Source organism: Euprymna scolopes, chromosome 6 (genome assembly GCF_053919585.1).
Source record: "Euprymna scolopes isolate OS-2025 chromosome 6, ASM5391958v1, whole genome shotgun sequence".
Taxonomy (NCBI): Eukaryota; Metazoa; Mollusca; class Cephalopoda; order Sepiida; family Sepiolidae; genus Euprymna; species Euprymna scolopes.
The window spans coordinates 57,213,711-57,357,889 of NC_136487.1; the positions used below are offsets into that span (position 1 = coordinate 57,213,711).

The 144,179-nt window shown below is 32.9% G+C and overlaps 1 pseudogene; it reads right to left on the reverse strand.

The window, feature by feature from the left end:
* Nucleotides 1-1,620: 1,620 nt before the first annotated feature.
* Nucleotides 1,621-1,744, reverse strand: LOC145278479 (U2 spliceosomal RNA; annotated as a pseudogene).
* Nucleotides 1,745-144,179: the final 142,435 nt, after the last annotated feature.

Consider the following 144,179-nt stretch of genomic DNA (forward strand, 5'->3'; position numbering starts at 1 on the left):
ATAGAAAGCAATACGATATAACAGGCAAGAGACATCGGATCGATAGATGTGATCTCAGAACGAAGAAAACAGGTGTGATTTTTACCAAGCAGGTACTAAAATGTCCATTAAGTCATGCCAAGTCACTTATTGGTTCTTGCATCTAAAGTTGTCTACTTTAATCAATAAACCCACCTGACCTAATGATTTAAACCCTCAGAGACGAGCACTGGAAACATTATTTCTAGCCGAAATCATTTTCACTTAATAAATATTTGTCAAAAGTTGTGCAAGGGTACTCCCCAAAGCGTTATATTTCATATTGTCTACTAGTGGACATATTTTTCGTCGGAACGCAAAGAATTTCCACTGGAAGCAGTAATATATATGGTCTATTTCTCGTAAACTATGTGCACACAGACAATATCAATCTGCATAAAAATGAGACAATCCCAATAAAAATCATTAATTACTAGTAAATCGACAAACAATACTGCTAATACGGCTATTATTATTTATAGCAAAATTTAAAATAACGCGTACATAATACAAGAAAATACTAAAAAGAATTCTATCAAATTGAAAGGAAATAAAATTAACATAAAATGTGTGAACAAATTAGATACATATCACGATTATATTTGTTATTAATATAATGGTTATTATTATTATTAGTAGTAGTAGTATGAGTAATGTCATTATTATTATTATTAATAATAGTAGTAGTATAGTGGCAGTAGTTGTAATAGTAGTAGTAGTTCATTAACTATTGGAAACATTACTGCGCATAGTCCAATACGGGAATCTGTAGAAATGTCACGCTTGATTCTTCATTTACATCCAGTATTTAAAATGAAAATACTTGGTAATTTGTAACAGTGTGATGTTGTAATAATAATAATGATAATAATAATAATAATAATAATAACAATAATAATAATAATAATAATAATAATAATAACATTAAAAGAATGCATCAAGTTGTGCTAAGAGAAGTCTTTGATGATGGCCTGTGTGGCTTAGATGAACCCATGAAACCTCTCTTGAAAACATCTTCAGATTAATACAATATCAGTTCGATCACATCTTAAATACAAAACAAAATATTTCTTAGAAAAATACAGAGAACTGCTTGAACTATAATATTATTAGGAAAAGAACTATAGTGAGACATCACCTTTATCTAGAAATTATAATTCATAAAACAACCTATAAACTGGTTGGTAAAAAATGTCACTATATTTTCTAAATAATCTAATTATTTAGCATATAAGTTATAGGATTTGATAGAAACATATATGTAAATTTTGAAAAGTTTTCGTAATGGTAAGGAAATGGAATGAATCAGTAAGTTATGCGATTAGTAGGGTTTGATTTAAACAAGGCCGATAGCCATTAGTCGCGTGCTCTCGTGTAATAAATTAATGCGTGAATGTAGGATTGACATGAAATTCTTAAGAATAAACTAAAATTACCGGAAAATGGGCTGAAATGACTTAAATAATTAAAAAGTAAATGACTTAGAATGACTTTAATGAACTTAAGGATGAATTGAATATATAAAATAATTGGAATCCTTCAAAAACAACTTGAATGATCTGAAGAATGACTTGCATTGCTTTGAGACTGACTAGTTGTAAAGTGGAGTATCATTTTACATTAAATTAATACAGAAAAGTGACCCCCACTTTATATCACAATAAGTACAGCATGTAGTAAGAACAGATACTTAACTTTGATCTTAGCCAAAAGGCAAAGAAAAGCTGTATTTATTTGCCCCCCTCCGAGTAAATTTGGCACAATGCCGATTTTAAATGTGAGGAGTGAAGGGTAAATGGCGGCAACTCCCCGGAACAGATACTACACTTTGATCTTTATATATAATTTATTTCGTGAAAATGAAAATTACAATCAAAATAATTCAATGTAAAATTAAATTAAATTAAAAGCAAAATTCAAGTTTACAAAACAAATTTAGGCACAAGGCCCTGTAAGATCTGGGTGGGGGAGTGTGCAGGGTCTTTGTTACTACAGTGTAAATTGAGTCTTTGGCGACTTTACTCTTGACTGGCAACATTTACCACAATACCTCATTCACTCTGTGAACTCTAAATTAAGTAATGAAAACCCCAGCGTTTTTGCAAGAAATAATATATTTACAATTATTTTGTGTGTGTGTGTATTTTTTTTTAATTAAAATGTGTGTGTGTGTGTGTGTGTCTGTGAAAACAGTTCAATTCATTGAAAAATGAAAAGTTCTTGAATTTTGGAAGAAAAACAGTTCGTGTTGGGGAGTGGGGAATCTAGAAAAATACGCAAAAAAAAGCCTAGTGCATTGTTAGTAAGGTCCCTCCCTAGCTAATCTAGAAAGTTACATCACCTACTGTTTTCCGGGGCACCGAAAACAAGCGGGAAGGTCCCTAGTGGGGATTGGGAAGGATTCTTATCGGGTATGGGGAGGAAAATAAATAATTGTCCAAAGCCAAAAAGGGGAAGACAATACTTGTAAAAGAATATATTTTTAACAGACATTCGTAATTTATTATAAAATTATAATTTCTGAATTCGTAAGAGGAGTTTTCCTGATTATCATTATTAAAATGTTTTGAACTTTTAATAACATCTTTATCGTTGTCTTTGCAATGTTGGAATTTATTAGAGGAGTTTAGATTGTTAGCATTATACAACTGTATTTACTTGAATCTCATTTTGAATGTTATATGTATAACACATATTGCTGGTCTAATTTGCAGAGTTATTATTCCATAGGATATGAACGGAGTATTCATTATTGGTATTAATTTAAAGAAGTGATATCAGCTATGATTAGTGTGAAGAGTATTTGGAATTGATGCACATCCAATAAAAGGTTGAAAATTATAACACATTTCTTTTTTATGTTATAAACTTTAGAAACGATTATTGCTCAATCATTTCATTTTTTTCATAAATTACAACCATATTTTGCAAGTTTCTGGAAAAATCCTATTAGTATCTATGAAAAATAATTATTCTTTATAATTTAATAAAACAGATATCAATCATTATTTGCAAACTGACATGAAACATTTCCTAAATATTTATATTAATAAATATTTACATGAACAATATAACATTTCCACCCTATAAACATTTATAAAGACCAAGTAAACATTTTTTAAATATTAAACATCAAAAAGTCAGAAAATTATATATTTATTAGATTCCTATAAAACAACATACACAGAGCAAACAGAATTAAGAAAAAAGTTGTTGGTACAAATATATCGAACCTGTCGTTGAAAAGCGGGAAGACGTATATTTAATTCAATCAAGACAAAAAACAAACATCAACCAAGGTTAATCCTAACGCAAATCACTATTATTAAATAATGAAAATTCAATATATAGGTAGAGATTTAAAGAAAATAAAAGTTTGGAAACACTAGCTGGTAATGAGTAACTTATTAGTATTCTGATTTGCTAACACAAGAAACTGGCTGGCGATAACTAACTTATGATTATTGCTATCTGCATCGAACAGACACAGGTTTTTGATACTAAGCTTATCAGTGTAAGGATCTGCACCGATCAATCAACAGTGGACGATAAGTAACTTATTAGTATGGTTATCTGCACCGAATAAACACTGTCTGCCGATAAGTAATTATTAGTATTTTCATCTACACCCACCAAACGTTGGTTGGGGAAAACTATCTTATTATTGTAATCTTTGGCCACGAAAGTTTATGGACTGAAATATATAAATCAAATAGTCAATAAATTCATTTTTCTTTTATGTGACATTTTACTGTGATAAATAACTAAAATGCATCTGTAAGTGGTTGGAGTTCCGTCTGAGTTCCAAACTTCGGCCCATCAATCCGGCCCGTTAAGAGGAGTACGGGTCTCATCTGTAAATAGGACTCGTTGGAAATCCATTTTCATGTAATTCTGTGCCCAAGCCAATCATTTTTTACCTATGTTGTTTGCTCAATGGATGCCTTGGAATAGTTTTGATGTGCCTTGCCATTTCATTCAACACAAAAATGGAAGCCCTCGATAAACACATTTTAAATATGGAATCATCGATAAAGGAACTTCTTAAATACCATGTAACAATGATGCCAATGTGTTGTAGTGTATTAGTCTACACGTAAGCATTGCTTCAATCCTCAATGATTTATGTCCACGGACCGAGGACAAAAGAAAACATTTAAGAAAATAGCATTTTCATAAAGTAAAAAAAGAATACAAAATAAATACATAATCATCGATTCTTTATTTCATAAGAAACAAATAATGGTGTTTTAAGATAATTCTTTACTGGTTTGAGGAAGCCTATTCCATTTTACTAAGACATTAATTCATTTTTTCATACAAAAATTTACAAACTCAAATATACACCTAGCTATTAATATTTACAAAAAATAATAGCAAAAAAGTAGCTGAAATATGAACTTCAAGATGAATCCCTGGAAATGTCACTTCTGATTATTTGTAACAGGAAATTATTTTTCAGCGACTAGATAATGTACCAAAGTCACAAAAATGCCCCGAAACATCACATCTTTATATTACAAAACTGCAGTTTTGACTAATTGTAAGAAAATAATTGTTTTTCAAATACTTTATTTAAGGTAAAAAGCTTTTAACATTAGGAAAAGGCCATGGAAATGCTATTCTGATTAGTTGTACGAAAATGTTTATGTTTTTTACCTAAGTTCCTTAATGTAACACAGCCTTATCATTAAAAAATATCCTTAAAAAATCTCTTCTGATTAATTCTAATAAAAATGTTTTTTTACTACTTCATTTAAGGTAACAAGTTTTTTACATTCCAAAACATAAATCACATAAAAAATGCAATACAATCTGCATAGACTTGACTCAAATTAAAACTTCATATGGAAATATTTTCCAATACTATTATTCAATGATTGTTTATGCATACTTTAAAAAAAGTATGTGCCCATTGAGTTTTTAAAAATATTTTTTTACATTTACTGCGATCCCGATGCTTTTGCCGAATACGTTTCCCACTAACGCGATTTCAAACAATTTCACTCTCAAAAGTATCTTCTTACGTACAAGCCGTATACTCGGTGAGGATTTAATAATATACGAACTTGCACTTCAATAAACCTGATAATTTCATTTTTAATCTTACTTTTAAATACGTACTGCTATCAATTTTAAGTATATATAACGTAGCGTGTCTGTTTCAACTTAATATTTTTGACGTAATGTATACATCCTTGTAATAAAGGAATAGCATTGTATATCAAATATATAACCTGTCATTAGTAGACAGCAGGAATTTCATGCGAATACTGATATCTTCTTATTTTATTTACTCTATATTTATTCATTACTTACGTGATAAATAAAATTCATTTCTATTAGTGTATAAATAATCAATCGTAAATATATATATATATATACAATCTATCTATCTACTTATCTTTCTATCTATCTATCTATCTATCTCTCTCTCTCTCTATATATATATATATATATATATATATATATATATATATAGAGAGAGAGAGAGAGAGAGAGAGAGAGAGAAAGCGAGATTTATATTTATGAATTCGTATTCCTTACTAATTTTTGGCTATTCCTGATGAATTCCCATGCACACATATACTCCATTGCTGGTTTTCAAGCATATTTTATTTCATTACCTGCCATGAATTTAATATTTTTTAGTATCGTAAATAGTACGGCACAATTCCGTCAGAATTTAAGAAGTTGAGCTAAGGCAGTAGCGAATGGGTGACGTTTAGGAAGGCTAGGCACTGCATGTTACTTCTGTGAATGGTTGGGCATGGTGCAAGAACCCTAACTCTGAAAAAAGAACTCCTCACTACTATACCATCTACAAATCTGTGTATTGCCTAAAACACCTGAGGGGCTCAAGACTATGGATGGATGGATCGTAAATGGATCACAACTTACTACAATTCGTTAAAACAAAAATTCAGGTTAGCTGTTTTGTGAACATTGCATTTTGTTGATATTTTCCTGTGGTATAAATACCTCTCCTGACAAACAATCGATTACGGTATAACTACTGTGGCTTGTAGTAATGAGTACAGTAATTTACCTAATTACATTATCGTGCTATTTTATTTCTTTGCTTCTGATTTTTTGTAATATTTTTTAAATAAAATAAATAAAAGAAGATAATCAAAAGTTCGACATCAAAAGAGAAAACAATGATGATTAAATTATAATTTTCCTTACACAGAAAATATCCTCAAACAATTAGTAACTTCCATCTGAAACTTCAGTTTTTTCTTTTAAAAAAAAAAACGAAGCAAAATCAAACATTCGTACGAACACATAAAGCATGTTTTAAATAACGTATGTTTTTGCTTTCCTCCTCTCGCTTAATCTATCTATCCATATCTATCTATATATCTATCTATCTATCTATCTATATATATATTATTTTATATATACATATGTATCTCTCTACTTACCCATTATATATATATATATATATATATATGTTTACATAACGTTTTAGGATTAGACAAGTCATTGGTACCGTCGGTTTCAAATACCTTGGCTGACAAGAGCTTGATATGGGTATCAAAACCGGTCTTAATTATCGGGTTTGAAACCGACGGTACCAATGACATATCTCATCTTAAAACTTTATTTGAACAAAAGCATGTACATAAATACGCTCTAATTCGGATGTTCCTCATAATTGAGCATTCTACTTGATTTCTTTTTCCAAAAAGACAAATCATATATATATATATATATATATATATATATATATATATATATATATATATATATATATATTGTAAAATGTTGCTGACTCCTAGTGGGGATAGATATTTATTTCCTATGCACCGCAGCAAAATATGGCACAAGGCCGGAAGGTAAAGGACAGGCGAGTTCCCCTAAAGAAACGACACTCTTGCCTCAACAAATATTGCCTGGGCACCCCTGTCGGCATTCCCCGGTAGGGGCGCCTCAGGCGACAAGCAATTAACTTGCCCCACCGGAAAGCCCGGTGGAAAGGCCTGGGAGGGTGGACCTCCTAGGTAGTATTCAAGCGGTGTACCTCAGTCCGACAGGTGCTGGGCCGGTTCCCGCCCCTTACCTGTCGGGCTGAGTGTAAAGAACGTATCTCTGACGAGTACTTCAATCCTGTCTCCCTGCAGACGAACTTGTGGGGGTATGTCCAAAGTTACTATAAAAATTGTCGAATTTTGGGTTCAATCAGTTCGCCGTTAACTACGTCACGGACCGTATTTGATTCTTGGACGCCACCTTGGTTACTGCCAATTACACTCTGATCTGAACTACGCCAACATCTTGGTCTAACATAATGTCCCAACAGTTAACAGGTTATGCGCCCATCCATCGTCTTTTCTTTGACGGATCGGAATCTAAATTCGAATTGTGGCAAGTAAAATTTCTGGGATATCTAAGGATTCGAAAACTACAGAAAGTGATACAATCTCCAACAGAGAATCCCAACGACCCCAAATTTCTCGAAAAGAACGCGACTGTTTTTGCAGAACTGATTCAATGCTTAGACGATAGAAGTATGTATCTGATCCTAAGAGATTCATTTGATGACGGACGGAAAGCATTGAACATATTAAGAGAACATTATCTATCAAATAGGAAAGCGAAAATTATATCCCTATATACAGAACTAACGTATCTCAAACTTAACGAGGATGAAACTATTACCGACTACGTTAAAAGGACAGAAACAAGCGCCAATGCCTAAAACTCTCAGGTGAAATAATAAGCGAAAGCTTGTTGATGGCTCTCAAAGAACTTCCAGCCGATTTTAACCATTTACAACTGTTATAACGCAAAAAGACAAACCTATAAATTTCAATGAATTTCAAGTGGCATTGCGCAGTTAGGAAGAGACTAATCATATGCTCGTGGACAATAATAACTCCAGCAATATTATGAAGTTCAAAAATGCTTCTCGAAAACAGACACCACCAAATTACGCAGCTCATCGCAACGTGTTCTCCCTTCCAAAATGGCACCACTGAAAGGGCATGGAGAACCCTTTTTGAGACGACAAGACGTCTACTTATCGAATCGAAATTAGAGCATTGTTTATGGACGTATCCTTTAATGGCAGCAGCATATATTAGAAATAGATCTTTCAATACAAGATGAGGAAAAACGCCGTATGAAGCGTTTTGCAGTGTAAAACCCAAAATGAACCGAATGCATATATTCGGTTCAGATTGTTTTGCATTTATAGAAAATACCAGTTAACTAAATACTACACGCGAAAATGTATTTTCGCAGGGTACGACGAAAACAGTACAGTACATTTAAACTACTGTCGAGCCCAAAATGCCATGAAAAGGGTTTGATGTGTAAAATTCAATGATACATCAAATTTAAAAAATGGGGATCCAGTGGATGAAGAACGTGAAATATTACCTAGCATCTTAATCGATCACAATGAAAATATTAATAAAGACAATTACAAAACTACTGACGAAAATATTAACCAGACACGTCGATACCCAATAATGGAGCAAAAAAGGGCAGACTTCTTACAAAATGATAAGATACAAGACTACGCAGTCGATTACTGTTACTCGTTGAACAGCGCACCGGAAAGTTATAATGAGGCGATTAATTTAGAAAATCACCAAGAATGGGAACAAGCTATGATATCCGAATTGAAAACTTTATCTGAAAATACCACACACGAAATAATGGCAAAACTAACAGATAAAAATATAATTTCTTCACGCCGTGTTTTTTTTTTCCAAAAAAATCACAGCCTCTGGCAGTGAAACTTTTAAAGCAAGATTTGTAGAAAAAGGTTTTCCAAAAATGTCTGGAGTGGGATATTTTGCAATATTTTCACCAACGAAAAATGTAAGGACAACTAGAATGCTATTAAAACTTGCCACTCAATACATTTAAAAATGCATCAAATGGATGCAAAAATGCTTATTTAAATGCTCCGATTGTCTGTGAAATGTATATTTACCCTCCAGAAGGATTTAAAATGAAAAATAAAAACTGTGTGTGGAAACTGAATAAATCCTTATATGGACTAAAAAAAAGTGCACACAATTGGAATTTAACACTCCATAATTATTTAATAGAACATCAATTCAAGTAATGTCCCGTAGACGCGTGCATGTGTTCCAAAATGTAGGTAATAAATTGTTGATTTTGGTTTTTGGGTTGACGATATATTATTCGCCTCAAACTGAGACAACACTTTAAAAGATGTTAAAAATCAATTAATAAAAAAAATTAAAATGGCCGATCTTGGACGACTGCCATGGTTCCTCGGTATAAAATTTACCTGTGAAAATGAAACTATAACTCTGAACAAATCACGACATATTGAAACAATGCTGCTCAAGTTCGGAATGTAAGATTGCGAACTGTGTAAAACTCCCGTCGAAATGGACATAAATTTAAAATATATAAGTAGAAGGCCAGACCAAAAGCTACGAAAATTCTCTCACTTGTGCATTGTGAGCTAGCAGGTCCGATCAGCCCGATGGGGAGAAATAATCCAAGACCCCCCCCCCCAAAAAAAAAGCATGGAGGATCGAAATCACAATAAAAATAAAAAAAAAACAAACAATTGTAAATTGTCCCGGGCGCGACGTTAACTGCGACCATTTCTATCTTACAAACCAAATTAACCAACTAGTACCTAGCATAATGTTTCCAGTTTTTGTTAAAAACAAAAAAGTCACTTTGTAAATTTCCTTTTTGTCAAATAATTTTTGTATCATTTTTTTGGCAAACACTTATTAAAAAAACGTATTTTTGTGAATGTTTGTGCATATGTTTTATGTATTTGGAAAGTATTCTATTTGTATGTTTATATATATTTGAAACATATTTATTTTTATATGTATCAAAATAAAAACTCAATATGATTTACAAAAAATGGCTTTTTGCACACACTATACCAATAAATTCACAATTCCGTTTGACCAATGAGAATAAAGACAAATTCCCCCGAAACAAAGAAGAAACAAAACAAAAAACAATAATTTTATTCGTTTATTCATATTTGTTCATTTATTGGTTTATTTTATTTTAATTATTTATTTCTTTTATTTTCCTTTCCTTTTCTCAAGTCAAACAAAAAATTGTACCCGAAAGGATTTTCCATTATATCAAAACAGGGGGTGTGTAAACTTTTTTTGACTCCTACTTGGGGGTATGTGACCAATGAATTCGCCTATTGTTTTTGTAACCACCGGCTGTGCTAACCAATCAATGAAAACCTTCCAAAGTTACTATAAAAATTGTCGAATTTTGGATTCAATCAGTTCGCCATTAACGACGTCACGGACCGCACTTGATTCTTGGCCGTCATCTTGGTTACTGCCAATTACACTCAAGATCTGGTCTGAACTATGCCGCCATCTTTGTTCAAAATAATTTCTTAACACTTAACACACACACACACACATACACACACACACACATATATATATATACATATATATAATTTTTCTAACTAATATATATGCTTCTTCCCATGTGGGGGTAACAATTGGTAAATGGGAAAATTATGCCGAACTCGCATTTAGGTACAAAGGCGCGAAAATGAGAATTAACAGTAAAGGCGAACAGTTAAAATATATAGAGTCGATGAAAGTCGAGTAAAAATATAGGTCGATTAAAAGTTCGAGTATTGAAATCAGCACTTTTAATCGACCTATATTTTTACTCGACTTTCATCGACTCTATATATTTTAACTGATCGCCTTTACTGTTAATTCTCATTTTCGCGCCTTTGCACTTTTACTTCAACACCTGATGATGATTCGTGGACGAATAGTAAGCGCTCATGACAACAACAACTATGGAACTTTTATTGGACGTCGTTAACAAAGTCCGCGCAAACCGAACTACGCAAGACGTTACTGAATTTCCCGAATGCGATATCATTTATAGTGGGTTGAAGCGTTCTTATATATGTTGCTGCAAGAATTTAAAGTATGTTTCGTATTATTTTGATGTTGTATAAATTTTATGTCGTCAACAAGGACCTTTCTATTATTGGAGAGGGGACAGGTATGTTCTTTTATCAAATGCTTAAATATAGTGCAAGTATTATTTAGATCCATAGTAAGTCGCCGGGACAATCTAAATATATCTAGTGCTATGCTATATGAGTGTTATGTTATGATCGTTCACGTTATATAAGCTGTGAGTATATGTATACATAGGCTATGAATTTGACTTTTACGTTAGAAAATCTCTAGGTATGGGGCAACCATCTTGCCAGGTTTCGACATGATCCGTCCATTGATGTAGGCTGTAAGAGAGGACACACACACACACACGGCCATATATATATATATATATATATATATATATATATATATATATATATATATATATATATAACTACCTAATTTACTCACATAAAATTAATATACGAAATTATAGATTTATGCGTAACCTTTAAGTATTTACTTCAAAAATGCTCAATACGTGGGTATAGCTAGTTAGTACTTTACAAAATATATATGTCGATTAAGCTACACTGAATATTCCGCAATTCATCCACTCTAGGACTCTTCAGGCTTACCTGAAGAGTCCTAGAGTGGATGAATTGCGGAATATTCAGTTGTAGCTTAATCGACATATATATTTTATAAATTACTATGTATATATATATATATATATATATATATATATATATATATATATATATGTATATATATATACTTGTATTGTTTTGTAGAAAAAGAAATCCCATACAGTGCTCTATTATTAGGGAAAAAACCTTTCTCGAAATAAGAGCAATATATTTCTTGTATAATATATACAGGACTTTACATTTATATCGGTAGTCGGTACCGACGGTTTCAAGCCCGGTAGTTGAGGACTGCTCTTAATGTCCGCCTCAGGCTCTCTTCAGCCGACTCTCACCTGTCTTTAACCGGAACTGAAACTCTATATATGCCCACCATAATTTTTATTTATTCATTTATTTATTTTATCCTTTATTTTTTTTATTTTTTTTATTTATTTGTATGCTACTTTAATAAGGTAATACATTAGAAGCAATAAATTAAAAAGTGTGGGATGATGCCTTCTATATTATTATTTGTCTTTAAGCATCCCCCCTATCATTCAGTTTAAGTCTCGTTTAAAAGCGTTTTAAAAGTTCATTTTGAAGCTATGTCTAATCTCGTTTAAAAATAGGGTAATAAAATTTACATTGAAATAGACCTAGAAAGTGGCCAGGGGATGGTAAATACTAATATTTAAGTATCGCTTAAGATTTATTTTAAATAAATCTCTAGTTTCGTTTTAATTACGGTAATAATATTTAGTCAAATAGACTTAAAATGTGTAAAAATATGGCATATGTTTATATTTAAGTATCGTTTCACGTTTAAAATTATTTAAAACGTTATTTTAAAATTATATGTAATTTCGTTTTAAAAACGGTAATAAATCTTAGATTGAAATAGGTCTAAACGGTGTCAAAATTTGCGTTTTTATATTTAAGTATAGTCTCACTCTATTTAAAAACACGTTTTAAAACATTTAAAGTTTTAAACTTAAAAATTCTCTCTAGATCTCGTTTAAAATGGGTGATAAGATATACAACAATATAAAATAAAATATTTTGACATGTGTCTATAACTAAACCCTTTTTTTATCTTCGCGTTTTATCTGTTTTTCTATCCCAATTTATAAGAAGCGATTCTCTTCTATGTATACAGTCCTTCAAGCATTCGTTTCTTACATTTAAGCATCCATCTTCTTGGGTTGCTTTTAAAATATAATATTTTTCGGCATTGGAGAGCGGGCATTGTTTTAGCTCTGGTGAGTATGAAGGTTTTTACTCGATCTTTTTCCATTTCACCGTAAAAGGTGCACCTTCTTCTTTTAACTGCCAGATCTTATATAACTATATATATATATATATATATATATATATATATATATATATATATATGTATATATATATACATATATACATATATATATGTATATAAGAACAAGTAGTTAATGAAACATGTAAAAAACACTTTGAAAAGGAGTTAAAAATATTTTAAAGAGGAAGCAGAATATAAGTGGATAGTCCTTAATCCGCAGAGTTTCGAAGAAATACTTTCTTTCGAATCTTAGGGTAAGATTTAAAAAAATATGGAATAGGATTTTGCTTGCAAAAGTATTTGATGAGACTACAAGTAATATATATACATATATATATATATATATATATATATATATATATATATACTAGCATTTTAGCCCGGCATTGCCTCAGTATTTGGACGTGTATCTTGAGCAAAAAAAAAGGGGGTAATAGGAAGGCAGGCTCGAACCCGTACCGCGAAGGTTGAAATGAACGGGGGGAAAACATGGCGTCTTTACGGTTACGACCACCGCCAAATCTGAAGTGACTCATGTTTAAATTAAGGCTAGAAAATCGAAAGGAGAGGTAACTTTCAAAAATATCGGCAAAAAAGCGACCCTCCTGCAGAAAAAAATGCCAAGTTGAAGGTGAAGATATTAATTTTTTTAGCCAATTTTTGCTATTTGTAGTCTAAAATGTCGAACTTCAAAACGATACTGACCTTGGTAAATCCGTCGACGTTGTCGAGAGTTTAAGGACTACATGCCAACAAACTTACATGCACACATTTATATATGGGTAACTGATAATTTTTGACTTAACCCAATGATAAAGCTTGCCCTATCTCTGAATACCCTTTATGCAAAATTTCAAATGTTTAAACTAGAAATTGTTTGAGTAATTTGGTAGAGACCGAAGAGGTCAATTTTTTTTAAATCTGACCCCTATTATGACCCCTTAAAATTCATTGTTTTGTTCTCAAATCAAGTTATTAAGTTAGATACATGTCCAAGAGACTTATGTCTAAATTTTGAAGTCCTTTGACCCAAAATTCTCGTAGGAGTTTGGTAGAGTTCTCAAATGTCGCATCGTTGAATTTTGACCCCTTAACAGCCAAATTTTAGGCTGAAAACCGATGACAAAGATTGTCCCAAATGTCAATACCCTGTATATCAAATTTCGAGTCTGTAGACTTAAAATTTACAAAGTTTTTGCGTAGGGAAATGTACACACATACACAGACCCACAGACTCACAGACCCGTTCATTTATATATATATATATATATATATATATCTATATATATATATATATATATATATAAACAGAGATGTGTGTGCCACAGACGATTTCTGATTGGTTAATCCAATAATCACATCTCCTAAAAAACTATGGTTCGTAGGCTCTTAACTTTACCATAAAATATTATGGCTTTATTTATTGTCCATCTTGGAAGGGTTTAATTTTTTCCTAACTTGCGATTTACAAATTAAAAAAATACGAAACTTACACAATCTAACAATCGAACCTCCGACATCACGGCCGCCATTCTGGTGATAGCCGCAGACACGTACACAGAACACGAAAACAATGTTTTGAAAATCTAGCAAAACTTAATTTTCCTGACATTTTTTAATATTTAAAAATAAATTATGCCGGCTGATAAAATTTTAAAACTTTTTTTTTAAGCAAGAAAGATAAAATTAAAAAAAAAAAGAAAATGCGCGTTCACTCGTGGTCTTTTCATTTCGGGTTTGGGTACTTGTGCAGTTTTACATTGACATTAAAAAATGGAAATATTTTTAAAAAATATATTGTACGTACTCGTCATAGGATAAGTTCAAGTAGGGGTTTTCCCTTTTTTTTTGATAGCGAGGCCAAATTTCGCGAATTTGGCCTTTTTTTAAAGCAGTTTGGCCTTCAAAATTTCTGTTTGGCCTTTTTCTTCACCGATGAAATAAAAAAGCAAATAAAAACAACGCAATAAAACTTTTAAAAATACGGCACACTTTTGTTGTTCTTGTTTGTTTTGTTTTTTGTAATTTTCCTTTTTTTTTATTTTTTCAAGATAATACTATTAAATGGACACTATTATGCCAAATTAGCCCCCCCCAAAATGGACAAAAATTCGAGATTTAAGGTTTTGACGAGATAATTTAGCGAATTATCCGGACTATTGCGAGAGAACTATCCATTAGTTTTTCCTGAAATTTTGCCACAAATTGTATTTCAATAACATAGATGTGCATAGTAACAACAATTTTTGCCGAAAATTCCCGTTGCGTCCCCAGATTTCATCGGTGAAGAAAAAAAGGCCAAACAGAAATTTTTAAGGCAAAACTGCTTTAAAATAGGCCAAATTCGCGAAATTTGGCCTCGCTATAAAAAAAAGGGAAATCCCCCTACTTGAACTTTCTGTTTGGTTAAGAATCAAGAATGCTGAATTAATAATTACTCGCTTGTCGCATTTTTAAAAAATATTTTCATTTTTGAATGTCAATGGAAAACTGCACAAGAACCCGGGTTTGTATTACTGTACACATAGATGCGAAAAAGTTGTCAAACAACAAATATATAACAAATAAATGTTATCAAAGGCAAGATAAGTTACTTTTCTACCATCTGGATTTTTCGTGTTTTTATTCAATGTAACATATTTATTCATCTCGAAAAACGGGTTTGTATTACTGTACACATAGATTCGAAAAAGTTGATAAGATACGAAACAATATGCATAATATAAAAACAGCACGAAAACAAACGTTGTGATCCATTCCCAGCACACGCGCACGCACACACACTCTGGCGATAGCGGCACACACGTACAGACAACACGAAAATAAACGTTATTAGTACTACTATAATTTCCAGCACACGCGCACACACACACACACTCACGTCCACTACCGTCCTTGGCTACGTCACGTTATGGCAACCAAGCCTGCTGGCTAACACCAAAACCGTCTTAAAACGTCTTTATAACGAAGGCTACGCTAACACGCGATAAACACACAGTACATTTTATTTTCTTCATTTCTACGCAAATATTACGCAAATATAAATCATATAGAATATCTGTATGAATATAATTACACGTAATAGTTAAATAAAGATGATCATCGTATAAGAGAACCGAAAAAAAACTAATAGGGAATTAATTAAAAACGATAAAAAATATGCACATTAGCTAGATCTTTTGTAGATGAATGCAATTCCACGACTCATAAATAACAAAGTTGTATTTTCTTTTTAAATAAATAGAAAAAAGAGGTGTTGATAAGACTATCAATACACACAAAAAAATATAGATTCATTTTTGGGTAAAGTTCCCCCGGGTTTTCCTTTCACTTCAGTAAATAATGGTCTTTTATTATATACATGGCGTACTATTATCCTTATATATATGATGTTTATGTTTATATATATATATATATATATATATATATATATATATATATATATATAAGTGGTAGTGTCTGTGTGTGTCTGTGCGTCTGTGTGCATTTCCCTACGCTAAAACTCTGTCAATTTTAAGCCAAGAGATTGGAATTTGATATACAGGGTACTGAGATTTGGGAAAATCGATGTGATAGGTTTTCGACAGAAATTTGGCGATTAAGTGGTCAATATTCAACGATTTGACCTTTGAGAACTCTACCAAACTCCTCCTAAAATTTTGGGTCTAAACACGTGATGTTTTAGATATAGATTCCTTGGACATGGATCTAACTTATTAACTTTACTTGATCCCTAAACAATAAATGTTAAGAGCTCATAATAGGGGTCAAAGTTTTAAAAAATTGACCTTTTTTTTCTCAGCATTAACCTCAAAACACCTGGGCAACGCCGGGCACCGATTGCTAGTATATATATATATATATATATATATATATATATATATATATATATATATATATATATATATATATATATATATATATATACTGGTTATGGCGTTGAGTTTGCGCCTTTACCTGGAAAAATGGAATGTACTATCTGTATGTGGAGTAATAAGATAATGACAGGTGCTATCATGATTGATCCATTAGTGTGGGCTGTATGAGAGTGCTGCACACACACACGCGGACGTTAATAACTTACACACACACACACACACACATATATATATATATATATATATATATATATATATATATATATATGAATGATTACTTTTGATATCTTTCTGACAAATGCTCTCTACCAAACTAATCTGTCAAGTTTGAGTCTACAGACTTAAAGCTTAGTATATGTATGGGAATAAGAACGGTGGAAGAAATTCGCTGTGATTTCATCCGGTACAAATAGCTGCTAAGCGTGCAACATGTAAAAATCATGGGCCATTGCATGTCATAAGTAGATTTAAAATGATATTTCTTTATTGCGCAAATATACATTAACTAGCAGGGAAGCCCAACGTTACCAAGAATTGAATGATAATAAAGAATATTTAACAGTACCATAATTGTATTCTCTCGAAGTCATATTTCACTCAAATCATTAATTGCTACTCTAACTGTCGGTCCATTTCTGTACACCGTGAGGACTCTTCACATGCATACCTTCAATTTACTATATTACCTAGCATATATTGCACCGTACAGAGTCTACTTCCGATTTTATAGAATTTTGGTTCATACATAATGGCCTGAATTAAATATTAAAATAAAAAAAATTCCTGGTTCTATTGTGCAGTAATCGGAAACGTTCGCCTGTTTTTTTGTCTTTCATCGAATTTCTTTTCGCTTATTGGTTATTGTTACTTATCTAAGACATTTCTATACAAAACCTATCTAAGAATTTTGTCCGATGCATAAAATACATTTGTGTCAAATTTCAGAAATAGGGCCTAGCCACTTAGGAATCTATAGAATACGAACATACACAAACACACTCGCAAAATCCTTTTTATATAATAGTAGATATATGGATGCGTTTGCAGAGTATTATTCCTAAACATTTCATATGCATAGTAATCTGGCTCAGCTCATAACGGATAAAGCTAGAGAGTTACATGAATTGATTGAGATTCTGGTTGATGGAATCCAAAACTTGTTTTTTTTTTTACAACCATCTATATGCTGAATAAAATGCAATAATCAGTATAATATTTATTATATAATAATAAATATGGAATCTGCTTAAATTTAAATGTGTATGGGTGTGTTATACGACCGGGCTACACCGTTGACAAGAACTATATATTAGTACATTACAATGCCCACAAGATATTGCCCTAATAATAATACACACGAAATCAGCATAAATTTAATACCATACGTAACATCACACACACACACACACATACACACACACCTATATATATATATGTATATATATATATATATATATATATATATAGTCTTTGAAGTTTTTAACATTTAAAACTATCCAAAAAAAATAAAAATTATCATTCGTTAGAAAACCATCTAGTCAGTAAGTCATTTAATCACCTGCAATCACTGCATCAACTCGCTCTCGAATTTACTATAATACCAATAAGTTATTTTTCAAGGGATCATCAGTTGTTTACCATGGAACACTGTTTCGTGGGTTTAAAAACAAAACAGTATATTACATCATGGCTCCCCATCAATGTTGATCAAACACCACCACCCTTAATCTTAGGAAGAAGACATGTTACAAATATTTGATCCAATTTCCTATTCTTAATTGCAATTACTAACCTTTTCATACTATAAAAATGAATTTCTTACCTGTGCGATTCATCAATTTCCACATTCAAAATGGATACATTTTTTAATTTTCTAATTTATCAGTCTTGTATTTATAAGATTAGGATCAATCCATTTAACTACTTATCACCCAATTATGATTAGCATTTAGTATATTTACATTCTTATTTAAAATTAGATATTTAAAGGTTAAAAATATTTTTACATATGTACATTTTTTTAATATAAATTTATCATATATACTTATAAATACATTTCATACATTGCTAATATAGTTTTGGATTTCCTTTATTAATATAGTCTGGTTAATCTTAAACGATTCAAAAGCATCAGGATAACGAACAAATGCTTTATTTAACTATTTAAATATTTTATTTTTATCCCCACCTTGTTTTATCATCCTTCTTACTAAACTAGAAACTGGTGGTATAAAGTCTGTTAGTTTTAAAGTAACGCGAGCTATTCTCAAAAACTCTGACATAATGGTTCCATAAAACATAAAAACAGGACAGGTGCTATCTTTATGGGGCATACGTACTATTTTAAAGGGGAAAGCGTTTCTTTTATCAAATATTTTATAAAGAAAAATCCCATCCTCAATTTTTATATCTAAATCCATATATATATATATATATATATATATATATATATATATATATATATATATATATATTAGCATATCGATCCGGCGTTGCCCGGGTGATGGTCTGTACCCTTTAGCAGTGATTTTTTCTAGGTCAAAGCCAATAAAATTTTCCTCACATCCGATTATCCTATATCTCAAATTTCGAGGCTTTACATCTAAATTGGCATAGTAATTTGGTAGAAAACGTAAAAACGGAATATTTTGAACTTTTACACCATTTGTTTTCATTTTCCGTTAGCTGAAGAGATCCAATCTGATGGTAGACCTGCCTCTGCACTTCGAATGTTGGCATAATACCTCTTTCATATTGATAACTGGCATAAAGCCCCCTCTATATTGGTAACTGGATGCGAAATACATCATCTGAATTCTTGTTAATAGACTCCAAATCTTGTTTTTTTACTACCTTCCATATGCTGAATAACATACAATAATCAGTATAATATTCATTCTATATTAATAAATATGGAATCTGCTTCAATTTAAATCTGTTTTAGTGTATTTTACGACCGGGCGAAGCCGTTGACGAGAACTATATAATAGTGCATTAAAATACCCCACAGGGTATTGCCCTTATAATAATGCACACAGAATCAACATAAAATTTAAATATCATACGTCAGGATATTTTAGGAATCAGCAACAACGGGTGACTTCCTAGTTTAGACAATTTTGATTGTATATGATTATATTCTTTTTTTCAACAAGCAATGAAAACTTTAAAAATACTTGCATCTAACATTATGTTTCTACGCCACATAAACCAAACAAATCTGAATTTTAACAAAATAATTGTCAATTAATAATATAGTTTATTTATAATAAAAACACATATTACTCTGTATTTTTTTACCCTGTGTGTGTATATATATATATATATATATATATATATATATATATATATATATATATATATAAGAACATTGACACTTCACTGTTTTATTTGTTTTTCTCTTAACTCTTAGCAAAGTGTTATTCTTTATTTCTTTATTTTTTTTTTGCAAAACCCGGCTTTTTTGCAAAACCCGACGAGTTCAGTGAATACACATCAGAATATTTGAACCTGGAATACTACAAATATTTTCTACACAATATCAAAATCAAAACGCTAAATGCTAGCTTATTTAAATGTTCTTGCGCGTTTAATTGAATTGTTGTTTTGTATATATTCGAAAATGGAAATAGGCATTTTAAAAGAAGACACTATAACGGATCAATAAAAGTGAATGGTGAATAAAAAAAACGTATAAGAGAAACTTCTTTTTAACCAGTGGCATTACAGCTAAAAAGTTTATGTTCTTTCTGATTCAGAATTCATATATAAATATACAATCTATCTACTGTATTATATAATAAAATAATTGCAGTAATTACCGTCTAGGCAAAATTGCCGTAGGTTTTTAATAAATGCCAAATACAAATGTATTATTCATTATAATAAAACCCTATATTTCATCCTAGCAGCAACATTACTCATAAACGCACGATTAACTTTCCATTTCTGTTTACAAAAAATAACAATTTCTCCATTCTGAAATTCCCTCATTTTCTATTAGTTGAGACCTGAAAAAACGATTATTCCGGATTACAATCTTTACACGTACACGAACACGCTCGACATTTACAAATATGGTTGGCCTGTTTACAAAACATAACACATAAACAAATACACTTATCCAAATACAACCATATCACACTGCCAATATCTGAAATTTAAGTAGTGATTCTCAATCACTTACGTGTGTATACATAACCTATTTAAAACAACAACACCCTCCCAGAAATACCATGAAAACAATGTACATCCCATGCGGGTTTACCTTTTACGCTTCCCGGGCGGCGATGTTTTCCTTCTACTGAATCAATCTCTTAATAAAAAAAAACATGTCTCCCTCAAAACAATGACAAATTAAGGGGTGCTGAATAGGAATATCACATTAAATTCGTTTCCATGTTATGAAGTAATTACTAGCTGTCCAGAAAGTTGGTGCTTATTTTACCTTAAATATATAGGAAACTGATCCCCCAATATCCGAAAAGTCAATTCTTCACATCTTGAGTTATATCAAAGGCCTATTGTTAGAAATTTTAGCATTGATACACCAATGCTTACATATGTACGCGCTAAGTATTCGAAACTAACCCCCCCACACACAAAAATACGCTGAAAAAACACACATTACATTTAACCGTGTTTATCTTCAGTGAGATTTTTTCATTCTACTTTGCTTGATTAGCTGTCGTTCCATTTTTAATTTTAAATATTTATAGTTTTTTTTTTATTCTGATAACACCAAACAGTTTTGCACCCCAAGAAAAATGGCATCCCCTTAACCATAAATGTTCTGCATGTACGCTATAGACTTATTATTCTACAATCCTTACACATCCTTTGTATGTTTGCTTTTACTCAAATTGTACTTTTTTGTTTTCTTTGAAGAAAAGCGAATTTGTAAAACTTACCTTCAACTTTAAACTTTTCTGGCGAATTTTGAAGGCTCCCCTTTATGCTGATTCAGAAACTATTATTTATATTTGACGGATACAGCTACTTTACAAGATATACGGCCCTCTCGGCGCAGTTATTTCTCACCCCCGCCAAAATATAAAGGTACTTTGAACCAAATATTTTATGAATGTAGATTACAAACTTATTTAATTTGCATTAGAGAGCACTTACTTGTTATGAGTTTGCATTTACATCAGTTGTGTTTCTATTAAATAAAGACTTCAACCATCAAATCAAGTCTAATCAATACAATAATGTTAGATGTGAAATGCACCCAAACGTGGCTGTGCCTGTGCTTAACTGTTTGCAAGGCAATACTCTAGAACCTGCCCCCATTTTGAAATAGTATTCAGCACTTTGATTTAGCTAATGATATAACACACTTGTTATAAAATCTTACTTATAACATCTGCATATTACAAATTCAGTCGTTACTGTTTCTAACTGGAGTTAAACCATAACATAGCGCACGTTACATTTTACGACATAGTTTAGCAGGAGAGAAAATGAATGCTTCAAACACTAACCTCGAATACTTCAAGTCTATCTGTAACGTAGTTTGCCAATATACCCTGGCATGAGAACACTTTTTGCTACAAGTTGTTGGTTGGTTGCTTTTGTTTCATGGCACATTATCCATTTTCAGGTTATTTAATGCCACATCTAGTGATTTGGAAGAAAACAAATTTAACGGATTATATTTGTTTTTTCCAAGTCTGTTTATATTTAACCCAAAGTTGGGACCCTTACAGGTGCTACCACTCCTGGTCAGTGGCAATTAAAGGGTGGATCCACACTCCGTAAATCCGTTGGACCTCACCATCGGATATAGTTTAAGGTCATATCCAGGACCATTTTTGCTACAAGTAAACTCTCGCTAAATATTTACGATCACATAGTATTCGCAGCCTAATTATGGGCCTCTTTCTATTGTTAGCAGGCACTGATGTCTAAAAGGTATAGTACAAGGTGCTCGAGTTATGTTAAGCCAAGCAACAGCACGAAGAATGATACTTAACCAGACCCGTGAAATTATCGATTTGAAATTTAATAACTCCAGGAGACCACAGAGCATATATTCAATAAGATATTCTTACGGAGAATTCGGTATAAGTAAATTATCTTCCCTTCGCTTTTGAGAGGTAAAAGAAAAAAAAACATTATAATATTAGAATATTTTTGAATCTCACAGAGATTAAAAGAGGGGGCTCTGATTTCTAAATCATATAGAAAAAAGTAAAATAAAACTAAAAAACATTGCTTAATCACTTTTTTTTAAAAATTCTGGTTCTTAATGGATCACAGAGTAAATTTATGATTAACATCCACAGTAGGAGAATATTTGTGAATAGAGGACGAAGTGCGTGGCAATACATTGACACATCCTTGCAAAACTGCAAACTATAAACAAGAATTATATGCAACTAAGATTTAACAATATAACATTTTCTAGACATTGTCTTTTGCAAAGAAACCTGCTAAAAACCCTCAGGCCGAAAAACAATTCGTCTGTTTGTTTCTTTGTTTTTTATTACTAAGAGCAGAGAACGAAGCTGAAAATAGAGACGGGGGTAGGGGTTATGATTCAATTGCAAAAATCATATAAGAGAGCGAGATGATAAAAAAGAAAGAAATGTTGAGAAAAAAAAAGAAAATAAGTCAGTTTGTAAAGATGTGATTGGGCGCTGTATTAATATTTTCGTGCAAACGATCATGTTAAATAGTTCAGTTCTCATAACCCTTCAAATAAATAAGTGCATGAACTATTTGTTCGTGGTGAGAAGAATGAACTGCCCAATACAAAAAAATGGTGGTATAAAATAGTCCAATATTTTAATCATACTTACTACAGAGGAATGAGATGGTAATGACCTCACACAAACTAATTAACACTCATTAATTAATTGACATCCAATATCGTTTTGAGACTGCACCAAGATTATAAACAACGCCGTTTTAGACATTTAATCAATATTTTAATAATAATAATAAGAAGAAGAAGCAGGAGAAGAAGAAGAAGAAGAAGAAGAAGACAATTGTATTAATAAATTCCGAACAAGAGACATTAAATATTAGTCTATCAATATTTTAGGGCATAATTATGGGTAAAATAAATAAAAAATGTAATTGTGTTATTCTTGATGTAACTCTTAAACTCTTAAACACACATTATACAGTCAATATTGGAAAAACGCTACCTAAATCTATAAAACAAATGTTCTATGTGAGAGAGAAATGTTTACGTAGCGCACATTTATGTAATTATGTTAGGGATGATACCGTATCCAGTGGCAATTATAAAGCCAATTTCGATTAAACAGCATACGTCTCGCTGATGACTTATATTTATCATGCCGAATATGCTTGAAAATCACGCAAATTCTTTTCTCATCAAAATTGGCATCATCTACTTATTCATTTAAAAGTCATATTTTTATGATAAATCTCAAACACGACAGTTCCACCGCAATACGAGTACAAACCTGGATCAATTTCCTTAAGAGAGTTACATCCAATTTTTCGTAATTTAGTAACCGTTTTTTTTTCCATATTTTATAAACAATGAGTATTTTTAATGATCAATTAAATGCGGCATATACATATAATGTATGCATACTTATACATACATGTATACACACACAAATGTATATATATATGTATATGTATGTATGTATATATATATATATATATATATATATATATATATATATATATATATATATGAGGAAATTCATATCCTACCTTTTATCAAAGATTTTCTGAATTATCGCCAGTAATTATACTGATGTCTGCTTAATAAATAATCGATACTTCCTGTACAAAATTCTCTTAAAATTGTTAGTAAATCATTTCGGTAATCAGCTATAACGTTAAAACGATGGAAATATTGTTCATGAACTAATTGCCTTGTAACTTCAACTATGAAAAGAATTAAAAAAGTAATGTATGGATTTATCCAATTCAAGATAAAATATTATGACCTCATACACAAACGTTTTCCTATCAACTAACACGCTATCGAAAAGCGTTTAATTCATATAGTTATTTCTCTATATCTATATATCTGTCTATCTTTATATATATATATATATATATATATATATATATATATATATATAAAGAGAGAGATAAAAAGAAATAGAGAGATGTGGGAGTTATTCATCTCATCTAATGCTGTTGTAAAGAAAACTTATGGAAGGCGTAAGAATATATATATATATATATATATATATATATATATATATATATATATATATATAGAGAGAGAGAGAGAGAGAGAGAGAGATAAATGTAAGCATTACTAACAATATGCGTCATCATTTTATATTCATATTTCTATATCTACCTTCTTTCTCTTTCTAGTTGCCGTTGGATCTTTAACTATCTTTCCTTTATTTTGCTAGTTACGTTTTTTCTCCTAACGCATTATGTATCCTCTCATAAACGCTTTATTCTTCTGGCTGGGAATCGTAAATATGATAATGTATGTTTTAAGTGCAATACACTAATTTTATTTTTATTGCTTCTGAGCAACGCCGAATATAACCAAAAAAAATGATGTTCTTTTAACTAATTTCATTCAATCCGCTCGCTTTTACAATATTAACAGAAATTATTTTAATAAGGAAAAATGTTTAAAGAGAAAAAAATACCATGACGCAATGTACATTTGTTGAGTACTTACAACGTTCCGTTGAAAAAAAAGGTGAATCTCACGTATCAAATATTACACAGTAATATTAATAAATACATTTTTGCTGCCTGCCTCCACCGGGAAGAACAAAACGAAATATTATAAAGTATTCCTCATAATTAGGTTTCATTGCAGTTCCAAAAATACAATTCAAATCCAGATACTAAAATTGTTATAGATAATGCCATTTTATTTCCTACCAATGAGGGTAATCTCATACCTACAAACAAGACACTACATTTAAAGTCCTAGCCAAAAGGTCCTGGATATGACCCTAAACTATATCCGATGGTGAGGCCCCAGCTTGCGGGCTTTGAGGAGTGTTGAGCCACCCTTTAATTGCAATTACTCCCAGGTCCACTCTGACCCGGAGTGGTAGTACCTTTTAGGGTCCCAACTATGGGTTAAATAGAAACCGACTTGCAACAAACAAACATATTCTATTAAAAAAAATTCTTCAAAATCACCGAATTCGGCATTAAATAACCTGCAAAGGGACGATATGCCGTAAAACAAAAACAATTAACCAATAGCCAAAAATACAGGAAAAAATGCACGCAACTCTGGTTACATGCAATCAAAACAGACAGTACTCCACATGCCACTATCGATATGAATAAAACGCGATGGTATTTCCGGGAATGATGTTATCCTGACAACAAAAGCGGTAGTGTATTATCCTTACTTACGAGAAATGGATGGGAAATATATACGAGGAGTGTCTCAAGGCTACAGGACAGGTACTACACTATTAACCTCACTTCCAAAAAAGTGATTGTAATGATCTGATGAAAAACCTATCCTCATAATAATTTGAAGAACATTTCGAAAGATATTCATCGATGGAACCGCCGTTGTTTTCTCCAATGAATACTAATTTCATTGGCTCATTTGAAAAATATTACATCATAAGATCATAAATATTACAAAAAAGAAGTTAATTCCGAGGAGAATGATTACTATACAAAAACTTGGACATTACACGACTCCCGCATCTACAAAGAGTGTTTTGTTCCTAAAAGATGGTTACATGAACACAGAAAAATTCATTAGAATTATAGAATGGAAGAATGGTGTCAATCAAATAATTGTGATAATGCACAACACTCCAAGACAAAAATGTCCATTGCAATTCGAGGATAGATGGTCTTCTGAAAAACAACCCCAGACATTACATTATCATTCCTATCTAAAATGGAGGAGATTATGGTCTTATAATAGCTTAACATACACCATGTGACTCCCTCTTCAAACAAAATTATAGGATAGTAATACCTAGGAGTATTCATGTTTTAACACAGGAATCACAAATTATAAAGGCCCGGAGGTTACTCGAGGATGAGAGTGAATGGGCACACATTAGTCAATGTAATTATAGCGTAGTAAACGTAAGTAGTGGGCATTTTATAAGTTGGATTACTTAGGCGGTGTGTTCATCAAGAAATTGTTTACATTAGACTTGAATACAATCAGATTTTAGTCCGCTGGATCGCAGGCAGTCATAATAGAGAGTTCCACAGGCGTGCAGTTCTTAAAAAAGAAGATTTGTCAATGGAATCTACATTTAGGTTTAGGCACAGATAAAGAGTGTGGAAAATAACTGATAGTGGTTTTGGTTAGACGAGTGATTTTCTGGAACGTTTGGCGAGGTGGGACCGTAGATTAAAGCTCAGCTGAGCACTTGCCATAAAATTACCAAATAACAAGCATTTCATTGTCAATAGTTCCAAGAAAAACATGCCTACGACTACAAAAAAAATGTTACTGCCTGGGTAATTTCAATAAAATGAAATTGACACTACATAACCCAAACAACAATGTGCAGCAATCTTTCCTGGAATAATAATCTAATAACCACAACAAAGTTACTACATGTTTACAAATACTACAAACAAGAGAGAAAATTGTTCGTTATAGGGGGTAATCTCAATACAAAATTTTAAATAATACGACAAAATAACCTCTTCAAACAAGAACATAATATGATGTTAATTCGGGCAAGTAAGGCCTCATTACTCCTGGCATATATTAAGTTATTACAACCATGAAGCAAAGGAGGATGTATAATCTGGGAGGACGTTTCGTGACAACGAAACACACATACCACACCCTTTTTTTTTTCATTATAAAATATCGATAGTAGTCCCACTAATTAAATTCTAATGTCTAAGGAATAAATACTACTCCGGAAATAGAACTCTTCTTACGCTCTAGAAAGACATAGCATTCCAATTGGCAAAAAGACGCTTGACTCTTATGGCAAACGGACGTTAAGTATTTTTAAAATCCATCCTTAATGTTTTTCATGTTTACCTTGTTTAAAGTTGTTTTTCTTCTTTTATGTATGTATTTGTATTTATTTGTATATATTTTCCTGTCTTATTCGTCACCCCACCCCATGCTAAAAAGGAAACTAGCGATAAAAAAAAAATGCCGTGAATTATTTTTTCTCTATTAGAGTAGATAAAGTTGGGGCTTTTAAAGCATAAAAAAAAGTTACGACTTTTTTTTAAAGGTAATTTTAATATTTACACATCTGAACGTAACGACTTTTATTCTATAAATAGATATGAACACGTGCACAATTACTCCGGAAATAGAAATATTCTTACGCTCTAGAAAGACACAACATGCCAGTTGGCAAAAAGACGCTGGACTATTATGGCAAACGGACGTTAAGTATTTTTAAAATTCATCCGTAATGTTTTTCATGTTTACCTTGTTAAAAGTTGTTTTTCTTGTTTTATTTATGTATTTGTATTTAGTTGTCTCTATTTTCCTGTCTTATTCGTCACCCCCCCATGCTACAAAGGAAACTAGCGATAAAAAACAAAACAAAATGCCGTGAATTATTTTTCTGTGTTAGAGTAGATAAAGTAGGACTTTATTTAAGTAAAATACTTAATATATACTATTACTGCAAGCTTTCCTATATTGAAAATGTTTGCTTCCTGGCCAGCCAATCAAACCATCTAATATGGTTAGTCTTATTTTCAATTATATCCGAAATAAAATACAGTGATATTAGCAAAGAAAAAGTCACCTATGAAAACGAACCTCCTAAATTAAAACCTTCAATAATTATCTAAACTCGAATGTAAATTAATATTAAGCCGACTTTACAAATTGATAAAAGTTAATTATTGGATTTAAATGATAAAGGTGAAGCTCCATTAATCAAACTCGCGATAGATAACGACGAACTTCAACCACTTAATATGGGAGGGAGATTATCATCAAAAGTGTCCTGAATTGATAACTTAGCACCGGACTTACAACTTAGATATAATTAAGTCACTTGTACCCATTCCCCTCCTTCCCCCTTTTTTAATGGAGAGTAGATAATACAGTGGATGTGTTATCGGCAGCTCCAGAAACTCTCGCTTCTCTTTTTTGTCCCTCAGTCCTCATTCAATGAGTGATTTTTCTTAAAAAGGATGAAGAAAAAGCTGCTTAAAGGTCGATAGTACTTGATGAACAGTAGTCTGAGATGTCGGAAATTTTTCTGTCTCTATGTCTGTCCTTGTGGCCATGTAACTAGTAAGGGTGCTGGAGGTAAACGTTTTGTCTGGGCTGACGTTATCCGCCTGATAGCCAGGGACACGGACATTGGATTAACCATTAAGGAGGCTGTCCTATCAGCAGGCGCATAGTACTGGGACTACTGTATTGCCATTTGGTGAGTGGATCTGGATCATGCAGTAGTCTCTGGTGGGGCCTCTCGATGCCATACTAGTAGGTAATTGTTACGCTTTTACCTTTTTGCGTGCTACAAAAACAATCCTGTCTTTTCCTCTCTTACTTTCCCTCTCTGTACTGCTCTAACCAAATATGCCGACCTGTTTCCACAATTCCCAAAACCTCAGCATGAAATATCTCCATAAAAAACTCGAATAAACCATGAACCCCATCTTCCAACGTAGACCCCTACTACCAAGTCTCCTTCTCCAACATCAGGGGTCTACGTTCCAACCGTCCAGAGGTTGATACACAATTACAGGAAATGAAACCGAACATATTATTTCTAAGCGAAACTGGAATAGGGCCGACTACTTCCCTAGATGAGTTCATAATTAACGGATACTCTAATTTAATAGCTAAATCTGACCCCCAAGATCGTCATGAGCATGGAATATGTGCCTACATTAAAGATGGCTTCCCGTCCGGCAGGGATATCTCTAGAGAAGATCCTAACATACCCTATATGTGCTTCCGGGTTGCACTTGCTAACACCACTGTATTTATATTTGCCCTCTATCGGCCCCACCACAGCGGAGTTACTATCTTTAAGAGCATATCTGAGAAAATAGACCACATCCTGTCTGCACATCTCTCGGCTAACATCTACATCTGTGGTGACTTCAACGTCCATAACGTGGAATGGCCAACCCATTAAATAAGACGGACGATGAGGGGTGGTTTTGTCATGATTTTGCCATTGCTTATGATCTCACTCAGATTGTTCGCGAACCCAACCGTGTGCCCGATACACCCGATCAATATGCAAGCCTCCTAGACCTTTTTCTCGCAACTTCCCCTGCGCTATGCTCATGTTCCGTTCACTCTCCTCTAGGATCCTCCAACCACTCCGTTGTATCAGTTAAGATAAAAACGAAATCTAATAAGTCCCCAGACGTACCTCTCCACCCTACTGTATACCGATACTATATGGCTGATTGAGATAGCTTCCGTAAATTCATATCTGCTTTACATCCGCACTCCATGTTTAAAAAGGAAGTGTCCTCTATAGTATCAGATCTGAGAGAATGGTTAATTGTAGGCATAGACTAATTCATACCATCTATAAAATTCCAACAAAAACCTAACAGCCAGCCATGGTTCTCCCCTGAATGTACTGCTGCTATCGCGCACAGTAATCACTTTTTCCATAGCTACCAGCGTAATAGATGCACTGAGATAAAAGCTGCGTTCAGGACTGTCAGTAACCACTGTAAAAGAGTAATAAAAATGCAAGAGACCTAAATGCCCAGTCTGTTAAATTCTAGGTAGCTGATCAGCGGTTTGGTTCCCACCAATTTTGGCAAATAACGAATAGGATCCTGAACAGAAGTGTACGTTCTATCCCACCCATTATCAATGGACCAGAGGTCATCTTGTCAGCATCAGACAAGGTCAAACTATTTGCAAAGAACTTTGCAGTTAATTCTACCCTATGCGACGAAGGCCATCAACTCCCCATATTTCCTCCTATTACACAGAACACGCTAGGGAGCATACAAATATCCGTGCATGAGGTCGCCAAGCTAATCAAGAACCTTGATTCCAGTAAAGCAACTGGTCCTGACGGTATCCCAAATATAATGTTAAAAAGCTTCAACCAGAACTTGCACCCATACTTACAAAACTGTTTAAGCACTGCCTTAAGGAGAAGTGATTTCCAACTCCCTGGAAGACCTCATCAGTTTTCCCTGTATTTAAAAATTCAGGTGATAAGTCATCTCCCTCTCAGTACAGACCAAAAAGTATCCTGTGTGTTATGAGTAAGTTGCTGGAATCCATATTAAATAGAGAAATAGACAACCACCTCAGCAGAAACAACATTTTTCGTGACACACAATATGGTTTCCGCTCTGCAAGATCCACCGCAGATGTGTTGACGATTAAATCTTACAAGATTAGTGAATCTCTTGACAAAGGCTTCCTTTCTAGGGCAATTGCTCTTGACATATCCAAAGCCTTCGACAAGGTATGGCATAAGGGTCTACTTCACAAGATTTCCAGCTACGGTATAACTGGAAATGTTTTCTAAATCATTAAATCATTTCTCTCCGATAGACTCATAGAAGTAGTGGTCGATGGACAAAAATCAGAGGCCTGCAGTATTAATGCTTGAGTCCCTCAGGGGTCAATCCTATGCCCAACTCTCTTCCTGATCTACATCAATGACCTCCCTAAACACATACTTATATAATTCGTTGACATCTACGCTGATGACACGACCATCTACGGCAACACGTCAAAGACTGTAAATGACAAAGTTCTCTCTGATTCTTTCTCCTCTGATCTCGAGCGCGTGGTACAGTGGGGGAAGACGTGGCTGGTTACCTTTAATGCATCTAAAACCAAACTCCTATCCTTACATCACCAACGCTCTGATCCCCATCTGGCATCAATTGGGATGGATGGCTCTCGTCTGGGAGAGGCCCCGTGTTTTGACAAGCTTCTGGGTTTGTCCTTTACTCCTGATCTGAAATGAAACACGTACATCAAGTCTGTTGCCAAGGTCGCTGGAAAGATGGTGGATCCTTCTACCGTTCCAGAAGATATCTCACTACTGATGCAATTCTCTATCTATATAAAAGCCAAGTTCCCCCAAGGATGGAATACTGCTGCCATATCTGAGCAGGATCTACTAAAAACAGCCTATCATGCCTTGACAGAGTACAAAATAGACTTCGTGGCTTAGTGGGGGATGCCCTTTTCTCTACCTTGCAACCTCTCCCCCACAGTAGAGACGTTGCGAGCCTATCCTTTTTTATCGTTATTTCCATGGCAGGTGCTCGTCTGAACTCCAATCTCCGGTCCCCCTCGCCATCTTTCACGAAAAACACTCGTTTAGCCGAATCCACCGTGAAAATTGTCCCCCACTCTTTATCTGTGCCTAAATCAAAACGTGGATACTATTAACAAAGCTTCTTTCTTAGAACTGCGCGCCTGTGGAACTCTGTACCGTCTGCCTGCTTCCCACCTGACTACATCTTGGATTTGTTCAAGTCCAACGTTAACAAATTTCTAATGAACCGCCCCCTTAAGTAAACACTTAATCAAATCTCCACACTAACGTAATGTACTTTCAATAACACTTATCCCTGAGTGGCTTCCGGGCCTTGATAAGTGGTGGCCACTGTGTAAAAAAAAAAACTACCTTAAACAGTTCTATTATAAAGGGAGGAAATAATGTATGTGAGGATGCTCTTCTTACAGCTTCTTACAGCAAACCGGACACTCTCCTCAGAGAAAAAGCTGATAGTAATCCCGTACAGAATGATTTCATAATGGCGGAACAATTAAAATACATAAAGGGCGAGATAATGTCAAGAAGGATAGTCTCAATTAAACTAATCAGAGACTACATACCTCATCTCTCCAAAAAGGAAAAAAAACTGCTAGTAACCCATAAAGGATAGTCTCATAAACACAGAAAATTTACTGAATTTCCCTACTACCAAAAATAAACAAGATAATGCCTAGTAATATAGTCTCCTGGCAAAAACCCAATATATACTCTATTGCATTTTCTTTCAATTACAGTTGCTAGTAACCCCTGAGTATATCGACTCATGAGCATAGAACATATACTATATTGTCACATCTTAAAATAAAGAACGAGATGCCTTTGAATAGACTTGTATGACAAACAATGATACAAGACTACCTGGCACGCTTTATGAAGCTACTATAACTATCTGAACGTGTGGTCTCATGAGCACATCTATTCCATCATATTTACTTTCACAAACATTAGGATAAGATATATGAATGTCGCATAGCGTTTTTCAGTCACAAAAGACAAAAGAAGTGCCTGTCGTATCAAGTCATCCACAATCGAATTTGCTGTAAAGTTATTAATAAATGGAATGGCTTTATCAGGTACTGATGAAATTACTTCAGATCTAGCATGGATATTGATAGAGAATACGTCTTTGTAAGTTATTAGCCCAAACTCCTGGTATCTTGTCGCGCTGTTGGGGCATATCGTTTGATCTGCGTATCATTAGGCAGCGTTTTTACATTTACAGAGCTATTGTTAAAGACTTGAAAAAAAAAATGTTTACAAAACAGAAGTTGCCTGTTGTCTTTAGCAAAGTCTGTTTAAATGAAAAAAATACTGCAATTCAGAAAAACGGTAAATGATGTTTTAAGTCAATAAAAAGAAAATTCGTGACAGTTCCCACTAATATATTACCGAAAATCTCAATAAGAAACTATTTCATCGTCCATTATATTTTTCACGAAATGGCTACACATAAGTTCCAGCAGATTGAATATTTGGATATGGCATCTTCCTGCAGAAATAAAAGAAAATGCGAATAAAAATAAATAAAAATAAATGAAATTTAATTTAGTGAGGAAAAATTAAAGAAAAGCAAATGTAGGTGAAGGGATGAAAGAAAACTGAATAAAAGATAAATAAAGTCAATTTAGAGAAGTAATGTTAATAGAAAGCCAATGAATTAAAATTAAAAAGAAATGAATACAAGTTTAAATGAACGCAAATTAATATAAAAAAAAAACTAATGGAAAATGTGTTAACACAAATAATCAAAATGAACTAAAAATAGAAACTAACTCGCCTGAAGTGTAAAATTATGGTAGCAAATGATGGAAAATAAATATCATATAAATGTAAACAAATACACGAATATAAGTTGTATAAGAGCAGAAGTATCTAATTTGAATAGTAGAGAACATAGTAACAACATAAATTTGTCTCGTGTTTTAACAAATCTGCTCTATCTAATATATTGAGTACTCCTTTATTAATGTATACCGATTTCGAAAACTTATATCTTAATTTTGAATGCCAGACAATGCTAAGTAGAGTATGTGTATAACATTATATTAAAGAGTATGTGTATAACATTATATCAAAGTGAAGAGAATTTAAAAATAAAAGCTGTTATTTTTTACTAAAATTCCAGCATGTATGCTCACCTCACAGTATAATAAAATAATAAAAATTATGACAGACTCTTTTATTTTTTATAAATATCACATGTGTACGCAAACCTCACCATATCAAAAAATGAATAATTAAAGTAAAACGTATTTTTACATTTTTTTAGTGACCTCATGAGTTTTAGGTCTCCTCGGCCATTTTACTGATATTAATGTGTAGTAACTGTTTCTTTAGTTGATTCTTTACCTATTTTCTCAAATCAAAGTTTAGTGTCTTGTTCAGAATCATAACAATCTCATCAGTATTACTAAGATAAAATTCTACTGCCTGTTCTCATCATCACAACGAACATACCATTCTTCCTGGCATGCAACGTTTTTTACTAGGCATAACCATTTATCAAGACACAGAGACCAATCGAGGACCAGGGTTAAGAGTGTACAGTAGTCAATTGGGCAATATAGTAATTGTTAGTAATGGAAATTCGGTAGATTTGTTAACTTAAGTGGAACGGCTAATCAAAAACTTGTTTACGTTGAACTTGAAGACAATCAGATTGTAGTCCGCTGGAAAGCAGGAAAACGGAAGACATTTCCACAGGCGTCCCCTTCTAAGAAAGACGTTTTGTTCACGGAATCTACGTTTAGTTTTAGGCACAGATAAAAATTGGGGGGGGGGGAATCATTGATAGTGTTTTTAGTTAGACGAGTGTTTCTTGTGAAAGTTTGGCGAGGGGAGACCATAGATTGTAGCTCTGTCGAGCACTTGTCATGAAAATTACGATACAGCAGAAACAAACTACCAAAATCTCTTCCGTGAGATAGAGGTTGTAGGGAAGAGAAAATGGCATCTTCTACGGGGCCACCAAGTCCATTTTGAACTCTATCAAGGCCGGAGGTGTCTGTTCTAGCAGCTCCTGCCCAGATGTGGCAACAGCACTCCTTCCTTGGGCGTATCTGGCTCTTATAAAGATAGAGAATTGCATCAGCAGAGATATCTACTGGATCGATGGGAGGTTCCACTCATGTGTCCAGCGGCCTTAGAAACGGATTTGATGTACGTGTTCCATTTCAGATCAGGAGTAAAGTTCAAGCCCAGAAGCTTGTCAAAACATGAGGCCTCCCAAGACGAGAGCCATTCATTTAAATTTATGTAAGTTGGGAATCAGAGCGTTGATGATGTAAAAATAAAATATTGGTTTTAGATGCATTAAAAGTAATCAACCACTCATTTCCCTATTGTACTACATGCTCAAGATGAGAGGAGAGAGAATCGGAGATAACTTTACGGTCTTTGATGTGCTACCATAGATGGTAGTTTCATCAGCATAAATATCTACAAATGATGTAAGGATGTGATTTGGAAGATCATTAATGTAGATCAGGAAGAGAGTTCGGCTCAGCATTAATACGGTGAGCTTCTGATTTTTGCCCATCCACTACTACTATTATGAACCTATCAGAGAGAAATGATTTAATAATTGAGAAGACAATTCCAGCTATTCCATATCTGGAGATCTTGTGAAGTAAACCTTTTTGGCATACCCTATCAAAGGCCTTTCTTATGTAAAGTGCAATTGTCTTAGAAAGGTTGCCTCCGACGAGAGATTCGCTAATCCTATGAGCTATAACTGTAAAGACGTCTGATGTAGATCTAGCAGAACGAAAAAATATTGAGTGTCACTAAGAAGGTTACTTTTGCTGCGATGGTAGATCACTTCTCTATTTAATACAGATTCCAGCAACTTACTCATGACGCACAGGAGACTTATCGGCCTGTACTGAGAGGGATATGAGGGGATCACCTGAATCTTAAATACAGGGAAAACTGATGAGAGTTTTCAAGGTGATGGGAAGCGATTCTACTTAAGACAACGTTTAAGCAATTTTGTAAGTATGGGCGCTAGTTCTGGTCCAAGGTTTTAAGTATTATAATTTGAATAACGTCAGGCTGGTTCCTTTACTGGAATCAAGGATTTAGATTAGCTTGGCAACATCATATACAGATATTTGTATAGCACATAGCGCGTATTCTGATACAGGAGGAAAATTAGGGGTGCGACCTTGGTCGCAAAGGGTAGAATTAGCTGCAAAGTTCTTGACAAAGAGCTTGGCTTTGTCTGATGCTGACGAGATTACCTCAGGTTCATTGATAGTAGTTGGGATAGTGCACACCTTTCTGTTAATGATTCTGTTTGCTATTTGCCTAAACTGGTTGGAATCAAGCCGCTGCTACGCTACTTTAGATTTTACGGACTGATCATACAAATATATTGCGTTCTTTATTACTTCCTTACAATAGATGCTGGTAGTTCTGAAATCGGCATTGGTCTCGATACATCTATTACGATGGAAGCAATGGAAATAGTGATTTCTGTGCACAATGGCAGCAGCATATTCTGAAGAGAAAAATGGCTGGCTGTTAGGTTTTTGCTGGAACATTTTCGAACGTATGACGCGCTTTATACCTACAATTTACCATTCCGTCAGATCTGATACTATAGAGGACACATCATTTTTAAACATGGAATGCAGAGGTAGATCTGGTATCAATGTACGGTAGCTATCACAGTCAGAAATGGAGCATCGATATAATGTACGATGGAGAGGTACGTCTGGGGACTTATTACATTTTATTTTTATCTTAATTGATACAACAGAGTGGTTGGAAGATCCAAGTTGAGACCGACTGGAAACTGAACATAGTTCAGGGCAACCTCTGGCAAAAACGTCTTGGAGACTCGCATTCTGGCTGTCTGTGTCGGGCACACAGGTGGGTTCGTGTACAATCTGAGTGAGGGCATAAACAATGAAGAAATCGTGACAGAACTACTCCTAATCATCGAGATTTTTGTGTGGATTATCATTTCCACATTGTGAATATTGAAATCTCCACATATGTGAATGTTAGCTGAGGGATAAGCAGATAGGGTGTGGTCACTTTTGATTAGCTTGTACTATGTACACATATTTGTACATGACATAGTGTGTTTTCTTATACAAGGGGGAAAATGGGGATGCAGCCTTGGTCGCAAAGTGTAGAATTTGCTGCAAAGTTCTTGGCAAAGAGTTTTGTTTTGTCTGATGATGACGACCAGATTGTCTAAACTGGTTAGAATCAAGCCGCTGTTACGCTACTTATGACTTGACGGACTGATCATACACATGTATTGCGTTCTTTATTACTTCCTTATAATGGTTGCTGGCAGTCCTGAAAGCTGCATTGGTCTCGATACATCTATTACGATGGAAGCAATGGAAATAGTGATTTCTGTGCGTAGTGACATATAGGACGTAGTCAATTTTCTCAGATATGCTTTTAAAGATAGTAACTCTGATGTCTTGGGGTCGATATAGAGTACATATAAACTCAGTAGTGTGAGCAAGTGAAACCCGGAAGAACATATAGGATAAGTTAGGAACTTCTCTCGAGATATCTCTACCACATGGAAAGCCATTTTTAAAATAAGCACATATTTCATTCCCATGGCGATCTTGGTTGTCAGATTCGGAAGTTAAGTTAGAGTATTTTTAACTACGAACTCGTCTAGGGAAACAGTCTTCCAATGCCAGTTTCACTTAGAAATAATAGGCCTGGTTTAGTCTCCTTTAATTGTGTTTAAACTTTTGGAAGTTAGGAACGTAGACCCCTGATGTTGGAGGAGACATAGTAGCCGGGGTCTACGCTGAAAGTCGGGTTTAATCGTGTATTTTTCTTGAAACATGTCATGAGACAGATTTGGGATTTGTGGACTAAGTAAACAGACTTGCTTAGAGCAGGATAGAGAGGAAAACTAAGAGAGAAAAAGAAACGAAGAAATTCATTTTTTGTAGGACATGAAATGGAAAATGTCGTAACAATTATCCACAAATATGCTACTAATATAAGCTACTGTATTGTCCAGAATCCATTTACCAAATGGCAATACATCAGCTCCAGTATTTTGCATCTGCTGAAAGGACAGCCTCATTTGTAGTTAATCCACGGTTCAGCTCCCTGACTATCAGGCGACTAACTTCAGCCCAGATTAAACGTTTACCTTCAGCACCCTTACTAGTAACATGGCTACAAGGGTAGACAGAGAAACAGAAAGGTTTCGACATCTCGGTCGATAGTTCGCGCAATATACTGCCAACACAGAATACAGCTTTTTCTTCTCCCTTTTACAAAAAAAAAAAACACTCACTAAAATATGAGGACTGAAGGACAGATAAAGCGACATACTTATTAACTTTTTAAAATCTTTTTACAAAGATTAAAGTCTAGAATCTATTTTCAGCGAGCTAACCAATTTAATGATTTTTAGGTTTTTTAAATAAATATTACGGTGTAGTATCTATTCACAGCATCTACAAATATATTTATAATACCTTGATCAGAGTACGTTTTTCCATTATCAGAAACATCGGACCGCTGTGGAACAGGGAGTGGCGGACGGTGTTTTTCACAATCTGGACTGTAGCACGGATAATGTTATTGAAGAGGTGCCTGGGAGTTAACCAGAGAATTGAATCTTTTGCTGATCAAGATGCAATTACGTTCTTTATGCACACGCTGAAGGTCAAAATCAAATGTGATTTGAAAACAATTACATTTTCGAGGTTTTATATACAACGATTAGGTGTGGCAAGCTTATGTTTTAGAAAAAGAGTCAAGTATGAGTACGTGTACACCGCCTAAGCATGGCGCACGCGGTTTAGACCACAAGATTCGTAGCCAGTAGAGGAAAAGAGGTCCCTCTCTTGGTAATAAAAAGTGCGTAAGATTCCCATTCCTCATTTGTATTTATTTTTATCCTTGACCTGCATCCTCAATGTACACTACGAGGGGCGTGCAATAAGTAATGCCTCTGACCCAATCCCCATAGAAGTAGAGCAACGAAACATGGCACAGTTATTAGTCTATCCCTACATAGGAACCACTCAGAGTTATGCATTTGCTCCATTGTTTGATGCAGCTCTGGGGGACCGTTTTTTAGAACACCCCAGGTTGGTCCTCCAATCACGACGTGACTTCAGAAGTCAAGGCTACATCATCTGCGAAACACTTTCTTTTCCAAAACAACTTCATGGCTGGGAAGAGGTGAAAGTCAGAGAGTGCAAGGTCAGGAGAGTAGGGAAGATGGGAGAGGATTTTCTCAAATGTGAAGCATAATAGGCTCCTGTGATTGTGGTAGCCTTTGATAGGAAATCTGGCATCATTACTCCGTCCTGGTCCCAGAAGACTATGAGCATGTCCTTACCAACGGAGGGCTGCACCCTTGCCTTCTTTTGAGGTGGTGAGTCCAAGTGCTTCCACTGCATTAACTAGGCGTTGGTCTCTGGATCATAGTGATGGACCCAGGTTTTATCCTGTGTAATCAGTATTTTGAAAAAAAATTGACTCAACTTATTGGCACATCTCCAAATTCATCCTTGAGCACTCGACGCGTTCTCGCTTCTAGAATGGTGTGAACAACATAGGAATCCAACTGGCAGAAATATTATACATATTCAAATGGTCCTGAATGATAGTTACCACAGACCCTGTACTAATCTTGACATCTTGGGATACTTGACGAATAATAATGCGCGGATCTTCAAAAATGGCAGCTTCAACTTGATGGACAGATGTCTCATCAATGGCAGAAGGGGGCGGCGATGTCTGGGAGCTGTTTCCGCAGACTTCCGGCGTTTTACAAGGTCATATGATGGGGCATTATCACCATAAGTTTCTTTCATTTCATCAAAAGTCTCCTGTGGTGTGCATCCTTTCAAATACAAAAACCGGATCACTGCTCGACATTCAACAGACTCCATTTCACACCTGACTCAGTTCAAACAGCTGTAAAACAGAAAACACAATTCGTTTAGAGCTGTAATTTGCCAGAAAACCGGTAGAGATATAAATCATTCCACATGAAAAAATTCAGCTAGATCAGACAACTGGAAGTGGGTCAGGGGTATTACATATTGCACACCCCTCGTATATTTAACAGACTCCAACCACCCCGCTACTCTCCACCTCTTTCTTTTCACCCATACTTAGATCACACTTCCACTTAGTGGTTACCGTGCTTGTTTTTGGCAAACAAAACGTCAATGTGTAGGTTACAATTGAAAAAAGAATTTGAGAGGTCCTTACTAACCAATTTTTGCTATTTTGTTTTAATTTGGTTATTCCCCATTCCCTTACCAATTAAATATCATTACTATAAATCATTCAATAAAACTTTCACAAATTTGGGGTTATCTTAAGTAAGAAAGCCTCTAAAGAAAATGTCGTATAGTGGTGACTGTATTTGCGATGAGGATGACCGACGAGGCCCATTAAACTTTCATTTTTGAATGATCTTTCACCTGATTTTTTCATTATTTGCACGTGAGTCGTTCACATTTTTTTTATCTGTTCTCGACATTTTGCAACTTCAATATTTGCATTGTGCTTTGTAGGATTGGCTAAGATCATAGTTTAGTTATTTTTTACCAGTCAGTTTATTATTTTTTGGGTTATTAGGTTTTTTGCTAAGCATCTAGCTTGGCCAGCGACATGATTATTTTTTATAGTTTGCATTTTTGCAAGAAATCAATGTTTGTTTTCAAGAGCACAAGAACCTAATAAATATTATAGTTTTTCTTACTTTTCACTTGGTTTTCAGTGTTGTATTTGTCCTCAGAATTCCACCAACTTCATATTTTTTATTATTTTCTGGATACTATATTACATCGATTACGAAACATAAGAAAATTTAATGCATTGGATGATCGTCCGTTGCAAAAATGTATCCTATTCTACCTTCCCTTCCTTAAACATGTTTTCGTAATGTCTGTGAGTATGATATCATCGCACAGTAAATTTGCTGCATTATAATTATTTCCAAAGAAAAATGATAAGATAATACCCAAGGGGAATTTCTTTGTGAAAACAACGCGTCACTATTTTGCAACTCCACACTGGGAAATGTTCTGAAACTACCCAAGTAAATTTTAGGAGGCATTTAGAAAATTTCTAAATTCAACGTGTTTTGTTTCGTTCTTATCCTAGATTAATTAGAAGAAAAACGGTTTGCCGTGAAATGATTCGATTAATAGTTTCTAATTTTATAATTTAATACATATAGATTTTTTCTTTTATATTTCCTTCATAAATTTTCCATGAAATTTAGCAATGTAATAAATAAAATAAATAAGGAAAAGAACAGCTACAATGTGAGAACGCTCTTATTGTTTGAAAATGCATTGCACACATGCACGAGATACACTAATACGTAGATTCTTATGCATGACAAATTCTAATTTCGTTTAATGTTTATCTTTGAACAACTATTTCAATCGGATAATGAAACAAAAACAAAGTAAAAGAACACAAAAATGCAATCATTTGAGCAGCCTAAAAAAGGGTGTCAAAATCATAAGTGATAATTGTATCTGCATATTACGGATTTTTCAAGATACGGTAGCGCGTTACTGTTTAGAAAAAGTTGTTATTTCGCTTTTTGAAACTTAACGATAATTATGAAGACATGAGTTTCTGTAGATAATGACATTTCAACAAGTTGCAACAACCCCGATGGTTATAAACACGTCCCTTTTAAGAGCGACGAAATTCTAATGAATGTCTTTGTCAACTTGTGTTATACAATAAAGAAAAGGGGGAAATACATGATGATCTAGTTTATGGAAAAAGGTGCGGGTCCTTTGTTATTATTAATGAGAAAATAAGAAATAAAAATAAATTTTAATCATGGAATAAAAAAATAACTAAAAGACATTAAAACTGAGAAATATAATGCTAAAAAAATATGTTTGATGTAAAACTAGAAAAAAAGCATATCTTTCTCTATTTTTAACAAGTACTAAGACAAATTTATAACTCGATTGATCCATTATTGTAAAGAAACCCTTATAAAGCTAAACATATTATATTTCACAATAAATAGCGTTTGTTGTAATGATTCAATTCTATTATTTTAACAAAAACATATTTGGCTGTCTAATTACATTAAACATCATGAAAATGCTTAAATAAATATTTAGACACGACTGGGTAGGTGTATCAGAAATTTGTAGGAATTTCTGACACCCCTAACAGGAAACTGCGAATAAAATATTTAAGTAAAATCGTACTTTGTCTTTGAAAAGTGCGTTGTTGTTTTTTTTTTTCTTTATGGATTATACTTCCAAAATAAACTATTAAAGTTGTATAAAAAGTAATAGTAATATTATTTTTTATTAAAAAAAAGAAGGTTTTTTTTCATTATTTATACTTTAAAAATCTATAAAAAATTTTCTATTGATTCTATTTTTACGGTATTTTCACGGGTCAATGTGAAACGTTATGCTCTTTCCAATAAACCGAATATAATATTTTACATAAACTATTTTTAAATTCTCTTCCCCGCATTTTGAAATGTCTATTAAAAATAAATAATTAATTTACTAACCAAAGGTGTATATATCACAAATTGAATATAAAAGATCAATAAATAATATATTCAAATGTAAAACAAAAAAATACTGTTTTTGTAGAAATTTACCTGTAAAGTCTGAAGTTTAAAATCCTTTTTTATAACCACGTTGTATATTTTTCTTGTTTTTTTGTAAAATTTAACTTTGGTCTTTGCTCCTTTAATTGAAAAAAATAGGGTTTGAATTACATTTTTCTAGTAGTTATAAGCTTAGAAAGACAGGGGGCGAATTAATCCAGGCCCCTATTTTGAAATGTCTATTAAAAAGTAAATAATAAATTTACACACAAAAGTTTTATATATCACAATTTTAAGATAAAAGATCAATATATAATATATTCAAACATAAAACAAAAAAGTAGTGTTTTTTAGAAATTTACCTGTGAAATCGAAGTTTAAAATTTTTTTTAAGCATGTTGTTTATTTTTTGTTCTTTAAATGAAACCTTGGTCCTTGTTCCTTTAATTGAAAAATGTTAGTGTTCGAATTACATTTTTCGAGTAGTTACAAGCTTGGAAAGACATGGGGGTCGAATTATTCAATATTTTTCACAAAGTTTCTCACACACCTAAACACTGGATTCACATTCACAAAATCAGAGATGGCGGCGATAAGCACACTGATTCTAAAATGTACGAGAGCGTGCGAAATAATTGAAATATTAGATTTTATTTAAATATGAGGTAATTATAAATTCTCATAGTAAATTTTGTTTGGACAAGAAAAAAATTAGTTTAATTGATTCAAAAACATTTTAAAAAATAATAATGTTTTGTTGACATACAGCAAAAAATTGGCGAACGCGTTGTTTTTTAACTGAAATATTTAAAACTTAAATCTTATTAAGAATTATGGAAAGTATTATATAATTCACCTTTTAACTGGATAGACTTCAGGATTTTACCTTTTTGGTAAAACCAAAAGTTGTTCGAAACTATACTTTAGCAAAAAAGAAATTATCGATCGATTGGCGGTCACTATATATATATATATATATATATATATATATATATATATATATATATATATATATATATATATATAGTAAGTTATAAAATGTGTATGGCGATTAAGCTACACTGGTTATTCCGCGTTTAATCCACTCTAGGATTATTCCGGCTTATGCGCAAATTCTGTGGTTGTTTGTCGTTTTTATATGCGCATCTTCAATTGAGATTTTAGTTAGCCAATCAGCTTTCTAGTATTCAGCGCCCTTCCTATCAGCCAATGAGCATGCATTTATCGGACAAAGGCATATTTGACCTTTGGTTGACTTGTTCCTTTGTGTGTGTTGTATTTAGCCTGGATATTTTGTTTCTTGATCTGTTTTAAATCTAGGTTAGTGTTTTTTGTCTTTTTTTCATTAATGTATGTGTATATATAAATATATATATGTGTGCACACATATATGCTCATATATATACATATATATGCATACATATATGTGTGATAATTTTTGTATATTTATGTTATATTTAATTTATTTATTTTTTTTATTTTCTATAGTTTTTGTTAGTTTTAAAACTATTTTGTATCGCTATCCTTGAGTAAGTTTTATCCCATGAACACAATTGTTTGCTATTTCGCTTCTACAGTTTAATATATCCGGAATATTCAGTGTAGCTTACTCGCCATATCCATTTTATAACTTAATAACTAGCTCTACCTACGTATTGAGCACGTTTGAAGTAAATACTTTTACGCATAAATCTATACTTTCGCATAAATAAGTTTACGTATAAATCTATACATTCGTATATTATTTTTTGTGAGTAAATTAAGTACTTATATATACATATATATATATACACACAGATATATATATATATAATATATATATATATATAATTATACATATATATTTAAATTTATGTATATATATATATATATATATATATATATATATATATATATATATATATATATATATATATTAAAATGCATAAAATTGAGGATATGAAATTTTAAATGGAGGTGGGAAACCTAGAGGCTCGACGTTCCGCCAGTCTGATGCGAGCTTTCTCTAGAGGGATAGACACTGACGAGAGTTTCGAATGTTTATGGCTATATATACTAATACAGAGGAGTATTTATGTAAATTAAACATTTATATACATATATACAGTTCATGTCGTAAAAGAAATCCGTAAAAATCATTATCAATGAAAATTATTTAGATACTGGATAAAGTTAAACACTTATGTTTTATTGCCCTAGGTTAGTCCACCTCCATTTTTATTTAACACACACGCCCACACACGCAAATATACATATGTGTATATATATATATATATATATATATATATATATACATATATATATATTTGTGTGTGTGTTAGTGTGGGTGTATGTATATATATATATATGTGTGTATATATATGTATATAATAATAATAATAATAATAATAATAATAATAATAATAATAATAATAATAATAATAATAATAAGGACAAATCTGTAAAGTAGACGTTTACAAACACATATTACTCGACAAATTACTCGAATTCTGATAGCTAGGTGCCCCTGCATCCGCGGTGTCTCAAAGTGTGCTAATTATTCTCATCATAGAAACAAACTGTTGGCAAAATAATCATATGGTGACGCCAAAAATTTAACATTTATATCTATTGCGGGTTACTGTATAGAACGAAACTAAAAGTTGTATAATTAGTAGTCACAGAACTTAAAAAACAAAAGAAATATAATATAAACATATAATGTACATATATATTATATATACTATATATCATGTATATATACACATATATATATATATATATATATATATATATATATATATAACACGGAAATTACATAATTGTCGATGCAATAATTTATTTCAACCTTATGGTATTTTCAAGCATCTAAACTAGACAATTACATTTGTGATACTGAAATAAAGAAAGAAAAAAGAATCGGGCCCCGACCGTCAAAAACCAGAGGGGGTGGTAGTAGCAATCCACTTAAGACATTTCATTGAGAAGGTGGGAATTAAGTTAGTAGGGAAGTTTTTTTTTTTAAAAAACAACAAGAACATTATGACACTTAACGACTGTCTGGTAACCCGACGTAACAACAGACACACACACACACACACATACACACACACGCACCTAAATATGCACGTTCTTACCCGTAAATGACTTGACACGTGTTTACTAATCTAGGAAGAAGAGGGAGAAATATACGGATATAGAGAGAAGGAAATAAATTGACAATCGGCTGCGCGTAAGGGAAAGAGAAGAATAAAGGAAAAAGAAGGAAGAGAGTGACCATCCGCTTCCTGTCATATGGTTTAATTTTGTCTAGACTCTCAGAGAAAGAGAAGGGAAGGGATAGAAAATGAAGATTATACGCGCGTCATGGAGTTAATTGAGTCATGGAAAATAAGTCCATTGAAAGATATATAAAAAAGTTATATACAAAGTTTTAAAACTATCTGTATGTTGTCATGTTAAAATTAGTTTGAAATAAATATTATCTTATAATACGTTTAAATTTTCTATATTGTATTTGTAATATATAACGATGAATTCAAAGAATTGATTCTTATGTAGTTAATATTTTATGTATTTTTATATAATTAATTTTATTGGTGATTATAGCGGTCGTTGTTATTTTGCTCAATAATATTTCACTTCCTAATTGATTAAGATGAAGAAAATTGCATTATTAATCGCCCCCAATTCCATAGGACGTATTTAGTTTCTGTTAATATATACTTTTATTCATTCCGTACACAAAAGTACTTTCATGCACGCGTAAAGAAATAAATAAATAAAATAGTTATTATTTTTAAGTTGTGTGTTAATTTATATTAAATCTAATACTGTCTAGTGGTATTAAAATATATTTTCTATTTATTTAATAAGAAAATATTATTATAGCTAATTTGCATGTTCTTTAAAACATTCATTTTAATTAATACCAATTACTTTTTTCGGTTTTCTTATGGGACTATCATCTTTAGTTAACTATTATGGGTAATTATATCCATGCAGATATTCTACATTATTTATACTTGCATAATATTTACGTAAAATTTTACAATAAAAAAAAATTGTTTCCATATACATTTATGTGTGCGTATATATTTTTGGTTAATCTATAAGTATATCTATCTATATATCTATAAACGAGCAAGTATGTGTGTTTCTGTCTATCTGTGTACATTTTACTATGCAATAACTCTGTCAATTTTAAGTCTACAGACTCGAAATTTGATGCACCGGATACAGAGATATGTTAAAATCTTTGTGATCCGTTTTCGGCCAAAAATTTGGCTGTTAAGGGGTCAAAGTTAAACGATTTGATCTTTGAGAACTCTACGAAACTCCTCCGACAATTTTGGGTCTAAACAATTGGAATGTTATGTATACGTACCTTGGGTATGGATCTAACTTAATAACTAGATTTGAGCGCAACACAAGAAACGTTTTTAAAATTTTTACCTCCGCGGTCTCTACCAAATTACTCAGGAAATTTCTGGTCTAAACATTTTAAATTTTACATAACATATATTCAGAGATAGGGCAAGCTTTTTCATTGGTTTGGGTCGAACATTTTTAGTTACCAATATATAAATGTATGTACGTATGTATATTTGCAAGTCTGCCCAATACTTTCGACAGAGGCGACGGATTTTCTCAAGGTCAGCAGCGTTTCAATGTTCGACCTTTCAGACGACAAATATCGAAAAATTGGCTAAAAAAATTAATATCTTCAACTTAAACTGGGCAATTTCCTTCAGGGTGGGTCGCTTTTTTTCGCCGATATTTTTTAAAGTCATACTTTCCTTTCGATTGGCTGGCCTAAATTTTAAAAATTGCCAATGCCGGTGTGGCGGTGGTCGTAATAGCATAGATCAGGTTTTCCCTTTTTCTTTTCGTCCTTTGCATTATGGGTTCGAGCCTACCTTCCTACTACCATTTTTTTTTGCACAACATACATATCCAAACATCCGGACTGTATATATATATATATATATATATATATATATATATATATATATATATATATATATATATATATATATACAGTAAACGTGTCTGTGTATCTGTGTGTATGTGTGCCTGTCTGCATGTGTATATTTCCCTACAAAGTAAATATAGCAATTTAAAGTCTACACTCGAATGTTTATATACAAGGTACTGAGATTTAGGACAATTTATGTGATCGGTTTTCGGTCAGAAATTTGGCTGTTAAGGGGTCAACGTTCAACGATTTTACCTTTTAGAACTCTACCAGACTCGTCGTACAATTTAAAACACTTGAAATTTTAAATATAGGTTGCTTGGACATGGATCTAACTATATAACTTGATTTCAGTCCAAAACTATTAATGTAAAAAATGGCCGCTTTTTTTTTAGCTCAACATACACCTCCAAACACTTGGGCAACGTCGGGCTGAAATGCTAGTATATATATAAAATTGAAATTGTCTTATTGTCTGTGTGTGTGTGTGCATCTCCCTACAAAATGACTTTGTCAATTTTCAGTCTACAGACTCGAGATTTGACATAAGGGATATTGAGATTTGGAGAAAAAATTTTTTAATCGGTTTTCGGCCAGAAATTTGGCTGTGAAGGGGTAAAAGTTTATCGATTTAACCTTTGAAAACTCTACCAAACAATTTTTTGAAATTTTAGATCTAGGTTCCTTCGACCTGGATACACTTTTTGACTTGATTTGAGCCCAAAGCAATAAATGTTAAGGGGTCAAAATTTGGGTCTAACTTTGGAAAAATTTGATCTTTCAGCCAATTTTTGGTCTAACCGGTTGAAATGTAACATTACATCTGTATTCAAACATAGGGCAAGCTTTTAAATCGGGTTTTCGCCTAAAATTGGGCTGTAAAGTTCAAAAGATATGACTTTTCCGTCTCAATCAAACTATTCAGCCAATTTTGGTGTAAACATTTAAAATTTTATATAAAAGGTATTCAGAGATACAGCAAGCTTTTTAATCAGTTTTTGGGCGAAAATTTGGCTGCTAAGTGGTCAAAGTTGCAAGATTAGGCTTTTGCAGACTCTACCAAACTCCTCCTCCAATTTTGGTTTAAAAGACTTGAAATTTAAGATGTAGCTTACCTAGACATGAGCCAAACGTTTTATTGTATATATATATATATATATATATATATATATATATATATATATATATATATATATATATATATTATAAAAAAGTTAACCATATCGTAAATTCAATCAACTAAAAAATGGAAACCGGGGTGAGGAAAAGAAAAAAAAATTATATATATAATGGGGCAAGTTATATGTACAATTAAATAAAATAAATAAGTCGATTAAAAAAAGATCTTTAAAATATACCCAAAGCGCTTTTCGTTCAGACAAACATTTTCAAGGGTCATAAGTCTGAAAATTATTATTATTTTTTTTTTTTTTAGAATATTTGGTAGTGATATGGAATACGAGCGGAGAGGTTAAGAAAAAAAAAAAAAAAAACATGACTACCCAAATAATTCTAACTGAAGCCGGAGGTTTCTCTGCTTGCACAAAGTAGGGGGGTTAGCAATGATGGCAAGTGCTTCGAGGACAGACAGGTGGAACTTTGTGCGTCCTCGGTGCAAAACAGAAAAACACTCCGGAGAGAAAACAAGACCGCATTCCTTTTTATCGACCAAGTGTTGGCCGATGGACGATTCTATCAGTTGAGATTTTCTGGTAGTAGGTTGATGATCCCTGATGAAACGGGGAACATGTTGGGCGATTCTGACCTGAATACGCTGGGTCGTCTTGCCTATATAGACGGCACCACACCGACATTGAAATTTATAAATAATATTACTAGTTTGGGAGATAGGCAAGACATCCTTACGAAATGAGGGAAAGGCGGTTTTTGTGGAAAAGGCAATACGGAGCGATAAAGCACCAAAATTAGAAGACACCAGAGAGGAAATCTTATCGCAAATAAGTTGGCCTTCAAGTCCAATCCAGGGTAACCTAAGGTATACCGGAAATCTACATGGACCGTATTTTGGTAGCTCAGAAAAGGATTGAATTTTTTTATTAATAACTAAGTTAACTAATGGAGGTGGATATCCATTAGTAATAAAAATCCTTTTAATGTTTTCAATTTCCACATCAATAAAAGGTGGGGAACAAATAGCAAGTGCCCGATGGGTTAAGTTTCTAATAAGATTTAGTTTCCTGGTTGTGGGTGCAAAAGAATCCCAACTAAGATAAAGACCAGTGAAAGTGGGTTTTCTATAAATAGATGTCATAAAGGAAAGCCCACGTTTAGAAACTAACACATCAAGGAAAGGAAGGGAGTTATCTTTTTCCACCTCCATCGTAAATTTGAGAGAAGGGTGTAAATTATTTAATAAGTGGAAAAAGGACATAGCTTCATCATGCGTTGCGAAACAAGAAAAAGTGTCGTCAACATAACGCATGTAAAATGCTGGTCTAGGGCACTTGTCAAACAACGTCTGTTCTAAAAAAACCACAAAAATATTGGCCAAAGTTGGACCAAGGGGTGATCCCATCGATATACCGTCGAACTGGCGATACATCACATCGTTGAAACTAAAGGAAACTGACTTAGTAGCAAGTTCCAAAAGTTCAACGAACACCGCCTCAGGAAAAGAGGGGAGGGGGCCAGGGCCTCTATAAAGAAAATCAGCACATATGTCAATGACCTCGTCAAGAGGGACATTGGTAAACAAATTGCTAATATCAAAGGAGACCAAATAACAGTTGTTAGTGGTAAAAGGAAGCTCCTTGATAGTCGATGCGAAATGAAAAGAATCAGGTGTGCAATGTGTTGAATAAAAAGAACAGACTGGTTCAAGAATTAAAACCAGCCATTTAGCCAGATTGTGTTGGGCCGAACCTACCATCGACAAAATTGGTCTCAATGGAGTATCAATTTTGTGTACCTTAGGCAATCCGTAAATCCTGGGGCGTTGAGAGCCCACCGGTCGGATATTATTATAAACTTCCTTAGATAAATATTTAAGTTTATGCCATCGAAGTAGTTTATTTTGAAGCTTGGTTTCAATTGAAGGAGTGTCATCAGAGTCCAGGGAACCTAAACAGATAAATTTGCTATCATTGTTAAGAATAGAAAGCATTTTTGCAATGTAGTCTTGACGGTCAAGGATAACTACACCGTTGCCTTTATCTGGGCGAGAAATGTAAATCTCATTATTGCATTTTAATTGCTTAGCCGCAATGAAATGATTACTTTGCCAAATAAAATGGCGAGAAGAAATATTGCATTGACTGAATTTATTGGCTAATTCAGTCAGGCGAGATTTAACAATATTTAAGTTGTCACCCGAACCATTATTTTTTATTTGTGAAAATAAAATCTCAAATTCACTAAGAGTTTGAGTTACGTCAATCTGGCGAGGAGGGACACAAAATTCAAGTCCCCTAGACAACACAAACGTATCGACTTCTGACAATTTAAATTTAGAGAAATTAAATATATGCTGATCCGAGAATGAAGGTTCGCCAAATTTATTTTTAATCAAAAGGTTTAAGAAATTAGTAAATTTTTGATTATTTGTATGACGACACTTAACATCCTTGGCTGAAAGTAACTTAGAAAATCGAAGTTTATCAAATGGAGACAACGTTTTCCAAGCGAGAGTCCAAACCGAGTAATGTTTACTCTGTAAACTAAGAAGCACATCAGAATAAAATGTTATTTCGTCTTTTAAAAAGGCCACCGTAAGTTTCCAAGAATTCCTACATTTAATCTTGGATATGCGTCTACAGATATAGCCCGGTGCAACATGATTAGATAGACATCCACGAAGGAACTTGATTTTACATTTGATGGAGGTGATCTTGTTTCTCAGGTGAATTATATTATTTAACGAATGAATGAAGTTTTTGCCATAATGGTTCAATAAATGGGATATAACTTTATTCGATTGGCAAAATTTTAGAATAATTATAAAAAAGTGAACCATATCGTAAATTCAATCAACTAAAAAATGGAAACCGGGGTGAGGAAAAGAAAATATATATATATATATAATGGGGCAAGTTATATGTACAATTAAATAAAATAAATAAGTCGATTAAAAAAAAGATCGTTGAAATATACCCAAAGCGATGGCATAAACTTAAATATTTATCTAAGGAAATTTATAATAATATCCGACCGGTGGGCTCTCAACGCCCCAGGATTTACGGATTGCCTAAGGTATACAAAATTGATACTCCATTGAGACCAATTTTGTCGATGGTAGGTTCGGCCCAACACAATCTGGCTAAATGGCTGGTTTTAATTCTTGAACCAGTCTGTTCTTTTTATTCAACACATTGCACACCTGATTCTTTTCATTTCGCATCAACTATCAAGGAGCTTCCTCTTACCACTAACAACTGTTATTTGGTCTCCTTTGATATTAGCAATTTGTTTACCAATGTCCCTCTTGACGAGGTCATTGACATATGTGCTGATTTTCTTTATAGAGGCCCTGGCTCCCTCCCCTCTTTTCCTGAGGCGGTGTTCGTTGAACTTTTGGAACTTGCTACTAAGTCAGTTTCCTTTAGTTTCAACGATGTGATGTATCGCCAGTTCGACGGTATATCGATGGGATCACCCCTTGGCCCAACTTTGGCCAATATTTTTGTGGGTTTTTTAGAACAGACGTTGTTTGACAAGTGCCCTAGACCAGCATTTTACATGCGTTATGTTGACGACACTTTTTCTTGTTTCGCAACGCATGATGAAGCTATGTCCTTTTTCCACTTATTAAATAATTTACACCCTTCTCTCAAATTTACGATGGAGGTGGAAAAAGATAACTCCCTTCCTTTCCTTGATGTGTTAGTTTCTAAACGTGGGCTTTCCTTTATGACATCTATTTATAGAAAACCCACTTTCACTGGTCTTTATCTTAGTTGGGATTCTTTTGCACCCACAACCAGGAAACTAAATCTTATTAGAAACTTAACCCATCGGGCACTTGCTATTTGTTCCCCACCTTTTATTGATGTGGAAATTGAAAACATTAAAAGGATTTTTATTACTAATGGATATCCACCTCCATTAGTTAACTTAGTTATTAATAAAAAAATTCAATCCTTTTCTGAGCTACCAAAATACGGTCCATGTAGATTTCCGGTATACCTTAGGTTACCCTGGATTGGACTTGAAGGCCAACTTATTTGCGATAAGATTTCCTCTCTGGTGTCTTCTAATTTTGGTGCTTTATCGCTCCGTATTGCCTTTTCCACAAAAACCGCCTTTCCCTCATTTCGTAAGGATGTCTTGCCTATCTCCCAAACTAGTAATATTATTTATAAATTTCAATGTCGGTGTGGTGCCGTCTATATAGGCAAGACGACCCAGCGTATTCAGGTCAGAATCGCCCAACATGTTCCCCGTTTCATCAGGGATCATCAACCTACTACCAGAAAATCTCAACTGATAGAATCGTCCATCGGCCAACACTTGGTCGATAAAAAGGAATGCGGTCTTGTTTTCTCTCCGGAGTGTTTTTCTGTTTTGCACCGAGGACGCACAAAGTTCCACCTGTCTGTCCTCGAAGCACTTGCCATCATTGCTAACCCCCCTACTTTGTGCAAGCAGAGAAACCTCCGGCTTCAGTTAGAATTATTTGGGTAGTCATGTTTTTTTTGTTTTTTTTCTTAACCTCTCCGCTCGTATTCCATATCACTACCAAATATTCTAAAAAAAAAAAAAATAATAATAATTTTCAGACTTATGACCCTTGAAAATGTTTGTCTGAACGAAAAGCGCTTTGGGTATATTTTAAAGATCTTTTTTTAATCGACTTATTTATTTTATTTAATTGTACATATAACTTGCCCCATTATATATATAATTTTTTTTTCTTTTCCTCACCCCGGTTTCCATTTTTTAGTTGATTGAATTTACGATATGGTTAACTTTTTTATAATATATATATATATATATATATATATATATATATATATATATATATATATATATATATATATATATATTATGGACAGAAGATAGGGCCCAAGGAAAGTTATGCTAAACTGCTAGTGTATATCTAAAGTTAGATAGATAGATAAATAGCTTAATATATACTGTGTCCATAAAGCCCCTGTGGCATTTAAAATGAATAGTCATAAAATCGAATTCCTTGACAACCTATTTCTATCACAAACACACATGAACTCATAAATACGAAACCACGATTTCATGAGCACCTTGTGCATCTCTCTTTCTCTCTCTCTCTCTCTCTCTCTCTCTCCATATATATACATATATATATATATATAGAGAGAGAGAGAGAGAGAGAAAGATAGAGGATTCGAGAGACAAGAGAGAGAGAGCAATAGAGATTCATTTTTTTTATTGAATATTGCTTTCCTCTTTGCAAGGGATGTCTTATTAACTAATATGTGTAGACGTCCCATTATTAGAATCAATATCGACCTATACATTATTCATGCAAGAGAAATCACAACATTTAACATCAAATTGGAAAAATTCAACGTGTCTCACATTATGATGTTCTTATGCGCCGTTAATACTGAAGGCGCTATTTGTAAATTAAGGAATTCAGTGACCGTAACAATAGGTAGACATAAAAATGGCGTCTCTGGTTACACTGACTTTGAATAAAATGTTTACAAATCGATAGAGTATGCGACTAAAACCATTTTTTTTATTATTGCCCGATTAAAATGACCTTTTCTATGGGAAAGAGGTAACATTCTGGAAAAGGTGCTCGTATAATCTGAAGTGTATCGCGAGTATATATTTTTGCAATTACTTATCCGCTCAGCAGGTGTTAACGCTAGTTGTAATAAAATAAAACATCAGACACCAAAAAATGTATAATATCAAAAATCAGTAAAGGGAATTTTCGTTTTTTTTTTTGTTTTTTATCCTATACTGCTGCAGAGCGATTGCTTGCTGTATTTCGCAAAATGTTTTTTGAACTTCATTTCCCCCACTAAGAAAATGTTACACAAAAGGAAAAGGTTGGCAGACTCAAGTAACCAGCTTGAGAGAAGAATGTACTTACCTAGCAAAAACTACCTGGAAAGCCTCGTCGTCATTCCTCAGACAGGGCGCTTTATGAAATAAACCATGAATATACCGTGTATGTCTTTGACTTAGATCCTAACCAAAGACTTAAACGGTATATTTGAGTTTCATAACCGGCCCAAAATATACTACATTTCTTTGATTTTATTTATTATTTTTTACAGTACGTATATAGTGATGGGGATATGCTATTATTAAAAATATATATTCTGTTCATTATAAACTAGGATAGATAGTGATAACATGCTACAAATATTACATTAGCGTATCTATGTACTAATGTAATATTCGTAGTATGTACTCACTAGGGACATATGATTTTAATTGTTCTGACTGTCGAGTTTGTATACGTTGATATATTATATGCTTTTATATAGAGTGATGTGGTTCTTGGTTGATTAACCGTCTTTAATTGTGTCGAGTATCAAAATTAGGAAAAGAATAATCAGTTGCCATAGCCCTAGTTATCACCGTTAATCATTGTTTTTAATAAATATGATCTCCCGATCGAATATTTTATATTCTGGAAACCGTGGAACACGTACGTACGTACTTTAAAAGTACTACAGTAGAAATATATCGATTGTATTTAACGTTCAGATTCTATTTGTACTTTACATATCAGGTTGTCAACAATATTCTTATATATTTTTTGTGTTGATCTAAAATATTTCGCTAATTTATAAGCATGAATAGAATTAATTTCTACATGATTATTTAAATATTGTCTGGATAGCACTATAATACCTTGCTGGCGTATTGGATAACAGAAAAATAAGTAGTGTGGGCGCAGTTATATTTATGGGTAAAAGTCGAATATTAAAGATAAAAAAAACAAACTAAGAATAGTGTTGTCTGTAAATGTTTTTCTTATAAACTAAAACAGAAGTATAATCCAAGAATATCGCAATAAATAATACGAAGAATTTCGCGAACGTGATCAATCAAATAAAGAGTGTTTGAAAAAAACAGATTTACATGTGCACTGTATTACTTTATTAAATGTATTTGTCATAGTACACGGTTCCATGAGGTAGATTTTACTCAAGTTGTGCAATTATATACATGTATATGACTGAATTCATATTACACATTGATTGTCTATATCTTTCTATATGTCATGGCTTCCATTGTTGCCATTGAAACCTGTGCAGAATGTGAGATAAGCTTATGAAAAGATGTGTTCGAGAATTGAGAAGAGATATTAAGGATCTTTCTAGAAATATCAGGGCTAGTCGAGCAATCAATTTTTTTTTAAATAGAGCTTGTATGATATGTTCTAAGAACAAATTAAATGATGAAGTAGAATTTATTACCAAGACTCTTTGCAATAATGGTTTTCCATTGCAAATCGTGGAGTCTACAATTATAAATAAAATTTTTAATTTCAATAAAATTAAACAGGCAACTGTCGGCAAATGCCGTATCTACCTACGGCTACGTTGGCTAGGTGATATTAGTGAAAGATTTGCCAAGCAAATTTCTTCTGTTGTACAACAATGCTACTTTGCATCAAATACCCGTGTTGTTTTTTTCTTGTAAACTCATTTTCAAACCTTTTTCCCATCCTTAGCAAGTCGCACACTCTTTAACATCTCAAAACTCTAGAAACTATATATATAAAGACTGAGACCTTCTCTTTGCAAACAAAAAGAGAATCTCTTAGGGCTTAATCTAGTTTCTATCTAATAATTAATCCCCCCTTTTTTATTTGTTTTTATACATATATTTCCCCCTACTTTTTCATCTCCGATTCGTTGTTCCCCCTTTTCTTTTAAAAACGTAATTAAGCTCGATTTTATCTCTGTTGAGCGAGCTTTGTAACCGGTCAGCTGACGCATTCATTTTTATTTTTAAATTTCACAATCTAAAATAAAGAATGTTTTCGAAAAAGTTTAAATTTGATTTTTACATAGCCATAATATATATATATATATGTAACTTTACACACACATACACATACACAGATACAAACACAGACACACACAGACACACATACACACATATTATATATATATATATATATATATATATATATATATATATATATATATATATAGTTATACGTTTTATTTTTTATTACCGTATCTAGTTACATTATTGTTTCAGCTACACGACCGTTTTTTTGTGTAGAGGAAGACGCTACAGACGGCCAAAAAAAAAAAAAAAACCGACCGTGTAGCCGAAACAATAATGTAACTTTACAGAAAGATACGGTAATAAAAATAAAACGCATATTTGCTCCAAAATAGTATTGATCACTTTCTTCAGTTTTTATTAATTACCATCTCCACTAAGTATATATATATACATATATATATATATATATATATATATATATATATATATGTATGTATATGTATATATATATATATATATATATATATATATATATATATATATATATATATATATATATATATATATCTTAACTCGGGATGTATGCTTTGATAATTTTACACACCAATCTCTAGCGGTTGCTAAATAATTGTGAAATATTACTCTTTAATTTAATGGCCTGAAAAACGCGTTTTAGATTTATTTGTAGAATTGAAAGAGACACGACGGAGGAAATGCAGGATGTTGTATTATTATACAATTCTTATAATATAACAAAATCTATATAGAATGAAATGCGTAAGGTTTTTAGAAAAAAAAAACAATGCATGTATGCTTACTAAATACTTCAATTTAGCATGTACAATTTAGTGTTATGCTTTTATTCTGTAAGTGTCAATGTATATAAAATATAATTATCTTAACGTATTAAGGAGTCGTCACATTAAGGGTCACCGTGAATTACATTGCCAATACGGTATCGCCCGAATCCCATAAATCCGGGAGGTCGGTTTTAACCTAATTTAGGTTTGTTAACCTCACTTGATGCTAGATGAGACATGCTGATCTGTCAAGAAACAACGTTGAAAATTTGATAATTGAATTTATTTTTATATAAACCATGTACAAAATCAATGTGTCTATATCTGGTTGAGCTTTAATTTTATTCACTCTTAGGCCAATCATTTCTAGCTTTTCTCTTCCTGCGTGGCTTTAAGTTTACTGCCAGTTGTTTAAGATGCGTCTGTTTGAGAATATTGATTGTGAGGTTCGGGCATATTTTTAAACGTGTCTTACTCCCGGGAAATGATGTAAAAGCTTTCAGTTTGAATCACATATTCATGATTTGAAAAAAAGGTGTATTATATATGCGATGTTTGCTCCACAAACAAATAATTATTTAAATGAAGTGTTCGTGTTTAAAGGCACAGCAAGTGTAATCACGGTTAATTTATTATTCCTTAATCGGATATGTTTTCGAATTGTGTGAAAAGGGAATATAGTTCCTAATCTAGTTGGCGTTGATATATTACAATGTTTTTTTTCTGAAGAATTTGATTAGAATTACATTTTTACTGAAGTGTTCTTTGAATATTATTTTATTTATAATATATATTAAAATATAGCGAAACGTATACCAAGAGATCTATTATATTATATATTTATCAATCAAAACCTTCGACATATTATCAAATTGTTTATCTCTTATACGGTATTTGGATTGAGAAATTCTATTCTGGATCAAAGTAACGTTTGCAACAAGAAATGCCGCGCGGAAAATTATTATAGCTTGACTATTAGTACAATATATTATAACGACTTGACTATAGAATAAACACAATTATTATTACTTGGCTATTAGTACAATCTTATGTAACTTTAGAACGCCATTTTATACACACGAAGTCGTTATAATAAAATCCAACATTTCATCCCATGAGTAATATCATTACAATTGCGACCACATTAAGAGGAAATAGTTTCTATTTATCCCTCTAAATAACAATTCCTGCCCCGTTTCCCAGTAATCACCGTGAAGAATTTTGCACTTTTCACAGATATCGGGTTTCACAATGTGTTAGCGGATCATAAACTCATTGACATAACATAATCTTTCCTTTTTCCGTTAAAAATATATTAAAGTCTCCCCAGCTAATTCCACTCTTTGCAACCCATTACAACAATGGTAGCGGAACACTGTTCCGCTACAATGTATTACTTTCAACTAACAACTTATTGACATATGTTGTAATGAGGAAAAGTTCGCTACAGGACGCAATTGTGAAAAACAATCTCACACAACCATAATAATTATTCAATCTTTATATTATCGTATTATTTCTATTTGTTTTACTTACCCAGGAGGACAGAGTTGCACACAAGTTCGATTTTTAAGTAGGGAAAATTCACTTCCCAACAAATAGAACACTCTGGATAGGACCAAATAAAAAAAATCACAGTCATGTAGGATTTCTCTTTCACTGGCAAAGATCATTAAAAGTGAGGTGTAGTATCAGAACATATTCTACTCTATGAGAATTAAAAATATACATAACTTCTTCTAGCACTTCATAATCGCACACGTATAAAAATAACCCAACTACAACACATGACGCAATTCTGTTACAAAAAATATATATCCTCTTGGAAGTATTGATGATCGCACTCTATTATTAAAATTACATACTGGAACTCTGAATATTTAGCTACGGTGAGCTTTAAAAAAGCTTCCCGGATTATTGCCATTTAAACTAATAACTCTTTCCTTCCGCACACGTCACTGACGTCCAATGGAAGCAAACACATATCGCGCTTTCCTTGTTCGGACGTAACACTCTCAACATGTAAACACAGATTGATTGTTCAATGCAATTTTTTTTTCAAACCTCACAACGCGTGTTTATTCAGAAAGCCGTTTTAAAGTAGGAGGTTAGAGAGGTTTGTTTCGAAAGGCATTTTTAAAAAAATATTTTTAACCTCCCCATGTTGAGAGCAACTTTCAGATGAAACGCCCGAAGTTTTTTGGACAACCAGTACACATTGGGCCATTGAAATACAACTTTATATTGCTCGAAGATCCTAGAGACTAATCACGCTCAAACCTAATACAACACCATAATATTATGCAGGTGGTTTTCAACGTACATTATATTGACGATTGAAATAATTGTTTGTTATAGATTTGATTTCTTACCACTATTATTCCCTGTGGAGTATTTTTTTTAAGATTGGTTTACAGCTATTTTAAGAAAAATGCTTACAGTATACCGAAAAGAAAAATTGCCACTAGCGAGAAACCACCAGCCCAGACAATCACAGACAACGGCTTTCACTAGCTACCACTAGAAACGATTACCAACAGTGGATGCCAGATGATTTCATTTTAGTCACGGCCGCCAGTACCGATTCTTTTCTTGGTCTGTCACGATTCCACCAGGCAACGCTGGTTAACGAGTCCTGCTAGTTAGATATGTACAGAGAAAATATACAATGTTTTTTTTTTACTCATCCCACACCGCCAATTGCTATAACATTCTATTAAATAAACGAATACATATATATTATTATAGATTTTTATAATTTCATTAATTTCCTTGATATTATATATATATGTATATATATATGTATGTATATATATATATATATATATATATATATATATATATACATATATTTAAAATTAAATTTAAGAATAAAAATTATATATAACTCTATTATATCATCAAAATCATCTGGAAAAATGAAGAGGAAAATTAAGAAAACGCTTTATGCCATAGCTTTCAGCAGCTAAAATCTTCTCATCAGAAGAGAAATGCCAGAATTATAGAAAATACAAATATAGAAAAAACTGACTTACTTACATTTTGATATCAGATGAAAGTAAAAGATAATGGCGATTAATGATTAAAAATAGGCATAATATATGAGGGTAAATAGAAGTAGTAGTCTATATGCAGATTAAAGTAAAAAAAATATTAAAATTATAGGATATTATGAAATAATAGGCAACACTATATTGAAGTCTACAGTAGAAGAAAGGGAAAATATGAACGACAGAAGAGAAGATTTCTACCTTGTTGGATTTAGAAACCACTAGCATTTCAGCCTGGCGTTGCCTGGGTGTTTGGAGGTGTATGTTGAGCAAAAAAAAGTGGTAGTAAGAAACGCAGGCTCGAACCCGTACCGCGAAGGACGAAAAGAATAGGGAAAAAACCTGACGTCTTTGCTGTTACGTTCACCCCCCAAACCGGAAGTTGCTTACATTTTAATTAAGGCTAGACAATCGAAGGTAGAGGATGACTTTCAAAAATATCGGCGAAAAAAGCGGCCCTCCCCCCTGTAAAAAGTGTCTAGTTAAAGGTGAAAATATTAATGTTTTTAACCGATTTTTCGATATTTGTCCTGTGAAAGTTGGAACTTCAAAACGATACTGATTTTGATAAAATCCGGCGCTTCTGTCGAAAGATTTAGACAGGCATGCAAAAATACATACATACATTTATATATTAGTAGCTAAAGAATTTCGACCCAAACTGATTAAAAAGCTTTCCCTATCTCTTAATACCCTTTATGTCAAATTTCAAATATTTAGACCAGAAATTTTCTGAGTAACTTGAAAGAGACCGCAGAGGTCAATTTATTTAAGTTTGATCCCTATTATGATCCCTTAACATTTATTGTTTTGGGCTCTAATCAAGGAACCTATATCTAAAATTTCAAGTGTTTAAACCCAAAAGTTCCGGAGGATATTGGTAAAGTTCTCAGAGGTGAAATCGTTAAACTCTGACCCCTTAACAGCCAAAGTTCTGGCCGAAAACCAATCACATTGATTTTCCCAAATCTCAGTACTATGTATATCAAATTTCGAGTCGCCATTCTTAAAACTGACAGAGTTATTGCGTAGGGAAATGCACACACACCCATACACACAGACGCGTTCACTTATATAGATATACAAATTGCCATATTCTTCTTTTCTGAATACCAAGCATTAGACTCCACCCGAAACAGTATTTTTTCATTTTATTTTATTTTCATACTAGCGGGGGTACCCGGCGTTGCCCGAGTGTTTTTTTCCGGGACGGGAGGGGAGTTTTAAAAAATGTTATGGTAGGTAAGTAGGAAGGATCAAACCCGGAGTCATGAGTAAAAGTAGGAAAATAAAGTGTGAAAAAAAAACAAAAAAAAAACATCTGCAACGTTAACAGTTCGGCCACCAAGAAAAGTTAATTCCAGTTGTTTAGGAAAAAAAAACAAAAAAAAACGACTACGGTAGGTCGGCGCGAACGTGAAAATATAATGTGAATTGTCCAGCACGCTAACCACTACGCCACAGAGCACTGCAGCTTAGTTTAGTGATTTTAAATAACTTGACATGAAAGAACTACGAAGCCAAACCGGTGTTCTCTTCTCAACTGTTCCTTGTGAACGATCCCCAAACGGTGTTAAGTGGTGGCAGGGGGAGGAGGAATTTATTAGAGAGAAAATATTTTACCACTTCCATTGATCTTAACCGATTTTGGCCGTGACTTCTCAGCAGAAAAAGTATAGAAATCTAAGATTATCGAGGAATGTGAGAAATAATAAGCCTATAACACACCTCAGATATTGTTCGGCCGTTTGTGCATATTATATTTGCATAAAATATCTTGATTTTTAATCCTATTAATGTCAAAATCAGACGGGAAAAAATGAGTTAATTTTATTTATATAGAGATTATGTTATTTTTTTTTAATTTTATGCTATGTTATTATTTATGTTATAATGAATACTGTTTTAAACATTTTTCTATTACCATTTTTCTCTAGTTTTAGATTTTTTTTATATCTATATCATTTTTAATCTATTCATATATGTATTTTCTTTGCCCCTGTTTGTTAGTACTGTCGCTTCACCTTTTTTTCTACATATTTTCTATCTTACCTACGTTTCTTCTGTTCTTCGTTTATTGCCTCTTCTTTAGCATTTCCTAATATTTTATCTGACATATAATTTTTATGCTCTAACCTATATATACACATCCTCTCTTATTTATCGTTATGTGCTATAATTACTTTTAATTATTATTCAGAATTTTATTCTGTTTATCCATGTCATATTTAAATGTTATAAAGCTAATCATCAAATGAATTACACAATGTACATTCGGATTGATATTTTGTTTATTAATGTGCATTTTGATTAATTATTTCCCGTTATTATACAGAAATTAATAATCAGAATGTGTAATTTTTAATGATGAAATAGCATTAGTAGTCGGTATATATTTCGTTGAAGTAATCAACAGCAATTCCAATATAGAATTTATTTAGAATTAAACTACATTACTTGCCACTGTTTCTTGTTAAATTATATATGTTGTAAAATTAAACAAGTTTCTTTGAAGGGATTTATTGATTTATTAATACACATGCATATCTTACTGATTATTGTTTTACTTCGCTTGTGGTCACTTTTACAAGTAAAAATTCTAATAGTTTTTTACTTACCAACGCAACTATGAATTCATAAAATGTCGTTGTTATTAAATATCATCGGGGTCATCTGACTTGTCCGGTGTTTCCCGATCATAAATACGCTTAGGTATATTTTACTTATCCAGATTTCTCATATATCATGATAGAGCCAATGTTTTATTGATTATTTTAGATGATATTGTACCCAACACATAGGCATGATTTCAAAAGTTTTAAAAAAAAACTGATTTGTGTGCAATCAGCCAGAATTGAAAATGGGAGCAAAATTATAAAGCTACGATAGACAATCACAGAGACGTAGTAAATTTTATAAATGATTCCAACGAATGAAAATAGCCAATTTTAACTTTCATTTTGTTTGTTGTTAATTGTTATATTTTAATTTACATGAGTAATTTATTTTTTTTAAGTTTTCTATTTTTCATAGTTAATAAAATATTTTAATTCCTTAATAAATAATTAAGCCACCTTTCCAAATTTTAAACTGCTTCGACAATTTCTTGGAGTAATAAACCCTCCCCCCCCCACACACATATATATATATATATATATATATATATATATATATATATATATATATATAATGCAATGATTAGAACGTTAAAATAAAGTCAAAGTTTAAAGTAAAGTTAACAGGGCGAAGAGAATAAAAGGGGGAAACAGAAAATGGGTGAGACATCTGACCGGTTTCGCCTCACTTTATCAAAGCTGTATCGATGGATTTGAGTGAAAAAAACCCAGAAAGACACGAACAAGAATCGAAATTATATATAGATAAAAATAACGTTGCAGTACGTTATGTATGGGAAAAAATAGGGAAAGCAATTGAAATACAACTTTTTATTGCTCGAAGATCCTAGAGACTAATCACGCTCAAACCTAAGAGGCATTCCTTCTGCCTGAAGAGGGAATTCCTTATCAATCGAACGTGAACAGTCTCCAAGAGGTTTAATTGAAATAATGATTGAACACGACTCAGGATTGTAAAAGAATTCGAAATAAAGTTTGCTGGTTAAGACGGGTTTTTATAAGCTTGTCAGTAATTGAAGACCCGTATTTATTGGTAATTACGTCTGTTGTTTGGTATGCACCATTTCTGATTTTGGTAGGTAGGTGTTGTTGGACTCCTCTATCAAATCTTAACGTTTTTCGACCCAAACAGTTGGCACTGCCACTACATTCAAAATTGTAAATTACATTATTACTATGATGTGGGGTGTAGAGCATATTTCGAGATGATGTTATTAACGTTCTTGTAGAGAACACAACACGTACATTTGAAGCAAAATAAGAATTTTGCACTGTTCAACTGATTTGCTTTGCAAATTTCTCACTTACTGCCCTCAGCCAAGGAAAATGCAGATATACTGGGTAGTATTAGCCGTTTGAATTTTAGTTACTGTGGACGCTGCAATTTCCCTCTGTATAAGTGACCTAATGACATCCAACGGGTACCCATTTTTTGAGAGGGTGCCAGTAATTATTTTTAATTCCTCATCCAATTTAGATTTTGAGCACATTCTAAGGACACGATGTGTTAGGGTCCAAATTAGATTCATCTTACGTTTTAAGGGGCAAAATGAATCCCAACATGTATACAGTCATCGGAACGTAGGTTTACGGTATATTGATGTAACGTGTTTTCGTTACCAATACATCAAGTAAAGTTATCGACGAATTAGACTCTCCTCCATAAGTGTACTGTAACGCGAGATGCATCTGATTAAGTAAGGAGAACAAATTATTTCCCTCTGTTTGGTAATCGAAGAGGCAAAACGGGTCGTCCACCTAGTGAAAATAAATCAATGGTTTAATGGGTCCAGAGAGCAATTGCTCTTCATTGAAAGCCACGAAAATATTCGCCATTATCGGGCCCAAAACTGAGCCCATCGACACACCTTCCATTTGCCAATACATTACATCGTTGAAGCTGAAAAGAAGAGATGTAGTGGCAACTTGCATCAGTTCAACGAATATATTTTCAGAAATGAGAGGAGCGATATCTGCGTACGATATGAAAAAATCTGTACAGATGTCTATTGTCTCTGAAATCGGGACGCAAGTAATAGGGATTATATATATATATATATATATATGTATATATATATACATATAGATATATATATATAGTAATAAGTAGTAAGTTATAGAAAATATATATGGCAATAAAGTAACACAGAATATTCTGCGTGAGTATCTGTAAGGCTTATATATATATACATGTGTGTGCGCGTGTGTGTGTCCGTGTGTGTGCGTGTGTGCGCGTGTGTGTGCGTGTGGGTGTGTGTGCGCGCGTGTGTTTTGTGTGTGTGTGTGCGTGTGTGTGTGTGGAGGTACTAATAAAGTTTACAAACATAGATTTTACTTCCTTTGGTCGAACAAATGTTCATCCTATTTTTAATCGCATGTTTTATCCTTTATGAAACACCCCCCTTATAATCTCAAACACTTCTCTACATATTATCTATATATTTATGCTTACGTTTTTCCGCCCTTCACTTGGACCACGTCATTTCAGCATGTGTGACCTCAGAAAAGAGACACCGGTAATTTCCAATTACTAAATATCTGTATGAAACAAACTTCTATAAATTATATCGATAAAAATAAACATGAAACCATATAACTACGTAATCATAAAAAATATAAAGATAATGATAGGTTTGGACCACCAACTAGACTGAAGCTCGCGGATATAGAAGAGGATGCTGAACAGTAGAGGGCATGATTACCAATAAGCCGTGGTAGCAATCAGCTTTTGCAATATAGTCCTTTCTACGAGGGTGCAAAGCATCTTCGTTCTGAAGCTATATGCGGTTAATTAAGGTACGTCTGAAGCTATCGATTATTAAAAAGATGAAAGTAAGTCGACAATAACTTTGCAAACAATCACAGCCATCTCGGGTTATTATTGAAGAGAGTTAACGTTTTTGATGAACCACAGATATACCGACGTAAAAGTAACTTACAGCGTTACAATAAACAACACAGGATGGGCGTATCGATGCATTGATTCGTTGATTAGCAACTGTGGAAATTGCACGGAAGGAATACGCACATCAATCATGCTACCATGAGCGCTCGGCGTTGCCAGGTCGTAAAATACGCTCTAATATTTAATTACAATATCAATCAGCTCGTTTCCTTACATATGAGATGCGTGTTCTAAATCCAATGTTAAATGGTAAGATCATGTTAAAAATAATGAGTTAATGAGATGGGTGGAAAGAATTTTGACAAGGATACAAATGCTGTTGTCTGGTCATCTCGTAAGAATGAATGAACCAAAAGTTCTTAAGCAGTTTTTTTTTGTTTTGTTAAATTCTTCTTGCCCAATAGGACGCGTACTCCTTCATTACAAAGGCAACCCAAAAGCCAATATGAGGCTTTGTAACAGTGATCTGCTCTCCTGGAAAAGTGCAAGAGGGGATCACAGCAAATGGAGTAAAATGTATATATAATTATGGAGTCTATTTTTTCAGATTATATATATATATATATTACAGATTATATATATAATATATATATATATATATATATATGCATGATTCAAAAGGGAACAAATTATGTTAATATAAGTGCTCTTAGATGAATCGCAACAAACCATGAAAACATTGTTTCATAATTTAAAATATGTCTACAAGTTATGTAAAGACTGACGTGTATTTTTCATCAATGCGGTTGGACTATGAAAGAGAGGGCTGACTATTATAAAATTCAAGCTAATTTCCATGACAGCAATATTTTGATAGACAATATATACGCAAGGGTATCGACGGTACTTATAGTTTAATAATTATATAGACATATAAAAAATCGAATGTCACGGCCTACCATGTTGCTGAATATAATGTATATATATATATATATATATATATATATATATCAGTGTGTACTAATACAGCATGTGTTTCGACAAACTATATGACAGTGTTATGTATATATATATATATATATATATATATATATATATATATATATATATATATATATTGCTGTACAAAATTTAATAATCTTGAAAAAGATTACCGGAGTCATGCTGAGTTTGAAAGAAACTCACATAAAATATTTTTTTCAAATTTGATGGGGAAATGAAAAAGCCGTTCATAAAAACGATTTAAAAGTAAGGTGATAGATAAAAAAGTATAAAAATAAACCTTGAGATGTCTGTCGAACGATAAATTATCAACAGTAACCATTCACGAATACGGTTATAAACGAAAATATATCAGTAATTATTGTTTAAAAAATTCCGAGTAGGGGGTTTGGCAATAGGAAATCTAGAAAAAAAAAGTGGCCGACAATTTTACGTTATAAAAATAACAGGAATAATATCGACAGATTGTTGGGAGATAAATCATTTATGCATGTATGTATATATATATATATATATATATATGTATATATATATGTATATATATACAAATATATACATACACATATATATGCACATATTAAAGTGCATACAAGTATAAAATATATATACAGTTCTGATCAAAATCATAAGACCACTTAAGAAATAAGCGTTTACGTATATTATCGAATGTTTAATCAAACAAGTGGTTGAAACCATTGCCAAAAGGGATGATATGATGGAAAAAATTTAATTTGCTTCATTCGAAACCTTAAATCTGATCTAATAATTATTATTTAAAAAACAAACATTTTCACCTGGTTAATGTGATAAGACCACTTTAATAAAATCGGCTAGTTTTGAAAAAGTGAATACGAAAAGCTTTCTATCTGACTTAAAGCAACGTTTTAGCGGATACAGAACATCTTACTAAATTATAAATGGCAAAAGGGAAACCTTTATCAGAGTTTGAGAGAGGAAGGATCTTTGAGCTTAATAGGAGTCGACACTCACATCGAACCATTGCACACGAAGTGAATCGTAGCAAAACTTGGTCGCCGTATCAAAATAAGTTTTTAAAAAAATCCAGTATGGGTTCAAGTCGATTGAAAAGCCAAACAGCAAGAATGTAGTCCTAAAACAATCAGAAGACATCCGAAAATGAAGGGGTTCAATCATTTAAAGCGACTGCAGAAACCACGTCTTCTTGAACAGCACAAAGCTAACCGACTTAAATATGCCGCCAAATACCAAACTTGGGATAAAGACAAGTGGGAAAATGTAATTTTCTCCGATGAGAAAAAGTTTAATCTAGATGGTCCATATGGATTTCAACACTATTGTCATGATAAAAATTTGCCCAAAGAGACTTTTTCAACTCGGCATAGTGGAGGAGGGTCTTTAATGAGCTGGAGTGCTTTCTCATCAGTTGGGACCCTAAAGTTGCAAGTAGTGAAAGACCGTCAAACATCATTGGAATACATTTCAATGCTTGAAAAAGCTTCTATCAGGACTAAAGGTCCACGTCTGTGTGGAAGAAATTGGATTTTCCAGCAAGACAACGCTGCGATACACACTTTTCGACAAGCACGAGAATACTTTTCTTCAAATAATATAGAATTATTAGATCATCCAGCATGTTCTCCGGACCTGAATCCCATTGCAAATCTTTGGGGATCGGTGGCAAAAGAAGTGTTCAAGGATGGAACCCAGTATGATTCGATAAAGGAACTTTCTGATTCAGTTTTCAGTACATGGGATAAAATTCCTTCGCAACTGATAAAAAAACTTAGTCGCAAGCATGCCGAAGAGAATTTTTGGAGTAATTCGTAATAATGAAGGCTATACTAAATACTGAGACCCTTTTTAGTAATTTATAATTGCCTTTTGTTAGATAAATTATCAGTGGTCTTATAATTTTGACCAGGCAAAATGTGTGTATTTTAAAAAATAATTATTAGATCAGGGTTACGGTTTCGAATGAAGCAGAATTAATTTTTTTCCATCATATTTTCCATTTCGTCAACCGTCTCAAACATTTGTTTGATTAAAAATTCGATAATATGCGTAAACGCTTACTTTCTTAAGTGGTCTTATGATTTTGACCAGGACTGTATATGATGATTGCAACGTCTTGTCAGACGAGTGCCACTCCATCAGACATTTAAAATCCATGAGCCCAAATGTCTGAGGGAGTATCTATACAAATATGATGTTACAGACTCTTAGCTTTGTACGACATCTAAGTCTCTCTCTCGGTTCAAATGTTGAGATCCAGCAACAAGCAAGAGCAAGATAGCCAGCAACAAATTAAACTGCAGACGAGCTTAATGCGGGTACTGGTCTTCCGCTTTATGGTTTTTTAAATCAGAGATTTGCTTCTCCTAGAAAGGTTGCCTTCACCACGGCTTACGGGAGCCCTCTCTACCCCAATACACATATACACACACAAATATACACGGTGCTAGTTGGCCGTTGACCCAGAAAAAGAGTGCATTCGCCCTTTGGATGGTCTTGTTTTTAATCCTTCAGGGAGACTAGCCGCCCTCCTCACTAAACAAGTCTGGCGGGGGAACCAGTTTAGTCACCGGTGACCCGACCATGAGGCAGGTAGTACTGGGCACACACACACACACACAGGGTGCCCTCAAAGTCTGGCTACATAATCTAGAGGATGCTTCCCCAAAGACTGGTTACATAATGTAGCCAGACTTTTTGGGCACCCTATATATATATATATATATATATATATATATATATATATATATATATATATATATATATATATATATATATATATATACACAAGTATATATTGGAGCCTTTTAAATAATTCTAATTTGTGTGAGATTTTTTCTGCCTCCAAAGCAAGGGTTTACGCATTCACAAATGACTCCAAATATTTAGTTAGTAAACATATAATAGTGAGTAAAACCTATAATAGAAATGTCGTAATGAGTCAACAAGGCATTTATTATATTCTCACACTTGTCCAGTTATATGTATTTTAATACCCCTTAATAGTGCTAGAGTAAAATTTAATTTTTTTATCTTAATATTTATATGAAAAAACTAACGACCGAGATATTTCATTTATATTGATAGGCACACCATTATGTCACCATGAATTGAGACACGCAATTTTATATTTTCTTGTAAAAACAATATTCTTATTAAATGTAAGTATACACTTATTTTATTAGTAGCTATTTATTTTAATAACTTATCTGGTCTTGGTTCAATCTAATTTTTGTCATCGGGATTTAATAAAGGTTTAAGTACTTAACGGATTTAATTATATATATTTGTAACGATCAGTGATCGTATATATATATATATATATATATATATATATATATATATATATATATATATATATATATATTTTATTTTCATATTGAAATTCTAATAAACTCTAATCTGATTTTGATTGTACAGTCACATTGTTGTATATATTGTATACGTTCTCTCGTGACAATATTTAAAAAAATGAAATCCGGATATTATGCTCGGTTGTTACATGTTCGCTTGCTGAGTGTTCTAGTGGACATCTGTTTAATAAAAATATTTTTCTTTGTCTTAAATTTGTCGCATAAACGATTAGCCTATGTTCTTTATGGCTAAATGGTTCCATAGATTTTCGACACTTAGCACGTGTAAAGTTTAGTTGATTCTTAAACTTCCATAAAATAATTTAACCGTTATTTTTCAATGCATTTCTTTATTAATATAATATTACTTTGGAATGTTAAAAAATTTAAATTTTCTTGAGTATTAAATATTGAACATAATCTTCGTGATTTAATAATAATCATAATTGAATCGATCTGAAAAATATACATTTACTATTATTATAATCTTTCCCCTCCTTCCTAATAATATAAACAAACACACATATACACATATATAAGACTCCGGACCATGTGTATCACAGCCCGGTGCGTTAACCGTTAAACTATGAACTCTTAGTTAAAATGCTTGCCCATGGCTAATCCAGTGTACACGTTTTTTGCTAAGGAACGTGAACTGGGAGGAAATACCAACTCTTAAGAGCACATCATTGATTGTAACTTTGTCTTTCCAAGAAGTTTCAAGAATTCATCCCAGACTAACCATATCAAATGTGTTCAGTTTCCATTTTCATTCGTTGGTAGTTGTCCACCTTCTCTCCAATACGGAAAGCTTCTAAGTACACAGGCCGTGCAAACGTTCACTTTTTGTAGATGTTGAGATGTTTATTTTCCCACACCCGAATTTTCAATTCTGCAAGAGTTCTGGATGTCTTTCCGATGCGCTTATTGACTTCACGAGATAAGTTGTTTGAGACGGTAGACCTCAGATATTGGAATTGCTGGATAACGTCAACACACTGCGCATTCATAGCGAATATCAGAGATAGTGGGGTTTCTTGGATCATGACCTGGGATTTCCTCAGCTGATAATGGGGCTGAATATTTGCAAGCATTGGAAAACATGTCCACGAGTCCTTGCATCTTTCTTCAGTGTAGAATGCTATATCTGCATCATCAGCCAGCAGTAAGTGTCTGATGGTAACTTATTGGACTTTGATTCTGGACCGAAGGTTTTTGAGGTGGCTATTCGATCTGAAGTGAAGGTAACCTCCGTCTTTTGATGAATTAAATCGTATCTCAGGAGAAAGGCAAAGAAAATGCCAAATAGCGTAGAGGCAAGCATACATACCTGCTTGACACCACTTCTTACCATAAACTCAGCACTGTTTTCTCCGTTGAATAGCACGCCGTTCATTATACTATCATGAAATGCTTCTATAATGCTCAGAGGTTTGGAAGGGCAGCCAATGGGAGGTATCAACTTTAATAAATCATCTCCACTTACAAGGTTAAATGTCTTAGTAAATCAATGAAAGTAAGTTGTTATTTTTATTAGAAGATAGTATTTATCTTAATCAACGATAGAGCCGGGAAGCATTCAATTAAAATTGGGGTTCACAAATTTGGGATTTAAATTTAAAATAAATAATATTTCATGGGAAGATTTCCGACAAATCGAGATAACTTGGGTCGATAAAACATTTCTTATTAATAATACTACTTATGACAAGTAGGAAAAATGAAGGAAAACTTTTATCGTGTACCTACCTCTAACGGAATGAAGATGGTTATTCAAAAATAACAAAAAAAGTCTAGTAGTAGTATTGTTTGTTTGTTTTTTGAAAAAAAATGCTGTTTTTAATCGATAATTAGCGGTTGAAACCTTCTTAATATAATTTAAATATTGCTTTTCATTTATATAAATGGCCATTCTAAAAAATGGTTTTATAATTTTAAAATTGTATTTTAAATTAGATAACAATATACAAAAAAAACACACACACATTAGATAAATATTGTTTTGTTTAAAATTTTATGTTTCTGATATCTTTTAAATGAAATTGCTGCTACTTTTACTCCTTATCGATATGGAATAAAATTTGATTTTTAATTAAAAAAAAAATACTTGACAAATTACGTTATTTTTTTAACATTTCCCTTCCGTTCCATGACAAGTACCTACATCCTGTACTGTATTGAAAAATCATGTCAATGGTGGAACGTTGGAAGCAAAAGCTAAATGGCGATTCAGAGGATATGCTCTCTCCAACCACTTGCAGTCTCATCAGAAAGATGCGGGCACACAGATTGCCTACGATGATTAGTAGCGAGATATCTCTATAATTATTACATTCGCTGCGATCCTCTTTATTCTTTTATAGGCTGACTATGTTTGCGTTACGCATATCTTTGTGTCATCGCCTTCTTCCCAACAACATAGAAAATCGGCATAATGGATGTAAGAGAGGACTAGCCACTCTTGATCTAACATGGGATCAGTACCTGGATCAATATATATATATATATATATATATATATATATATATATATATATATATATAGATAGATAGATAGATAGATAGATAGATATGGCTGTCCAAATAAGGAATACAAATGTAATAGGTAAACATGTCTAGAAAATTCCCAAATGCCTGTAAGCTTGCCTGGTGTGCGATATTCAGACTTTCTGTACGTGATCATTCTAAGGTAGTTTGTATAAAAAACGTAATTCCTCATTAATGTTAGAAATGCCCTTTATTTCATAGCACTGAGTGTGACACGTGGATATGTAACAATATATATTATGCTTTAATAAATTAGGAATAGGATCTTTAAATGTGATGTCGGTGTGTACAGACATCAAAATCTGCTGATCAGTTTTTGTTGATTATGTTTTAGGTTTACGCCGTATAATATGCTCATTTCTTTTACATTATAACATTTAAGTATTCAAGGTGTATTTTAAAGTTGCATTAATTCATTAAACTCTGTGTAAACATATATTATTTGCATAATTCTCATTTGTACCAACTTGTATCTGAATAAAGATGGTTATTCAAAGAATCTCAAGAAATAATCAAGTAGTTTTTTTTTGTTTTTTTTTGGAAAACATAATTGCTGTTTTTATCGAATTATAACTAACACACCAATCTCAAAATAAATTAGTCTTCTGAGAAGTCGATATGATTTTCTCAGAGAGACTAATAAATTTGGGATTTTCAGTTTAGTACTTTTATAGAGTAAAAAAAGATAAATTTGAATGCAAAGTCTTTAATGTTATAGTATATCCAATTTGCTCGTCGTAAAAAGATATACATGTTCGCAGATGCTCTGTTCGGGGCATTCATTTTACTCGTCTTTCTTATGTAATTTAAAACTATGATCAACCCATACATTATTTCGGCTAGATTTCCAATTGCAATTATATTCGATTGCAGAAGGTGAACATCTACACACGTTTTAAACTTAAACTTTCTTAATAAATTCTATGAAATCTAGAAAGCACTTAAAATACTATTTTCCATATGCAATGTTTTTATGTATTTATGTTTGTATATTCGTGACTATTGCAATAAAGATTACGAAACATCAATAGGAATCGTGCGTATGGGTATAAAGTTGCAGAAATTGCGTGACAAAAGTACATGCAACCGGATTTAAAATAATATGCAATGGAAACTAACATTGATCTTTTTATACAACTGTATTTAAGCGATTAAAGCGTAAGCAGCTATTGATTTATTACTATAACTAGTAAGAGTGAAAGGGCTTGCCAGCTTTGCCGGATTGTAAAATACACTTAAATATGTGTTACTTCATGCAAAATTCCTATTTATTATTACGGAACAAATTTTCTATTGAATAATATATTTACCCAATATATAGTAGTGATTTAAAAAATAAAAAAAACACTTTTTTCTATCAGTAATAATCGAAACCAATACATTTATAGTTCCAGCCATGTTACTACCGATGGCGTTTGAGAGATCGGTAAGCAAGGCTGAATATTAAACAACTTGAATTGAATTTTGGCATGCGCAGAAAGATTGAACATCTGTCAGTAAGTTAAAATACTTTCAAACGTACATATCTACGCACAATTACATTTAAACTTAGAGACATATGCCTGTGGGAGTAATTCGCCCTCCCAAACAAATATATTATTCTTTATAAACACGTATTTTGTATAATTAATATTTCTTGTTTATAAATTTATGTGACCACCAGTTGAAGAATTTATGAGTAAATATTCACACACAGATCTAGAGACACGCATATACATCTACTGTTTTATTTATATCGATAAAACATGATCATATGTTTATTTTTTTCTCCAAATAATTAAAAGAATTTTAGTTAAATACACGTTTTCTTAATTCAGTGAATTATGCCATTCGGTATTTCAGTAGCAAAAGATGTAATATCACAAATTTGAACAAATCTAACCAGATTCCACAGCAATTTAGTAGAAAATTACGTATTTATAACACAACTAGTAATTAATATAACTAAATAATATGTACTGTGTATGTTTGATTACCTACTACAGAGAGATTTGTTATTTTATAACTTTTCCAATATTGTTATAGAAGCATTTTCCAAACGTATAAAATACATTACAAACTAAACTTTACGAATGTAGTATTAAGCGAATTTCACCAGAGTGTTTTATAACACGATACTATTTGTATCATATAAGGTTTCGCGCACGATTTGAGAACAGTTTCATCAGTCCACTTAAAATAAACATGATTATGGGATGTAACAAGATCAGGGAACTAGTTGCTTTGTCTAAAGTGCATTTACACAAATATTTGGCGATAATGTTTCGCTCTTGAACTTATATATTTTATATAAGAACACACTTGTCTATATAGGACAAAAACATCAGTAGCATAAACAATGTACACAAGATATTAGTAAGTTCTCGGTATGTAAATGAAGGAATCTTCGAAAAACAAAGTGCGTTCAATGCAAAACCACATTTTCTGCTGTCTCATATTTATTCATGAATAAACAATCTTTTGTTATTTGAAATTCTTGATAAGAAAAATGTATGGTGGTATAAGTGATACGCGTTTGTCCTGGGAAATAAAAATGTGAGAGATGTAAAAAAATATATATATTGTTGTGTTGTATTGAGAAGATAGCAGGGAATAGTTTAAATTTGTTTGCTTCTTGATGTTGAGATGACAGAGTGGTCGATAGATGACGTTTACTTCAAGCAAAAATTGACATTATGTTTAAAACATTAATATATTCTGCTAATAAATTTCTTAGAGAACGTTAAGGTAATAGATACAGCGTAGAAAATAATGACCAATAGACATTGTATGCTAATGAAGAAGGCAATAAAAATCTTTCCTAAAAACGTGTGATACTGATGGAGAAGATACACAAATTTGCTGCGATGTTTTCAAATGATCTGTAATAATAGCAAGGTGAGACTTGATTCCAAATATTTTTCATATGTTTTATATTCCTTCTTTTGGAAATTGGGTACGATTCGGAATATCTCCAGTATCAAACAATCCTTATACACTGTGGTATTTATGTCTGAAAACCAAAAAAAGGGAGATATAACATATAAGAGCAATTTGGAATCAATTCTCCCCTTGCTGTTATTTCCAATCATTTAAAACCATAGCAGCATATTTTAGATTCCCTTACAAGTTTTAGATTCCTTTACATCAATGCCAATTTTGGAGAAATACCATTTTTTCTTATTAATATGCAAAATAAGGAAAACAAAGTACAATTAAGGTGAAAAGTGCCAAAAATAAGCTCTGGATGATGCTTGCCCCCCTTAATATGCGACCTTAATAGCAAATGTAACATAGACCAATACATGATTCAAGTTATTATTTTTCAAACGAGCCTTAATGTATTAAATTCAATAATCCAATAATCTTCCAATAATCTCTGAGATTTGGAAGTCATAAAATTGCATAAAATGTTATATATACATATATATATATATATATATATATATATATATATATATATATATATTAAAATTATTTATACAAACATTAATGGCTACATATGTGCATACATGTTTCTGTAATCACCCGCGTTGGGGAATACGTCTTCAGGCCAAGAATTACCGTCGAGAACTGATATTTCAAACAAAAACATTTTCTTATTTCGTTAACAAAGTTAGAATGTAACCTGAGTGGGAGTTATAAGCGGGGGGGGGTGACAACTGAGGTCTTTGAAGATAATAAACATCCTCTTTTTTATTTCCCTTCCTTTTTTTTCCATCCCATCTTTTGGTTTTTATGGCATAAGGGACCTGTAGAATTTAGTATTTTTGTCTTGCAGTTCGTAAATTAAAAACACTTCTTATGGTCACTGAGTACTGACCGGTGTCTTTTAATCTACACGCATCCAACCACATACATGTATACACACACACACGCACACCCCACACACAGAGACACATACACGCACATACGATATTCAAATCAACCCATATATATATATAGATACATATGTACATATATATATATATATACATATACACACATGCCCACACATGCATATATATATACACACATACATACACATACATTTACACATGCACACATACACACAACATATACATATATATATATACATAAATACATATAAATACACATGTACACACATCTAAATATATAATCACACATACATATATACACGCATATACACACATACATATACACACACGCGCATACGCGCACCAGCATACACACAATACATACACACATTCAGATCATGTTCAGGCGCAGACAACAACCCCATCCCTTCGTGTCTCCAAATCTCCACATACGTATATGAAACACATACACATATAGATACACATACAGACCCACGCATACACCCACATACACACACACGTGCAGGGGCACATAGAAATTCGCTCACTCACAACGCAGGAAAACACAGCAATACATGCACAAATGCAAAAAACTTTTTTTCAATAATAATAAGGTGCCTTTTTACATCAGTAGTGTGGTACCCCCTTTATATATAAAACAGCTTGCCACTACAGTCCACACGGGTGTACATATCCATATATAACATACATACATATACACTCAGACACCCATACATCCTTGTAATATACTTTGCTACAACTATCACTAATGTTTGTATAAATAATTTTAATATACTTGGTCTGTTCACTAATTGAGCACTCTTTGGTAGACACATGTATTTTCATTTGATGTGCTTCTAGGAAACTAAACTCTACTGGCTATATATATATATATATATATATATATATATATATATATATATATATATATATATATACTCAGATTTACCTATATTTATATATACAGAGTCCTGTAAGCCAGCTTCCGTTCTACTGCTTTCGTTGTATCCCCTGTGGCCTTGCTAGGTCACTAATATATATATATATATATATATATATATATATATATATATATATATATATATGAAGAGAATTATAGACAAAGGGAAACAATAAATAATTCACAACCCCACAAACACACCAAGACACATATATATATATATATATATATATATATATATATATATATATATATATATATATATATATATATATATATATATATATAAATAAAAAATAAAATAAAAATTAAAGCTGGAAACAACGTTTTTATGACCACAAACATTCTTTCAATAACCCAGAACTTAAGAATAAAACCGAGTTAGCTAAACAATGGTGGTTATTAAAAAATGAGAATCGATCCCCAGTGATTTCATGGTCAATCCTATGTCATTCGGACGTTCCAAACGGCTTTAGGCAGAGATGCAGTTTATGCCTCGAGGAAAAAATAAGAATCCTGAAGTACCAACACAGTAATCTCCTAAACAAACGAGATGAACTGATGGCCAGATGTAGACATAAATGTAAATTTAAAATAACCAATAACTCTAGATCCGGCGAACAGAGAATTCTATAATGGTAAAGACACCGAATCTAACACCACTAGATTAATTACGATAAACCATCCTACCCCACCCCACTGGCAATTATAGTGTTGTCCGGTATATACTCGATAATAACTACTTTACGATTTGTTGTCCGAAATCTAAGCTAGGCATATATATATATATATATTTTTTTTTTTCCCCGAAGTACCTGGTTTATCCAAATTACTTATAAATAAATGAGATAGCCTTAAGATAATAATTTTTCTCTGCAGATAATACGTTAGTTATTAAACTCAGTTAAGTCAAAAAGACCAAATACTAAAACTAGATATTATTAGATTTGATACAAATCAACACAAAAATATAATTATTTTACTTATTTCTTTATGCGTGCATGAGAATAATTTTGTTGTACGGAGTGAATAAAAGTATATATTAACCGAAACTAGATACCTCCTATCGAATTGGGGGCGATCAATATTACAATTTCCCACTTCTTAATCAATTAAGAATTGAAATATTAATTACAACGACCGCTATAATACCCAATAAAATTATTTACATGAAAATATATAAAATATTAAATACATAAGACTCAATTTTTTAAATTCATAGTATTATATTACAAATACAATATTTAAATGAATTATAAGATAATATTTATTTCTAACTAATTTTTACATAATAACATAGATAGTTTTAAAACTTTATATATAATATTCTTTTTATTTTTATTTTCTTATTTTTATTTATTTATTTTTTATTTATTTGTTTTATTGATTTATTTATCTTTTAATATACCTACTTTCCATGACTCAATTAACTATAGGACGCGTGTACAAACATCCAGTTTATTTCCCTTACTTTTCTCAGATTTTCTAGACTAATATGACAGTTAACATTAGATCAATGTATCCTCTTCTTTTCTTCTTTTTTTCCATTACGCGCTGTTCTATTTCTTTCACTATATATCCGTATACTTTCGCCCCTTCTTCCTAGGTTAGTAAACGCGTGTCAAGGCATTTACATGTCAGAACGTACATCTTAGAGGCGTGTGTGTGTATGTGGGTGTAGGTGTATGTGTATGTGTTGCGTGTGTGTGTGTGAGTGTGTGTGTGCGTGTGTGTGTATCTATGGTTACATCGAGCTGCCGCTTATAAGTGTCTAATCTAATATTTTTATTTGTTATTTTTAATTTTTAATTTTTATTTTTTAAATCCCTACCACCCTCTCTATAAATGTATTAAGTGGATTGCTACTACCACCACCTTTGGTTTTTTGAGGGTCGAAGCCCGATCTTTTCTTTTCTTTTTCAGTATCAAAAATGTAATTGTCTGACTTAGATGCTTGAAAATACCATAAGGTTGAAATAAATTATTGCATCGACAATTATGTAATTTCCGTGTTATAATTTTTATCTTATTGCTCTGTTTACCACATTGAGCTCTCATACCCGGATTTCCTCTGGATTTATTCCATTATAACACTATATATATATATATATATATATATATATATATATATATATATATATATATATACAGAGATGTATAGATAGATAGGTAGCTAGATAGATAGATGGATAGATAGATTGATAGATATTTTATTAATTCAATGAAGTAATAACGTCAAAGTCAGTTGGTGTTATGAATGCTTTTTTATACTTCATCTCATCTCTCCACCCAAACACCTTTCTATAATCTATCGGTAGCACAGATAATTAAATATCTTTCTCCGCATTGTACTCTTAGCTAAATTTCACGTTGCACAGTATGTGACCTAGTGTATCTTTTTGTTGTGTCCTAGTCTATCTTTTTTGAGGAGCTTCAAGCTTCAAAATAACTAAGTATAATAACATTTATGGCACCAAATCCCCTTTGGATCCAACTTAATAATTTGGAGAAAAACGCAAAATTAACAATCTGGCGATTGAAGAAATTAAAAAAGAAAGTAGTGACACAGAAAAATTTCATGATTTTTAATATATAATAAATGGACCTAACAAAGGTATAATTTTAAACAAGCAAAATTTGTAAAAGTAGCACATACTCTTCAGAGTTAATATAACGTCATATCCTAAAACAGATGTGGATACACGTTACATAAAACTGATTTTTTTTACATGGGTGTCACCACTTATCAAGGCCCAGACGCCACTCGAGGATAAGGGTTAATAGGTATACATTAGTCATTGTGATTTAAGCATAGTAAACAGTGGGAATTTTGTAACTTGGATTACTTAGGGGGACGATTCAATTAGAACTTGTTCACATTAGACTTTTTCTTTTTTTTCATAGGTATCATCACATTTTCAAGGCCAAGGGGCCACTCAAGGATAAGGGTTAAAGAATGTACAGTAGAAATTGGACAATATAATAATCATTAGTAATGAAAATTTGTTAAATTTCATAACTTATACGGAACGGCTCATCAAGAACTTATTTACATTAGACTTGAAGACAACCATATTGTAGTCAGCCGGAAAGCAGGAAAACGGAAGACAATTCCACAGGCGTGCAGTTCTAATAAAAAAGCTTTGTTCATGGAATCTACGTTTAGGTTTAGGCACAGATAAAGAGTGGGGGGAGTTATTGGAAGTGTTTACAGCTAGACGAGTGTTTCTTGTGAAAGTTTTGCGAGGGGGGACCATAGATTGAAGCTCAGTCGAACACTTTCCACGAAAATAAAGATACATCAGAGACAAACTCGCAACATCTCTTCTGTGAGATAGAGGTTGCAAGGAAGGGAAAAAGACATCTCCTACGAGGCTACGAAGTCTATTTTGAACTCTATCAAAGCAGGACAAGTCCTTTCTAGCAGCTCCTGTCCAGATGTGGCAACAGTATTCCATCCTGGGACGTACCTGGCTCTTATATAGATAGAGAATTGCATCAGCAGTGAGATATCTACTGGATCGATAGAAAGATCCACCATTTTTCAGCGGCCTTGGCAACAGATTTGATGTACGTGTTCCATTTAAAATCAAGAGTAATGGTCAAGCCCAGAAGCTTGTCAAAACTTGAAGCCTCCTGAAGACGAGAGCCATTCATTTCAATTGATGCCAGATGGGGATCAGAATGTTGATGATGTAAAGAGAGAAGCTTGGTTTTAGATGCATTAAAAGTAACCAGCCACTCCTTTCCCCATTGTACTACATGCTCAAGATCAGAGGAGAGAGAATTGGAGAGAACTTGGTCGTTTACTGTCTTAGATGTGCTACCATAGATGGTAGTGTCGTCAGCATAAATGTCTACAAATGATGTAAGGATGTGATTTGGAAGATCATTAATGTAGATCAGGAAAAGAGTTGGGCCCAGGATGGACCCCTGAGGGACACCGGCATTAATACTGTGGGCTTCTGATTTTTGCCCCTCAACTACTACTCTTATGAACCTATCAGAAAGAAATGATTTAATAATTGAGAAGACATTTCCAGCTATACCATAGCTAGAGATCTTATGAAGTAAACCTTTATGCCATACCCTATCAAAGGCCTTAGATATGTCAAGAGCAATTGCCCTAGAAAGGTTTCCTCCGTCGAGAGATTTGCTAATCCTATGAGATTTTTTTTATCACCAGATCAGTAAGAGATATAGATGAGAAAAGGAAGTACATTTTTCCATGGTATTTCGAAGGTAAACACACCTCATCTGATGAGGAAGGAGAAACGCACAATACAATACAATATTATACAAATAGAAAATCTAAAAATAAAAAAAAACAGTAAAAAAGTGATGGGAGAGAAAAAAAAATAAAAACAATGAGTGAATAACAGAAATTATGTACGGGTAAAAATATTTCGAATAATGAGACACGTTCTGGGGAGAGACAGAGAGAGAAAAAAATTCCAAACTGAAAAGAAAATTAATATAGGGCCCACAGCGTATCCTATAAATAAAAAAAAACTTTTTATAGAGTCAAATAGACAATATCTAAGGTGGGAGCCGTGTAAAAAAAGATCCTCAAGAGAAGCATATATATTAATGATACGCGAGTTATATATATATATATATATATATATATATATATATATATATATATATATATATATATATATATATATATAGCCCTGGTCAAAATCATAAGACTACTTAAAAAAGTAAGTGTTTACGCATATTATCGAATTTTTAATCAAACAAATAACAAAATATGATAGAAAAAATGAAATCTGCTTCACTCGAAACCTTAACCCTGATCTAATATTTATTTAAAAAAATATATATTTTCACCTGGTCAAAATGATAAGACCACTGATAATTTATCTAACAAAAGGCAATTATAAATTACTAAAAAGGGTATCAGTATGGTAATCTCCAAAAATACCGTTAGGGCTTACAACATGGCCGCCAGAAGAGTACCGTGATCCGGTTGATCCAAAACATGAATTGTGCAAATGGAAAACGCAGCCTTGAAGGCAAACTTTGACAAACAATCACAATTTGTTTGTATTTAATTTTTTGTTGATATAATGTTGTTATAAAAATAGGCAAACTTTGAGAAACAATCTGAGGTTGTTTTTAGTTAAAACAGTGTTTATAAAAAGTATTTTATTCAGAACAAACAAGTGGTCGTGGTCGACGGAACGCAATTGAACCATGACAATTCCTGGAATTGAACCACGACGATTTATGAAATTCGAACTGCTACCTACCTCAGAGAAAAAAAAATATAAACTGCTTTTTTTTCATCATATTTTTATAACATTACATCTTTAAAAAAATGAACACCTTGTTTTAAATACCATTTTTATGAAAAACTCTGAATAAAATATTTTTTATAAACACTGTTTTAAAAAACAAACAAACTGTGATTGTTTCTCAACAAAAAATTAAATGACCGTTCTAAATAAATTATTTATTATTATGATATTGAAAAACTGTTTTTGTACTTAATTATTATGCTTGTTTGTCAAAGTTTGCTTTAAATTTGCGTTTTCCGGTTTCGTAATACGGCGATTCATGTTTTGGATCAACCGGATCACGTGACTCTTCTGGCGGCCATGTTGTAAGCCCTAACGGTATTTTTGGAGATTGGCCTCAGTATTTAGTATAGCCTCCATTATTATGAATTACTCCAAAAATTCTCTTCGGCATGCTTGCAACTAAGTTTTTTATCAGTTGCGAAGGAATTTTATCCAATGTACTGAAAACTGAATCAGAAAGTTCCTTCATCGATTCATACTGGGTTCCATCCTTGAACACTTCTTTTGCCATCCATCCCCAAAGATTTTCAATGGGATTCTGGTCCGGAGAACATGCTGGATGATCTAACAACTCTATATTATTTGAAGAAAAGTATTCTCGTGCTTGTCGAGAAGTGTGTATCGCAGCGTTGTCTTGCTGGAAAATCCAATTTCTTCCACACAGACGTGGACCTTCAGTCCTGGTAGAAGCATTTTCAAGCATTGAAACGTACTTCAATGATGTTTGCCGGTCTTTCACTACTTGCAACTTTAGGGTCCCAGCTGCCGAGAAAGCACCCCAGATCATTAAAGACCCTCCTCCACTATGCTGAGTTGAAAATATCTCTTTGGGAAAATTTTTATCATGACAATAGTGTTGAAATCCATCTGAGCCATCTAGATGAAACTTTTCCTCATTGGAGAAAATTACATTTTCCTAGTTCTCTTCATCACGTATTTGGCGGCATATTTAAGTCTGTTAGTTTTGTACTGTTCAAGAAGACGTGGTTTCTGCAGTCGCTTTAAATGATTGAACCCCTTCATTTTCAGATTACATCTGATGGTTTTAGGACTACATTTTGCTGCTGTTTGGCTTTTCAATCGACTTGAGCTCATACTGGTGTGTTTTTTTTAAACTTCTTCTGATACGGCGATCATGCGATGGGGTTATTTTTTTTTTTTGTCGAGCTGGATTTTTTGTGTCCATATTTATCTGATTTTTTAAAAACATTGTGATGACCGTTTTGTTACGATTCACTTTGTTTGCAATGGATCAATGGGAGAGTCCACTCCTATTAAGCTCAAAGATCCTTCCTCTCTCAAACTCTGATAATGGTGTCCCTTTTGCCATTTATAATTTAGTAAGATGTTGTTTTTTTTTTTATCCACTAACCAGTTTTTTTAGTAACATAGAACATTTTTCGCATTCATTTTTTCAAAACTAGCTGATTCTATTAAAGTGGTCTCATTATTTTGACCAGGTGAAAATGTTAGTATTTTAAAAATAATTATTTAATCAGGTTTCCAATAAAGCAGATTTGGTTTTTTTCTATCATATTTTCCCTTTTGGTAATGGTTTCAACCATTTTTTTGATTAAAAATTCGATATTATGCGTAAACGCTTATTTCTTAAGTTGTCTTATGATTTTGACAAGGACTGTATGCATATATATATATATATATATATATATATATATATATATATATGTATAAATATATATATATATATGTTTATATATATATATATTTGTATATATAAGCATGTGTAGAGAATTATTGTGTGTAAGAAAGCAGTATAGTATTAATACACATAATTTGAAAAGAACACAATTTATCCTGCAAAAGATTTTAGTTCTCTTAACGGTCCTTTACTTCTTTTAAATAACTGACTCACTAGTATGTATATTAAATGATAAATTTAATATTAGAGTTTATATTCGATATAAGAAAACATTTACGGATACCATATTAGTCCTTATGTACATAGGATATAGAGAAAATAGTTATATTAAAATCAAAATAATAGATTATAAACATTAATATGCGAAAAATGTATAAAAATAATCGCCAGGCTGTTTCAGATAAAAAACAGTTATAAGTATATAAATTAAACCAAAATATTAAACTAAAGGAGACAAAGAAAAATTAGCAAATCATATAAAAGAAAAGTAAAATGTAATAGAAATTAGCAGAGATATATTATTGAAAGAGAGCATATAAATAGAATATTGTTATTACCCAGAAATAGATGTTGTGTAGCTGTAGGTCCCATGTATTTCGCGTATTTACTCTTATGCTTTATTTTCGCAATTTTATGTATTATTTTGTCATTGTAACATTAAGTTCTCGCGAATCTGTACTTCTATGTTTCCAGATCGCTAAATACATCAACCGAGGTTAAATCATTAATAGTGTTGAAAATAAAATCTCAAATGTCATTATATGTTGTAGAGTAACTCTTAATATTTACTGAAGTATAAGGGTTGATTAAATCCGGAAGAAAACTATCGTTTAAAATTGTACTATTATATATATATATATATATATATATATATATATATATATATATATATATATATATATATATATATATATATAAGCATACTATATATAGGAAAAGAAGTATTAGGCAAAATTCACATAACTATTTGAGCGAAAGTATGTCAAGTTAGTTATATTTCATTAGAAATATACGCCACTCTGTATGCATATATTATTATAGTATGATACTAGTTGGGTTCCTACGTTTCGCGTCGTTTACATAAGAACATCACAGGCTTCTTACAGCGAAATAAGTTCGTGTGGAACTCAAGCTCTAAATTTCTGTGTTAATCTCATCGACTGAAGATGACGTGAAATTTAGCAAAATCACACTCCATCATTTCAGTCAATTCTCTACGCGTCTGATTGTCACCTCCATTAAAAAACCCTTTTCTATTTTCGTCTATCTTAATTGGTCTTCCGTGTTTGAGTGTGGTAAACCCATCCCGAACAGTTCTCTCGGCTATAGAGTTTTAGAGTTTTCTCCATATACGGCACAAATATTTTTGGTCACTTCACACTATTTTTTACCTCAATTAAAGGAAAATAGAGAGAGGTGTCGAAAATGTGATTGTTTACCTATTTGACAAGGCATTTGACGGTTCTGAAAAACGAGAAAAATATATGAACAAAACAGAATGGCTATTATCTTGTAGAACATAATACGGGCAATCTAATGATATATAACACTTTGTCAAATATCAAAACCTGTTTTAGGATCAAATTTCTTATGAAATTATTTATTATATCATTTTTTCAGAACGATGTATACAATATGAAACTAAAGCAATTACGAACAATTTTCTCATTTCAATTCAGGCTAGCCGAAAACAGCTGCTGAAAAACCCTTAGCAATATCAATGAATGGTTTGGCCCAAGAAGCACTACGGAATGCACCAAACAATTATAGTTTAGAACATTTCCTGACGGCGACACGTTTTTTAAAGATGAGAAACATTGTGGTCGGCAATTGAATGTCGACAATGATCAATTAAGGGCATTAATCTAAGTAAATCCAGCCAGAACTTTTCGAGAAGTTGCTTCTAAATTAAAGGCAACAAAACGACGATTTCCCGTCACTGAAGAAAAGTAGAAAACACAATAAATAAATTGGATCCTCACGAATAGAAGAACTATCAACAGTAACATCGGTATTAAATGTCATATTCCCTTCATTTACGCAAGTACCTGTTTCTCGATATGGCTGTGACTTGGAATTAAAAGTGTGTGCATTCCTAACCTCGGCAATGCTCAGTGCAGCGATTAGTCGCCGGATAAGCTCCACGGAATTCCCGATGCTAGAATTGTACCAAAAACGTTTATGTTGAATGTTTGGTGGTTTGCGACCGATCCCATCCATTACATTTTTTGAATGCAGGTGAAACCATTACTGCGAAAAAGTACTGACGATAAACGGATGAAATGCATGATGAACTTCGACCACAACACCCAGCATTATTCAACAGAAACATCACAATTCTCGTCTACGGCAATACCTGATTGCACGTTGCTGAACCGACCATGTAGAAGTTAAACTAACTGGGGTACGAAAATATGCCTCGTCCACCATACTAGTAAATTTCAAGCATCTCAGTAACATTGTCGTTGAGAAATACTTTAATAGCCTAAGCGATATCGCAAAAGCATTAAGCGAATTTTATCATTAACAAAACGTAAGATATTAGTGTTACTAGTATAAATACATTCGGTTTGCATTGGCAAAACTGTCTAGATTCTGATGGTGCTTATTTCAATCAATAGAGTTTGGTGTGAGCAGGGATATGTTCATCTGAAATTAAAAGTAAAATTCCGTACGAACTTTCTTGGAAAACTGATATATGTATTAGAATTTTCATAACTCGAGATGATTTTATAATTTCCCTAGCCAAACAACATTGCAGCCGGCAATCCGAAACTGTAGTTTATTTATTATTTAGATATATCAGGGTACGGCATTCGAACTCGGGATTCAAAACCAAAATATCTTGCATGCGATGCGCGTACTGTGCAACTTAAGCAACTACACCACTCACAAGAAAGTCCTTTAATTAACATAAATCAAGCAAACCGCGTCGAAATCCGACTATGGTATGCGCATAAGTTGTCGCAAACAAGCTTGTAGGGAGTTAGCGACCTGTGATAGAAACAGATGTCTCACAAACATAGTTTTTACACTGGTTAGGATGATACAATCCCAAAATGAAACGAGTACAATAATCAATATTAGAATTTTCAGCATGTGTATATATACTATTATTTTCAGAATATATATATATATATATATATATATATATATGCGTGTGTGTGTGCGTGCGTGTGTGCAATTAAATTATCTGCATGTGTTTTCGTGAGTTCGTTCCCAATAGACCCAGAGGCTGAAGGGCTGAGTTCTTTAAATGTCACAGGAAGGTACTTGATGCGTTGAAATGTGTTTTACGTAGGTTGTGAATTAGTAGGTTTTCCACATGTACAGATATTCATGTAATCAAAGATTTCGATTAAAGAAAAAATGTTCGATTGCGCCAAAGATTACACGTATATACAAACGTATATTGCAAGTGTATTTGAAAGTTGTATCACCGCGCACGCCAAAATCAGATCATTTAGATTTTTTATAGGTCGGGGATGTGTTCGAAATGTATCTTTTTAAAGAAGAGTTGAACCTTGATACTAGATTTTGAACGTTTAATTTTAATGCATGTGATTATGATAAATAACGTCATAAAATCAATAATCAATAGTCTCGTCTATGAAAGATCAAGAAATAGATATATGAAAATACAAGGAAAACGCGTAGACGTATGACACAAACTCCAAACATATTAGCAGAAGGATGTCCCCTCCACTATGACAAAAATTATCTAGGGATGTAATTTTGGTACTATCTGCCTTGTAAAATACTAGCAGACGAACCCGAACAGAATGATCTTGCTTCCATTGATGAGCATGATTTGACGGAATGCTGCAGGCAAAAGGCACTGGCTCTGACTGTCACCATAAGTTTTACTGGCGAGTAGTTCTCGTTTGGGGCTATTATTTGCTGGTATTGTCATTTCATACGTAGAGGAAGAAAATGTGCAATAGGTTAAAACTGCATTAAGAAGGAATAATGCATATGAGTATGGCTTTCTGTATCAGTTGCATATCTAATGAATCTAAACTAATAGTAAACCATTGTTTTAATTTATGTCATTATTTCCTTTTTTACGAGTTTAAAACTTTGCATGATATGTTTAACTAGCGATAATCGTGTATCGAAATTTAAAGAAAAGTATATTCATTAAATATAATTATAGACCCAGCATTGTACTATTGTATAAATTCGTGCTCATAGACATTCGTTGCAAACTCAGATAACAGTTATTTCATTCAAATTATTTCCTGAAGAATCAAATACTTTCTAAAATTCCTTTTAATAACCAACCCGTATTGAGATCCATGCTGGTTTTAAGGAAATGTATATACTTAGTTAAATAAAGAATGCCATCGTATAAAAGACATTGCAGTAAACTAATGAAAAACTCCAAATAAATTAACAATAGAATGAGTGCATATTGTTAGTTATCTCGCTCAAAGGAAATTAAAAAATAAAACAACATTGCTTTTTGTCAGGGAAAAGCGCGAGGAGGTATTGCAGATATTTTTGGTTAGTGGTTTGAAGGCAATATAGTATATTACAAATATACATAAAAACACATTAATAGCATGATTAACAAATTAGGGAAGAACAAAATCATCTATCAGAGTATTAGTTACAATATCGGGCATTTAGCATCATATTATCTAGTACTGTTCCTTATTCATATGAAAGCAACATCTCAGAAAGAGATATTTTTAACTCGAGGGAAAATTGGCTGGTAAACAGTTTAAAAGTGTTTTGAAAATGTTTTACAGAATGCATGATACCTAATTTATCCCACAATGAACAAGTACTTAAAATTATTTCTGGAGGAAACAATAGAAGAATTAACATTATTCACCATATCTAAGCATCAATCACGCATTAATTTATTTGAGAAAGTACCATATCCACAGATCTGTATCATACGGAATTTATTGAAGTATACTAAATAAGAAAACACTTTTGACTCTAACATGTGCATGGATAAATAATGATGGGTTATTGTTTGATGTTTATTTGCCCTAAATAGAAATGAATGTGCAACAACTCTTCAGGATACTATATATATATATATATATATATATATATATATATATATATATATATATATATATATATATATATATACGAAGTATTATTGGTATCATTCGTCGTTGTCTTAACCCTAACCTAAACCATTACCTCAATATTGATCGATGATTTTCATACTAACATATTATGTCAATGTTTTTACATAAAGGAGTATCTCTGATGATATTTCTATAACCTGTCAGCTCATCTTCTAACTTAAATTCAGCAAAACTAGTAAAATGTTGCCTTATGGATAATGCTTCCCACAAGAATTGAAAAACGTCATCACTTAGCCTTTTATTTTTAAAATTGTTGGAGACCAGTTTACTCCTCTGTATAAACTCGATAGATACATTATTAAGAACATAAGCAATAATCAATCTAATCAGTGTTACGTAATATGTATTCGGTCTTGTGACACTTAGAGCTGGTATGCTTAATGTTCTAATGCAGAAAACCAATGAATCTATTTACTAAGTCTTTGTGTCAAGAGCAATCGTTACTTTCGTAAGTTAATGCAAGTACGAACTAAATTTGGAATATGTTTTTTAAACTCACTTATTTCATTGGTGTTGCCTGCAAAGATAAATATCTCATCATTGTACATAAAATATATGGTAGTTTTTTCGTCGTATCAAATAATTTTATTATAAAGATAGGACATGTTTACAGTACGGAATGTTGGTCCATTGTGGATGCTAGAAGATAGAGGACAAACTGTAAATGTAAACTTTATAACGATAAAACTCTTAAAATTAATACCTTTTCAATAGTGTACATATTATAATTTAGCCACGGCTCTAACACCTGAGCAAGGTAAAAATAATACATGTAACAAAGCTTCAATACCTAAACGTAATTTTAGAACCGTAAATTTACACATTTTTAAGCTTAGACCACATAACCTGAAGATGGAAGGGAAAGTTGAAATCCTTGCAAAAAACATGCATATCAATGGCCACATTTCTACAGCAATACAAACATAACAATTACAAAACGAAAAGATTCAAAGGAAAATAATTAAACAGAAACATGCCGTGCTTTTAAATAACATCGTTCTTCATTAGTTAGAAGATCTAACTGTCGTTTAAGCGATCGGGTTTCGATCCTGGCTTGTGGTAGTTGCTTGTCTAGCCCTACTGATTAGCTGTGAAACAGCGAAACAGTACTGTATGTGGATAAATATAATTCCCCCTATCTTAGATTGAGTATTTGAGAAATTATATACAAATTACCATTACCGTATGAGTAGATGTTTTGCGTGTAAACAAACAGAGCTTAGATATTTGAACAATGCCAACACATTCTTAATTCACTGCCTGCGAAGACATAGCTATATAGCGCAACGGTTAGAAGCTCCGACTGTCGTTTTGGCGATTGGGTTTCGATCCTGGCTAAAGATAGTTGCTTGTCTAGCCGCACTGATGAGCTGTGAAACAGCGAAAAAGTACTGCATGTGCATGATACACACACACACTCTCTCTCTCTCTCTCTCTCTCTCTCTATATATATATATATATATATATATGTGTGTGTGTGTACCCCGATATATAATCTACTTTACGAAATGAAAATACTCGTCAATAAATTCAGCATGAAAAACCAGCAGAATTAAAATGTGCATGGATATATAATGATGGGTTATTGATTGATGTTTATTTGCCCCAAATAGAAATGTGCAACTACTCTTCAGGATACTATATGCCTTCATAGACGTAGCTATGTAGCGCAACGGTCAGAAGCTCCGACTGTCCTTTTGGCGATTGGGTTTCGATCCTGGCTAAAGATAGTTGCTTGTCTAGCCGCACTGATGAGCTGTGAAAAAGTTCTGCATGTGGATGATACACACACTCTCTCTCTCTCTCTCTATATATATATATATATATATGTGTGTGTGTGTGTGTACCCCGATATATAATCTACTTTACGAAATGAAAATACTCGTCAATAAAATCAGCATGAAAAACCAGCAGAATTTAAATGTTCACCGATTTCTTATAACAAATCTCTTATCGTGTATATCTGAACAGAAAATTAAAAGAAAAAAAAACACGATTGTTTTCAATTTTTAGCTAAATTTTAAGAGAAATTCGAAAAAACTTATATATGTTTAAATATACAACTTCACATGCTAAGAAAATTTCGAATTATCTGCTGTCTTCTTCAATTAGAACTTACTACTCCGGTATGAGATGTGCTCAATGAGTTATCTATCGTATCAAAGTTATTATGTGGATCTATATTTGCAAACATACTGGATTATATATATATATATATATATATATATATATATATATATATATATATATATATATATATATATATATAATCCAGTATGTTTGCAAATATAGATCCATATATATATATATATATATATATATATATATATATATATATATATATATATATATATATATATATATATATATATATATATATATATATATATATATATATCTCTTTCTAGAACGGTTTTTGGCCGCTTTTGCCGGTTCAGAGTAACGATATATTCTTTTTTGAGTACTACGTGTCACATTTTCAATCATTACACATGAAGTATAATTAATTATTTTTTAAACATTGTTAATTAATATAATTAACACGAATTCAAATTTGAAGACTGTGCCATGTATACTTCTTAAATAATATAAAAAAATAAATAAATATGATGATGTAAGTAAGGCGACAAATAGAATAATATGCAACTTGTGTAAAACTCTAAAAAAATATAATATATTGCTATACATGGGATGCGTTCATTATAAAACATATACGCAGATCCAGACCGAAATGTGTTTTTTTCTTAACTATTTTAGAAAACCGAACGAGATTGTTACAAAAATGGTTAAAAGATTGTATTAACCAAGAAGGAATTAAAAATTGGATGAACTCTAAAAAGTTGGTTTTGCCAATCATTGACTGTTTTCTTCTTTACGAAGAGATTAAGTTATCAGAAAAAGTAAACAAGACTTTGATGTCTTAACTGTAGACAGATAAATCTAAAATACACATTGTTGACTGAACTTTTATTACCTTTATATTTATTTGCATTTTCGTACTTTATACTGTTTTTTCTTTCTTGATCCGTCCATTACTCACTTTATATCTAACTATCCCTCATTTGTATTTTTATTTGCATGTGACACAATAACAAGCCTGGTTCTGATAAAGGACGGTTCAACAGAAATTATCGCGTATATAGTTTTCCAAAGGCACAACCAGTTGTCGAAGCAACTTTTAATGTGCTGTTGTTAGATCTGAGTAAATTTTGGTTGGTTGTTTTGTTTAACGGCATATCAACCTTTTTCAACTTATTGAATGCCGAATCCAAAGATTTTGAAGAAACATTTTCAATAGAATATATTTGTTGTTTTCAAGTCGGTTTATATTTAAGCCATAGTTGGGACCCTAACAAGTACTACCACTCCGGGTCAGAGTGGACCTGGCAGCAATAGCAATTAAAGGGTGGTTTCACACTCCCTAAAGCCCGCAGTCTGGGGCCTCACCACTGGATATAGTTTAAGATCATATCCAGGACCTTAATAAATGTACAGACCATCCAGTCAGTTAGGCATTGATTTTACACCGATCGGTATAAAGCTCTAGATCGGCTATACCTATCGCATGTGTTTTTATTTCACAACGTAACGGCATCTCTCTTATAATTAACATAGACATTATTTCAATGTGTTTCTTTTTAAAAAGTGTTATATATAGATTACTTGTAGTAAAACGAAACAGTACTGTATGTGGATGACTAATAAGCCGCCTTCTTTGGGGTGAGCACTTCGTAAATATATGTTCGCCCGACGCGTATTTAAGCGATCAAGCGAAGTCCACTGTTTGTTTGTAAAAGAAACTGAGTTTAAGCACTGTGCAACGGGCAAATGCTAATAAGATAGGAATTTGCCGAGAAATATTCACGGGCACTGATTCTTGGTCCGATGGTTAGAGCTGACGACTGTCAACAGGTTCGATCTATGCCTGGGAAAAGGGGTATGTCTAGCCGTACTGATGAGTTGTGATACAACGAAATAGTAATGTATGTGGATGACCATCATATATATATATATATATATATATATATATATATATATATATATATATATATATAACTGCAACATCATTTCGTGAAAATAGAACAGTAAACCAAAAACGAATCTATAGATAGCTACATTCTTATAAAACCATATGTACAATCATCAATAAGAATCACTGTGTAATTTCATTCATATAGATTGTGTTGAATTATAATTAAATGATTACAATTAGTTTATATCTTCAGACACTTGTGTTTCATATTAACGGAATCATCAGTATACGGGTTCTAATTCTTCCTTGTCGGGAGATTTAAATCTCGCTGTAAAGTGACTTTCGAACATATCGACGAAAAAAGTGACCCTTTCCTTGTAGAAATGTGTCCAGTTGAAGGTGAAAATAATAATGTTTTTTTGCCAATTTTTCGGTATTTGTCGTCTGAAGGGTCAAAAGTCAAAACACTACTGATCTTGTGAAAATCCGTCGCCTTGCTCGAAAGTTTAAGGCGGACATGCAAACATATATACATACATACATACATTTATATATTGATAACTAAAACAAAAAAGCTTGCACTATTTCTAAATAATCTTCATGTAAAATTTCTAAAGTTTAGACTAAAACTTGTCTGAGTAATTTGGTAGAGACCGAAGCGGTCAATTTTTTTTAACTTTACCCCTATTAACACCCTTTAACATTTATTGTTTGGGGCTCAAATCAAGTTATTAAGTAAGATCAATGTCCAAAGGGTTTGGAAGTGTATGCTGAACAAAAAAAAACAAAAAAACGGTAATTTTTTTTATTTGACCCCTATAATGGCCCCTTAACATTTATTGTTTTTGGCTCAAATCAAGTAATTAAGTTAGATCCATGTCCAAGGAGCCCATATGTAAAATTTTCAACTTTAGATCCAAAATTGTCGGAGAAGTGTGGTAGAATTCTTAAATATCAAATCATTGAAATTTGACCCCCTCAACAGGAATATTTCTGACCGAAAACCGATCACATAGATTTTCCCCCATCTCAGTACGTTTTCTATTAAATTTCAAGTCTATAGAATAAAAGGAGTTATTGGGTAGGGAAATGTACACAGAGAGGCGCACAGACAGACACACACACACACACACACACACACTTTCAATTTTATAAATATACTAGCATTTCCGCCCGGCATTGCCCGAGTGTTTGGAGGTGTATGTTGAGCAAAAACAAAAAAAAAGTGGTAGTAGGAAGTCAGGCTCGAACCCGTACCGCTTTTATTCATTGCGCATGATTTTGATGTTTTACTTTCCTTTTTTTTAAATGTCTTTCTGTAATTCACGTGATTGATCAGAATAAGCTAAAAGATTTTCAGCTTATTTTTATGCTTGCTAGTTAATGAAAAAGAAGTTTCTGCGGTAATCTCCAAAAATACCGTTAGGGCTTACAACATGGCCGCCAGAAGAGTCAACAAAAAACTGCGAATAAAATATATAAAACTCGTAATTTCTGTTTTTAAAGTGGGTTGTCAATTTTCTTTATGAAATATACTTCCAAAATAAACTATTACAGTCGTTTAAAACATAATAGAAGTATTATTTTTTTATTTTTTAAAAACAATGTTTACAAAATGTCTACGCACCTTCGCATTGTTTTTAAAAAAATAAAAAATAATACTTCTATTATGTTTTAAACGACTGTAATAGTATATTTTGGAAGTATATTTCATAAAGAAAATTGACAACCCACTTTAAAAACAGAAATTACGAGTTTTATATATTTTATTCGCAGTTTTTTGTTGACTCTTCTGGCGGCCATGTTGTAAGCCCTAACGGTATTTTTGGAGATTACCGTTTCTGCTTATTCTCAAACAGCCTAATCAGTCGATACTTTTACATGCTGTCAGGGTATTGTCTAAATATTGTAACTTTAGCTGTAATACGCTGTTTTACTTTTTCGGTTAAACATTTTCATCCGTTTGGTTGTGTCAAATTTAGGCCTTTGCCTATTAAAAGTACTTTTGTGTATTCTATTTTCATCGGCTCGTTATTTATTTAAAATCTCTGCTTAATTGTTACCTAGGTCTATATAATGTTTCGGCAACCAGGACCCTATCTTTACTTTTTTTTTCTCGTCGTGATTTTTACACTATGCTGGTAATTATTTTTATAAATTAGACGCACTGAACACACTTCTTTTACGATAAATATGAAATATATTCATTTACTTTGGAAGTGATAGTTAAGTCTTTTCTCATTGAAACATCGAAAGTTCTGCACCTGTTCTAAGTTGCAAGATCTTACTTGCTCGTCTAATAAGTAGAAATTATACATGTATTTCTTTGCTTACTCATGTTCAGTCATATTTTTAACTATTTCTTCAACGGAGAATCTCTAGGTCACGTGAGATACACTATTTTCATTTTGAGAAGCAGCTGTTTCGTCTACCCCGAAACCTTGTAAACATAATCTAGTGATATCGATACCCCCATATAAGTATTCTTCCCTAATTACACGCTTTAGATCTTTCGATTCTAATAGGAGATGTCTATTCATTCGTTCTTATAGCCCGGGCGTGTCCTGAAAGTGTTTGCTTTGTTTATTAAAACAAGCCTTGCACATTCCCTCTTTGATGCATTCGTTGTCTATATTGTCTATTTGAGAAATCGCATGGTAAATAACTTAACACCACAATTTTATTTAATTGCTTATTTCATTTGTCTTAGCCATAGAATGTCAATGCTTTTCTAGATGGCGGACTCGGAAGTCCCATAATCACAACTGCCGGATGAGCACTTCATAATCTTTGTTTCATGGATGTTAACACTTATATAAGAATAATACCAGGAAGTATCTTTGTAAACTTTTTCTCCGTTAGTATTTATAATGAGATAGTATCTCAGAACTCTAAAACCTAAGCTAAAAACTCAGTTTTGATTACAAAACAACATTACTATTAATAGTAGTAACACAGGTAATTATCAAAGACTTCTCTTTGAGAATAACTTGTCGCGTTCTCTGGAGCCGGAGTAACAAGAACTATTTCCAGATATTTAGTACGCCACATTCAATTCGATGACTTTGCAGCCGCTTGCCATTGGTTTCTCCTGGCAGTGGTCATTGATCCTCACCCTAATTTTTGTGGCAATACGCCCCCCTAGTTCGCAGTCCTCTTTGCACCTATCCAGCAGAAACTTGGATAGTTCATTCCCACCTCGGTCATTATATCCTCCTAAACCCTCTATTGTTATTTCCTGTGGTGTCAGAATTAAAAGTATAAAAATAAAAACTTGTGCGCAGTTCACTCACTCTGAGATCAGACACAAGTTATTACCATTGAGGCTTCAGGATAAAAATAACTTGTGTTCCATGCGATTTAAGATACATATTTACTCACATTTTTAGCAATCTATATTTTTCAATAAATTATGCATCATGCACATTTACAAATTCATCATTGACTCATCGCTAGTAACCACGGAGAAATTCGAATCCAAATAGATTTTCCCATTTGTATGCCTCATTTGTTCTTACTTTACACAATTTATACAATTGCTTTCTTATTTTTTATTCGTTTCGACCATTGAGATCGGTCTAAGCGTTTCTCGCATCGCATTGCGATTGGCCGTTTCCGATTATTCCCGTCATCTGCCGGGCACACCCGAGGAATTCGAGGAAGTCATGAGTCAGTTAATGCAGAAGTACCAACTTTTTTCCTGCATATTTCGTTTTATAAAACCGACAAAGAAACTAATCTGTTTTTCTGTAGATTTTAAGTCAATTGTATTTATTGTCTTTATTTTCAGTATGCATGTGGTCCCGTAGTTACTAGCGAACTTTCAATCTCAGAGATTATGATTATTTTTGTTGTTGTTGTTGTTTTGCTGTTGTTGTTGTTTCTGTTCTTCTTCTTCGTCTTCTTCTTCTTCGTTTACTTCCTGCTATTTCCTTGCACATTATAATAATATAATCGGTAATTTGCCCCCTCGGTCCATGTAGACCAGACTTGCTGTTTTTTCAAACGTCCATCTTTGTCTTGTTTTCTTCTTCTTTGTGTTTCCTTTTTCTTTCCTTTTTCTTTCGTTTTCTTTCTTTTGCTTCCGTTTTATCATCCTCGCTTCTCCTTCGTTTTGATTTACTAAAAAACACGAAACCCATTATCAGACATCCCACAATATCATCACGCTTGTCTGACCTATTTTTTGTTGTTGTTTTGTTTTTACACAGGGGTCGCCATGTGTCAAAGCCTTTGAGCTACTTGAGGATAAAGGTTAATATGTGTACAGTGGGCCAAGTGTACATGCCGTATAAATCACTATTAATGGAAATTTGGTAAATTGAATTGCATCAGGGGATGGCTCCTCGATATCTTCTTACAGTTAGACTTGAAGACAAACTTATTGTAGTTCGTTACAAAGCAGGAAAGTGAAACAGAGTCCCATAGTCGTGCAGCTCTAAGAAAAAAAAAATCTTTGTTCATTGAAACTACATTTAGGTTAATGCACCGATATAGAGTGGCGTAATTATTTATAGTAGTTTGTCCTAGAAAGGAAGACTCCGACGAGAAATTCACTAACGCTAAGAGATATAATTATTAGCACATCTGCTTTAGATCTTGCAGGAGAGAATCCATATTGCATGTCACTGAGGAAGTAATTTTTGTTGAGTTAGTTGACTATTTTCCACATATTCCAGCAACTTACTCATGGCTAGAGCTATGGAAACAGCATTTTCTTTTTATTGTTTTTACTCTCGAATGTATATGCGACGCATTTAGACACACTTAATCAACAGAGGATAACATCACTGTACATAAAATCATATACTATATCAATTGATATATACCTGAGAATCAAAACAAGAAAAATATGCTGTTGTCATAGCCCTGCTCATGGGGTACATTGAGAGAGATGAGCGTTCACCTTAATTTTTTAAATACGGGAAATACTGATGAGGTTGTCCAATGTGTTTGGAACCAATTCCCTTTAAGACAACGCTTAAACAGCTTTGTAAGTGGAGGAGCTTGTTCAGGTTGAAACTTTTTGAGTACTATAAGCGTAGTGGTCGGCCATCAGATTTTCACAAGACTCAATTAAAAGTATTAGTCGAAGACACTCCATGCACAACTATTCGTGAACGTGCTTCTGAATTAGGCGTAATGTATACGACTATTTCCAATTATTGATGGCGATTGGCGAAAACAAAAAAAAATCTTGATGAATGGGTGGCATCACAAATTGAACGCGAATTAAATATACACCGTTACGAACACTAACCTTCTTTTCTTTTACGTAACAAGAACTGCCCGTTTCACGCCCGGTGTGTGACTTGCTATTGAAAGTGGGTTCATTACAAAACCTGGCGACGCGAAGCTTAGTGGTTAAACGCCGACGAAGGTCCCCGACACTTCCCTAAGCCAGTGCTGCACCAAAATAAGTTTATTGTTTGATGGGTACAAACCTGTCTAATGAATTACAAATATTTTAATGCTAGCGAAACTATAACAGCGATGAAGTAATGTAAAAAAATAGATGAACTGCATCAGCAACTTTGAGAGCATAATCATGCTTTAGTCAAGTGAAACCGCCCACTTCTTTCTCAACGATAATGCTCGAGAGCACGTTGCTAAATAGACTCTGCAGAAGTTGAACGACTTAAAATACGAGACTCCGCCATACGCGATATACTTCTCACACTCTCACATACCGATTTCCACTTTTTCAAGGATTGTGGGCACTTGTTGCGTTAGAAATTCTTCAGAATTCTAAGCAATATCATAAACGCTGTCAGAAACTTACTCGCCACCAGAACGCAATATTTCTTACTTACTGGTATAAATACACTAGTTTAGCGCTGGTAAAAATGTATTGATTCTTATGGTGTTTATTTCGTTTAATGAATTTTTAAGCCATCATCATATCTTATCGGAATAGAAATTAACCCATCGCATCGCGGTGTTGTTAGCCTCCTTAATGTCTTGTTTTGAGCAATGAGGACCTAATCGGCAGTTTTCCCTAAGGTAGTGCATCGTTTGTACCTCTCCACATGGACATAAAGGTGAGGTTTCTTGGCCCCCACTTGTGGAGATTGTCTTTAGTTTTGTCTATTTTTGTTCTGGCTCTATTTAGAGTCACCCAGTTTTGTCTACAAAGGTTTAAAATCTTGGGGGAGGGTTTCTTTTGGGTCTGGTAGGGCTTCATTTTTATTCCTGCTGTTATAGTCTCGCCATCGTTCCATCCTATAGGAGGCAGCTTGCCTGGGATCGATTTCCTCTATATTAATGAAGCTACTGCGAGATTTTAGTATGTGCCTCACTGATTGGTGACCAAACAGTGAGTGCCTCTGGTCGTTAAGCTGTTTGTACCGTTCTATTCTGGTGATGACCTCGCTTGATATGTGGTGGTGGAATACCAGTTAGACAGTATAGAGCTGGCAAGGGAGTTGGTCTTATGCCACCAGTTATGGTCCGGTATGCCTTGTTCAGCTCTACATCAATTTTATGGGCATGGCATGATCTTGCCCATACAGTGGCACACTACTCCGCTGTGGAATAGCACAGTGCGAGAGCTGTTTGCCTCAGTGTTTTCTGGTCGGCACCCCAATTGCTAATGGCAAGCTTACCGAGAAGGCTGTTTCGTGATGACAGCTTGCCTTTCAATTTCGTAATGTGCTTTCTAAAAGATAGTGTTATGTCCAGAGTTACCCCCAGGTAGATTGGGAAAAGTTCATGCGTAAGCATGTTGTCATTCCACATGACTCTTTGTCTCCGATTTGCTTGGTGATTATTAAGATGAAAGCCGCAAACCTTGATCTTGTTTGGGTTTGCATTTAAGTACCACTTTTTTGTAGTAGATAGAGAGCGTGGCTAGTACATCAAAGGGTATTTCTCCCATGATGCCAAAACTATTTGTCTGGGTGGCGATGCATAGGCCATCGGCATATATATATATATATATATATATATATATATATATATATATATATACTTATATATATATATATATCTTTTTATATTTTGGTATTGTGGTTCGTCGTTAGTGTAGATATTTAATAGGGTTATAGTAAAAATTGAAGCTTGTGGAAAGCCATTGTTTTCGATAAACCATCTACTCTTTTTGCCATCCATCTCAACATGAAAACGCCGATTACAAAGTAGACACTCAATTATGTTCCCCAATGCTGAGTGTTGTATCATTTGGGCTTCTTTTAGTAGAAGTGGCTTATGGTTGACAGTGTCATAGGCTGCTGTAAGGTCTACAAACACAGTGCCTGTTATTTTTCATGTGTCAAATCCATCCTCAAGTAATTGGGGCAGGTTTAAAATCTGGCAACAAAGTGACCGACCTGGTCTAAAGCCAGTTTGGTCAGCTGAGAGTTGTTCTCCCACTGTTTCCGTTATTCTGGCAAGTATCATGCGCTCATATAGAAAATGCACAGTAGAGAGATAGGTCGGTAGCTCTAAGGTTTGTGGGGTCTTTTCCAGGTTTTAGAATAGATACTACTCTTGCCTTTTTCCAGATTTTAGGGGGTTTGAGGGATGACGCAGAGGTATTTATTAGGGCCAGTAACCACTTTCTTACAGTTGTTCCAAAGTGTGTTACTATCTCTGTGGTTATTCCATCAAGGCCCGATGCCTTTCCATTTTTTAGTTGAGATATTGCTGCGATTATTTCGGTTTTAGGGAATGGTTCTAGATGGGCATTGCTGTTTTGCATGACGTGGCTAAGTTCGGCTTTCATTCTCTTTTTCTGCCCTCTTTCTTTTTGTTGCGGTTTGCCATTCAGTAGCAGCTGATGGGATACTTGGTTGGGTGTCACGGCTGCAATTCGGGACTGAGGAGTTTTTTTTTTCTGAGTTTAACTTTTTTATTGTCATCCAGGCTTTTTTGCTATTGTGTGTCATATAGATGCTACTTATGCTTCTTGCCAGCGCTCTTTGTGTTTGCTACTGATGGAAGCAAGCAAATTCTCTCCGAGTTGTAACGTGCTTTCAGCAAATGGATCTTCATTATAAGCTTGGATATATTACTCATATTGTGCTTTATTTGGTTCCGTAAGACAAGGGATGTACGTTTTCCTGCACCCCCTTGGTATGTTTTTCCTGGCTACTTTCCACATCAGGGATTGGATGTTGTTGTATTCACTTGGTAGTGGGGTGATGGTGTTGATGGCTTGTTCTAGGTCAGGGGTATAACCTTCCCAGTTGGCCTTACGGAAATTGAACCGTGGCCTAATCTGGGGTTTCTGTGGCCTAATGGCAGGTCTTGTATCAATAAATATGGGTCGGTGTTGGGTTTTTGGCACTGGGCTTCCCAAAGCTTTTTTTCTAGATGTCCATAGTGCTTTGATGGAATAAATGCTAGATCAGGGTTATATCCCCGTCTACAACGGGCACTTTGGAATGATTTCGGATCCTTTGCATCGTGGAGAAGTTTGAGTTCATTTACAGCAGCGGATGCCTCCGCTGCTTCCCCATCACTGGTTGTCTCATTGTATCCCCAAGTAGTGCTATGGCTGTTAAAGTCACCAATGTATAGGCTCGCGTTGTTGGAACTTTTGCATGTTAGCGGCCATGAAAAGGAGGCTGCTGGTGGTTTATACACGGATGTGATGGTGAGGTATTCCATGCCCACCTGAAGTATCCCAAGCCTCCTGGTTTTGATTAGTGACTTGCCATGAGCGAAGATCGCACTTCCATATGCTGTACTTGGGTGGTGGATAATAAGGTGCACCCTGGTATTTTGGAGAGCACTCTGTCTTTATGTGTCTTTTGGAGGCATATAATATCAGCATCGAGACTGGCTATGATTTCTGATTTAAATGCAGATATTCCTTCAGCATTTAAGCTGAGAATTCGGAATTTCTTCATGGTTACTTCCAGTGGCCGAGGGTTAATCCTTTTACCACCTCTGGTAATGGGTATATTTCTATGCGTAGTGTAGCAATCTGTCTCCGAAGATTAACAGGGAAACCACGTGAATATTTGCTACTTGCCCCCTGTTAAAGCCAAGATATGCGCAAGAATTTCCAAGTTAAAAACTGCAATAACTTTTTTGTCGACGTGATCATATAATTATATAAATGTTAATTAATATATATATATGTATATATATGTGTGTATATATATGAATTGTCGACTAAATCTTTTCAGAGCAGTTTTAATTTAAACGTTTTCTAAAACAGTAATAGATTTGCAATGTTTCAAGATGGCTGCTTTAACACCCATGCAATTCCAAGCTGAGCCATTTCTTGATTTTGTTCTTCTATTGTCATGTATTTTCTGTTCTAAGCAAAGTGTGTTTTATATGATAAATATATGTGGACGTAATAAAAAGCACGAGTATATATTGTTAGTTGCAAGATTGTACGTTTAAAAGAATAATATAATTATCCACCAAAACAATGTAATAACGCATAAAATACTTAGTAAAATCTAATTGTTGGTGAGAATTATATAAGCATGTAAAAGTACAATCTATTGGGCGGGTTGAAAGTGAATTGACTGTCATAACACGTGCAAGATGCTACTCGTGATTAAATAATGTGGTGACACTATTTTTATATCGAATAATCTTGGAATAAACGAAGAAAAATATTCCTTACACTAAGTTCCATATAAAATTTTGTTCCATCCAAGATTGGAATTCAATTAGTTTTATTCCTTCGATACTTCTATTGTACCTTAATACTTTCATTTAATAGAACATCATTGCTATTCAACAATTTTCCTTTTCATTATATAAAATAATGAGTATCACTTCCTCCTCTCCCTCGCTCACTTTCTCATTCTCTTTCTCTACCGGTTTATTCAATCGATAACCAGTCGGAGTAATAAAGAAGAATACTAGAATAGACGAGTAGAGTCAGATGAGAACGCTCTATTTATGCATTATAACTTTTTAAAATTAAATACGCTGTATATTTCATATTCTTCTGAGCCACAATCTAAAACGAGTTACAAGTTCCATGTAACTGATGTGTTTCCTAAAGAATATTTGAACAATATCGTTGACTAGTAATATATTTCAAACAGCAATCTTACATGCAAAGTCGTTTTGACGAGCAATTCGTTACAATATGTATTCTTTACTTCCATTCCAATTATTAAATAAATACAAGGCAGCAACATCTCATATGTATGCATCTATATAACAATAAACTTGGAGCATGTATATGTAAATAAATATTCACACGCACACTCACGAATGCACGCCCCCCACACAGATATATATATATATATATGTATATATATATATATATATAAGAGAAAGAAAATTACAACTGTAAGTTGAACTTTACAATCAAAATTTATTGTTCGACTGAATAATCCAAAATATATTTAAAAAGTCCTTATTCCGCAGAGTTTCAGTGAATGCTATTCTTGTTATTCTTCTCATAACAGAACATAAAGAAATCAGCAAACTATATTTGTAGTAATGCTAGACTTTTCTAGAAAAGGCATGATGTGAAACCGCATTTTATTGTAGTTATAAATTGCTAACTAAAAAAAGAAGTGAAAAAGTTAGATATGCAATATATATATATACACATATATATATATAAATATATATAAATATATATATATATATATATATATATATGTATATACTAGCATGGGTGTCCAGTGTTTCCCGGGTGTTTGGAGGTGTGACTTGAGGAAAAAAGTGGTAGTAGGGGGTAGACACGAACCCGTACCGCTATCTTTAGAAAATCATTATCTGGAGCCGTAGAGATTCAACGTCTGTATCAACTGCGACACGGGCCCTCTGTCTGAAGATAGCGGTTTCAATCCTACCCAAATCCGACCAGAGCTTTACTTGACCAAAAAACGTGGTGAGACGACAACAACTACGGATGGCAGTGGGATGGCAGTGATTGCTGAGAATGCAGTTAGGAGATTCGAAGTTCCTATCCGTCGCGGTTACCACCTGACGAAGGCCAGAGGAATAGTTTGCCGAACGCTGTAAAACAACAACTAATAAAGATGAGAATAATAGTCTGAAACAAATAAATTAATATAAATAATATTCATCTCAATAATAAAGTCCAATATAAATAATTTAGACACTGATATTGTATCTGTAAGTTTTAAAAAAATGCCCTCTGCGGGTTTTACCAAATTACTCAGACAATTTCTGGTCTAAACATTTGAAATTTGACATAAAGGGTATTTAAATATAGGAAAAGCTTTTTCATAGGTTTGGATCGAAAAGTTTTAGTTACCAATATATAAATTTATGCATGTATGTATATTTGCATGTCTGCCTAAAACTTTCGACAGAGGAGAAGGATTTTACCAAGATCAGTATCGGTTTGGAGAGCGACCTTTCAGACGACAAATATCGTAAAATTAGCTAAAAGCATTAATATATTCACCTTCATCTGGACACTTTTCTACAGGGCGTCGCTTTTTTCGACGATATTTTTTAAATCCATAATCTCCTTTCGATTGTCTTGCCTTAATTTAAACCTACGCCACTTCCGGTTTGGGGGTGGTCGTAACAGCAAGGACGTCACATTTTTCCACGTTCTTTTCTATTTCGCGGTACGCGTTCGAGCCTGCTTTCCTACTACCACATCCAAAAACCCGAGCAACGTCGACATGAAATTCTAGTATATCTATAAAAGTCAACGTTTATGTGTGTGCCTGTCTGTGTACATATCTCTATTCAATAATTCTGTTGATTTTCGGTCTACAGACTCGAAATTTGATATGAAGGTTACGGAGATTTTGAAAATCTTTGTCATTCGTTTTCGGCCAGAAATTTCGCTGCCAAGAAGTCAAAGTTCAAGGATTTGACCTTTGAGAACTCTACTAAACTTCTCCGACAATTTTGGTGAAAAACACTTGAAATTTGAGATATAGGATCCTTCGACATGGATGGAACTTAATAACTTGATTTGAGCCTAAACAATAAATTGTACGGAGTCATAGTACGGGGTCAAGTTACAAATTTTGACCGCTTGTGTCTCTACTAAATTACTCAGAAAAATTTCTGGTCTAAACTTTTGAAATTTTACATGACGGGTATTCAGAGATAGGACAACCTTTTTAATCGGTTTGGGTCGGAAATTTTGCGTTGCCAATATATAAATGTATGTATGTATGTTTGCATGTCTGCCTAAAACTTTCGACAGAGGTGACGGGTTTTACCAAGATCAGTATCGTTTTAGAGTTTGACTTTTTAGACCGAAAATATAGAAAAATTGGTTAAAAACATAAATATCTTCACCTCAACTGAGCACTTTTCTACAGGGGAGTCGCTTTTTTCGCCGATATTTTCGCAAGGCAGCCTTTCCTTTCGGTTGTCTAGCCTTAATTTAAACATACGTTACTTCTCGTTTTGCGGTGGTCGTAACAGCAATGGTGTCACGTTTTTTGTCCGATTCTTTTCCTCCCGTTTCTGCAGGGTTCGAGCCTGGTGTCCTACTACCACTTTTCTATTTGTCTCAAAATACACCTCCAAACACCCGGGTGACGCCGAACTGAAATATTTATATATATATATATATATATATATATATATATATATATATATATATATATATATATATATATATATATGTGTGTGTGTGGGTGTGTGTGTGTGTGCGTGTGTGTGTGAGTGTGAGTGTGTGTGTATGTCTATGTTTTTCTGTGCATGTGTGTATGCGGGTGAGTATGCGTATATGCGTGTATATGTATTGGGTAATAGAGAAATATATTGATTAATTATACAAATATCATTTATATATTCATTTCCAGAATACATTTAATAGTTTCGCTAAATAACAATAGATAAAACATTTTTTTCTAATCTGTACACATACACAACATTTAAACACCAAAAATATCACAAAATATTTCATCAATGAAGACAAAACGGTTGATTTTGATGGGAAACTCCCACAATATGACTTGCAGGATAACATCTCTTAAATATGGGTAGAAAAATATTGTGTCATAAATAACATATTGGTACATATAAAATAACTCAATTTATTCTTTATTTTTATATAGAAAATTCTTTGCAAATTTTACATTGCTTAATACATATGCATAGCGATTTTCCTCAGGTACATGCAATATGGTTTTCGTTCTGCTTGATCTACAGCAGATGTGTTAACAGTTATATATCATAGGATTAACGATTCTCTTTACAGAGGGGTTTTTTACCAGAACAATTGCTCTTGAAATATCATAGGCATTTGATAGGGTGTGGCATGAAGTTCTACCACCTAACATCTTCAGGTTAAAAAGTGTTATGTTATGCTACTCTGATATATTCATAAAAGAAGTGGTTGCTGGACAGAAATCAAAAGTTCACAATATTTATGCTGGTGTCCCTCAAGGGTCCTTCCTAGGTACAAACTCTCTTCCTGATCTACATAAAGAATCCCCCTAGTTTACATCCTAAGTTCATTTGTATACATTTATTCTCACAACACTATCATCTGTGGCAACACTTCTAAGGCTGTAAATGACCAAGTTCTTTCTGATTCTCACTCCTCTGATCAAGGACACGTGGTGCGATGGGGAATAAAGCAGCTGTTTTTCATTTTATGTATATTAGGCCAAGCTTCTCTCTTCACATCATCAATGCTCTGATCCCCGAGTATCATCAATTGTAAATAGTTGGCTTCCGTCATGAGTGGGATGTATGTTTTTACATGCTTCTGGTTCTAACCTTTACGCCTGATCTGAAATAGAACGTGTACATGGAATTCGTTGCTAAGGTATCTGAAAAATAATGGATTCGTTCTGCCTCTCTAGTAGTTATCTCACTGTCGATGCATATTTCTACCTCTATAAGAGCCAAGTATGCCCAAGGATGAAGTGCTGTTACTACATCTGGGCAGGAGCTGCTAGAAGCAGCTCATCCTCCCTGGACAGAGTTCAATATAGACTTCGTAGCCTAGTAAGTTTTGCTTTTTTCTCTTCCCTACAATTTTTTCCAGAGAATAGACGTTGCGAGCTTGTCTCTGCTTTATTGTTGTTTTTACAGCAAGTGTTCGCCTATGCTCAAATGTATGGCACCTCCTTGCAAGATTTTTACAAGAGAATACTCGTCTCTGAAACAACTATAATTAATTCCGCCCAGTATTCATCTGGGCTTTAACCTAATCTAAGATTCCACGCGCAAAACTTTTTTCCTTAGAACTACACACATGCGGAACTCTCTACCATTATTCTGCTTTACAACTGACTACAATATGATCGTCTTCAAGTTTAACATGAACTAGTTCTGTATGAGTCGTTCCTTAAAGTAATCCAGTTTACCAAATTTCCACAACGGATGATTACTGATATTGTACCTTGTCTACTCTACAGCCATTAGCCCTTATTCTCGATTGGCATTCGGGCATAAATAAGTGGTGATCCATTTGTAAACTAAGATATGTGTGTTTTTGTATAAAATATGTGTCTCTGTATATATTAACGATATTAATAATTAAACTTACAAATAATAACCATTTAACTACTAATCATATTGAAGTAACAACAGTTTACACGATTTAAACTGTTATCCCATGATGAAAAACATTGCAGTAATAACATTGACTGGAGTATTTAATCTACATTTCATTAACATACAGATAATTGACACGTCAATAACTTTTGTCTATGTTATGTATATATCATTTCTATTTACAGATGGTCTGGAATTGACTTTGCGAAATGTATAAATGCGTTTAATCATATATAATAACAGAGTACAGTAAGTAAATGTTAAGAAATCTATAGGGAATCGATAAATATGCATAAAATCTAAATACTTGCCTTTTTCATAAACATGTGTAAAGATATTAAATGCTGGTATAGCCAATGCTGTATTTATTTTGTATCAACGCATAGTCTGTTTATGAATACATAATAAAAATACGGTTTACGGGTTAATACAATATTTTGTCACAAGAAAACTCACGCACGCATTGTTTAAAATGCATTTTTTTTTAGTTTCGTAGGCACTAAAACATGAAAAAAAAAAACAATATACAATAATGCGCAAAAACGTGCATCTATGGAACCGGAAGTTCGGGATGGACACGACTTCCGGCGCAGTAGAAGGAAAGTTGCGCATATTAGAGGATAGATGCCATTATCGCATAGATCGTGTGGCCTGCCGTAGGCAGAATGTTGCTATGGCGACGCTGACGTTGTTAATCGATACGCAAATCAGTCAGAAGCACTGCTGGCGCATGATTTCTTAGTAGACCGATATGGCCGCTCAGAAAGGTCACTTTCAATTTGTGATATCGCATACAGGCATGATCAGAGCGTCTGCGTAGGAATAGCGGATACTGAGAGGGAATGTATAGAGAAAGCAAAGGGCGGAGTCACCTCAGTGGAAATTATCTGGCACTAGTAGACACAAGAAGGTGTAGACTTCGAGAAGTAGAAGTGTAGAGGTAGTGTTTGTTATATAAGAGCGGGAAGCATAAACCATACAATGGCAGCAAAAAAGTGGTAAAAAAGATAGCCTAAAGGTAGAATAGGACGTTGGTTTTTAACTTAATTAGTCCAAGTATATATATATATATATATATATATATATATATATATATATATATATATATATATATATATATATGTGTTTGTGTGTGTGTGTCTGTGTATGTGTGTGTGAGTGTGTGTGCATGTGTGTCTGTGTATGTGTGTGTGTTTGTGTATATGTGCGTGCATGTTTCTATATTAAATTTTACGACGTGGGATAGTATTTACATGCAAAAATCTCATTCATATAGCTAAATAAAGCAATACCGAACTATAAATATTACGGAACATTACCAATTTACAAGGAACAGTCACTCATATTGTTGCTTATTTTTAAATGAACGCGCTTGTTCGTACAAACATGGGTGGAATAGTTTTGCCCCAATTGCCGTATATAAGTATACTATTGTTAATTAATTACATTTCTCACAACTCGACGACTCATCAGTGCATAAGAAATTTACATTTGCAAAGTCTCCACAGGCGACTAAATTCATTAATGATACTATTTCATGTAAAAAAATTCCGATCCTTTTATTATTATATATTGTACGTTATGGATATGTATATAGAGCTAAAACGAGAGCAAGTTGCCCTTTCATCTAACACGTAATTACAATTAACTTTGTAAAAAGAATTTCTTTTTGATATCTATCGTAAATGATTCTAATTACAGAAACTGTTCTTAATACTCAATTACCACGTTTGGTTATTTCATGCTACGCACGCAGCTATCGTTTTCTAGTACAATAAATACTGGTATTGTAATGTGACTATGCCGTCTTTAATCGTGTCTCGATAAATAATAGCGCATTATATTTATAATACATACGTTTTATAATAACATTTACATCGCATTTATTACTTGCTGTTCTTGTTAGGGAATAACATAATGCATCTGATAATGTTAATATGTAGTTTTTATTTACTTAGCAGATCTAGTCTTTTCTACAGGAGTTGGTACATACTGTATATTATTTGCATTCCATCCCCATAAATAAATGCAAGAGAAACCTCGGCTGAAGGTGTTGAGCAAAAAAAAAGTATACTTGAATCAATTTAGAGGTTTTTTGTTTTCCACTAGTCTTTACACAACGCGAAAACGAATTTGTTTTAGAATTTTCGAATTAATATATTCTGGTATGGAGAAACACATTTTTAATAGCATATTTTTTTGCAATTTTAAAATATAACATCTCCGAAGCTAAATAACGGTTTGCACTAAGGTTACTCTAATGTTTCTTCCGTATCTTAGTTTTCTTACTGGTAGTATATTATTTTTATTACTACCAATAATACACTTGCTGCAGAGAATTGCTTCTATGTATTGAAAGTATATCAAAATTTCTTTAGTTTTGAAAAGGTCCGCTTCAAGAGCTTAGGCAGACGTCGTAATTTAATCATTTTACCATTTCATATTCCAAATATGGTATATTATTACGAAACATATCTTAGTGAAAATATAGAATATTACTACAGTTCTATATAACGGGAGATGTAGATTTCCTCTTTCGTAATTATTCTTGTACATGGGTTTAATGTTCTACCTTAAGTTAGGTTTAGCATTAAGCTTAAATGAGAAAAGCTTCTGATTAGAATAAATTTACAATTGAATTTATATAGAAAGAGGTGTCGTTCACATTCCTTGCACTTAGCTTGGTAAAACAAAGCTTCTTTCTTAGAACTGCATGCCTGTGGAACTCTGTTCCGTCTGCCTGCTTCCCAGCGGACTACAACTTGGATGTCTTCAAGTCCAATGTAAACAAATTCCTAATGAACCGCCCCCTTAAGTAAACACTTCATCAAATCTCCACACTAACGTAATGTACTTGCAATAACCCTTATCCCTGAGTGGCTACCGGGCCTTGATAAGTGGTGATCACTGTAAAAAAAAATTATAAAAGTTGAACATAAAACTATAACGTTGAACAGCATAAAAAGAGTGGTTTCATTAAATTGAGCGACAATTGCTCTATCAAAATTGGTGTTTTCTATAGTACTATTCTACATGCATGTTAGTCAGCATCTATTGAAAGCTAGGTCTTTGAAACGTGAAACACGTTTTTACACTTACATCTCTATTGTGATAGAAATAAACGAAACTATTACCTAAAAATGTATTGATATAAAATGAAACGGCTTCAATTTTTTTTTCTGCCTGGATTTATTCAATGAGGCAGTTCTGCTTTCAGCGAATCCTAATACACTGTTTTGCTTTATTAGAGTCTCAAAGGACTAATATCTGCAAAAAAACATGTAAGGGTAAGGTTATAAATACATTAGACTCGTCATAGTAAAAATGTATTTCGGAAACATCTCTAACCCATTCCGGCGGAATTAAAAATAGAAAATATAGCTTCAGGCTCCCTTAAAACCAATCATTTCCGATTAAAACAGAAAACAATGCCTATATATATGTACATATATATATATATATATATATATATATATATGTATATATATATATATATATATATATATATATATATATATATATATATATATATATATAAGAACGGGTAGTTAATAAAACATGTTAAAACACTTTGAAGAAGAGTTAAAACTTTATTTCATTTTAAAAAGGAAACACAAACTAAGTGGATACTCCTTAATACGCGGAGTTTTGAAGAAATACTATCCTTCTCATCAACTGAATCCCTTCTAGTATAATGGCAAAAAAAGCTTAGACAGATATATAAATAGAAATAAAAAGGTTATGAAAATGTTATTAAAAAGACACGTAATCACGTGAGCAGGATGTTTTCCTTCTTTTGACAGGATAACAAGTAACGTTCTTATTTTTTATTATTTATCTATTTATCTATTTTCGAAAGAGTTCAACATGCAAGTGAAGAAGGAAAAATATTAGTATTAGTTATGCAAAATTTGTGTCGAGAATTGTGTAAAGTTCTGACTTTTTATTTGACTTTCACTTTAATAAGAACGCGAATTTATGAGGTGAATTTATTCGACACAATATGATTCAACTAAAAAAAATTAAAAGCTAACCTGAATTAAGATTAAAGTTAAGGTAGTATTGTCGACCTTCATCCCTTTTAAAAAACCTTGTAAAACTTTGTGGCATCTTTACATTCGACGAGGAGCATGCAATAAGTAATGCCCCTGACCCACTTCCAGTAGTCTGATCACGCTGAAATTTTGCATGTGCAATTATTTATATCATTACGGATTATGTGGCAAATTACAGCTCTGAACTAATTGTGGTCTCTGTTTTACAGGTATTTTAACTGAGTCAGGTGTGAAATGGAGCCTGTTGAATGTCGAGCAGTGATCTGGTTTTTGTATTTGAAAGGACGCACACCACAGGAGTTTTTGATGAAATGAAATAAACTTATGGTGATAATACCTCATCATATGACCTTGTAAAACGCTGGCATCGTGAATTAAACATGGCAAGAAGTCTGTGGAAAAAGCTCCAAGACCTTGTCGCCCACCCCGTCTGCCATTGATGAGGCACCTGTCCGTCAAGTTAAGGCTGTCCTTTTGGAAGATCTACGAAATACTATTCGCCAAATAGCCCAAGATGTCATGTTTAGTACAGGGTCTGTGGAAACTATCATTCATGACCATTTGCATGTGCATAAGGTTTCTGCCAGATGGATTCCCAGGTTGTTCACACCATTCCAGAAGCGAAAATGCGTCGAGTGCTCGAGGATGAATTTGGAGATGTGCTAAGAAGATGAGTCAAAGTTTTTCAAAAGACTGATTACACAGGATGAAACCTGGGTCCATCACTATGATCCAGTGACCAAAGCCCAGTCAATGCAGTGGAAGCACTTGGACTCACCATCTCTAAGGAAGGCAATGGTGCAGCCCTCCGCTGGCAAGGTCATGCTCACAGTCGTCTGGGACCAGGACGGAGTAGTGATAACAGATTTCTTGTCAGAGGGCACCACAATTACAGAAGCCTATTAAGCTTCACTTTTGAAGAAATCAAGGGAAGCTATAAAAATCAAGAGGCGGAGCAAGATCAGCAAAGGTAGCCTCCTTCTGCAGGACAACGCTCCGGTCCACAACTCGCATGTCGCCAGATCAGAAACACGGGCGTGTGATTATTAAATCCTCCATTATCTTCCCTACTCTCCTGATCGTGAACCCTTTGACTTTCACGTCTTCCCAGCCGTTAACTTGTTTTTTAAAGGAAAGCGTTTCCCAGATGATGCAGCCTTGGTTTCTGAAGTCACGTCGTGGTTGGTCTTCAGAGCTGCATCAAACGATGGGCGAACTGCATAACTCAGGGTGGTTCCTATATAGAGAAAGACTAAAAACTGAGCCAACTTTCGTTGGTCTACTACTATGGGAAGTGGGTCAGGGGCATTATTTATTGCACGCCCCTTGTATGGAAGTCAGGTGCGAACGAACACCCAATAATGTTATTATAACATTTCTTCAAACTGAAACATTATTATCAAAGTATACTTAAGAATATAGATATGAAAAATCTTTGTTAAAGATGTGCCATATTTCAACAGAGTACAGGCGCGAACCCAGACCCCGAAATCTTATCATACAATCCCTATTTAAGTTGAAATATACTTATCAAAGTATTCTTATGTTCATCTATATCAAACACGCTTGTAAACGATTTTTTCCATTTTTTTGTTTTCATACTTCGTAGGCTAGGCGTGAACGCAGACCCCACAATTTTTATGAACCACCGTTCTGCCAGATCAAACATACCCATCCCTGATCTTCGATACATCTTCTATCATTAAGCATAATCAGTTTTCTAAAATAGTCAACCATATAGGAGCCTATTCGTGACCAGACACACACTCACACACACACAGACGTTCAGTTTATATATATATATATATATATATATATATATATATATATATATATATATATTGGTCTTGATAAGTGGTGATGCCTATGTAAAAAAACATATATGTTTTCATTTCTACTCATAGTAATAATACAAAAATTTGCGACACTCTCAATAGACTTGGTATATATTCGATGCAAATAACTTCTCAAACAATAAAACAAACACTAAAAAACACTAAGCACTCCCCCAAAACCCGGCATATACTCTATCTCTTGTAATGACTGCCACCAAACATATATCGCAGAAACACAACTTAAGTTAGAAATAAGAGTTAATGAACATAGAAGAGGCATAAAGAATGGAAACTCCTTAAATGCACTTTCCTGCCATTGTGCTGAACATGATCACTCGTTTAACTTTGATCATGCAAAAATGATCAAATTGCTTGCAGATAGAGGTAAGCAAAGATTTCTAGACTCAGCAAAAAAATAAAAAATAAAAAAGGTTTCATCCGCATTAAGTGAATTACTTAGTTGGCATTCAACCATGGTTATCTTAGTCCGCCTATTCAGATGCCGAAGGATGTTTTCGTATTACAAAGAAAATAGACTAGGCAATATTTTACTCCTCCTTGGATTTTTGCCATATTAATTACCTCGTCATCTAGTCTAACTATAGGTGTTTGTTTCCGGTATAAATTTCCTTATAACCACAACACGTTTCCCTCAATATCTAGCGATTATAGCATCTCCAGCAGAGGTGTATAACTTACTCAATCAAATGCCTTACTCTTATCTAGACAAAATACAAATCGTGTTGGTGTTTCGTTGACCATTCCGAGACGTGTCTAAAAATAAACATGGCGTTTCTAGTTTCTTTATCGTTTACCAGGACACACTTTCAATCGGAGATTTCATGTTATATATCATCGTATACGTTAGAAATATACTGATAGAACGGTCTTTGTCACGTTGCGCATTACATTAATCAGCGGTATCATCCACATTCAACGGCACTAGACTTCTTTGGTAAGGCTATGATTGATGTCGTTATTTCGGTTAGAACATTACTTGCATCTTAAATCTTATTTGCGATATCCGTAAATAGCGGATGACATTATTAACTTACAAACCATTACTGTACAAATTCACGGCAATGCCCTTTTCACTATCTTTTTTTTCTTTTGTGAGGAGAATTCTATTACGGACATCACATATAAGAAATATGAAAGTAAATCCGAAAAAAAAAAAACGATATATATATATATATATATATATATATATATATATATATATATATATATATATATATAAAGTTAGAAGAGCATTTAATCCAAGGCATGAAAATTGTATAAACAAAATATGTTTACTTAGACTTTAAAAATAAAGATACAAGATTCAATTTGAAATTTATTCATCTTTAAAGTGCACTTTTATAAATTTCTTTTCTAACTTGTATCGTATATTTTTAAGATTATATTTTATTTAATTTAATAATTTGGATTAAAAAAAAATATGTGGTTTTGCACGTATTTATAAAAAACTATCCTACTCTCTATTTCACTTTGTATTTCTCCTGACACCACGACTCATTTTAACACCCCCTCTTTGTATTATTACATGTCTGAATATTGTCTCTGTTTCAGTTTGTATTTCTCCCTACACTACTCCTCATTTTTGCAAATCCCTCTTTGTCATACATGCCTGAATAATGAGAAAATCTGATTTTTTTTAACAAAAACTTTAAAATAACTTTTTTAGATTATTTTTTTAATTATTTCAGAATATAAAATCTTTAGAATTAAAGAAGGAACATATTTCATATAGGTGTCATAAAAAAAAACAATTCAGTAGATAACGAGAGAAATAGAGATGGAAATTTCAAAAGTACTGTATAACTGGTTACGCTAAATAGTAGTCCTCGCCAGCGAAAGTCTTTGTCATTCTTATTCTATTATTATTATTTAAAATATTTTGTGTCCTACTTTTTCGCGCGAGGATGAATATATATATATATATATATATATATATATATATATATATATATATATACATATATATATATATATAGATAGATAGATAGATAGATATAGATATAGATATAGATATATACATATATTAAGTATTTATACCCGTAGCTGGAGAGTATATTCTATTTTGATTTAATTGAAATCGTAAAGGAATTTCTTTTTACTCCTTTTTGACCGGTAAGAATAAGAATGTGATTCTCATTTTTAATCAACCGCAATCAACTTTTCTTGTCTTAAATATAAGTTAACCCGCGTTTTGTTTGAAAAAAATCATAATAATAAAAACTGATTTACTGTCTAAAACCATGTACTTATTATGAATAGAAGTGTTGCTTTTTGATTTAAGTCTAAAAATATTTAAAAAAATAATAATATGAAATGTCCATAAACCTAAACGAACTTTACTGAATCGCATCTAAATTATATTTAAAGTTTCAAATCACTTTACTTTGTTTTGATTTTTACAAGCAACGCAACAAACAAACACTAATTCCTACACTCATATTTACAGAAATAATCACCAATATTTTATCCTTAATTATTTACGGATAGATTTTAATAGTAAAATAAATATTTTCCCTTTCATTTGAAACACTACCGGTACACAAACACACACACACACATAAACACACACACATATATATATATATATGTGTGTGTGTGTTTGTGTGTGTGTGTATGTGTACGTACGTACGTGAATCCACTTCACAGATTTAAAAACAGATTTTTTAAATCAATTTTCTATATAGTTTGCGAGTTAATATAAGATGTTACGAACGATGTTTATTTGATTTTCCAAATGTGTTTTAAAGCAAATAACTATAGTCAACAATAATGTATCTCTTATTTGCATGTTTGCTTAAATTTACATAAAAACTGAGTGATCCGTAAAAATCAATATGAATAAGAGTTTATCTAGAGGAAACAGAAAATTGTAAAAACGCTACGAAATAGACAAAAGGCGTTTTTTTAAACTTTTTTTTTCCATGGAAAATGTCGAAATGTTAAAAGATAGAAAAAAAAGGACGATGAGAAGATATCGGAATAGAGACAAAATGTATTAGAACTTAGGAAGTCTAGTGCTTAAACATACTCTTTTATGTTTATTGATCTCGTACATTCATGAACCTAGATTCATTCATACTCATATGTACTACCGTACTACTGTACACAGACATCTGTCGAGTTTGAATACCTTGTAACAGGCAGAAAAAAAACAATCTAAGCACAATAAGTTTTAGCACCTTATTGGGGAATAAGATCTAAAAGTCTGTCAAAAACGACAGCAAAAAAAAGTGTGATTAGCTGTCTTTAAAGATAACATTCTGATATATATTTTAACAAAATATGTTTTCCTTCAACTATGTTTTAATTTCCAATGTTTTTATATTCAATTGTCACGGTGTTTTGACACATATTGTTTTAACATTTCAAATTATCATGTAATGTGTCATGATTATCTATTAAAATGGAATCAAACATGAGCGACATTCCTGAACAAATTAACGTTCACAATCGTTTTACTTTTCTTCCTTGAATTTGTATTTTGTTTCTTGCGTTGAAACCAGTCGGGAGAATTATTAAAAATATTGACCATTTTTGTTATCGATCATTGTATCAATATCTATATCTCGGAAAGAACCTATTTCTCATATCATATGTAAAGAACATTTGTGATTTATGTTTCTTTTTCAGAAACACAATATTTGTACCCCGATTTATTGGAGACGAGCCTATGTTTTCAGTTGCATCCGTGAATCCGTCCGCGCGTACGTTAGACCGGATGATTGCCAGATAACCGTTCATTAGTTTATCTTGAAAATTTTCCATAAACTCTATTTCATTAAATAGATATGCACAGTAAAAAAAAGTATTTACGAAAATTCCCGTTGCATCTCATGGGCTCAATAAATGCCCCAAAATGGCTAAAAATGACACGTTTTGCCCCATTACTTTTGATTCATCTATTAGATTTTTCTAAATATTGGTTGAAATGTGGAGACTATTGTTTTTAATATTAATCCAGTATGAGTGACCTTGACAACATTCTGTTTTGCGTCCCCGGAAACTTTTAGTCTGAATATATAGTGCTTTTCACGGTGGTCAACGTATACATGTGTTAAGGCATGAAATTGCTCCTTTATCATTTTATACTGGGATTCAGCGTCCCCAGGGGTTCCAAAGATGTCAGGAATGATCCCAAATGGCTAAAAAATTACACTTTTACCCCATAGCGTTTGATCCATCCATTAGATTTTCCTGAAACTTGGCCAGCACGTGGAGGCGGCTCTTCTTAATATAAATACAGTATCGGTGAACCTGACAATATTCTGGTTCACATCCATCTGGGACGTTTAATGTTAAACAAACATGCCTTTTGGAGCTCTTTTTTCATATTACCCCCAAAACTTGATACATATGCCTATATAGTGGTTTCCATGGTGATGAATTCAGACAGACATTTCTAAGGTATTAACCTGCACAGTTTGTCCAGTTTTACTGGGATTTAGCGTTGCCAAGGGCTTCAAAAAATGGCAGATGTTACCCTATACCTTTTTCTAAAACTGGGCGAAAATATTAAGGCAACGTTGGCCCTTCACAATTCTCACATTCATCATTTCTCCATTTGCAGCACCAGTGAGTGACCACGCATACGTTGCTTGTTTAATAGGTGTTTAACCTCTACTTGTAACTAATCTTAACACACATATATGAACTAGAAAAATATCCTCACGGAATCTTACGTTCCCATTCAGAATCAGCAAAATATTACTAAATGACTAATTATAGTAGATATTGAATTCAATCATTGTCACTTAATGTACTAAAGTATCATTATATATGACTCTGATACAGACATGTATAACATGAGCTGTTATGAATTTTTAAGTCAGACGGATAATGCAGGTCGTAGAAACAATCTCCAAGAGAGATCGATTCCCAGTATAAAATATCACTAAGGGACGTATAAGTTCAAAACACAAAGTATGAAGTTAAATTTAGGTGATGAATAATGTAACGTTTGTCAAATTGTTTAAAATAGGATGTTATAATCTACCGTTTGCCGAGTGTTTAAAATAGAATGTCATAGCTTTAAGAAATTAAGCTTGCCAAATACCGAAAATCTATCCTAAAGATGCCCGTTCGTCATACTCACGCATTAATTTTGATGAGATTGTTAACATGTAAAGTCACCTTTGGTTTGTTTGTAATAAATGTAACCGCATAATGCATGTTAAAATGACGGAACCAGTCACCACAGAAGAATAGGAGAAAAAAAGAATACACGACACATCTGTATGGAAGACGATAGGAGCAAAGGTGATCGACTGAGAACCGGAAAAAGCGCATGCCGGCGAAATACGAACGTGCGGCCCGTGGCGGCAGCAGACTTTTAAACCCGTGCCGAGAGGGCGAGGTTTTGTTAATTATATGTTGAACTTTAAAAAGTAAGATACAATTTGTTATTGAAAACACCGGTAATAAATGCGATTTGTTAAAAGTGAGAAAAAGACGAATCGAGGTTTTCGGTTTGTTTATTTCTTTGCGACTGTCTAAGACACAACATGTTGGGTCCTTATATTAAAATGTAGTAACGCCGGTGAAAAAAAAGTAATGACGACCATAAAACTAATGAGACAAGAGAATTTAAGGCTCTACTAAAGTGCGGATTATGTTTCTCTAAAATATACTTTAAACCCGTTCGGCATTTTATCCACATTTTTGTACGAAGAAAGGGTATAATTATATAGTTTCAGTGAAGAGATTGTGAGATACAACTACGCGATAAGAGTCATTGTGACAGCAGCAATTTAATGTAGACTGAAGACAGCGACGAATATGGAGGCAGGGCTTAATGAGAAAAGAAAAGATAAAGAAACAAAAGAATTACAGGGGAAATAATTGGCATAGAGAACGGAATAGAATAACAGATAAACTAATATACGCACCGTAGCTATAATGAACATTTCAGATGAGTGTTTGACAAGTAATAATATGGCAAATGTATACGTTGGTAAATGTACGAGAAGAACATTTAAAAAGAGAGTGATACTAGATGTTCACGTAGACTATTTTTCGCTAAAAAATAGCATTAAGACATTAATAAGTAAACATGAAATTAAACTTCATATGTACATAGAACAAGTTTATTAAAAAAAAGTACATGATCCCGCATAGAAGATATTTATTATCAGGACATTAAAAATACTATTGGATCCACAAAATGCGTAACTGTAAATGTTATTTGCAGAAAATTTTTAGCCCAATAATTTTCTACTGAATAAACAAAAGAAAATCCAAAGCTTATTTATATAAAATTATATAGATATACTATAAATCTGAAATATTTCATTTAGATAACAAGGTATATAACCTGGGCACGTTATTGTCTTTACTTCATATAAGTCAATTTAGAGAGGAACACAAATGCAAAGAAAATAAGTGAAGCCTGCATGTTCCCGCGTGAATGCACAGTGAACGATGGATAATAAAAATGACAAAGTTCGGTATTTAGCACAAATGTCACCAGGGGATCAACAATACTGGTAAAAATAGGTCTTAATATATGTAAATTCGAATTCTGCATCATACTAAAAATGAAATGACTAAGTCGATCATTTGCCCCCATAAAGCCCATAAAGTCCCTAAGGCATTAACATATTTAAATTTATGTTCAGCACCATGCAAAACTGCTACATAGACACACACAGAAAATTTTGGACAAATATAGGAAAATAGTCCAAGGAAATGAGTGTTTTTATTAGCCCTAAAAAGCCTCTTCGGCACACGACTAAGAGTTATCGCAAAGTATAGACGAAGAAAATTATATAGAAATCAGTTTTATTAAAATCCAAAAGATCAATATTTTTAATAAGCACAAAAGTGTCAATTTTATCCATTTCACCCGAAAAGCATCCCTAGGGAGGGAACCGGCGTTTTCCCGGAAAGTTCGTACAGTTACTTTTTACTCATATCATATATAATGTTTCTGCAAAATTTCCAGACATAGTTATTGAGCAATGTGTGGTCAGACGAACGGACAAACAAACGAACGGACAATAGTGAATTTACAGATCCACCTTCTTTTTGTCGGCGGGCCAGAACTGTTAATTCTACATATATAGTTTATATTTCTGCAGAGACAGATATTACACTAGTATATATATATATATATATATATATATATGTATATATATATATGTATATATATATATGTATATATATATATATATGATAGAAAAGATGGGAATATTATTACGTCTAAATAGAGAAAAATATACAATATGTAGAGACCTACGAGATCCGTTAGTTCAGCTGAGTCTAACGAGACGATTGAGACGCCGAAATAATTGTTTTTTTTTTCATTTTTTATCCATTGTTCAGCATTAATAACTAAAACCGTAGTTCGGCACTTAGTTATTATTTCAATCTCCTCATCAGAGATATTTGGATGTTTCTTTGCAAATTCCATGGTCTTTACGAATAGATCGTTCGTGATTGAGTGATAGTAATCACAAATATCAAATTTATTGAACGCACAATTTTTCCTTATTTTCAATATTAACAAACCATTTAATCGAAACCGAGGTATTAATCCCTAGGTTAAGGTTAAAATATTTCTCAGCCAGATTGATTTAAAGAAAATTATGCATAGTATTTTTACTTCGAGTTGCCTTATTTTCTTCTTTTTATGTTGATATATATATATATATATATATATATATATATATATATATATATATATATATATATATATATATATATAGAGAGAGAGAGAGATTTTTTTAATATCTCTTTTTATTATCTCATTGCAATTCTTAACTACTTAGGTCAATCATTAATTAATCATTTCATTTTACTTTAAACGTTAGTCATTTGTTTTAGATGTAATTAGCCTTATGGGTTAAACAATTTATATCTTCGTAGTCGAGGAATATGAATAAAATAATGAAATGTTCTGATATAAAACGTAACTTTCTAAACTATGTAACCATAAATAACCATCTCATTGATATTTTATTTACTACTTATTCAATCGTTAATCTATAATCTCATAATTTTATTTAGTTTTAAACGTTTAATCACCTGTTTTAAATGTAATGTTATGTTTTAAACGTATATTAGTTATTTTAAAAATACTAGTATGATAAATAAAGATGGCATTATTAATCTTAACTGATGAACGCATATAATGTACAGAATAGAAATGAATATGTTTGAAAAAAAAGCATAACTATAAAATTATATCCCACATCAGGTTGTATAATGTGACAACCTATCTTATCTGGTTACCCCTGTCTTAACCTTGGAAGTGATATTATCCCATTTATTGGTTTTAATTATAAAAAGAGGTAATGTTTTTGACGGATACCCTCGTGAATTTCTTGGCCTGATGAGGTGATTTTTTTTCTGGTAGGGTGGTCAATGAAACATGTTTGCATATGTGTAGCCATTAGTTATCACATCCAACATATTTATATTGCTCTCTCTAAACATTGAGCACTCTTTGGTTGACACATTTTGATTTTGTTCAAATAATACTATCAACAATATAAAATATATATATATATATATATTATATATATATATACACATATATATACATGTATATATCATTACTTTCACTATATCATTAGTTTAATACGTTAATTCATAAAACATGTATGTATATATATATATATATATATATATATATATATAAAGAAGTATAAACTATAAATATATGTATATAACCTGCTGTGTCAGAACCAAAGTTTCTATCGACTTATCTGTGTTACTATTTCCATATATTCGCTATTATTATGTCTTAGTTCTAAGAATTTCTAAAGGGATACAACTCGTTTTACAGAATAACACAGACGCGCTGTTTGTCTCATCAAATATTTTCAATTATTCTAATGAGACAGCTGTCAATGTTCTTTAAGTCAGTTAGATAGTGGCTGAGACTCTAGTGCATTTATATTTTTGGATACGTTGATAGTCGACTATCAAGTGAACTAGAGAGGAGGATGCCCAATGATGGCGAAACCCGATTCCACCAAACAAGAACATTAGTACATGACGTCGGTATTAATTGAAATTGATGTTGATGACAGTGATTGATCGAATCGTATGACAATTTTTACTTTCCCCTTTTCGCTTTTTCAATCAATATATTACTTTCAACATATACATATATTTCATGCATATATGTCTAACTGTATATATGTCTGCGTATTTGTTATTAGCGTAGCTGCTACCAACTGCAGAACAAAAACACATACCAATTCGGACTCAGTGAAATCTACGTATAAGATATCGCCAGACAATAATAATTGTCGTAACAGTGTATTATTTTTCTGTAGCAGTTACACGGTGCCTAATTTCTGTATTAATTACTAGCAGGACCCGTTAACCGACGTTGCCCGTTGGAGGTTTTCCTCCCCTAGTAAAAAAAGTAAACTACGTTAAGGGTAAGCATTTTAATCGGTTTGGGGGCGAAAATTTAGCTGCCAAGCGGTCAAAGTTCCAAAGAGTTTACTTTTGCGGTCTCTAGCACACTATTCAGCACATTATGAGTCTAAACTTTTAAAAATTTACAAAGAGGGTAATCAGACATGCCGCAAGCCTTTTAATAAGTTTTTTAGATGAAAATTGAACGAGTTGACTTTTGCAGACTCTAACAAACTCCTCCGTCAATTTTTGGTCTAAACACTTAATTTTTATGTAGGTTTCCTGGCATGAGTCAAACTTTTTAATGTATATACATAGGCACATACAGTACTTAGGCCCCGAGCAAAGCTGGGATTAACTGCTGATGTATATATATATATATATATATATATATATATATATATATATATATATATATATATATATGATTATATATATATACAAGTGTAATATATATATGTATACATATATGCATATATATATATATTATTTTTTATGTCTGCAGTTTAGAAAAACAGCCTATTGTCTCCAACGATTAATTAAAATAAAAATGCGAAATTATTTGCATAAATTAGTACTCCTCTAATTACAAGTATAATGCACATATATTCTCTAATCTTATTAAACGTTTATTACGCAACATCTGCATGTTAAGTCATTGTATTAAAATTGCAATATACAATGTGGATTTGTTTATATACAGATAAGTAACCATTGTAGAAACTGGGATAGATGAGGCATGTCAGATTTATGTCATCTAAGTTCATTAAATTCACAATTATACAGTGATGCTATAATCTTCTGCAATAAATTTGAATTATAAAATTATCTAATGATACGGACTTTTCACACTTTCGCCTTCTCATTAGATAAAATGTCGTTAACATAACACACTGTGCACGTTCCTTTGTTATTCTTATCAAATACGTAAACACTTATAATTTCTGTGACTTACATTAATGCATGTGACCATAAAACACATTTAGTGACATCGCTTCGATAAAATAGTTTGAATAGTGGAGATTCCCCTCTTAGTGGGAAATATTCCCATTTCACTCTTAAGGATCTAGTATTTTTCACGGCTCCTTTTTAGAGGTTAACTTAAATGTTTGTCTACAGACTTGCATTATAAATATATATGTGTGTTTTAAATCTTATAAAAAACACATTATCTTTGACTCATAGATGATTGACTAGTAAACACGGTAGAGACTTCCATACTCGACGCAATAATCATTCACATAGTCCTTGCAAGATTGCTCATAATAAATATTGTGCGATACTCCAACTATAGTTATGTATTTTTTAAAGCCCTAAACAGAAAACATACCCGGATACAGTTAAAATAGTAACGAGAAAACCGTTAATAATGACTAAATATTACATTGTGAAATGATTTTTTTTACTCTTTCGGAAGATTTCCCACAGCATCGCCTAATGTATATTATGTGGCACACAATAATGTATGTGGATTTACGCAAGCATCTCGTAATAATATATTGTTGGGTCGTAACATATTAGTAATCTTAAATCGGTGGTAATCACATTTTCTGGTGCAAATTCTAACAAAGGCTAACGATACTCCAGATCTGCAAAACAGATAAGTTCAGTTATGAAATTTGGTTCAAAATACAAAGGTTTAAGATTTAAAAAATAACTAAAATGATGACGTATTATGAATTACGGCACTTTTTTCTAAGATACGAGAAATCTTCTGTTTTAACATTATCCTCTTCGTCGAAGCCGTCCGGCTGAGACATTTTCAATAGTTTGAGAAAACCTGTCATCTAATGCGAATGTAACTTTGTTTTCTGTCCGTGCGTCTTACTCATTTCAGTAAGGAAGACAATAAACTAAAAAGGTATAAGATTTAAGATAAAAACATCTCTCACCTTAGTCTATTTTTTCGAAACTAATTATTAAAAACATCCCAGGAAATGTTGCTCTGAGTTTTCTTCCTCAATTAATAGCAATGGATTTCCACAGAATTAATAGCAGCTAATTTTTTACAGAATCACTAGACAAAACCGCAACGACGTCAATGAAGCGATGGTAACAGAAGTAGAAAACAAATCCTGTAAAAATATCTCGCACGTATTATGGAAACGGCATTAACATTATGCGAGTTTAATCGGCTTCCTCTAAAAGAAAGAAGTTCCATGAAAGTATAGGATCTAAAGGCGGCCCCTAGTTGCATGAAGGCGTTTTTTTTTATTTAGAATATTATATATTCCCGTTAGTGTGGTGCCTAGATTTCGTAAGGCTTTTCGGTACAAATTGACGGTAAGTGGTTTGCTCGTGAGAAATATCTATAAAGAATAGTTACAAACTTACTAAACCGTGTTTCAATAGTTTTTACAATAATGTGCATAGCACTCATAACAATTACCATGAGGATTTTTATTATGACAGTCAATTTTGCAGCGTTTAAAAATGTCATAGTGTGAATATAATAAAACTACGTTATTTGATATCCCCTCAGAAACCACAGGAACAACTATTCATAGAGTTTAACTTCTTTTAAACAGACTTTAAATTATTATGAAATGAAAAAGTAAAACAGGTACGAAATTAATCGGGGATACTATAAAAATAAACAATATATTTATATAGAAACTTCTGTAAATATAACATATATAACATTTTTTTAAATACACTTTAAATCACTATTATAAAATTTATCTTCGATTATCTCATGAATAGTTTTAATATGTTATAAGCATGAATCGAATTATAAATCAAATTAATTATGTAATGTAATGAAATTTTTTAATCAAACTAATTGTGAACTAAAAACTGTAACATAATTAAATATTTACTTTCATTTTATTTACGTGGAAAGTATTTCGCATTAATGATGTAATGGTGCTACTATTTTATTTGGGATAAAACTGAAATAAATTTATTATACTCTACCGGACGTTTATTTATTCCTTATACTCTTTGGAAAATACAACAAAAACAGGTTAAATATACATTGATGGATTTATGCATAGACATATGTAAAGGCGGGTATGAAATAAGTAGATAGTTGATATACTGAGCTGTCTGCATACTTAGTTCTATTTTTGAGCATTTGACCTTCAAGAGAAAAACGGAGATGCTTTTACTGCACATAATACATTACAAATCAATACGAATGCTGAGACTTATTTACGCAAAATTATTCCTGGCATACCTCTAATCTCTCTTCTCAGTTGTCATAATCTTGACATATGGGTGTTGTATATTCAGCACGAATGCGTGTGTAACGTGTGCTTTAATAATCTATGTAATATAAAAACTATACCTATATTTCCTCCTTTGTTTTTAAATAACATACATTCACACATACATATACACACATGTCCACACACAATAAATACACACAAAAAATGCATACATATACACACACATGCCCCCACACAATAAATACACACAATAAATACACACAATAAATACAAACACAAATATCTCCACATATAATATTGGTAGTATTGTTAGTTATTTAAACAAAAACAAAAAAGACATGTGTCTACCAAATAGTTCTCAATGTTTAGACAGATACATATGAATATTTTGAATATGAAAACTATGCAAATGTGTTTCAGTGACCACCCTGCTAGGGAAAATCACATCAGCAGGCCAAGAATATCTCCAAAAGTATCTGTCAAAAACATTATCTTTTTTATATTAAAACAATCTATAGGAGTATATCATTGACAAGAGTAAAAGGGGTAACCAGATAAAATAACTGATCACATTATGCAAATTGATGTGGAATCTAGAAATATAGTTTTATAGTAATGCTTTTTTAGTTAGTATTAAACATCCGGCTCTACTTTTAGTGGTTGTTTAAGGAATACGGAATATAATTAACGTTATATACATTTAAATTGATTATTAACATTTTTATATTTAAGTTGAGATAGAATCATACATATATAAATATAAACGCAAATATACATACATACACACACATATATATACATATATATATATATATATATATATATATATATATATATATATATATAAGAGAACGTTTCTGTGTGTGTCCGTGTGTCCGTGTGTATGTGTGTGTCTGTGTATATTTCCCTACGCAATAACTATGTAAACATTTAGTCTACAGACTCGAAAATTGATATACAGGGTACTGAGATTTGGGAAAATCGATGTGATCGGTTTTTGGCCAGAAATTAAGCGAGTAAGGGGTCAAACTTCAACGATTTGACCTTTGAGAACTCTACCAAAGTTCCTCGACAATCTTGGGTCTACGCATTTGAAATTTTAGATATAGGTTCCTTGGACATGGATCAAACTTAATATCTTCATTTGAGCTCAAAACAATAAATTTTAAGAGGGGCATTATAGGATAATTTTTTTAATGACCTCTGGGGTCTTTTCCAAATGACTCAGACAATTTGAAATTTTACATAAAGGATATTCTGAGATAGGGCAAGCTTTCTTATCAGTCTGGGTCGAAAATTTATTGTTAACAATATATAAATGCATGTATCTATGTCTGTTTTTATGCCTGCTTTACACTTTAAATGGAGGCGACGGATTTTACCAAGATCAGTATCGTTTAAAAGATCGACCTTTCTTACGACAAATATCGAAGAATTTTCTAAAAACATTAATATATTCCCCTTCAACTGGGAACTTTTCTACAGGGGGGGTCATATTTTTCGCCGATATTTTAAAAAGTTATCCTCTCCTTAAGATTGTCTAGCATTAATTTTAAAAATATGTCGGTTTCGCTTTGGCGGTGGTCGTCACAGTATAAACGTGAGGTTTTACACCGTTCTTTTCATCCTTTGCGGTACGGGTTTGAGCCTACCTTCCTACTGCCACTTTTTGTTGGCCCAACATACACATCCAAACACCCGGGCAACGCCGGCCTGAAATGCTAGTATATCTATAAAAGTGAACGTGTCTGTGTGTCTGTCTACATTTCTCTACGCAATAACTCTGTCAAATTTTAGTCTACAGACTCGAAATTTGATACATAGGGTAGTGAGATTTGAGAAAATCTGAGTAATCTGTTTTCGACCAGAAATTTCGCTGTTAAAGGGTCAAGTTCTACGCTTTGACTTTTGAGAACTCTATCAAACTCCTCCGAAAATGGTTTATTGTTTTGGGCTCAAATCAAGTTATTAAGTTAGATCCATATGCAAGGAACCTATATCTAAAAGTTCAAGTGTTCAGACCCCAAATTATCGGAGGAGTTTTGTAGAGTTCTCAAAAGTCAATCCTTGAACTTTGACCCCTTAACAGCCAAATATCTGGCCTAAAACGGATCACAAAGGTTCCCCCAAATCTCAGTACTCTGTATATCAAATTTTGAGTCTGTGGACTTAAAATGGACAAAGTCATTACGAAGGGAAATATAGAGACAGACACACATACACACAGACACATTTACTTTTATAGATATACTAGCACGGGTGCCCGGTGTGGTTGGGAGGTGTATACTGAGCAAAATAAAAGGTCATTTTTTTTTAATTTTACCCCTATTATGACCCCTTAAAATTTATTCGTTTGGGCTCAAATCAAGTTATTAAGTTAGATCCATGTCCAAGGAACGTATATCTAAAAGTTCAAGTGTTTAGACCCAAAATTGTCGGAGGAGTTTGGTAGTGTTGTCAAAGGTCAAATCGTTGAACTTTGACCCTTGGCCGAAAACCGATCAGAATGATTGTCCCAAAGCTCAATACCCTGTATATCAAATTCTGAGTCTGTAGACTAAAAAATTGCAGAGTTATTGCATAGGGAAATATACACAGAAAGACACATAGACAGACACACAGGCACCCATACAGTTCACTTTTGTAGATATATAGATTTACCTAATGAATTTGGTAGTATAAGAAATATATTGCCCTGTCGGTTAAAAATTAAAAATCTAAACACCAATTCAAACATAGATTGCAGAAGGATTGTATATAGCAGCCCTTCTTAAATTGGGCCTTACGTACCTGTAGGTCTCCGGGAGTAGGCTTGTGGTGCTTCAGAAACTTTTGCTTAAACAGGATCAAATGATTTAGATGGAAAAATTTAATTTTTGTAGACATTTAATTATTGATCTTTTTTTGTTTTCTTACTGGTAAAGGATATGATTAGGGCTAGGATATCAGCATATTTTTTTTAATTGTTTTGACGTTCGAGTGTGTATCCAGTGATATATTATATTCTTTTGTATTGAGTTATGTGGTTCTCCGTTGATTACCTGTGTCGGTTTTTTTGTTGTTTTTGTTGTACGGCATATCAACCCTTTTCAAGTTATTTAATGCCAAATCCAAAGATTTTGAAGATTTTTTTTTAATAGAATATATTTGTTGTTTTCAAGTCAGTTTCTATTTAACCCATAGTTGGGACCCTAACAGGTACTACCACTCCGGGTCAAAGTGTACCTGGGAGCAATGGCAATTAAAGGGTGGCTCCACACTCCCAAAGCTCGCAAGCTAGGGCCTCACCACTGGATATAGTTTAAGGTCATATCCAGGACCACCTGTGTCGGATATATACGTAAGAGTCAGCACAACGAAAAGAATATGCTCTTGTTATAGCCCTATATATGATTCATTCAGGTTTTAATAATTTCAGGTGGTTGATAAAACAATAAATAAAAGAAAAAGAATTAACAAACAATGCGATAATTTTTCATTAACTAAAAACTAAAAATTGGTGTGAACACGAAAATATTGTAAATTCTCGAACAGGGCAAACTAATAAACAAGTATAAGTTTAAACTTGAGATTAATGATGTTCATATTAATTTTAGAAATCATCTTGTTAGTGCATACTAAAAAAATGTTGCTCTGCTCTGGGGTTCCATGGTGTCATGAAGTTTAGGAAACCCTGCTATACATCTTCATAGTCATTGTAACAGAACCCCTATTGATTGAAGCAGCAGCAGCACCCGTATGATGCATATAAAAATAACCTGACAAGTATGCGTATTGACGTCAGAGCAGAAAGAAGATAACGGAATGAAGAAAATAAAAGAAAAATATTCACGTAGAAAAAAAATCAACGGGAACCCACTTAGGTGGAAGAAGGCACAAAGCAAGTTCCTTGTGAGATAGACGTGTGACCAGGTGGCTGCATGGAAGACCATGTGTTGACACGGAAACCAAAAACCCCTTAAAAACAATATGCAATACGTTGGGTGAACGCTCCGGTAATAAATGTATTTTGTTAAAACTGAAAACGTCGAGTCAATTTTTTTTTGTTGTTTATTTCCTTGCGACTGCGTCAGACACAACTTGTTTGATTCGAGTGATAAAATGTACGACGCTTTGTAAAAATATTAATAAACCATTACGTTACCATATAAAATGAATAGAATATCATTTGAATATTAAAAGCATGATGTTTACATTATTTGTGCCATTGAAACTAATATAAAATAAACACAACATTCATTACATATTTTTGTAACAACGATCAGATATTCAATGTCGATAAGCAAGCGTAGATTCCTTTCCTTCCTTTATGCCAATGTATGTTTTCCTTAACTGCGATTCCAAGGAAGCTATAATGATGCAGGGTACGCGCAATACTCATTGGTTGATCATCTTCGATGATGTTCTTTAAAAAACAGATTTAGAAAAGGCAAAAATATCTCATATATTTAGAGACCTTGGTCTACACTATTTAAACAAACTGGAGCAAACATTTCGTCGACATTAATATTTATTGAATTGCAAAAAAGGGGATATATGGATTTTCATATTGTAGAATACTTTGTGATGCAATGATGAATATACAAATAGAAAGATACCCACGCAATGCACCGAACGAACAATTTGCTCTACACTACGCCAAGCGAAACCATGCTAAACAGGCTGTATCCAAAATCTAAACTAATCAAATATTGTCGCATTTCAGAAACCTCTGAGCAAATAGAAAGTCGGTTTACATAAAAATAAATAAAAGGTAATGCAAATTAAGTATTTATCGTTTGGCTAGGATCGTTCTGTAAAACAATGCACCGGTTTAAACTTGTATTCTTTCAAGATCACCTCCGGTAAATGGAAATAATGACTAAACAAACTTATAGCAATGAATCTTATGGCAGCTCTTGAAAACATCAAACGTGATTATAAACAGTAATTTAAACCAATCTACTTGAATAGAGGCAATAAAAGAGAAAGTTTTCAATTACTGATGCAAATCAATTGCAGTACTAGAGTGCGATCTAATTATCATTGGAAGCACAAATAGACTAATGTCGCCATTCACATGATCTTAACACGAGTCCATTTTTATTAAGAGGCTCGTTCAATCTCTTCCCATAATCCCCTCGAAACTTTATCCCGTGAGGCATAAACAATATATGCATCGATAAAAATTAGTCCTCGAGAGTTCGGCATTTATTACGTTATGGATATGTGGAAATGTCTTATCGTTAATTCAATATTCATAAGAAGGAATTTTAGGTTTAATATTCTCAGGGATCCTAATCTTTGTAAATTGTTAATGTGATGTTTTTTTTTAGATTTGTTTAGTTGGTCTAAAATTTCAAAGAATCTGGAATGATTAAACTTTCCATTTTACTTAGATGGAAATAAACAAAGAATTAATTAGTAGATACGTAACTTCTCTGTTGTATGTCTGTATAACACAGGCATCTAATATATAATTATACCCATAATTAAGGTTTAATCTAAAAAATAAGTAATTTTTATGCATATCGTTTTTTTGATATTTAGTCTATAGTTTTTCATAATTTCGTTACTGTTTTTTTTTTTAATTTTCTCCAGCTTTTGAGTTAATAGATGTTTTTTTAATAATTAAAGCCAGATCGTTGTCTTTATCCTTTAATCTCCTTAACCGCTATAACACTTTCGAATGATTTCCGATTTCATTAATAATTTTGAAGCATCAGCATTGGTTATCAGCACTTGTACATTATGTCGTTCTCTGCATTAGTTATATATGTATACAGTGCAGCGAAATCCAAATCCTTGTGGGAAAATGTCCCTTTTAATAGATGAGACAACATTTCACTATATCAAATTGGACAAAGACTAGTAATTATCGTCGATTCTTTTGAACCAGTTAATTATGATGGTGTTATTCAATCAGTGGTTTCGCTACAGCTTTTTTCCTTGATAAATTTATTTGTTTTATCTAGTAGATTTTACTGTTTTCCTCTATTTTCAGCTTAGTTTAGTTGATCATCCTTGTAGTAGATTCGTTTAAGTCCGTTGTGTTGCCCTTCAATATAATGTACACATATTTGGTTTTGTTGTTACTCTTGCATAATTGGACCCGAATTCTCGTGATTTATCGTCAAACCCGGATCGGGCAAGATCGGCAATCATCGGTGTCAGCCGAGCGGCGTAATAGACGCAGACCTTGGAAAAAAGCAAAACAAACCGAAAGAAAATACAAATGCAAATTATCAAAAAATTACAAAAAACTACGTTGAAAAAAAGCAAATATGTTTATTTAATTTATTTTACTATTTTTCTTTTGGCAAAATATTTATAAACAGATAGGATGTAAAAGTTATTTAAATATTGTTATCTCCAAAGAAAGGTTGTTTCCCCGTATAAATGTTAGGTGTAAGTGCAATTGTTTTGTTTTTCTTTAATGGTATTTTTCTTGTTTTTTTTTAAATTTTATTCATAAATCATTGAAAATAACTAATCATAAAAAATACTAAAAGCATATCAAAAAACTTTTTAAAATCGAATTAGGGTTTTAATATTTGAACAACGCTCAGCTGACACCGATGATTGCCGATCTCGCCCGATCCGTGCTTGACGGGAAATCACAAAAATTCGGGTCAATTTATGCAAGAGAACCGTTTTGTTTTATACACCTTATCGATAATCCGTAATTTATTAGATGGTTGGAAAATATCTGACATGGCAGAACTGAACTTCTTAGAAGCAATATAAATTTATTTCGTGTACGTATATTGTTAATATGGGTAAATGTAATATTTTTTAGAAAGTGGCCAATGGGTTTATAGAGATTTGATATAAATCAAATAATATGCATATTGTAAAGACTTAATCATTATTTCAGATCGATAGAGGTCTCAACAATTTAGAGTTTGTAAAGACTTCAATAGCCCAAAATATTTTTCGTTGAAGGCAGCAACCAGAAAAATAATAATTAACGTTTTAACGAAAAGGAACATGTTGACGCGTTGAACGATCCAAGCAGACTTTTTAAAATGTGTATATAATTTTATTTATTTAAACGCTTAATCCAGTTACTGAGCACTTTTGAACAAATGTTGCTTTTTAGATCAGGATAGTAATATACCCCAAGTTAATCCATAAATTAATCTCTCTTTCTCTCTCTCTCCCTCTCTCTCTCTATATATATATATGTATATATATATATATATATATATACATACATACACATATTTTGATGTTTAGAATTGTTTTATAATCACTACGCCTGCCACTTAATTCTCACGACGAGGAATGGAACTCAGCTAATGATATGAGTTTATCGAAAGATGTAACGGTAAGTAATTAAAAATGGGAGCTCATCGTGCGATGAATAGACTAGTCAATTGTAAGTGTTGTTAAAACTGTGGGATTACTTTGCAAGTGTTTCCTTTAAGCTGTAGGTAATTATGAAATATCATAATAAAATATAGTGTTTTTTAATACCATATATACATATATATATACACACACACACATATATATACATATATATATGCTGCAGAATTAAGCTCCGTTTTGTGGGGGTGGGCAGCTGAAGGCTTATACCTACTTTGTTACTGACTGTGCTCGTAGGACGGTGAAACAGAAAGGCTTTTTTATTGAAAACTATAACGGCTTCAGTAACTGTTGTCAATCCCGTAGTATTCAACTAAACAGTGAAGTTGTTTATATTATTGAACCAAGTTAAAACAACAGAAGACCATACAATTCGCAAGGTCAACCCCTATATAATCAAATACAGCACTATATAAAATACATTTTTAAGCATTCCAACGCAAAAAAGATATTAAACAATTTAAAAAGTATGTTTATGGATAACTTTCGACGAAAAACTCACCCTTTTCAAGGTATGTTTTCTTCTTACGCTTCATGATGGTCTGTTTAGACAAGACACGTCCGTTTAGTTGACGTTCAGCAGTTTGACCGAGGGATGTACATGGCTCGTGCTAAAGGAATAATTGGTTGTCTTCCTGTTTGAAAGCGGTGGTGCATAAGTAATCAAACCGGACACGTATATAGAATAGGTTTACAAACCATCAAACGAAAATAATAATAAATAATAATAAACGATAAACAAATTAAGAATTGAAAACAGAAAACCAACCAACATATATATATATATATATATATATATATATATATATATATATATATATAATTGTACAATGATTGACCACACGTGTTTTATCCTTCGTTATACTGAATTCAATTATATCTACTTACATCTATGTGTATACACATATTATTAAACAGCACTCCAGCACTCTTTATATTTCTACTTTTACATTGAATTATATTGTGTCGGTTTACATATATTTATAATACTGCTGAATGTCTGTGTGTGTGTCTCTGTGCAGGGCTTTTATATGGTTTACTATTACACGAACCTGAGAACATATAATGATAAAAGACGTATAAAAAAAACACAAATTGGTATGTTATATTTTGCCCAGGCGCGGTTTATTAAATATGTGGGTTCTGCGTACGCGCCCAGTCTCCAAAGAATGAAAATAAAAAAACAAAAAGAAAGTTTTACAAGGGTTTTTTTAAATAAAAATGCGAATAGAACACTGTGACAGGTATCCCTCAGCTTAACCACGGAGTGTATATAACGATGGTTAGGTCTGCGTTCTTCGTGGCATCCATAAAATTAAAATATGCCACAAAGCTTTACAAAGGCTTCCGATATCAATCTGCGTTACTATATTTTTATAATTATATTGCAGTTTGAAGAAATATGGTATAATACAATTATGGGGTCTGCGTTTGCGCCTGGTCTTCATAGAATATCACAAAGTTTAACGATTTTTAAAATATAGATCCACATAAGATTATTGTGATAAGCGTGTTTAAGTTTGAATAGGTGTGGTATAATAATATTATTACGTCTATCTGGATTTCATAGAATTTTTTTTTTTTTTTTACTAAAATATATTTTAGTAAAAATAAGTCGTTTGTGAGTAATGTCTAACTCAATTAAGGTTACCGAAATAGAATTTGACGAATATTAAAATAATCTATATAATAAAGCTGAATGTGTGTGCGGTGTGTGTGTGTGCGTGTGTGCACGAATAAGCCCTACTATGGTTGACTATTATATAAAACTGGGCACGTAAAATGATAGAATAGGTATCGAGGATAAAAAATGAGTATATTACATTTTAGATAGTAGTAGTTCATTTATGAAAGTTGTGGGGTCTGTGTATACGCCTGGTCTCTAAAATATAGAAATATAAAAAAAAACATAGCATATTTTAACCCGGTCAACGACGGATACTTCTGCTAATGTACATATATATATATATATATATATATATATATATATATATATTCTTGTTGCATGAAGATTATTTATTCGCAGTCATTAAATGTGTCAGTGTTTAGGACAATAAAAACCTGTTTGTTCGATTTGAAGAGAATGTGATAATGTAGTTTTAGTGCAAACACGACAATTTTTGCAAATGTTCTTATTTTTATTTCATAATTGCATTTGACATGCAGTAACTCATTAAAATTCCAAAAATATTGATGCAGGCTAAATTTTTCAATTGTAGTTTGAACAATAGGGTAATTATCTGCCAGTGAATAAAACACGCAATCTTTCTAGCTCCAGTCAGTCCGAAGATTTCTGATATGAATTAAATTCTGTGGATGAGTGCGAATGATAAATACATGGAAAGGAAATTGTTAAAAAAAAAAACATAGATTTCTAGATAGAAAAAATACTACAAAGAATTCAAGTGATGGTTCATTAAATCCTATCAACATAGAAATGCATTCCTTATACGCTATCATGCTATAACAAAACAGATACACGTTGTTCCAACTCAATAAAATTAGAAAAAAAAAACATAGTAAACTCAGTTTTCACTTAAGAACACGCTTTATATACGTATTATATATTTTCATGTTGGCATGGAGTTCTTACACAACTTTTATAATGACTCGTTCTCTTTTGAGCTAAATAAGAGCATTTGTTTCGAATTCAATTGATATGAAAATATTTTGTTCAGGTAATAGAAAAATTAGAATATCATAGTGTAGAGTACATAAAATACTCGGACAGTTCTGTATTGTAATTTATATCCTAAGTAAAATATTGTTATTGTAATCTATATCCTAAGTAAAATATTGTAATCTATATCCTAAGTAAAATATTGTTATTGTAATCTATATCCGAAGTAAAATATTGTTATTGTTCCTCAGTTTAATAAGAGACACTTCTTGACCACCAAAGTAAAGTAACTACATTTTACTTTTAGCATCTTTAAAGAGTATATATAAATATAACAGCATTAAATAGACATACCTATGTTCTTCAATAAAAAGAACACGGTGAGGACCCGGTATAACCTCATAAATATATTATAGATATATGCATACATACATTAAAGCATGCTTTCGTAGTTTACAGGCATTAAAGCAAATGCAATCATGATTCTTAATGCACAAACATTCAAAGATATAACATATATAACGCCCCGTTTCACCATAAGTATCTAAATGCCGTAGTGACAGCATCATTAATAAAATACACTTACACCTTATCTGAAGTCAATAGTCTGAAATGAATAAGAAAATATGCTATTTTGTATATCTCTGTTGTGTTCACCGGGTCTTTTCTCTAATCTACGTTGGGTTTCAACACAATATATATAATGAAAATCTGAGCACATTATAGTGTATATTACTGCATTAGAAAGCTATTACTAATACTATAATCTAAAAGGTTATGGAAACAAAATGCAATTTCCAAAAATTTTAATTTGAAATTTGCGTTTTTATTAAATTAAACGTTTTACACATGATTAAAATTATTAGCCCAAGGGTATAAATTGCAAGATTTATGGCAATTCTAATGTTTTAGTTCAGTTAGAAATTAGCAATCACTGTGTTACCATGCATAAAGCAAGAAAACTAACTGACGTTTAGCGCTCTCGAATTCTAGGATTCCATAAGCAAGGTTTGTCACAACGAGCGAAAACAGTTAAGGAAAATCGCAGTAGAACTGTTATTTGCAACTTTCTAAAGAAGATTGAGAATTATGGAAAAGCAAAATCCTTTGCTAGCCTCACCGAAATTTCTCCGGCATTGATTAGGAGAATCAGACAGATTGTTATGAAGGCAGAGCACTTTCTTATAATAAAATTAAAGCGGTTACAGATGCTGATTGCAGTCCAATAACCATCAGACAACACTTACAACAAAAAAAGACATGGCTAATAAAAAGCGTAAACGAATTCATCGATTGCCTCCCCGTCAAAAAGTGGACCGATTCAGATTTGGTTGTGAATATCAAACCTGGGACGTTGAGAAGTGGAAGAAAGTCATGTTCTCTGATGAAAAAAAATCAATTAAATGGTCTTGATGGTTTCCGGCGATATTGGCATGACAAAAACATGCCCATTGAATTTTTCTACACCTCATAGTGGCAGAGTGTCCGTAATGGTATGGGGTGCCTTTTCTTATAGAGCGACGTTGGAGCTCCAGGTGTTGACCGGGTCGTCAGACAGTAGCTGGTTATGTTAGCATACTGCAAAAGCATCATTGACGATGGAGAGTCATCGTTTGTGTTTGGATGATGGTTATTCCAAGAGGACAATGCTGAAATCCACACTGCAAAAGGGACCTTGACCTTTTTACGAGAAAATGGAGCCCATTCCTTGTGAAATCCTGCATGTTTACCGGACTTGAACCCAATTGAAAATGTTTGGGGATGGATGACAAGATACGGTTTTCAAAATGGCAAACAATGTTCAACAAAAATGAACTTTTTGAAGCATGTCAGAAAATGGAGCAGGATTCCCCACACCTTAATGTAAAACCTTATTTCTAGCATGCCCAAAGAATTCTGAAGTCATCAAAACTGTGTATGTGGATTTTAAACTCATTATTAAGTTTGATTGTTGAATGTTTTCATACACTTTTGTTAAAATTTAATAGAATGTTTATCTTTGGTCTCATAATTTTGACCACGGGTAAAAAGCCTACTTTAATAAAACTGTAAACTTATAAAATTAATCTTTGAAATGTAACTTTTTGTTTCCATAACATTTTAGATTGTACAATTGGTAACCTTAAGTTGGAAGAGTTTAAAATCTATATTTAAAAAAGTTTTTTTTAAATGATTTTTAAGCGGTTTTACATTTTTGATCAGCAGTGTGTGTATATATATATATATATATATATATACATTTAACTATAAAAAAATATATACTCTTATATATATATATATAGTGTTAATTATAAAGAAATATATTTTTTAATGTCAATTTTAACATTTTATTCAAAATTGCTATCATTAATAAAAATCAATAAAAGTACACAGCGAGCATATTCATCGGAAGTACACAACGTATATTTGTCTCTGATGAGTTTGAAATTTTACTATTCAAAGAAATACGTAGAAGAAAAATAATATTACTGATATTACTGATAAAAATATGAGTGCTATAAAATGCGTCTTGGTTTGATGTATTTGTATGTATAAGCGATATTGCCTATTGTATGTTGTGCAGAGTTTTGTGGTTTTTTGATATTGTTGTGTCCTCTATGTTAGAGCTAATTGGTTTGTAATAATTTTCGTTCCCTAGTAGTTCTAAAATAGTACATTAACTAAAAAAGAAAAAGACTTCCTTACAAACGTCACAACAAAAACAAACATCTTCTATGGACTACCCAAAATATACCAATCTAACCAGGTAAGACATGCCATCAACATACAAAAGTCGGAGTATATAAGCACCCCAAACTCCAATGAGCTCACATTCAGACCCATAGTAGCAGGACCATCATGCCCAACAAGCAGACTTAGCAATCCAATAGATATATTATTACATCCCTTCACCAATCTAGTCAGAAGATATGTAAGAGATAATACACACTTCCCTAGCTCCCTACCACAAACAGTAGACGATAAGACAATACTAGCCATATTCGATGTTAGCAGCCTATATAGCAATAGCCCACACAACTTAGGAAAATAAGCTATCTCATATTGGATTGACAAACATACACAGATTTACACCTCAGATTCAATAAACAATTCGTGATTGATAGCATTGACATAATCCTCAATAACAACTCCTTCCGATTACATAATGACAACTACATCCAAATAGTAGGCACAGCAATGGGTACTAAAATGGCACCAACATATGCTATCCTTAGACTCGCCTTCCTATAAGAAACCCTTTATGAAAGGATACAGCAGAAATTCGGGCACAATATAAAAACACGTTTCATAAAATCTTGGATATACCTAGACGACTGCTTTATCCTCTGGAGGACCACATAGGGGATATCGGAGAACTCCACAGGTCTACCTTTCCTAGGCATCCTAGTAACAATCAAAACAACAACATAATTACAGACATCTACCACAAACCCATACACTCAACAATACCTCCACTTCAAAATGCACCATCCTAAAAACTACCTAAAATCAATACCACGTGGAGTCTGCACCATAGTAATAGGCAGACACCTCCGTTCGACTAGACTGAATGAACTGCAACTAACTCAGCGGAAAAGATGATCTCCTCTATCACTAATACAGAAAGGTATTTGACCGGCTGAAAAAATTCCAATAGACCAACTAAGAATCCCAGAAGAACACCACAAAGAAAAAATTTCAGCATACGTCTGCGCGCACAACACAAACAACCCAGAACTATTTACACAGATAACAAAAACCTTATCCTCCTCAATCAGAACAAAAAACTAAACAGCATACTTAAAACAACAAAAATAATAAAAAGCAAACACCAACCCAAAAACCTAAAACACATCCTAACTTCCTCAAAATTCGTTCAACACACTACAAAAGGGGTTACAAATGCAACAAACCGCGATATGGAGTATATGACATAATAATAGAAGGAGACACATACACATTCAAAGACCCAACACAAACATTAAAAATAAAAAAGATCTAAATTGCACCTCCAGAAATGTAGTATATGCACTAAGATGCACAACATGTAACAAATCCTACATAGGCGTGACCAAATATTTCAGCAATAGAGTGGCCTTACATGAGAGCAACATCAAAATTGCAGAAAACAGACACCTTTATGTTTCAAAACACGTACACACATGCAGTGGAAATAGCTTCCAAATTCTGCCAATCTTCTAAACAGACAATTATTTTTTATTTACTTACACTGGAACAAAATTTCATAACAAGATTCACTCCCGAACTAAAAATAGCCTAATATCTTCACACAAAAACATAAAATGCAAGGCACACTCGCACGCACATACATATACATATACACACCCACACACAAATCAGAACCGATACACTAAACACACACACACACACGCATACAGCTACACACACATATCATCCCTGTCTCTAATGCAACATATTGAACAATACCAATCCTACTTAACCTCGAAACAAACAACACTAGGGCACACCTAGAACCATAATGTAATATCTGTTGCGACACCACGCTCCCCCCGCAGTCAGTGGAGGAGAAATCCTTCATGACTGAGATAACTATCATCCCTTCTATCATCCCTCCTTGCATACCTGGCCACTCTCCTCTGGGGAACGAGATCTTCACCACACTAAGAACCGATCCTGGGTCTGGCCATATTCACATGGGGAGACAAATAAATAGAAACATTCAAAATTCCCTACGTATATTTATAAATACACCTCTTTATCTAAACAAATATAATATTAAGAATACCCGAAGAGTCTTAGACTGAAACGAAAAATCACAATACTAAAATCTAAGAATCCAAAAAATAAATATCAAAATTGAATGAAAACACCCCTATTCTTATTTCAGATGAGCTGGCCTCCCTCCTACCACACACGCATTAGTAACGATCTTTGATTAAAGTTACCCTCATACGGAAGCAAATAACTTTATAATACTATAAAACAGAACATACATTCTTCAAACTAATAAAAGAAAACACACACGCGCACAATCTTCCTACCCTATGTACCCAGTTGACCAAGTACCAATTGTCCACTCACCTCCAGCTAAGTAAGAGTTAAAAACGAAAAAAAAGAAAAAAATCAAAGAAATATAAATAGAAACACAAGTAGAGAGAGATACATAAGACATCATTGACCACAGTCCAGCCTAATGAACCAGTAATAAAAATTGAACATACGAATGAAAAGTAGAATCATTTACATATATTTCCACCTCTCGGAAACATTTCAAATGAACTACGAAAATGTTCTTTTAGATTTTTAACACATCTTGAATATATTCTAAATCCCAGCTGGAATCAATTGTGATGGATGGCTTTGGTCTGGGTGAGTCCCGTGTTTTTACAAGCTTCTGGGTTTGACCTTTACTCCTGATCTGAAATGGAACACGTACATCAAGTCTGTTGCCAAGGTCGCTGGAAAGATGGTGGGATCCTTCTACCGCTCCAGAAGATATCTCACTACTGATGCAATTCTCTATCTATATAAAAGCCAAGTACGTCCAAGGATGGAATACTGTTGCCATATCTGGGCAGGAGCTGCCAAAAACAGCCTATCATGCCTTGACAGAGTACAAAATAGACTTCGTGGTTTAGTTGGGGATGCCCTTTTCTCTACCCTGCAACCCCTCTCCCACAGAAGAGACGTTGCGAGTCTATCCTTGTTTTATCGTTATTTTCATGGCAGCTGCTCGTCTGAACTCCAATCCCTGGTCCCCCCTTGCCAATCTTTCACGAAAAACACCCGTCTAGCTGAATCCACTGTGAAAAATTTCCCCCACTCTATATCTGCGCCTAAATCAAAACGCGGATTCCATGAACAAAGCTTCTTTATTAGAACTGAACGCCTGTGGAACTCTGTTCCGTCTGCCTGCTTCCCTCCGGACTACAACTTGGATGTCTTCAAGTCCAATGTTAACAAATTCCTAATGAACCGCCCCCTTAAGTAAACACTTCATCAAATCTCCACACTAACGTAATGTACTTGCAATAACCCTTATCCCTGAGTGGCTTTCGGGCCTTGATAAGTGGTGATCACTGTGTAAAAAAAAAAAATTAAATACTTTTTGAGGAGAACGCTTCACAGAACGTCTGAAATGCATTAAAAACGATTTCAATGATTTAAAAACATTATTACAATGATCTATACAAAAATTTCAATGAAAAACCAAAACACGGAATAATGAAATAATGTTAAAAATACACATTGTCGGTGACCATACCCTTATTTAAATATACATCTTTCTCGCGTGGGAATTTCTTAACCAATTTTATATATATATATATATATATATATATATATATATATATATATATATATATATATATATATATATATATACTAGCATGGGTACCCGGCCTTGCCTCGGTCGACATAAAGTTCCTTTTGTAACACACATACTATGCTAAAGATATTAATCATTTTCATCGTGGGTAACGCCGCCCCCACCACACAGCAATTTTAAAAACAAAAGAACAGATAAAAACATGTAAATGTAATCGCCCAAACTAAAAAAGAAGTACGTAATGCTCTCTCCACTAGGTGAGATTCCAACAATAGTAAAAATCATTTATTTTGGCTGTCAAAAATGGCTACACTTAAAAATATGCGAAGGGAATGCAGTATTATATCGGAGCACACTTACACATTTCCTCTACCCCCATCTCCCTCCATCGTTGCGGTCGATGGCCATTCAACAGTCGACCGAAGTAAAAGAGTCCTAAGAAAATATCCTTATCTCGAGAAAGTTCTTTCACTGGCCGTAAGCAGCCGTAAAAAAAGTAAAATAAAATAAAAATATTAAGTTAGCTTGAAAAAAATATACTCCTGTATTCCATCTATAAATTTACACTTTAGTAAACATATTTCTACCTATTTTCTTTAATATATATATATATATATATATATATATATATATATATATATATATATATATATATATATACATTTCTGTTGACTCCCCCCCCAAAAAAAAACTTGACTGACCAAAAAGTCTTGAAAAAAAACGTGTACTTACACCTTAGAAATTACGGTGAAAATAAAATAACGTTTTCATCTTTTCTTGAATGTTGATATATATTTTACAAAATAAATAAATAAATAAATATGTAAAATAAAATAAATAAAAATGTTTTCAGTCCTTTGAAGGTAGGTCTTTGTTATTTTGGATTATTTACATTTGTATTTTTCCGGTTTGTTTGTTTTTTAAAGCGTCTGTTACAACGCTCGACTTAAACCGATCGTGGCCGGTCTCGCCCGATTCAAGCTTGACGGGAATTCCCGAGTCAAATTATGCAAGAGTACCGAATATTTAAAAATAAAGGAAAACATCTTTCCGTCAACACGAAATTATTTGTTGACGCAAGAAACGTCTTGCGATTACTAAATTAATTTATTTGTAAAGAGTTTGTATTTTTATCTTTCGAAGTTCGGAATGTATAAAAAAAAAACTCATCAGGGGGAAATAACTCTACTCGTTTCATAAAAAAATCCAGGTCGTAAGTAATAATTACAAATAAATGTAATTAAATATATGACCAATATCATTGTTGTTTAGAGTTCGTGGAATAACAATCTTAAATAGAACACGTAGAACAACTATCTCGCTAGAAACTTAAACTAATAACGGTTATTTAGTACAATTGATTTACCTTAATATAATAAACAAATGAGGTGACCTTTAATCGTATTTGTTTTTAAAGAACGATACTATACATATATATTAATAAATCAAATACTAAACTAAAGGCCCCTTTGTGTGCATATGTATATATATATATATATATATATATATATATATATATATATATATATATATATATATATATACTGGTGTACTATATATTTATGATGTAGAAAAATAAATACATACATAAATCTGCCTACTTGTTTCAAAATGTTTATTAATCCAAGTTAGTAGTTGTCTATTTTCGGGTAATG